Raw genomic sequence first — 104,454 nt, 5'->3', positions numbered from 1 at the left:
AACCAGGGCCAGGGACAAACTGCAACCGAAGTACGTGCCCTTAGCGGGAACCGAACCCGGGTCTCTCCGGACCGCAGGCCGACGCTCTAACCGCTGAGCCAAACCGGCCAGGGCGAATTGTATGGTTTTTGATGGCCAGTTTTAGGGAATTTACAGCATTAAAAAATTTTGTTGTTAATCCTCACCCAAGGATATTTTCCCATTGATTTTTAGATAGAGTGGAAGGGAGGGAGGGAGAGAGAGAAACATCCATGTGAGAGATGTTTGCCTCCTGCACGAACCCGACCAGGGCCGGGGATCAAACCTGAAACCCAGGTATATGCCCTTGATCAGGAATTGAACCCAAGACCTTTTGGTGTTTAGGCCAAAACTAACCACTGATCAAACCAGCCTGGGCCAGGGCAGCTTTGCTTCCATTTTAATCCAGTTAGCCAGGCTGGCTCGCAAATGGACAAGTGACATGAAGTTTCCTGCCAAGAAACCAAGAACTGAAGATATTGGTAATAATGCAAGCACCAGTAAGTCAGAGGAAAATGGCACAGCCGGCACTTCGTGGCTTAGGGACGCTTCGTGGCTTAGGGGCGCTTCGTGGCTGCAGCAGCAATCTGGCTAATCGGGCTGAACTAAACAAGAAGTTGGTAACAAATACACACACACTCCTGAAATGATCACTAAGACTCACTGAAAGATGGATTTAGATCCGCACTCATTAAGGACAAGCTTTGTCTTAAGCTTGCTGGCTGATGATGGTGGTGGTTCGCATATCTCAGTTCTAGGACAACATTCTCACAGTGGGGTAAGATCAATTTTTACTGATTGCGACGCACAGATGGGAGGGCTTGGCATTCTATGGGAAGTGGGTCGATGGAAGCCGGGCTGACACGGAGAGGGGGTCCTTCCAGCAGCAGTGCAGGGAGAGGTGATGTTAAGTGGCATAATGGAGGCTGAATTGACAAAGACAGTCACCATGGAGAAAGTGAGTGAATGCGGTAGGGGGTAGGGTCACTGCTCATTCCAGGGCCTTGGAGATGTACTATAGCAGCTGGACACCTGGTCTTGAGACTTAGATCTTCAGCATCCAAAGGCGGAAGCCTTAGACTTGGAAGTCAAGTAGATCCAACCCTTGAACAGTGGCTTTGCGTGATTGGCTGTGTGACCTTGGGTAAATGACCTCACTCCCGTGCCTTGGTTTACTTATCTGTAAAATGGGACATAATAATAGAGCCTACCTCAGAGGGTTGTAAAGGTTAAATGAGAGTCTATAAAATCGCAGTAAACACCCAACTATAGGAGGTGAAAGTTGTTGGTGGTGGGTGAGGCCGGAGAGGAAGAGATGGTTCCTGGAAGGAGGGAGGAAGTGGAGTCAGAAGAGGGCTGGCCCATACTGGAGGAGTTTACAGCACGTGAGGGAATGAATGAGGAAAGGAGGAGGAAGAGAGGAGAGAGAACTGGTCTAGGGGGTGGGGCTCCAGGGAGGGGCAGGGGCAAGTTGACCAGTTGAAAGTGTACATTTACCTGCTGTGCTGTTTTCTTTCGATCATATTTCACAATCTAAAAGAACAACAACAAAAACGAACAAAACTCACGTGGTGCTTGATGTGTGCAGTCAGCCGGGTCCCTCGCCTTCTACAGCAATCCAGGGGGCTGAGGAGAACGGGTGCCCCTTGAGCCCCAGGGACTAAGACAGCTCAGACGGGTTCTTTGGGCACCCCTCAATCCCTGCTCGGCAAACAGTGAGGCAGCAGCTGAACATGGGCCCCTCAGTGTGGCGCCGTGCCAGGCTGGCCTAGCTGGCAGCGACGCCCTGGTGGAACAGTTGCCCTGTCCCCGGCCTTTGCCCACAGCTGCAGCATCTCCTCTTTCCTGGGCGGCCTCTGCTTCATTGTTATTCGAGGGGTCAGGACCCACAGCCACTTGCATTATTGATGTTCATGCATAAAGCCGGAGACACAGGAGTGGAGGGGGGTTGTTGAGCCTGTAGACCCCGCGGAGCAGAACCAGGTGGTGCACTTCGGAGGACTGAAGGAGCAGGCGGGCGGCCAGGCCAAAGGGAAGGGAGGGGACGAAGGCACCGGGAAGCCCCTCTTCACTGGGCCGGCCATGGGTGGGAGAAAGGGCAAAGCGCCCCCGCGGCCGGAGGGACCGCAGAGGCTGAACTCAGGGAAGCAGGAGGCCGGGTCGGCCAGCGCCGATGGCGCGCCCAGCGGGGAACGCCGGCAGGGTCGTGGTAAGGCCCGAGGATCGAGATCGGTCTTGGAGCCCGCCACCACCGGAGGCCAGGGGACCCCTGGTGGCCGCAGGAAGCCCACGGCAGAGGGGAACGGCAGCTGCAGACGGCCAGGGGCTGGGCCTCCACCAGCGGCCCCGGGGAGACAAGGCAGCGGGAAGCGACGGGGACGCGGGTCTAAGGAGAGCCGCAAGCCGGGGGACAGCCGTGGGGGGCGCCTGGAGGAGGACAGTCTCTCCCGAGGGGAGGGGAGATCGGGCGCGCACGGGCGCCGCAGGAGGAAAGGAAAAAGGCGGGGACCCTCGGCAAGGCGGGGCCGCCGTGAGCCTCTGAGCCTCGATGGGGACACGTCGGGCGGAGACCGGGGCAGCTCCTGCCGGGACAGCGAAGCCCGCGAGGGGCAGGAAAGCAGCAGCCAGAGCGGCGGGGCTTCGGAGCTGCGCCCCGACTCAGAGCAAACGGACACGGGCTCGGGGGGCACCCAAGCCCGGCCAGAGCCAGCGCTGGAGCGGAGCGAGCACCCGAGCAGCGACGGCAGGAGCAGCAACGAGCCCCACTCCGGGTCCCGGGGCCAGGAAGGGTGGTGGGGCACGGGGCGCCAGAGAGCGACCGAAGGTTCCGGGACAGACACGGACTGGAGTCCGGAGGAGGCCCCCGGACGGGGCCCCCGGGCTGCCCCAGGAGCCGGGAGCCGGGCCACGGAGGCCGAAGAGGCTGAGCCTCGCAGTAAAGTCACGACCTCCAGCCCCCTCGAGGGCAGTCCCGCAGGCGTCCCCAAGAGCTCGCGGGCTTGTCCTGGCCCCAGGCCGGCCGGGGACACACGTGACAAGGGGGCGCAGCCTGAGGCCGAGCCGCAGGGCTCCGAGCCCGGAGGAGCCGAGGCCTCGACCGCCAGGGCCCCGCGCCAGGTCGGAAAAGTGTTGGGGAAGGTGCAAGCGGCGGCGAGCGAAGCAGAGGCTGGAGGGGAAGCCGGGTCCGGGGACCCAGCGCCACTGGCCGCCCTCGTGGCGCTCCAGAGGCTCCGCGCGAGGGCCCCACCGGGCCCCACTCCCGAGGCCGCGGGCGCCCGTGGCACCGGCCTCAGAAAGAGGCTCCTACGCGTGGCGCGGGCCTTAGGCCTCCTGCGGTGGCTTTGGCGTCTGCTCCGGCTGCGCGCCAGCGACGGGCAGGGGACCGAGGCGCCGGCCAGCGCGAGGGACGGGGCGGGGCCGCGGGCGGGCGAGGGGCGGGGTCGCGGTCCCGGGCTGCGGCGCCGTCTAGGGCTGCGCCTGGCGGGCGTGGTGGGGCTGGGGGTGCGGCCGAGGGCTCCCCCTGGCGACAGCCCGAGCTCCCCGCAGGCGGCGAGGAATCCAGCCTGCCACGACCCTTCTAAGGACGAGGACCCGGCTCCGGACCCCAAGTTCGCGGTCGTGTTCCCCAGGATCCACAGGGCAGGAAGGACGTCGAGTAGCTGGGGCTCAGAGGAGGCGCCTGCCGACGCCCCCGCTGGGGAGGGGCCCGTCGGGCCTTGTGCAGGGGCCTCGAGGGACAGTGAGGAGCACAGAGCGAACGGAGAAGGGGTGGCCGGGCCCTGCCGCGGCTCTCTCCTCGGCCGGACGCCCCCCGACGAGCCCCCCCTGGACGACAGCGGCTCCAGTAGCGAAGCGGAGCCCGAGGCCTTGGAAGCAGAGGTTCCGGTGCACTGGGCACAGGGCTCCGACACCCGCGAGGTCCCTGGGCTTGGCGCAGACGCGCTGCTGCCCCGACTCACTCTGGAGAGGAGCCCGGTCCCCTACCGCTGCCAGAGGGAGCGATGGGAGCCGGAGGATGAGGCCGAGGAGGAGCTGGAGCGGGACCTGGAGCTGAGCCTTGGGGCAGGCCTGGAGGCGCCGTCCATTGCGGGCGCGGAGGGCAGGAGCCAAGGGGCCGCCCTGGAAGACACGGAGGACCTGGCCCGGCTGCGGTGAGTGGGCGCGGATCCCAATCTGCCTGCCTAGGGCACGCGGTTCCTCATCCCGCGCGCCACTCCGTCTTTATAAAATGCAGAGGGCACTTTGCCTCATTGAAGGTCGCCGGGCTGGAAGGGGCAGGTGAGGGATGAAAGTCAGATGCCCCTGCCTGGAACTTCCTTCTCTAATTGGCACAAAGCTTCCCTCTGAGTCAGCAGCCTGGTCTTGCTTGTAAGCCCCCTGAGGGGGGTAACTTGCTTAGCTTCTGGCCCCTGTGTTATGGATGGGGCGCAGGGAGGGTGCGTGACTTGCCCAAAGCCTCTCTGCAGTCAGTGGCGCAATAACGGGAGACCGACCTCCTCTCTTTCCGCCAACTTCCTGCTCCTCCACCGTGCTGTCCCCACAGACCGCTGTGTGACAGCTCCATTCTGCTGTGCCTCAAGAAGAGGTTCCATCTGGGCCGAGTCTACGTATGGGGGGACCCAAGGAGGGGACAGTGGGCTGGGACTCCCTTTCCCCTGGGAGCACCCCTGAAGCTCCTCTTTCCTTCTCCTTCCTGGGCTGGGTGCTGAACCCTCTCTGGGGACCTGCAGAGCGGGGTTAGAGTCTGGGCCGGGAAGCATCAGAGCCCTATTCCATTGGCATCTCCTGCTCCTTCCATGTTCTGGTGACAGCTTCTGCTTTCTTCCCCAGACCTTTGGGGGACCCCTCCTGCTCGCTCTGAACCCCCGCTGGCCCCTGCCTCTCTTCTCACCCGAGGTCCTAGCCAGCTACCGCCCCAGGAAGGCCCCCAATACCACCCCGTAAGTGACTTTCTCCACCAACCTTTTGCTCACCCCCTCTCCCCAGCTAAGCCCTAGCATGTCCCATTGACTGAGGTCCTAGGAACGGTGGGCCCATCCTGCCTCCGTCTAGGAGAGCCCCAGATGCCCCTGGCAGCCTTCTCATCTGCCCCCACCCTCTGTCCCCAGACATATCTTTGCCATTGTGGCATCAGCCTGTAGCCGGTCTCAGGGCACCGGGCAGGGCACATGTATTCTCCTCAGGTGAGTGCTGCCCTGTTGGTCTGCACTGACCACACTGAGGGCTGGGAAGGGTGGGCAGGTGAGGCTGAAGCTGCCGGTCTGCTCCACTGGGTGGCAGCTCTGGACTTCCAAAGGACTGTGCTCCTGGCTGAAGTCACCGCACGGGACCCTTGAATGAGGCAGCTCAGCGACTTTTCTGTTTGGTCTCCATGCCCAGGGTCTATCCTTCTGCATTTTGGGGGATTTCCACTAAGATGAATACCACTTCTAGTTGGGCATATCCCCACTTCTTTGTCTCAATGGAGTTACCCTATGGGTCCCTTTCTGGAGTCCCTGTGCCTCCCTCCTGCAGTGGGCACAGTGGCTCAGGGAAGACAGAAGCAGCCAAACAGATCGTGCGGTTCCTAAGCAGCCCAGAGCAGGAGCCGACAGGGGACAGAGGATGTCGGGTGAGGGGCAGCTGGCCATTTCCCAGGGCCATCCTTCTCCTTTGGGACAGGAGGGTGGTCTTCAGGTCTCTTGCTTCTTCTCGGGGACAGCCCCAGAGACTGCCTACTCTGGGGGCAAGGTGGGGTGGGCTGGACTGACCCTCCATGGACCAGCCCAGTCCCTGAGCACAGTGCCCTCAGCTGGGATGCTTGTTCAATGGGCCCCACTGCTGCTTCTGGGGATACTTGAATGACCTTCCCCACCCAGCTGGACGACGTGCTGCCTTTGCTCGGCAGCTTTGGCCACGCCAAGACAGTCCTCAATGCCAACGCCAGCCGCTTCGGTCAGGTCTTATGCCTCTGCCTGCAGCAGTAAGTGATGGGGGTGCAGGTGGGCACAGGGGGCACCCATGATCAGTTCCCTGGGAAGTTGAGGCTGCTGCCCATAAGTCCAGCCCATGGTGGGTCCCATTCTGAGCGGGGCCCTTAGGTTGCATGCACCCTGGGCACCCCCACCCAGTGTCCTGTGCCCACAGTGGGGTCATCGTGGGAGCTTCTGTGTCGCATTATCTGCTTGAGACCTCAAGGGTGGTGTTTCAGGTAAGGCCCACCCTGCAACTTACCCCTTTCCAGCTCCTAGAGTGGGAAAGAGAGAGGGGCCACCGGGGGGACTGTGGTCTCTAAGCCCCCAGGCCTGCCTTCCCCAGGATTGTCCTCGCTGCCCTGGGGCGCAGGACCGGGCTGTGGTCTGTTTCCCTTAAGCCAGTCCTTCCCCCCAAGGCCCAGGCTGAGCGGAGCTTCCATGTGTTTTACGAGCTGCTGGTGGGGCTGGACCCCAGGGAACGGGAACAGCTGTCCCTGCAGGAGCCAGAGACCTACTACTACCTCAACCAGGTGGGGGTGAGGTCCACACAGCGCGGGCAGCCGGGCCTGCCTGGGGAGGGTCTCCGTGCAGGGGTCTGAAGCCAGCTGGAGTAGAGCAAGGCTGCGGGTGGCCAGGCCCTGCTCCCACCCCTGCTGTGCTCCGCAGGGCCGGGCCTGCAGGCTCCAGGGCAAGGAGGATGCCCAGGACTTCACAGGACTGGTGCAGGCCCTGAAGGCGCTGGGCTTGTGCCCCGAGGAGTTGACCGCAGTCTGGGCTGTGCTGGCCACCATCCTGCAGCTGGGCAACATCTGCTTCTCCTCGTCAGAGGTGGGCTCCCCTGAGGCGCTGGGCCCATGTGGCTTGTTCGCATAATCAGGGCAGCAAATGACAGGCCCAGCACCTGTATGTGGGAGACTGCAAAGCCCCGGGCCACCCTTGGGCTTCACAGCTGCCATCTAGATGAGAAAACAGACCTGGAATTTCGGCATCTGTGACAATGCCTGTCCCACTAAGCTGCTCCCCCCAGGAAGTGTACCTGGGACTAACTGAGCAACTGTTAAGTACCTGGCACTGTGTAAATCACTGTACATATGTTTTCTGATTCGGTTCTCAGGACTACCCTGGAACATAAGGGGTGTGTTTCCCCTTTTGCAATAATACAGTAGAGGTCTGAGAAGGGAGACTTGTCGGGCCAGCTAGTGAGGAGGTAAAGTCAGGACTCACACTCAGGACCCACAGACTCCAGAGCCGGCTCCTGCAGGCCCAGATCCATCTACCTTTGGGGAACAGGGCAGCTGCAAGGCCCGGCCTCCGCCTGTGAGGTGTGGCCATTGCACAAGTGAGCTCTCCCTGTTCCCTCTTTTCTGTCCAGCGGGAGTCCCAGGAGGTGGCTGCCGTGTCCAGCTGGGCCGAGATCCACACTGCAGCCCGGCTGCTGCGGGTGCCACCCGAGTGCCTGGAGGGAGCTGTCACCAGGAGGGTCGTGGTGAGCTCGAGGGTGCTGCGGAGGCAGGGGCCCAACGAGACCACGGGCTGTCTTGCTTAGCGCCCATGTGGGCCTCGGGCCTGACATACCACGTGCATCCTCTGCCCTCCAGGAGACTCCCTATGGCCCAGCCTCCAGATCCCTGCCCGTGGAGAGTGCCATTGATGCCAGGTGGCCCTGGGGGCAGGAGACAGCCTTCGCCCTGCCTGGCACTCCGCTGCACGTGGCTCACACCCCATGCCCACAGGGATGCCCTGGCCAAGACCCTGTACTCGCGGCTCTTCACGTGGCTTCTGAGAAGGACCAACACACGACTGGCACTACCCAAGGAGGGAAGCAGTGTGAACACCATCACTGTTGTGGACGTCTATGGCTTTGAGGTCACCCCTTGGGGTGGGGCCCAGGACAGGATACCCACCTCATCCTGACTATTTCTGGGGACCCCAGCAGCCCCAGCTTCCCTGTGAGGGCCACCCGTAGGCTGTTTGCCTGCCTGGCCCTCGGTGGTCCATGGGACAGCTGCACTCTCGTAGGTGTAGCCATTCTGCCCTGCTCTGTTCAGTCCTGACATCGCCTCTGGAGGGTTCTGTCCTGCCTGGCCTTGCAGACTCTCACAGGAGCCTCTGTGGCAGATAAGATGAAGGCCCTCGGATGGGTCAGCCCCAGCCTCGCCTCCCACGCACCGAGTGCCCTCAAATCACCCTGACTTTTCATAAGCTCTGAACACCTTCCAGAGGACCCTGCCTCCTCGGGGCAGGGAGGGGGGCTAGAACAAGAGGCAGCCCCGCCCTGAGTCCTTGGATGGGCCCTGTTCACTCCCCTGCTCTCTCCTGCTCTCCAGTGTGTCCTGTCCGTGGTGACCATGACAAGTGTGTGTGTGTGTGTGTGTGTGTGCACGCGCGCGCGCATGCATGTGCGCTCTTGTGTGTTTTAGAGCATGTCAAAACCCTCCATACAAAGCTACAAGAAGTGGGGGCTCTGCTGGGCTTACTAATAAAGTGCTGGGGGCACAGAAGAAAGAGTCTGTAATCCCCACAGGAGGAACACCGGAAGGCTTCTTGGAGGCGGCAGCCTGGAGCCCTGCTTATGAGGGTGTGGGATTCTGATAGCCAGCGAGCTAGGTCATAGGCAAAGGAGTCTTCCAGACCACAGGATGTCTGTGCCCAGAGGCCTGAAGGCTCACAGTCATGCTGAGGCAGAGGGCAGGGGTGTGACTCCTAGAGGGAGGCCTGACTGTGGCCTTTGCACTTGACCCTGTAGGAGGCACCATAGCCCTGGGGACCACTCCTCCCTGAGGCAGCCCCGTGGGAGGGGAAGGAAGGGTACCAGGCCTGTGTGCTAGCCCCCAACACCTGGCCGGTGCCCCCGCCTTGGTGAGTGCCCACCTCACTGCCCACATGCCCCCAGGCACTGCGGGTAAATGGCCTGGAGCAACTGTGCAACAACCTTGCCAGCGAGCGTCTGCAGCTCCTCTCCAGCCGGGTGCTGCTGGCCCAGGAGGAGGTAAGGGGACCTGGGCAGAGATGGGCAGGGTGACACCAGCTAGTTCCCAGAACAGAGCCCATCTCTGGTAAAGGGAGCCCACTCGCGATGGCTGTCCCAGTCCTTCCGAACCTCCTTTTCTCATCTGTAAAGTGGGAGGGCCATCCCTGCTCTGACTCAGGCGAGGGCCACCACGAATGTGAGTGGGCCCCTTTAACAGCCCCATGCTGTCTGTTCCCAGGAGGAGTGTCGGCGACAGTTGCTGCCCTGGGTGCCCGTCCCCGAGTCTCCAAGGGAATCCTGCCTGGACCTCCTGGTAGACCAGCCCCACAGCCTCTTGAGTATCCTGGATGCCCAGACATGGCTGTCCCAGGTGAGCCCCCAGTGGCGGGGACAAGCAGTGGGGGAGCAATAAAGTGATGGGGTCCAGAGACCCTGCCCACAAACCTTTAGTACAGCTTGGGAAGGCAGTGGCCAAACTGGGCTCAAACGCTGTGCTGGGTGATCTTGAGCAACACGTGTGACCTCTCTGAGGTTTCTCAAGTCCTCGCTGCAGAAGGGAGACAGCGGTGCCTGGGGGGCATGGTGAGGGACTGCGCAGGGCTCACGGGAGGTATGCAAGGGCCGGGGGGCAAACCTCAGGTGCGTCCATTCCTCAAATACTGTCCCACCTAATAGCTCCCCGTTTCTCTCCAGCCTCTGCCTTACTTACTCGTTATAACGCTGGTGTCCATGAGCAACTGCACTGTATATTTATTCGTGGACTCGTCTGAAGGGTTTCAGCCCTATCTGCAGAGCCTGGCACGTGGTTAAGGGTGCGCTAAATAGTGAATGAATGAATGAATGAATGAATGAATGAATGAATGAATGTGCCAGGAGTTATGCCAGGGATAAAAAGGTGAGCAAAAATAGACCCAGTCCCTCCCCTTCAGTCTGCAGTGTAGCAGGAGAGAGGTATTACTTAACATGCACACAGAGCACACACGCACATTCGGTAAGTCACCCCAATACGGCTCCGTGGATGGATGTGTAGGGCCACCAGGGCCCCTCTGTGGCTTGGGTCTCCTCTGGGATCTGCGGCCATTTGAACTGAATACACTCTACCTCCGGATAGAAGGTGACCCATCTCGTTTTCTCATTCAGAGGTTGAAAATGATGAAAAATAATGGTCAAGTAGTCAAACATGATCATAATATTTCATTGATAAATATAATATTAATATAAAAGTATCAATATGTAGTCCTGGCCAGTGTGGCTCCATTGGTTGGAGCATCATCCAGTACACAGAAAGGTCACAGGTTCTATTCCCAGTCAGGGCACATACCCAGGTTGCAGGTTTGATCCCAGTTGGGGTATGTGTAGGAGGCAAACAATCAATGTCTCTCTCTCTTCCTCTCCCTCCATCTCTCTCTCTCTAAAATCAATAAAAACATATCCTTGGGTAAGGATTAGAAGAAAAATATTAATATGTAGTAGATATGAGTTTATTATCTATTATAGCAACATATTATATTAGTACATAACATTAATTTATTAACATACATATTTGAAGTCCCTTACCAGATGAACTCAGTGTGTTTACTTGTAAACGGTTCTTCTCCTGGCTTACATTTCGTAAAGTTTTATGAAAACTAGTCACAGGCTTCTGACATCTCAGGGCCACTTTTGGAATCACCCAGCATGGTCTTCTTGAGTCCCTTCTTTGCAGCAGCTCTTTCCATGTCCATGTTGGGTGCTGGCCCAGGAACTGCTCCCCCAAACTGCACGTCCCATCCGTAGAACCCTAAGGCAGGCATTCCCATGCGTCTGTGTAATGTGTCCCTTAGCTCCATAGAATAAGCTCTTACTGGGTTGCTTTTTATTTCTTTTCATCCATCCGAGGACATTTTTGCATTTATCTTCAGATAGATCAGGAAGGAGAGAGGGAGGAAGAGAGAGAGAGAGAGAAACATTGATGTGAGACAGACACATCAAGTGGTTGCCACCCACACGACCCCAACCAGGCCAGGGACAAACCGCAACCATGGTACGTACCTTTAGCAGGAACCGAACCCGGGTCTCTCTGGTCCACAGGCTGATGCTCTAACTGCTGAGTCAAACCGGCCAGGGCTGGGTTGCTTTTTAAAAGTAATTTTTAAAACAACACATTTTTTTCCCTTTATTGATTTTAGACACAGAGGGAGAGAGAGATAGAAACATCAATAAGAGAGAACATCGATTGGCTGCCTCCTGCACGCCCCCCACTGGGGATCTGGCCCAGAACCTGGACATGTGCCCTGACCGGGAATCGAACCTGCGACCTCTTGGTGCAGGGGTCGACACTCAGCCACTGAACCACACCTGCCAGACTGAAAGTAATTTTTACAAGACTTGTGTGGAAACACCCGTCGCTGTGAGGCCGTCCTCCCAGGAGTGACGGCTGGACGGAATGGACTTCCTCCATCCCTTTTCAGTGATCCATCCGTGTTTCCTGCCGGGGGCAGTTTCTGAGTGAGGAGCCGTGTCTCTCTCAAACAGCGCTTTGTGTCCAGACAGTCACCGGGAAAGAGAGAGGTGCCCTTTATGCGGGTCTGGGCGACTCTGGGTGGCTCTTCCTCTCGGGAAGCCTGGGACACAAGCCACACCCACCTCCAGTGCACTGTCCCTACTGGGGGGTGGGGGCACCGGCCTGAGGGGGCCTCTCTCTTCTCAGGCCACGGACCACACCTTCCTCCAGAAGTGCCACTACCACCACGGCGATCACCCGTGCTATGCCAAGCCCCAGCTGCCCCTTCCTATCTTCACCGTGAGACATTACGCAGGGACCGTCACCTACCAGGTATCAGGGTGAATTGGGGAAAGACTCCAGGGTGAATTAGTGAGGCCACTGTGACCCTGACATTTTTTTCCAGAGCTGAGTCACCTACCAGGCAGGTGATAGGAGTGGGTGAGGGGAACCCCCTTCCAATGCTTGGCCACCTGCCCTACCTGTGTCCGTGGCCCCGCCCAGTTCTGGGTGAGTGGTAGGGGTGGGGAGAGTCAAGGCCATGGGACTCTCCAGACCCAGAGGAGCCAAGTGTGGGGCCTGGCTCTGACAGCCTCACGTGGTCCACTCTCCTCCAGCCTCCGTCCCCTTCCTCATCTGTACAATGGAAGAGCAGGCATCTGCCTTGCAGCCTTGTCACGAGGATTAAATGCAATAACGTGGGAATGGCCGGGCAGGTGCCTGGCACATACTAGGTGCTCACTGAAGGGATTTCCCCGTCCTGAGTTCCACAGGGACTGCACACCTACCTAGGAGGACAGGCACTAAGGGAAGGGGCCTGGTATAAAGGGTAGGACCCTGTGACCAGTTTGATGTGAGGCAAGTCACATAAGGCTTCCTGGAGGAGGTGACATGCTTTGGTTTTAGAAGAAAAAAGACAAGCTACCCTGAAGCTACCCAAACAAAAAACAAAAGGAGTATATGTCAATTATACCTTAAAAAAATCACATAAAAGAAAAGAAACATGGAGATGAATAAAGAAAACTATGAAACTGTATTGACGGTCACAAAAGAAGATCTAAAAATGGAGGAACAGACCACATTCATGCTGGGGAGCCCTAATAGTGTTCATTCCTTCCTATCTGATCTAGAAAAGTAGTACAATTCCAGACGGTACGTACGTACCCCAATGGGGTTGTTATGGGAGGAGGAGGAATGAGTTTTGATGAAATCATTCTGAAGTATTATTATCTGGAAAAAGAATGCATGAGAAGAGCCAATCAAATATTGAAAAGCAAAAGATTGGAGAAATGTGTTCTACCAGATATTAAAACATATTTTAAAGCTATAGTAATTAAAAGAGTATGGTATTGATAAGGAACAGAGTCATCAATGGAACAGAATTCAAAGCCTGAAACAGACCCAAGAGTATATATAAAGGAACTGGGTACATGATGAAGGTGGCCTTTAAAGATGTGGTAAAATAGACATTACATACATTTTACCATAAAAAGAAAGTTTTTATTGATTATTTAGAGAGAGAAAAGGAGAGAAACAGAAACATCAATGTGAGAAAGAAACATTGATCGGCCGCCTCCTGCATGGTCCCCACTGGGGATCGAGCCCATGACCCGGGCATGTGCCCTGACCGGGAATCAAACCGGGACTTCTCAGTCCAAGGGATGACTCTCAATCCACTGAGTCACACTGGCTGGGGAAATTTTACCATTTTTAAGTGTATGAGTCAGTGGCTTTAAGTACATTTACAATGTTGTGCTGCTATCACCACTGTGCATTTCCAGAAATTTTTCATCATCTCAAACAGAAAGTCTGTACCCATTAAACACACCACCTCCCCCTTCCCTCAGCCCCTGGTAATCAGATTTTCTGTCTCTATAAATTTGCCGATTGTAGGAATCTCATATAAATAGAATCATCACACACACACACACACACACACACACACACAATCCTTTTGTGTCTGACCTGTTGCACTAAGCATGTTTCCAAGGCTCATCCATGTTGCAGCACATGTCCGAATGTCCTTCCTTTTATGGCTGAATAATATTCCATTGTATGTCTACCTTCCCTCTGTGGATGGACGTTCGAGTTGTTTCCACCTTTTTGGCTATTGTGAATGATGCCACTGTGAACACGGGTGTGCAGCTACCCACGCGTTCTCTGCTTTCCGTTCCTTTGGGTCCGAACCTAGAAGGGGGACGGCTGGCTCGTAAGGTCACTCACTCTATGTTTAGATTTTGGGGGAGCTGCCAAGTCGCTTTCCTCAGTGGCTGCACCATTTTACTTTCCCGCCAGCCTGTGCGAGGTTCCAATGTCCCTGCATCCTTGCCAAATTTGTTATTTTCCTTTTTTAAAGAAACAAACAAACTATAGCCATCCTAGTGGGTGTGAAATGGTATCTCATTGAGGTTTTTTGAGGTTTTTATTTGCATTTCTCTAATACTAATGATGCTGAGACTCCTTTTTTTTTTTATCCTCACCTGAGGAGATTTTTCCGTTTTGGAGATTTTTCCATTTTTTGTTCAGATAGAGTGGGAGGGAGAGAGAGGAAGAGAGAGAGAGAGGGAGAAACATCGACGTGAAAGGGACACATCGAGTGGCTGCCACCCGCACGACCCAACCAGGGCCAGGGACAAACTGCAACCGAGGCACGTGCCCTTAGCGGGAACCGAACCCGGGTCTCTCTGGACTGCAGGCTGACGCTCTACTCGCTGAGCCAAACTGGCCAGGGCGATGCTGAGACTCTCTTCATGTGCTTCTGGACTAGCGCTTTGGAGGAATGTCTGTTCAAGTCCGTTGCCCGTTTTTGAATTGCGTTGTTCGTTTTTTTCTCCTTGAGTTGTGGGAGTTCTGGATGGCACGCCCTTATCGGATATGTAATGTTATCCCCCATTCTGTGGGTGGCTTTTGATGTGCAAACGTTTTTAATTTTTAACTACTCTTTTCTTTTGTTGCCCGTGCTTTGGTGTTATATTCAGAGAGTCATTGCCAAGTCCAATATCATGAAGTTTTATGTTTTCCCCTTAGCGTTTTAGTTTCAGGTCTTACAGTTAGGTCTTTGATCCATTCATTCTGAGTTAATTTGTGTACATACTGAGATAAGAGTTCAATGTCATTCTTTGGCATGTGGAGCTCCAGTTTTCCCAGCACAATGAAAGAGACAAAGGGGGCCTTTCACTCTGAGGGGAGAGGCTGGATTATTTGGCAAAGGGACTGGCCTCCACACCCAGCCTTCTCTCCTTGGCTTTCCCTCCCTCCCTTTGCAGGTTCACAAATTTTTAAACAGAAACCGGGATCATCTTGACCCTGCCGTGACGGAAATGCTTGCCCAGAGCCAGCTCCAGGTGCCCCTGCCAGCCCCCCAACCCCCACCTGTCCACATTCTGCCCCCCCATTCTGCCCTTCTTGCCCGGACACTCGCCCAAGGGACTTGCCCTCAGACCATGACCTGAGCTTGCTGGGGTCTGGACGCTATGAGCTGGTCCACCCTGACTTCCCGTGGGCTGGGCAGGCTGGGTTATGGACAAGCCTGGAGACAGGCTGGCTCAGCCCCTCTTTCCCTGTAGTTGGTGGGCAGCCTGTTCCAGGAAACAGAGCCCCAGGTCAGCGGAGGGCGAGGCAAACCCACACTGGCCTCTCGATTCCAGCAGTCGCTGGGGGACCTCATCGCCGGGCTGGGCAGGTGAGCGCAATGTGCCCTACACCCAAAGGCAGGGAGTTGGATGGGAGACGGATAGGTACCCAAGCGACCCCCCTCCACCCATCAGGAGCCATGTCTACTTCATCCAGTGCCTCAACCCCAACCCTGGAAAGGTGAGCTGCCCCAGCACCTGGCCCAGAGCCGTCCCCTCCTGGCCCTGCCCTACATTTCCCTGAAGCTTAGGCTCCTTGACCCCCCGCTCACTGCTTCTGTCCCATGGCCACAGCTCCCAGGCCTCTTTGATGTGGGGCATGTGGCAGAGCAGCTGCGCCAGATGGGCATCCGGGAGGCCGTCCATACCCGCAGTGCCAACTTCCCTGTACGCATGTCCTTCCAGACCTTCCTGGCCAGGTAGGGCTCCAGGACGGGGCAGCCAAGGGCCCACACGCCTCAGCGATAAGACTCGCGAGAAAGCCCTGGCCGGTTTGGCTCAGCGGTTAGAGCGTCAGCCTGCGGTCCGGAGAGACCCGGGTTCGGTTCCCACTAAGGGCACGTACCTCGGTTGCAGTTTGTCCCCGGCCCTGGTTGGTCGTGCGGGTGGCAGCCACTCGATGTGTCCCTTTCACATCGATGTTTCGCTCTCTCTCTCTCTGTTCCTCTCTCTCCCTCCCACTCTACCTGAACAAAAAATGGAAAAATGTCCTCGGGTGAGGATAAAAAAAAAAAAAAAAAAAAGACTCGCGAGGAAGGCCCCCTGGAGTGACGGGTGGACCCGGGCTTCCTTCCCTTTCCCAGGGACCCTGGGCCTGGTATCCAGCCCTTTCTCTCTCTTTTTTAAAAAATATGTGTTGTTGTTGTTTTTAATAAATTATTTTTTAAATATGTTTTTGTTGTTTTTTTTTAGAGAGAGAGGAAGGGAGAGAGAGATAGAAACATGCATCTGAGAAACATAGATCGGCTGCCTCCTGCAATCCCCCTACTGGGGCTCAAGCCCGAAACCCGGGCACGTGCCCTGACCAGAAATTGAACCGGGACCTCTCAGTCCATGAGACGACGCTCAGTCCACTGAGCCACGCTGGCCGGGCCAACTCTTTTTCTGTTCATTCTCTCTCTCTCCTTCTTTCCCTCCATCTCTCTCCTTCCAGAATGTACTGTCTGTCCACCCTCCGTGCCTCTGGGAGCTCACCTGCCCTCCTCCTTTCAGCAAAACTCTCCTGGGGGCCGGCACGTAGTAGGCGCTTTCCACATCGCCGTCCAATGACTCAGAGACGGAACGACACTTAGGGGCTCGTGTCAAACAACCGTGGAGGGATGTTTATGCTGTGCTTACCTCGACTCTGGGCAGGTTCCGGACCCTGGGCCCAGAGGGGCAGGGAGAGCCCTCTGATCGGGAGAGGTGTGGCACCATCCTGAGCCAGGTGTTGGGGGCTGAGTCACCCCTCTGTCACCTTGGAGCCACACAGGTGGGTGTGTATGCAGGGGGGCAGGCTGGAAAGGGAGAGGAGTAATCTGGGGGCAACCCAGGATCCGTGGTCCTTCTGGGTGATCGGGAGATGGACTGGGGCTGGGTGGCAGGTGTCCTGGCACCCCAGGAGAGTAGCTTGTCTGGCTGGAAGGGAGGAGGCTGAGGCCTCAGGAGAAGGGCGGGACCGGCCCACCCCCATGGCACTCACAGCCCACGCGTCTGCCCCCAGGTCCTGCTGCAGGAGCCGGGCTGGCAGCAGCTGGAGCGGCACCGGGCCCAGCGTCGTGCCCAGGCAATGCTTGCCCTGCACCGCGGCCTCCGTGCCTGCATCGCCCGCCAGCACCTCCGCCTCCTGCCACGGATGCAGGCTCGTGTTCGGGGGCTCCAGGCCAGGTGTGCAGGCGGGGGTGAGGCCCTGGGCCTCTTCGGGATGGTGGGGCAGGGTCGGGGAGACACAGGTCTCAAGGCAAGTCTGCCTGCCCAGTGCCATCCCATCAGCACTGGACTCTCCTTGACAGCACCCCCCATACCCTTGCAGTCTCTGCTTGAATACTCCCAGTCTCAGGACACTCATTACCCACTGAGGCCACCCAAACCGGCAGTCTTGACCCCTTGAGTGTCCTGTTTTCTAGTCTGTTCTTCACTGTGCAGCAAGAATAATCTCTTAAAAGCAAAAGTCAGCCCTGGCCGGTTTGGCTCAGAGGTTAGAGTGTCAGCCTGCGAACCGGAGAGTCCCGGGTTCGGTTCCCGCTAAGGGCACGTACCTCGGTTGCCGTCTGTCCCCAGCCCCAGCTGGGGTCGTGCAGGTGGCAACCAGTCGATGTGACTCTCTCACATTGATCTTTCTTTCTCTCTTTTTCCCGCTCTCCCTCCCTCTCTCCCTCCCGCTCTATCTGAAGATAAATGTAAAAATGTCCTCGGGTGAGGATAAAAACAAACAAATAAATAAAAGCAAGAGTCAGATGTGGGCCAGACTTTTACACTCCAGGCTCTTTGGATTTCCTGGTCCTCCAATGTGTCCCCCTCCCTCTCCTCGCCTGACGCTCTTCACAGCCTGTCTTTGCTCATTCATCCAACAGCTCTGGCTCAACCTTCTTCTCCGTCTACCCTGGGCCAGATGCTGCTGGCACAGTGATGAAGGGGCCTCCCAGGCTAGCTGGGCAGTCAGATGCAGACAGTAAACCAGCCGCCCGCCACCCCAACGGTCATTGCCAAAGCTCTGAGGACAGGTGCGGGCAGGGGCACCAGGAGAGCCTCCGGAGAGGGGGCACCCATCACCACTACTTATTTCCAGAACATTTTCATCACCAACAGAAATGCACCTGTTAAGCAACAATTTCCACTCTCCCTGGCCTCCAGCCCCTGGTAACCTCCCATCTACGTTCAGTCTATGAATTTGCCTGTTCTAGAATCTTCGTGTAAGTCAGGTCATACAGCATTTCCTTTTATGTCTGGCTTATTGCACTGAGCATCACGTTTTCAAGGTTTACGCAGGTTATAGCATGTATCAGAACTTCATTCTTTTTTTTTTTTTTTTTAATAGGTTTTTATTGATTTTTATTTATTTATTTTTCTTTCTTTCTTTTTTTTTTTTATCCTCACCCGAGGACATTTTTCCATTTTTTTTGTACAGATAGAGCGGGAGGGAGAGAGAGGAAGAGAGAGAGAGAGAAACATCAATGTGAAGGGACACATCGAGTGGCTGCCACCCGCACGACCAACCAGGGCCGGGGACAAACTGCAACCGAGGTACGTGCCCTTAGCGGGAACCGAACCCGGGTCTCTCAGTACCGCAGGCCGAAGCTCCAACCGCTGAGCCAAACTGGCCAGGGCAGTTTTTATTGATTTTTAGAGACAGAGGAGGGGGGGGGGGGAAGAGAGAGAGAGAGAGAGAGAGAGAAACATCGATGGGAGAGACATCGATTGGCTGCCTCCTGCAAGCCCCCACTGAGGATTGAGCCCGAAACCCATGTGTCCCGACCTGGAACCAAATCGGCAGCCTCTTGGTCCATGGGTCGATGCTGAACCACTGAGCCACACCGGCCGGGCTTCGTTCCTTTTTTATGGCTGAATAACATTCCCTGGTACAGATACACCACACCGTGTGTGTCCATCCATCCTTCAGCGCACATTTAGGTTGTCTCCACCTTTTGGCTATTGTGAATCATGCCTCAGTGAACATGGGTGTGCAAGTGTGTGTTCGAGGCTCAGCTTTCGACTCCCTTGGGTCTGTGTGAGGCGTGGGGTTGCTGGGCCACGTGACAAGTCTGTGCTTCACCGTTTGAGGCTCTGCCAGACTGCTTGGCAGAGTGGCGGCCTCCTTCGTGTTTCCACCAGCAGCGTAGGAAGTTCCAATGTCCCTACTTGCCGATACTTATTTTTCTTTTTAAAAATAAGCATAGCCCTCCTAGTGGGTGTGAAGTGGTATCTCATTGTGATTGTGATTTGCATTTCCCTGATGACTAACAGGAACATCTTTTCATGTGCTTCTTGGCCATTTGTACATCTTTGGACAAATGTGTATTCAAGTCCTCTGCCTGCATTTTAATTGGGTTATTTGTCTTTTTGTTGTTGAGTTGTGGGAGTTCACACAAGAAGCAACCAAAGAATAATGCAGAAATAAGTGGAACCACAAGTCAATGTTTCTTTCTCTCTCTTTAAAAAAATTAATAAAAATGTTTAAAAGATTTTTAAAAACACCTTATCAAATATGTGACTTGCAAATGGTCTCCCATTCTGTGGGTTATGTTTTCACAAAGGATAGTGTCCTCTGATGCACAAAAGCTGTAGACATTTCTTTTTCCAAGACTTTTTATTGGTTTTTAGAGAGGGAGGGAGAGAGAGAGAAACATCGGTCGGCTACCAGGGATCAAGCCTGAAACCCGGACATGTGCCCTGACCGGGACTCAAACTGGCAAACTTTTGGTGCACAGGACGACGTCCAACCAAATGAGCCACACTACTGAGGGCTATAGACTTGTTTTTAAGTGTTTACCTTGCTCAGCATCCCTTCATTGAGGAGTCTGGTCTTATATCTGGGAAATTCTCAGACATTTTATCTGAACATTATTTCTCCCAGGATCTCCTATTAGATGTTCAGTGATGTCATTTTTTTTTCATTTTTAGAGCTTTTGCTTCTTAATTAATAATACACCAGACTCCACTGAAATGCAAATGAGTTAACCAAATACTGTTCGTCTGTTTAATTCCAAAATGAGAAGGTTGTCAGATGTTTCTGCCATGAGAATCATTTGCCTAAGGATGGTAGGAATCTTGAGTCAAAGGATTGTCTTGGGTTGCAGAAACGCAGTCTCTCTTATAAAATAAGACTACATTGTTATAATAAACTTTTCTCCATTAAAAAAATATATAATACGCCCTGGACGGTTTGGCTCAGCGGTTAGAGCGTCAGCCTGCGGTCCGGAGAGGCCCGGGTTCGGTTCCCGCTAAGGGCATGTACCTCGGTTGCAGTTTGTCCCCGGCCCTGGTTGGTCGTGCGGGTGGCAGCCACTCGATGTGTCCCTTTCATGTCGATGTTTCCCTCTCTCTCTCTTCCTCTCTCTCCCTCCCACTCTGTCTGTACAAAAAATGGAAAAATGTCCTCGGATGAGGATAAAAAAAAATATATATATATATATATATATATATAATACTTAGCCGGTGTGGCTCAGTGCACTGAGCCCAGTCCCGTGTCCCATGCACATGCCCGGGTTGCGGGCTCGATCCCCAGAGTGGGGGCATGCAGGAGACAGCTGAACAATGTTTCTCTCTCACATCGATGTTGCTACCTCTCTCTCCCTCCCTCTCTCTCTAAAAATAAACAAATAAATAAACACTAAAACGCCAGACTGTATTCTAAACACTTACGTCCATAAATAAGTGGAGCAACAAGTCGATGTTTCTGTCTCTCCTCCCTTCCTCTCTCTCTAAAAAGAAATCAATAACTTTTTAAAAAAAAGATTAAAAAAAACACCTTATCAAATATGTGACTTGCAGATGACGAAACTTAAACCAGAGAGGTAAGGTGTCTTACCCAAGGCCACAGTGACTGAACAGAAGGGGAAGATCTCAGGTAGTCAGCTCCAGAGTCTAAGGTCATAAAACGTGACCTTTTCTATCAGCGTGTCCCACCCTTTCCCTGTTGCTTCCATTAAGCACCTGGGGGTTTCACTGGGCTGGGGTCAGTGTGTCCATCCATGTCGTGGCTCGGCGGAGTCAGGCAGCCCCTTCCCGGCCTGCAGGAAGCGGTACCTCCGGCGGCGCACGGCGCTGGGACAGCTGAACACCGTCCTGCTGGTGGCCAGGCCCCTGCTCTGGAGGAGGCGGAGACTGCAGGTGAGGGTTTGGCTGCAGCGGCAGCTCAGGGTGGAAGCCAGGCACCTTGTGGCCAGGCCAGCTGAGTCCCCACAGCGTCCACCCTCCTCGCCCAACCACACGAGGTCAAGGTCTTGGGCCATTGCTGGTTACGCTCTTCCTGGTCAGCGTAGGCTGGGCCTCTGGGAAGTCATTGTCTTCCTTCATCCTTGCCTGTCCCTCAGCCCCACTGTCCCCTCCCTACCTGAAGTGTCTTCTCATCCCCCCGGCCCTCCTTAGGGCCCACCTGCTCCCCTCTCTCACCTGATGACTCCTACTTGAGAGCCATAAAGCTGCTCAAAGGTCAGTGCCCACACACTGGCCCCTCTCTGGCCCCTCCCTGGCTGGACTTTGTCTCCTGGGACCACTCCTTCCTGTCTTCCTGCCCTCCTACCCTCTTCCTACTGCCCTGACAGACAGGCAGTGACGCCCACAGCGCAAGGCCGGCGAGGGCTCCAGAGGGCTGGGCAGGCAGCTGGCCCCTCTGGGTCTGTGCTTGTTCCTCCGCGGGCTCGGGGCTCCGGGGCAGGAGCCGCAGCTGAGCTGCTGAGCTGGGAGGAGGGGCTCGGAGGCTCCAGGTGGCTCCTGGGAACATCAGCTCTTCTTCCTCCGACAGCTTGGGCACTGGTGTGGCTGGCACGGCAGCGGGTCCTCCGAGAGCGTGCCAGGCATGGTAGGTGGCCTGGAAACTGGAGGGTGTTCCTGGGCTACGGACCCAATGCACCCGGCACAGCTCGAGGGGGAGTATGGGACCTCAGGGGTGCCAGCATGGGTCCTGTCCCCCAGGGGCATCTGGTGTGCCCCCTGAGAAGGGGCCTGGGGTGCCCTTGGCGTTCCTCTGAGGGCTCCTGGGACCCTGCTCGTGTGAGTGTACAGGGTCTTTGAAGGGCACGTTTATAGACCTGGGTAAAGAGGGGCACTGGGGACCTGTGCCCCTTCCTCAGCATCGGGTCAATCACCATCACCCCTCCCCGGCAGGAGCTGGCACGCCTGGAGATCCCGGCCGAGCTGGCCGTCATGCTGAGGAGACAGGAAGGTGGGTCCTGCCTGCCCCGTGTCACTCTTCCCGTGACCCCTCCCCCGTCCTCCTGGGTGTGGAGAGGGTCTGTCCGTCCCTCCCTCTGCTGCTCCAGGCTCCCCTCTGCACAGGGCTGGCGGCTGGCGGGGAGGGCTGGGGCAGTGCCGGAGCCAGGGGCCTAGCGGCCTTTCCGGGCTGCCTTCCCCTGCTGTCCGCAGGCGGCCAGCACCCACCGGCCCAGAGCATCACTGAGGCCAAGCCCCCGGAAGTCCCTGCCCGGCCCAGCCTGGCCCTGCCGCCCGACATCGACCAGTTCCCCTTCTCCAGCTTCATCTCCACCGGCTTGCAGGTAGGCCCCCTGGGCGTCGGCTCCTCCTGGCTGACCCCCCAGTTCCCAGACGTTAGCCCCTGGCAGGCAGAGGCTGTCTGTCCCTCTGTCTCCACCCAGCCTGCTCCTCCCCTGTCACGGGGGCTGTGGACACAGCTACCTCGCTCGGAAAGCATCATTGAACCTGAATGACTCACTCTCCAGTGTCATTGGGATCCGTGATGCCACACCTGTGCTCCACCTGTGGCGGTGCCTACTGGCGGAGTCATGTTGTAGAGCAGCGGTTCCCAACCTGTGGGTCGCGACCCCGTTGGGGGTGGAGCGACCCTTTCACAGGGGTCGCCTAAGACACAACAGTAGCGAACTTACAGTTATGAAGCAGCAAGAAAAATAGTTTTATGGTTGGCGGTCACCACAACATGAGGAACTGTATTAAAGGGCCGCGGCTTTAGGAAGGTTGAGAACCGCTGTTGAAAAGTGTGTGTGATGACCAGGAGCCGCCGCATCTGCAGACACGCAGCCAGGCGAGGGCGGGACATTTGGGGAGCCAGGCCCGCCCCGTCCCCTCCTCGATGTGTCACTCACCACCTGTCCAGCCTGCAGCTGGATTCAAGACTGCACATAGACTATAATCCCAATGTATTTTGTTTTTGTTTTTTTCTGGTACGTGCCCCTCGCGGGAACTGAACCCGGGACTCTGGTCTGAAGGCCAACGCTCCAACTGCTGAGCCAAACCGGCCAGGGCTATAATCCCAACTCAGAAACCACGGCGGGTGGTGCTGGCTGTTTGTGCAGGACTGGCAAGGAGGGCGGAGAGAGAGGCTGAGGCGCTAACCGGGTGTATCTGGTGGTGGTTTTATTCTTTATCATTTTCCATGTTTTCTGAGTTTTCCTCATGCATGGGCTCGAGTTTCTGGTCAGAACAAGCAATTAAGCTGCATTTGAAGGATGGTTTTCCACACCTGTGCTGCTTTCTCCCTCTCCCAGAGTGATGCCCCTGGGCTCCCCCGGGCTGTCTCCAGCAGGTCAGCACACACCTGCCCTGCTCGGGCACTGCGACACCCTGTTCCTTGCAGGAGCCCTCTCTGCCCTCCCCCGGGCAGCTGCTGGCCAAGCCCCTGACCCGGCTGCACGGCGAGGACCCGCAGCATGCCCTGGATATCAACAAGGTGGTGAGTGACACATCGGGGAGGGGACAGGGCGGGCCTGGCTCCTGGGAGCTGGCCGGGACCTCGGAGCCCCAAATGTCCTGCCCTCGCCTGGCTGTGTGTCTGCAGATGCTGCGGCTCCTGGGGGATGAGTCCCTGCTGCCCTGGCAGGAGCAGACCATGGGCACGTACCTGGTGAGGCAGGGGCAGCGCCGGCCAGGACTTCGGGACGAGATCTTCAGCCAGCTCGTGGCCCAGCTTTGGCACAACCCCAGCGAGCAGCAGAGCCAGCGCGGCTGGGCCCTCATGGCCATCCTGCTCAGCGCCTTCCCCCCAATGCCCAGCCTGCAGAAGCCACTGCTCAAGTAAGGGGCCTGCAAGCAGAGGCCGGCGGGTGGGGTGAGAGGGCCACCCCGCCCTCACGCCTGTGCTGTCCCCGCAGATTTGTGTCGGACCAGGCCCCCAACGGTGTGGCGGCGCTGTGCCAGCACAAGCTGCTGGGGGCCCTGGAGCAGACGCGGCTGGCCCCTGGGAACACGCGTGCCCACCCACCCACTCAGCTCGAGTGGACGGCCGGATGGCGTCGAGGCCGCATGGTGCTGGACGTCTTCACTCTCAATGGTGATGCCCGCCTCCGGCTCAGGTCTCCCCAGGCCGGCAGTGGAGCCCACCCCGCCCCTTCACCCTCCTGCCTCACTCCCAGACCCTGATCTCCCTTCGTCCTGCTTTTGGAGCCCCCTTGGGGACAGCAGCTCCTTCCCGTCAGGGTGAACCCCGCTGCCTTACTCTTGGTCCCCACCCCTCGCCCCGCAGACGAGTGCTTCTCGGCAGAGGTGGAGTCCTGGACTACAGGGGAGGAACTGGCCGGATGGATTCTGCAGAGCAGGTGCCCGGGGGCCTGGGATGGGAGAGTGCAGCCCAGGGCCACCTCCGTCCCCCCTCCCGTCCTCCCAGCCCGCTCTCCACAAGCACCTCCTGCAGCTGCCCTGCCGGCCCAGGCCACAGCCTGCTCCCCGAAGGGGGTGGGGTAGGTGGGCAGGGTCCAGACGGCAGATTCAACACGAGGAGCAAGAGTGGCGATGACACAGTCCAGGTTCCAATAAAGTAGGTGAACAAATAAACGTGAGTCAGATCCGGTGTGTAAGTAGAAGGGTTGCGTTGTGACCGATTCCTCACCCAGGTTCTTTTCTCCTCCGCGACCTTGGCCCTTTCGGGATGGTCATCTGCCTGGCTGGCCACACCCCTAATGCATGCCCCTGTCCCATCCAGAGGCCTGGAGGGGCCCCCCCGGGGCTGGTCCGTGTCACTGCATTCCGGGGACTCCTGGCAGGACTTGGCTGGCTGTGACTTCGTGCTGGACCTGATTGGCCAGACTGAGGACCTAGGGGACCCTACGGATCCCCACAGCTACCCCATTGCCCCCCGAAGCTTGTAGGTGCCGCCCTAGCAGCCCTGCCCCCACCCGCTCCTGTCCCTAACCTTATCCCCACAGCCACCATGCCACACCCTGGGGTTCACAGGTGCTGCCACAGACCCATCCCCCACCAAAACCTCCTCCCATCCATGGGGACAACCCCACAGCAGCTTGTGCACCTTGGCTCAGCCGGGGCACTGCTCTCAGCCAAAGTACCTGCTTAGCTGGGCCCACTGTCTCCTGCAGAGCTGAGGACATCCCTCCCGCCCCTGGCATCCGGGCCCCCTCACTGTCCCCAGGTCCCCCTCCAGGTCCAGCCCCAACACTACCTAGCCAGAGCCACACAGGTAAGGCTGGGAGTGGCGCGCTGCGGCTGGCAGAGTGCTGGGAATCGGGGTGCCGGAAGCCCCATGCCCCAGGCCGGTGATGCTGACCCTCCTCCGGCTCCACAGGTGAGTCCCGGAGCCCAGGGAGCCTGGATAACTACCTGGACCACATCTTCCAGCCAGTGCTCTGCCCAGGCCTCCAAGTGAGTGCCCTGTACACACACCCCGCCCCGCCCCTGCCCCGACCCCACTGGGGCCTCTGCTGCCCTCCCATCTCTCTCAGGACTCTGGCTCTGACCTGGGACCTTTGTCCCTTCAGGATCTGGAGCAAGGCAGGGCTCTGAGCAGCCGCATGAAGGGAGGCGGCGCCATTGGGCCCATGCAGCAAGGGAGCTACCCGATGGGTGAGTACGGTGCCAAGCCCCATCCAGGCCCTCAGCCCAGCCGCACAGGCAGGCATGGCCTAAGGCCGTGGATCTGGGGGTGAGCTGCAGCCAGCACCCTGGGCCTGTACTCTTTGCCTGGGGTGGAGGGAGATGGTTCATGGGCCCAGGGAGGGACCAACCTGGGAGGGCCCTGTTCCCTCAGTGTACCCAGGGATGATGCCCGGATACCAGCCAGCTATGATGCCTGCACCCATGCCCATGATGCCAGCGATGGGTGCGGTCCCTCCAATGCCAGGTAAGGCTGGGCTGGGGCACCGGGTTCCTTCCCAAGTAGGGACTGGAGGAACGAGGGTCCTGCCAGGGGCCTAGAGGGCATAGTGGGCAGCGGGCCCTGGTGCTCACCTGCCCTGCCCACCCGCCATGCTTGTAGCCATGGTGGTGCCGCCCCAGCCCCAGCCCCAGCCCCTGCTCCCCAGCGTGGATGTGAGGCAGCTGGTGACTCAGCAGCAGAACTTCATCAACCAGCAGGCGCTGATCCTGGTGAGGGTCATCAGGGTCCTAGACTGCCTACAGGGACAGGTCTGTGGGCAGGGCCAGGCCAGCTCTTACCTGCGCCACCACCCCTCCCCCTCAGGCCCAGCAGATGACTGCCCAGGCCATCACGCTGTCCCTAGAGCAGCAGACACAGCAGCGCCAGCGCCAGCGCCAGGCCCAGGCAACTCCAGCCGTTGCACCCAGGCCCAAGAAGCCGCCAGCCCCCCAGGCGGAGCCGGAGCCCGAGCCGGAGCCGGAGCCGGAGCCAGAGCCGGAGCCCGAGCCGGTGGGTGCCTGCCTGAGGGTGAGGATCGGAGGCCAGGCAGAGGGCAGTCCCGGGATGGGGCAGCAGGCTCCAGGGCTGCAGGATGAAAGACACAGGGTTGGGGGAGTGGGAAGATGCAGAAAAGATGCTGTCGGACCCCAGTCCCAGGGATTCGAGGGGTTCACTGTGAGAGCGGCAACTTGGCTGGCAGGACTGTTCCCTTCCTTCCCCTCCCTCCCAGGAGCCCTCCCAGGACGAAGAAAACAGCCTCAAGAGCTTCCAGCAGAAACGGAACTATTTCCAGAAGATGGGTGAGGGAACCCGGGGGGGTGGGGGCAGGCCCACGCAGAAGTTCGGCCACCGCCCCAGCCTGGCCAGGGGACAGTGGCGTGCATCTGTTCCCCTGGGTCTCTGTAGCCTGTCCAGGAGCGTGGACAGGCAGGCCAGGTGGAGGATGACAGGCCGGGCCATCTGCACTTCCAGGGCAGCAGCAGATCAGGGTGAAGAAGGTGAAGCCTCCAGCCAAGGTGCAGCTCCCCCGAGGGGAGGAGCAGGAAGAGGAGGAATTCACTGCAGGTGGCAGGGGCTGGGGGAGGGCCTGGCTCTGCAGTTCGGCACAGGGTCGCACAGGGTCTCACGAGCTTCCTCTCCTCCCTGTCAGTGCCCACAGTGAAGAAGCCACCGGCCCCAGGGGCTGCCAAAGCTGCACCGGAGCCTAAGGCCGAGCTGGCCCGGGAGGCGGAGCCTGGCCATGGGGCCAGGCTGGCGCAGGGCAGAGACTCGGTGCGGGGCTCGGAGGCCCAGAGAGCGCCCAGCAGGGAGATCCGTAACATCATCCGCATGTACCAGAGCCGCCCAGGCCCCGTGCCTGTGCCTGTACAGCCGTCCAGGTGGGCCCGGGGTGGCCGGCGCTGCCCACTCCCCGGGGAGAAACCCTGCGGACTCCTGACCTTTTCCTTCCTCAGGAGGCCCCCCCAAAGTTTCCTGAAGAAAAACAACCCTAAAGATGAGGCTCTGGCTAAGCTGGGGATCAGTGGTGCCCACTCGCCCCCCTCGGTGAGGCCCGTCCCGTCCCATCCCGGGCCGGGCTGCTCTGCTCAAGTCGGAGGCTCTCCGGGGTCAACTTGGCCTTCTCCTTAGACGCAGCTTGGGCTGCGTGTGTTCTCAGTCTCCACAGACACAGTCTCCCGGCTCGGGGAAGGGCCCTGCCCCCGCTGTGGCGCCCCGACCCAAGGCCTCACCACGGTTCAGGGCCTCCAGCTCCATCAGGGAGAGGCAGGGCCCCCTTCAGGAGCTGTTCGGCCAGAAGCCACCTGCTGCCCAGGCTCCTCCACCTCCACCAGCACCCCCACTGCCTCCATCCGGGGACCCGGGGACCCCTTCAGCTGAGCCCCGCGGTAAGGAACCCCACGACCCCAGTGGTGGGCGCCCTTGCAGGGGTGGGGGCAGGGTTCCCAACAGCCTCTTGGCGCTCGCGGCTGAGTCCAGCTGCTCCTGGACTTTGGAGCCCCAGCTGAGGAGCCCCAGCTTCCTCGTTCCTGCCCAGGGCTGGGCCCCGGTCCCCCGGGCCTGTCTGGCACTGAGGGACTGTCACACACAGGGTGTTGGCCTGTCAGAAATTGGTGGCCCTGCTGATGTAGTCGGGGCGGGGGCCTGTGGGTGGGGTGCTGGCAGGTGAAGGTTTTCTGTCCCGAGCCTCCCCCCGGGCTCCGGCTGCTCCTCAGCCCTGCTCCCGCGACCTCCCTCTGCCAGGCTGGCTGGAGCCCGCGGGGGACCAGGGGATCAGCACCTGGCTGCTTGTGCCCTCCGGCAGCGTGTGCTTCTCCTACACCAGTGCGCCCTGGAGGCTGTTCCTACGCAAGGAGGTGGGCCTGAGGGCGGGATGCAGCCTGGCCTCTCTGGGCAGGGGAGGGGTGGCAGGCTGTGGGGGACCCAGGTGGGGACCCCAGCCTCTGCGACCCCCCCCCACAAACACGGGGAGCTGCTGCCCCACGACCTGCCTCCTCGGGCCGGTTTTCTGTACGTCCTGGGAGGTGGAGGTGGGGCAGGAAGGGGCCGCGCGGGGGCGCCATGTCTGCTGTCCCTCTGCCATGCCCTCCCCTAGGTCTTCTACCCCCGGGAGAACTTCAGCCACCCCTACAACCTCAGGCTCCTCTGTGAGCAGGTGAGAGCACAGCCCACCTGCCCCGTGCACAGACGGACCACACCCACACCTGGGCCAGGTTACGGCCAGTGCGCAGACAGGGTGACAGCCAGCACTCAGGGGCACATGCTGGTTCAATCCCTGCTCCTTTATGTAATCCTCAACATCCCCACGAGTAAGGACCATGACTGTCCCATGACGAGGTTGGAAGTCATGTCCACAGTACCCAGCACAGGAGGCGCTCCCTGGGGCTAGTTCCCCCTTGTCTCTGTGCTCCCAGGACCGTGCCTGTCCTCCAGGTCTCCAGTAGCCTCCCCCAAATTCTGCTTCTTCAGGGAAGCTTATTTCCGCTGACCAAGGAACAGCAGGCAGCAGGGGGGCGGGCAGGAGGGAGCTCTGGGTGGCCGGGGCCCTGGGCTCAGAAGCCCCACCTCCCCCCTGCCCCATCTACCCCCGAGGGCTCTCCAGCTTTTCCTTCGTGCGGGGCTGCTTTTGTGTTGGGCTCTGGCCTCAGGACCTGGTGGTGACCGCCTGGCTCTGCCCCCAGATCCTGAGGGACACCTTTTCTGAGTCCTGCATCCGGATCTCCCAGGACGAGCGGTGCAAAATGAAAGACCTGCTGGGTATGACCCAGGGACGCTGCAGTCAGGGAATGGGGGTACTGGGGTCTGGGCCTGCCTGGAGGGAGAGGGCAGACTCTGAGGCTCCCCGGGGATACTGGGGTCTGGGCCTGCCTGGAGGGAGAGAGCAGACTCTGAGGCTCCCCGGGGGTACTGGGGCTGGGCCTGCCAGGAGGGAGAGGGCAGACTCTGAGGCTCCCCGGGGGTACTGGGGCTGGGCCTGCCAGGAGGGAGAGGGCAGACTCTGAGGCTCCCCGGGGGTACTGGGGCTGGGCCTGCCTGGAGGGAGAGGGCAGACTCTGAGGCTCCCCGGGGGTACTGGGGCTGGGCCTGCCTGGAGGGAGAGGGCAGACTCTGAGGCTCCCCGGGGGTACTGGGGGCTGGGCCTGCCTGGAGGGAGAGGGCAGACTCTGAGGCTCCCCGGGGGTACTGGGGGCTGGGCCTGCCTGGAGGGAGAGGGCAGACTCTGAGGTTCCCCGGGGGTACTGGGGGCTGGGCCTGCCTGGAGGGAGAGGGCAGACTCTGAGGCTCCCCGGGGGTACTGGGGCTGGGCCTGCCTGGAGGGAGAGAGCAGACTCTGAGGCTCCCCGGGGGTACTGGGGGCTGGGCCTGCCTGGAGGGAGAGAGCAGACTCTGAGGCTCCCCGGGGGTACTGGGGCTGGGCCTGCCAGGAGGGAGAGGGCAGACTCTGAGGCTCCCCGGGGATACTGGGGGCTGGGCCTGCCTGGAGGGAGAGAGCAGACTCTGAGGCTCCCCGGGGGTACTGGGGCTGGGCCTGCCAGGAGGGAGAGGGCAGACTCTGAGGCTCCCCCGCTGTGAGGCAGCGTAGGACAGTCTGGGGCCGTCCTGCCCGCAGGAGACATGGAGGTGGGCCTGGACTCACTCGTCACCACTGAGGACAGTGTCATGAAGCGCATTGTGGTGGCCGCTAGGGACAACTGGGCCAATTACTTCTCCCGCATCTTCCCAGTGTCGGTCAGTGAGGTGGGGGTGGGGCGGCACAGCCTGGGCCTTTGGCAACAGGGATGGGAGTTGGAGGTGGGGTGGGCGTCTTGGATGGTGGAGGGGACCCAGCAACGGGTGCACGACCCCACTTCTGGGCAGGGCGAGAGTGGCAGCAGCGTGGAGCTGCTGGGTGTGTCCCACCGGGGGCTGAGGCTGCTCAAGGTGACCCAAGGCCCCAGCATGTACCTCCACCAGCTGAAAACTCTCTGCTCCTACAGGTGAGCCTGGCTCGTGGGGGATGGGGAGGGTGGAGAGAGGGCCCCAGCTCACGCCCCACCTGTGCACAGCTTTGCGGAGGTACTAGGCGTGCAGTGCCCGGGAGCCTCCACCCTGGAGCTGACGCTGAAGACTGAGCAGCTGGTGCTGCACACGGCCCGGGCAGGTGCCCTCAAGGCCACCATCGAGCTCTTTCTCCACGAGCTCAAGAAGGCGAGTGTGCGCTGCGAGGGGGCAGGCCCCCCCTATGCTTCGTGGGTTCGCTGGTCTCGGCTGTCAGTCAAGCTCCTCCAGGCCGCCGGGGTGGGACTGGGAGTTCCGACGGGGTCCCTGGAACTCTGGGGTGCTGCGGCAGGATGAGACCAGTGACGGGGGAGAGGTAGGGCAGGCAGGACAGGGCCACAGGCTGGCTGGCTGCTCCCCGTGCCGCTCACCCTCCTGCCCGCAGGACTCCGGCTACGTCATCGCCATTCGGAGCTACATCACTGATGACCGCAGCCTCCTCAGCTTCCACCGTGGGGACCTCATTAAGCTGCTGCCGGGGAGCAATCTGGAGCCAGGTCTCGCCAGGGGCGAGCAGGGCGCGGGCAGGGAGGTGGCACTGAGGGGCAGGGGCCAGGTGGGTGAGGCGCTGCCCTGCATGCCTTCCAGGCTGGCAGTTTGGCTCCACCGGGGGCCGCTCCGGACTCTTCCCCGCCGCCCTCGTGCAGCCGGCGGCAGCGCCAGGCTTCTCCTCCTCGCTGGGGCAGAGAGCCCACCAGCCCCAGGGGCAGCCGGCGCAGCGGGACAGGGCGTTGGAGGTGAGGAAGACAGGAGAGGCGGTGGTAGGAGTCGAGGAAGGACAGGGCTTCGTGGCCCCAGAGCAGTGAGGATCAGCCTGCCGCTCTCTCCCCGTGTCTTGCCTCGTCTCCCCACCAGGACTGAGCTCCCTTTGGGCAGGGGCTGCGCTGTTTGTCCTTCCCGTGTCCCTGGTGGTGCTTAGTTCAGTGCTGCCCTAGAAGATGCTCAATAAAAAGCTCTTGACTCTCCTGACTTCTGGTGGTGTGCTCACTGCAGTTGCTCTGCCTGCTCCTCTTGGCTTGTGCTGGGCTGGGCTGGGTGGGGCGGGGCTGGGTCTCTGGGCAGGCCAGTGGGCACTCGGGTGGCACCAGGTCTCCTGTGCTCCCAGGGCCCCGCCCGACCCTGGAGCCAGGCACACAGCGACCACTCAGAGGCCAGCAGCCTGCCCTTCTCTATGGTCTCTGCCTCTCTGTCCACGGACTCCCACAACTACAGCATGCAGGAGTTTGCCCTGAAATACTTCAGGCAGCCCCAGACCTTGTGAGTGCCCGGAGCCACCTCCACGCCTGTCTGTCCTCAGTTTCCCCGAAGTGGGCCTCCTGCTCAGGGTCCCCAGGCCACAGCCTGGGGTGGGCTGAAGGGCTGAGCAGGCAGGGCTGTGCTCCTCTCTGCCCCTCAGGCCGGACCAGGCAGGTGGAGGTGCTCCGGGGAAGGCCGTGGCCAGCCTGGTGCAGTACACCAAGGTAGGGGACAGGCAGTGGGGAGTCGGCCGTGCACCTGCCCCCGGGGCCCCAGACCCACAGCCCGCCTCTTTGGCCGCAGGCTCCCATCCAGGAATCGCTCATGAGCTTTAGGGATGAGGACACGAACAGGCAGGCTGTGGAAAGCTTCCAGGGTGAGTGGCCGCCTGGGTCCCCCCGTCTGCAGTCCCTCGGACCTAGGCATCTGGTTGCCTTCTCTCCTTAAGTTTGCCAGCTCAGGGTAGTTCACAGGAGGTTCCTATACCCCCATGGCCTTCACCCAGTTCTCCTGCCCAAAGAGTTGTGGGTTGTGTGGAGTCTGGGCTGGAGGGCAGCAGTGGGCGCACTGTGTGGGGCTACATGCACCCCCAAAATCTCCCTGAGCCTCGTTTCCTCGTCGGTGAAGCTGAGTCTGCAGCTCCACTGGCTCGCACACACTTTCAGAGCAAGGCACCCAGTGGTGTGGGGACAGCGTGAGCCAGGGCCAGGTCCCCCTGTCCCCATGCTTCTCATCCTGCCTGCAGTTCTGATGCAATTTATGGGGGACCAGCCCAAGCCCCGGGGCAAGAACGAGATGGATCTCCTCTATGAGCTGCTGAAGGTGAGCGAGAGCTGTGTGTGCCGGAAGCTGGGGGGAGACACCGGGAACCTGAGGATGAGTTCCTGTCCTCCTGCCTGGGCCTGAACGGGACCCCCTTTCCCTTGGTCACTATTCATTCAAATCATCCACAAGTATCGACTGAGCAACCACCATAAGCGGGGGGCGTGGCAGTGAGCCAAGCTGGCCAAGTCCCGCAGCTTAGGGCCTGGTTGGAGGAGTCAGTGAACGAGGTGGTGTCAGGGAGGGGCGGGGCCCTGAGGAGGGCAGGGCAAGGGGCTGCCGGGGTGCAGAAGGCTGACCCTGGAGCAGAGATCTGGAGAAGCCTGGGAGTGAGGCCCGTGTGGACAGAGCGAGGGATGGGGGGACAGTCCTGGTGAGGCGGTGGGCTTTCCACCTGCAAGCCAGTGTGGCTGGAGCCCAGAGCGCTAGGGGGGAGTGGAGGGTGCGGCCCCAGAGGGCACGTGAGGGAGAGGCCCCAGAGGGACAGTGGGTCCAGGAAGGATTTTGGAGACGTGGCTTGTTTGCCGGGGTTGCTCTGGCTGTCGCGTGCTATTCTGGGGCCTAGAGCAGAGGTTACTGCAATGGTCCCAGGTGAGAGGCGGTGCTGGCAGGGACGGAGAGGGCAGCAGAGAAGCAGGTTTGGGGGAATTGCTTGGGGGGGGGATTGCTTGTGAGGGGGGAGGGGCGGTTAAAGGGCCAGGGATGCCACCGGTCTTGCCCAGAGCAACGCTGGGGTTCGATGAGGAAGCCTGAGGGAGGCACAGGTCTGGGCTGCAGGAGGAATTTTGGACGTGTGAGGTCTGAAGTCACAGACTTCCGAGGGGAGGGCCTGGGGTTCGAGGGAGGAGTCTGGCTGGAGGCAGGCACTAGGTCACCCGCAGACGGAAGCAGCTAAGAGCATCAGGGAGGGCGCAGACAGCAGCCCGGCCGCAGCCCTTAGCGCCCAGGCAGTAGGAAGAGCCGAGGCGGCTAAGAGGGAGCGGAGCAGGCGGGACAGGCCCAGCGCGGCCGGAAGAGGTGAGCACAGCGACTTAGAGTGACCGGCTGTGCGGACGCTGCTAAGCTGAGTGTGACATGGCGACAGGGATGACCACCGGGCTGGCACCTTGACTTGGCCGCCAGCAGAATTAGTGTCTCCCTGACTTGAGACCCTGCACCATTCTCACATCGCCGCACTCTGCCTGCCCTTTCTGTCCCGTAGCTGTGCTGGGAGAGGGAGAACCTCAGGGATGAGATCTACTGCCAGGTCATCAAGCAGGTCACGGGACATCCCCAGCCGTGAGTATGGGGGTGCTGGGGAGGCTGGCGGGCAGCTCGCTGCATGGTCCGGTCGCGAGCCCCGGCCGCCCGCCCTGCAGGGAACTCTGCGCTCGAGGCTGGAGCTTGCTCAGCTTCCTCACGGGCTTCTTCCCCCCGTCGACCACACTGATGCCCTACGTGACCACGTTTCTGCAGGAGTCAGGCAGAACTCAAGGTGCCTGTGGGAGGGGCTTCCAGGTGGGCCTCGGCTGCTTGGGGAGGGGTTTGGAGAGCCTGTGACCCCCACCTGGCTCCCCTGCAGAGCTGGCCTGGAGCAGCCAGGAGCACCTCCAGCGCACAGTCCAGTATGGGGGGCGCCAGCGCCTGCCATCCCCGGGTGAAATGAAGGCTCTCCTGGTACTGGGGGTGCAGGCGGCTGGGCGTTCTGGGGGTCCCTCGGGGTGGGGAGAGCTGGGGCCTCTCCTGTGGTGACTGACCCTCCACGTGCCTTGGCAGAAGGGGAAAAGGGCCCGCCTGTTCCTAATCCACATGCCCGGAGGCATGGGCTACAAGACCAACATCGGGACTTTCACTGTGAGCTCGGGACCAGGCAGGGGCTGGGGCGAGCAGGGAAGCTGCGGGCGTCAGCTCTGGCCCGGCCCCCATCACGGCCCTGTCCCCGTGCCAGGTGGCAGCAGAGGTGCTGGAGGAGCTGTGCAGGAAGATGGGCATCACGGACCCTGAGGAAGTACAGGAATTCGCCCTGTTCCTCATCAAAGGGGAAGGTGAGCCACTCGCCATGGTGGAAGGCCTCCAGGCTGGGTTTGGGGTGGCTCACCTGCCACGCCCCCTGTGCGGGGGTGGGGGGGGTTGGCCGCTCCCAGAGCTGGGCGGGGCTGGCCCTGGGTGGCAGGGCGGCTGCGAGCCTGGGCTCCCCCTGCAGGCGAGCTGGTGCGGCCCCTGAAGCCCCGCGAATACCTCAACAACGTGGCGGTGGACCCAGACGTGAGCCTGCACAGCCGGCGGCTCAGCTGGGAGACCCGCCTGCACTTCGATAACCCCACCTACATCAGCACCCACTACAGCCAGGTCAGCCCCCGGCCCCGGGCCGCTGCGCCCCTGGCATCTGGGTGCCAGCAGTCACTGCCTGGGCGGGCACCTCCAAGCCGCCCTCCCCGGAAGGAGAAGGGATGGCGGCAGGAACTGGCCGGGCCTTTAGGGCACAGCTGCCCCTCACTGCTCGGCCCTCAGGTGCGGCGGGACTACCTGCAGGGGAAGCTGCTGGTCGGCACCCAGGCAGATGCCCAAGTTGCCAGGCTGGCTGCCCTACAGCACGTCAGCAGGGCCCAGGAGGAGCCCCCCTCAGAGTGAGTGCAAGCAGGGTCCCCCGCACCTGCTGTCACCTCCCTTCTCCCCCTGGTGCCGAGGCCACCCTCCGCGGCCTCTCCTGCAGCCCAGCTCAGCCTGCACTCCGCGGCCTGGCCGACCAGAGGGGCCGAGCAGCGCAGGCTCAAGGGCAGGGGCCCCGTTTGTGTCTGGATCCTCAGTCTCACCCACAGTGGCCACCGGTTCATACTTAGCACCGGCTGCATGCCCAGCCTTGACCGACCTGGCCGTGTCCTAGGCAAGACCTGCTGGCGTACTTGCCCAAGCCGCTGCACTGCCAGGCGAACGTGGCGGCCATGAGGAGCCTGGTGGACCAGGAGCTGAGGCAGCTGCAAGGACACAGCTCCCAGGAAGCTCAGATCAGCTTCATCGGTGGGTCTGGGCCAGGGGCCGCTGGGGAGGAGGCAGGAGGCAGGAGGCCCAGGAGGGGAGGGTAAGTGTGGAGGGGCTGAGAAAGCTTCTCCACCTTCCCTGGCCCTCCCCTGACCTGGGGGCCAACCGGGCCAGGTCCTGGGGCCCCAGTGGCCTGAACCCCAATCTTCATCTTTCCCCTCCACCCCAGAGGCTGTGAGCCAGCTGCCCCTCTTTGGTTACACCGTCTACGTGGTGCTGCGAGTGAGCAGCCTGACCCTGCCCAGACCCAGCCTCCTGGGCCTGAACCGCCAGCACCTCATCCTCATGGACCCCAGCTCCCAGGTGGGCAGACGCCTGCCCCAGTGCGGGCCTGGGCACCCACAGGACCCCTCCTGAGAGGCGCCAAGCTCTGTCTCTCTGTTGCCCCCAGACACTGTGCTGCTCCATCGCCCTGAGGGACCTGCATCGGTTCCACCTGCTGAGGCCCCTGGAGGCAGAGGGGCCCCCTGGCCTGGAACTCAACTACGGCTCCGCCGACAACCCCCAGACCATCTGGTTTGAGCTGCCGCGGGTGAGTGGCCCGGGCCTCTGACCACCCTGAAGTGGCGAGTGCCTCACCCAGGGTTGGCATGCCTGGGACCCGGGTGTCGGGGGCTGGCGGGGGAGCCCTGCCCTCACGTGCCTGTGCCCCGCAGGCCCTGGAGCTGAAGCACACCATCTCCTTCCTGCTGGACAGCAGCGGCCCTTCCTTGTAGCTGCCGGCCTCACCCAGCAGAACGGGAAGGGCAGGAAGGGCCTCTCCCTGGGCCAAGCCTCATCTGACAGTCTCCCTGGGTGCGGGTCGGCCACTTTGGTTTGGACTTCATGGCTGCTCTGGGACGTGCCCAGCACAGCCTGGCTGGCCACGCGGGGGCCACAAGGCTGTCAGAGTGACATCAACTGGAAGAGAGAGCCAGGAGACTCCTCAGGGGCGAGTGGGGGCGGGGCTGTAGGAATCCGGCTTGGGCATCTGATGTTGCCCAGTCTGGGGGAGATGCCCACCTGGCCCCGGCTCAATGTCAGCACGAGCCCAGACCTGGGAGAAGCAGCTGCAGGGGAAATAAAAGTCCTGAGAGAAGAGACTGTGAGTGTCGGAGCAAACGGCTTTATTCCCGGCCGGCCTCCCTGCACAGGAGCGGCGGGAGCAGACTGGCTGCTGCCCCTCCCGAGCTCTGAGCCTGACCCGAGGCAGCAGGGCTCTCCGCTGGGCCCTGCCATGCACAGTGCGCCCCGGCTTGCAACGTAAGCACAAGGGGTGGAGGGACCTCTTCTTCCTGGTCCCCTGGCCACAGCCACACCACCCACACCCGTCTGCTCTGGGGACCCAACTCAGAAAACCCAGCCATGAAGGCCAGGAGAGGCTCGGAGAGAGGACCTCAGGCCTCACAAGTAAACAGAAAGGTGGGCTGACCTCTGGCCTCTGACCTTGACCGGGAGGTGTCTGGGGCCATCTCCACAGCAAGGAGTGGTGGGAGGGGAAGGACCCCGAGAAGGGACGGCCGGGCAGCAGCAGGCCTACCCACCTTCCCCATTCCCAAGTCAGGCCCAGGCTAGCCCGTGGTCAAGTCCGGGGAAGGACGCTGGCCCCACTGGGCAGCAGCTGGTCATCTCTGTGGGGCACACAGGCCGTGCCAGTCAGCTTCACTCTCACACCGGGCCCGGCCATGGAAAAACTGCTTGATGAGGTTCTGGGCCTCTTCCTTCACTACGGATTCGGGGTGAGGAACGCGAGGGCCAGCCTCCGTCCTGCAGACCCCCCAAGGGCCTCGTGGCCTGGGGTGCAGGCTCTCACCACTCCTTCCAGGAGAGGGCTTCTGAGCCAGCCAGTGCGAGAGGTGGCGGGCGAAGGCTTTAAACAGGTCCTGGAGACGGTGCAGAGGATCAGAGGGCACAGACCCCTGCCCTGCCCCAACAGCCCACAGCCGAGACCAAAGGGCAAGGCAGACGGGAGGCAGCTGGCCTTGGGCAAGCCCGCCTCCCCGTGGCAGGCCCTCCCCACACTGCACCTGTGCCCCCAGAGGGGACCCCACCCACCTCGCCTACCTTGGATGCAAACCTGCCCTCTTTGTAGAAAGGGGTCAGGCATTTGACAACAATATTTGCAGCCTCCTTCAGGGAGACGCCAGGAGCTGGGAGCTGGTGGGAGCCTTGGGCTGGGAGGTTGACGGTGACCTGAGTACTGGCCAAGATGTTGTCCTTGGCCTCGGCTAGAATGGAAGCACCGGCCGCAGGGCGAGGCCTCTTCTGCGCCTGGCTCTCCAGGTTCTCCTGGGCAGGGCCACAGCGGAAGGTCACGGCCCTGGCCCTTCCGGAAGACTGAGCCGCAGCACTGCTGGCTCCCCCAGCCCCGCCCACCTGCCCCTGGGATGTGGAGAGAAGACATGACCTTCCCCAAGCCCCTACCCCAGAGCACAGCAGACTCGGGCCTGGTCCACAGGCCGCCTCCCACCCACCGTGGCCCTGCGCGTACCTGCTGGGGTCTGGGCCGCTTGCCCCTCTGTGTCTCCGCTGCGGGGGTGAGCTGGCCTTCGGGGGGCCCTGGGTCTCTGGGTAGACAGGCACTGGCCGAGCAGAGAGCGGGCGTCAGAGCCCCAGGTACCAGCTGTGCCCTGGGCCCAGGCAGCCCCCCCGGAGGAAGGGCCCTGAGCTGAGGCCATTAGTGACGGGATTTCAGGGGTTCCAGGACTGTCGACGCCCGTACCTTGGCCCCTCGCTGGTGGACTCCTTAGTCTGGGGCTGGGCAGCCAAACATCCCAGGGCTCCGTCCTCCTCCCCCGTGCGTTTCTCTGGGGCCACAGCCCGGAGTCCCTGCACCCCCTCACAGGAAGGGCTGGCACCCTCTGGCCCGGGGGCGGAGGCAAGCAGAGGTGGGCTCTCGGCCCTTGGGAGGAGGAAGCGGGCGATGCTCTGAGAGCCCTTAGCCGCAGCGGCGAGCAGCTGCTGCTTCTTGCTGGCCCGGGCCTTGGCACTGGGACTGCCTCCAGAGGGGCCTTCCGTCTTCTTCTCAGGGGAGGGCGCCCCACAGTGAGCACTGCTTCTGGGGGCCCCTCCTCTGAGCCCAGGGACAGGCCCCCTGCTCTCCTCCTGGAGGCCACAGGGCTGGCTGGGGGGCTCCTGCTGGCCTCTCGGCACAGGCCGGGGGGCTTGCCCCTCGGTCCGCATCTTCTCCATCAGCTCGGTGGCCGTCTGGAATGGGCAGGAGCCTTTGGGGAAACCAGCTCCCACCCGCTTGGGTTTGAGCTGTGAGAAGGAAAAGAGAGGTTCTGACCACCAGGCCCCTAGGGGCACTCACTGGCTGGCCCAGGTTTGGCTGCTTTGGGGGGGCCTTAGGAGTGGGGGTCAGGCTGAGGAGAGAGGAGCTGCGGGGCTGGAGAGGCCCAGCTGGCAGAGCAGGGAAGCTCAGGGCCTGCCCTGGGGCACCCTGGGGCCAGGGCCCGATGCCAGGAGAGGCCCAGGGAAGTGGCGGGCGCTAGGGCCCTGCTCACCGAGTACACCTGGGAGGCCGGCAGGATGTCTTGCTCGGAGGGCTCTGGGGGCTCACTGCAGCTTTTGGCACCGCCTGCCGTGGGGTAGAGCTGCCCGTCCTTGGAGGCTCTGTGGATCTCAGCCACCTGGGGCAGGGAGGGTGGTCATGCCCTGCACCCCTAGCTCCCGGCAGCCCCACCCCCAGGCTCTCCACACACGGACTTCCGTGGCCCGTGGCTGTAGGCAACTGGACATTGGACAAGTTCTGGTCCTCATGGGCTTGGCTAGAAATACCTCCAGCTGGCAAAGGAGGGAAGGGGGGCTCCCCTCAAGTGAGTGGTTTCTTGGGTGAGGGATGAATTCCGGGCTGCCTGGGGCCAGAGGGCAGGCAGACAGCCCGGACTGTGGAGGGGCTGCCTTCCCACCCTGACATGAGCATGCTCCCACACCCCTGCCTGGCGCCCACCTTCTTCAGCACGCTGGCCTTGTACAGGTTGGCCGCCTTCGTGTTCCGGAATATGTCATGTTCCAGCCCCACGGCCTTGGCCTGCAGGTCGGGCCTGGAGGAGAAAGTGTGAGGGGTCAAGCAGGCCTGAGCCCTCTCCCTGTTGAGCTCGATGGACTCCCCTGGGGGACGCTGAAGATGGCTCAGGCCTGGGGGTGGCCTTGGGTACAGGGATTCCAAATTAGACCAGCCGGGCAACCTGCAGCCCCTCAGTTGTGGCTGAGCCTGCCCTCTAGTGGGGCTGTGGGGACATGTACCACATTGGGGAGGGAGCTCCCAAACACGCCAGCCAGCGGGACCCAGGGTTCCTGCGGCTCCCAAGGGCACAGGACTTGGAGGGCCCTCTGCGGCCCCCATGACCCGGACACTCACCCATCGGCGGTGTCTGCAGCCGGGCAGTTAGCGCTCAGCGCCTCCTCCAGGAGCCGCAGGCAGTGCTCCCGGGCCTGCAAGGGGAGGGAAGCCGTCACGCGCGCCTCAAGGCTGGGGCAGGTGTGCAGAGCCGCCACCTCTTACCTTCACAGTGAGCCTGGGGATCTTCCTGCTACAAGCCTCTTTCAGGGGACAGTCCTCATCTGGGGGGAAAAGGTAGGCTCTCCACTCTACCCTCTGCTCTCTGGAGCCCTCAGCTCCCCTCCCTCAAGAAGGCATCCTCCATCCACGCCCTAGAAACAGCCTACAAGCCCCTGGGGACACTTCTGTACTGACCTGGGGGCACAAATTCTTCTGTCTTGGGGTCTTTGCCCTGGAAGATGACACGAAGGGTTTGTGAGGCATCCTGCCAGCTGAAGGACAGCACCAAGGTCAACCCCCGGGGAAGGGCTCAAAAGGGTGTGAGCAGGAGGCACCTGGGACCCCACAGCCCCACAGCCTTCACCTTGCGCAGACTCATCTGCTTCTGGTAGAAGAGGTTCCATTCCCGCTTACGGTCCTCATCTCTGCCCTCGTCCCCACTGCCTCCAGAACCTTCACTGTACCTAGGGGACAGGCTGGGCATGAGCAGCCCTGGCCTGGGCTCTGCCCTCCCTCTGCACCTCTGGAGGGGCAGGGATGTCCCTGTTGCCCTGGCAACTTGGGCAGCACTGATGTCCCAGCCCCAGCCTGGCCCATGGTGCAGGGGAACTGTGGCATGGTGTCGTCTCTGGTCTGAATGTCAGACTATTTCCAGTGGGTTGGGCACCTGGCTTCAGGGCCCCTCACCTGCTGAAGCCCCCATAGCCCCTGCGGCCTCCCTCATACAGCTCGGGGTCGAAGCCATTCCCCTGGGAGGGCCCAATGCAGGTCTTGCTCCAGCCGCTCCTGTGCTCCAAGGTGTCCAGCTGCTTCCGCACGGCCGCAGGGTTCTGGCAGTGGTCGCAGCCTCTGGTGCAGGTGGGGGGCACATCCCCGAAGTACTTGGCAATGGCAGCATGGCGGCACCTGGACCAGGCAGCACGGTGAGGCAACGGGTCAGGGACCCGGGCATCACTGAGGCTTGGGCTGAGCACCGCTGCGTATCCGGCACTGTGCTAACTGCATACTCGTCTCACAGAAGCCTCACAGGTGTCTCAGCTGCCACTGTACAGACGAGGACAGTGACGTGAAGGCGCTTTCCCGAGGCCACGTGGCACGTGGGGAATCCAGAGTAGCCAGGGTGTGACCCTGACTCTGTCTTGCTTCTCTAGGGATCACTCCTGTCCCCAGCAATGGGGTGCCCTGGGAGGAGCATGGGCTTGGGGTGCAGATGCTGACTGCTGCTGAGGCTGCACCCCTGGGGAAAGCACCGGACCTCTGCTGGAGGAAGCGCACTGGCCGCGAGCAGTGAGCACTAGGGCTGTGTCTGGGCTGGTGAAGCCCTGCCCACGGCATCTGGAGTCAGCAAGGGCTCTCACTATTACTACTTGTCACTCTTTTCTGGGGCTGGGAGAGGGAGGGAACAGCAGGAGGCGGCCCCACCCCGGCCTTGGTACTCCGCTCTGCTTCTGTCTTAGTGGCCTCTTCCTCACTGTCCCCAGCAAGCCTCTGCCTGGCCCAGTGCACACAGGCCAGCCGGGGACTGCATGAGAGCAGGACCCAGACAGCTCTGAGAGCTGGTACTGTATGCCAGTCACGGAGGCAGCGAGGACATGCAGCCTCGGCAGAGTCCTCCTCATGGCATCTTCCACTCGCAGCCCCCCTGATGCCAGCTTCCAGCTGTCTCTACTATGACTACCCAGGCTGGGGGCACAGTCAATCCATGGGCAGGTGCAGCTCTATCAAGCCCCTTACTAATGGCCAGTTCAGCTGCAAGAATGTGGTAGTGGGAGGAGAGCTGTCCAGGTGCCACATCCCAGGGATAAGAATAGCTGGTGCAAAAAACTCGGTAAGCAGCTGAGACCCCAAGGATCAGGCTCCAGAAACAAGAGCTGATTGTTACCCAGCTCCTAGGAAGCCCCGTGAGGCTGCCTGTTAAGCAGAGTGGAGAGCACACTCTGGAAGGGGGAAGACAGCAAGGAGGCCATGAAAGCCGCCAGAGGGCGCTGTTGCTGCCACTCCTAAAACCAATGTGTAATGTATGCTGTCGCCTAAGTCTGTACCTCTGCACAGTGGCTGCCTGTCCAGCCTCTGGGAGGCTCTGGCGTCCAAGTGGTGTGGCCACAAGGTTGGCTTCCTTACCCTCCCCATCCCCCACGCCTGACTCACTGGGGTTTTGTGCTCACACTCAAAGGGCTCCATTGACGGCGCAAAGATGCAGGCTGGGGTGGGCTCCTGTCCTGTTCCAGGCACAGTCTGGTCGGCTGGGGTGGCACAACCAGCCAAATGTCAAAGGGCTCAGCCAGCCACTGGGCTCTGGAGCCTGTCCCTGACAGCTGGGCCAAGGGGCAGCGACAGCCCAGCACACACGCCTTGGCAAGCAGGCCAGCAGGGTCCGCTTTCCTCTGGGCCCAGCAGTGAGGCGCAGCCCCAGCAAGCAGGCCAGGCAATGCCACTCCTGAGTCCCCAGAAGACCTCCCCAGGCTGCTGGCTTCTTGGGTGGTCTGGCACCTCCCCCTACTATTTACTTTCTTTCCCTAGAGAGGCCAGAGGGAGGGACCAGCTAGGGAGTTGCCTGAGGTGCAGGTTGGGGTGGTGGGGGACGAAGGGTAGGGCAGGAGCCAAGGAGCTGGGCGTGCTGTGCTGCGGGGCTGCTCTCCCTCCGCCCTCCCCACCCCACACCTCAGCTGGAACCTCCCTGGGGTCATCTTTGCCAGGGAACAGAGAGCCAACCTCCTCTTTCATCAACTCCCAGCCCAGGCCCAGCCCACGTGGCTTAGCACACACCCACCAGGAGGAGAGGAAGAGGAGGAACCAGCAGAGAGGGAGCTGGGCCCATGTGTGCCGACCACCTGGGCAGGGCAAGTTCCCGGCAGGACTCTGCCTGTGCCCAGGCAGCAGTGGCGCTGGCTCTCCCCCTTCGGTGGCCGCCCCTGTAATTTGACACTTGGATCTCCTGGACAACCAACAACAAAAAAGCTGGAGCCCAGATAGCAGCTGGCTGTCAGCATGGAGCAGCGCTCGCTGGCAGGAGAGGCGTCCAGGGAGTAGCACTGGGTCACGAAAGAGGAGTCTGAGAAGGAAGGGAGAGGTGGCGGCAGGCCGAGGACAGGCCGGAAGAGGAGAGGCCGGCTGAGGCTGCCCGGCTCCCCAGCACCTGTGCTCGCACCCCAGGCTCCAACACCTGAGCTCCCAGGTGAGTGGCCACAGATGAGGGGGGATGAAGGGAACAGAGCAGCAAGGGTCCCTTGCCCCAAGGGTGGAGGGCCACATTTTACCATGGGGGACACACTTGGTCACAGTCTCTGTACGCCTCCCATTCAAACTAGGCTCTCGCTGCTTCTGCTGGGACCCAGCACGGGGGGACACAGGCCGAGACTGCAGCCTCTTCGCGGGTGGGTTCCTCCCAGCTTGCTGAGCAGGCCCAGGGTGCTTGCTTACTCTGCAAGTTAGTTTAAGCTTTTTCCATTCAGGGGGCTTAAACAAGGGATTTGGCTGCCCTGGCATGGGAGAGAAACATGGCTTGCCCACTGAGCCTCCTCCCTTCTCCCAGGATCAAGGCACGGCCCTCCCTGGCCTGCTCTCCCCAGTCCAGGAGGCTCCGTGCAAGCTCTGCCCAGGCATTTCTCCCCCGGGGTGGGGCAGTCCCATGGCAGCTCTGCCGGTCTGTGTCCCAGACAAGAGGCAGCACCCACTCCCTGCCAGGTGCGCCAGCTCAGGGCTCTGCTCAGGTGCTCCTCCCTGGGCCCCTTTAGATCCCCATGAGCCCTAAATCTCCCAGAAATGAGAGAGACTCTAAACCCAGGGTCAAGTGGGGAGCCGGTGAGGAGGTGGAACTGAGGCTGGGGGAGGGTCCGCCCTGGTATCTGGCCCTCTGTTGTCCCACTGTAAGGCTGACCCCAAGACAGCTCTCTAACCAGCAGGGAGAGTGGCCCTCGGCAGGGCCCCTGAGCCAGGCTGGCTGACTCCTCCGCCTCCCTGTCCTCACACCAGGGTTAAAGTCTCTCTCCCCACCCCCCAGACGCCTTCCCCAAAGCAAACAAGCTGGTATCTACTTAGAAAAACAACGATCTAGGGAAAAGTGGAAACCAAGGATCAGCCCGTTCTGGATCTGCAGAGGCTGAGGGATTTGGCCTGGGCTGCTGGCTGGGGAGACAGGTCCTACAGTGATGGCGGCACATGGTGGAGAGTAGGGACAGACGCTGGGCTGTTAGAGGCAACGCGCAAGGTGGGGGAGGGAGGGGTGCAGCAATGAGCCCTGGCTACCCCTGCTGGCTCTTATCCCCAAGATGCCCCAGGCAGGCAGGCAGTGATGGGAGCCCAGCACCCACAGGACACAAGTGGACAGGGGGCCCAAACACAGTCATTGAGCTGGCACAGAGGGTGATGCCCAACTTCTGGGGCTTTGGGCACCATTAGCAGCAGCAGGAAGTACCTCCTCCTGTCCTGAATGGCTACAGAGTTGGAAAAGCGGGGACTGTGGAGGGTTCAAGGGTCAACTTCCCACTGCAAGTTGAAGCCCAGGCAAAAAAAGTTTTCGGGGGGAGGCACAACACACAGTGGGCATCTGTCTTGCTAGCCTGGCCTGTGGACCCCACAAATCTCCCACATACATATTGGGTAATTATTCATTCTAGATGTTTCTCAAATAAGACAAGGCCCTGGGGGGAAGGTGGCTGAAAACCACCCTGACAAATAACAGGGGCAGAGAGAGAAGCCCTGAGGCCCTGAGCCATCCCACTGTAGTTATCAGTCACAAACACAGCCCTGCCTCCCCGGGAGCTGCAGTATCAGCTCTGCAAGGAGGAAACAGGGAGCTTCAGTCTGAGTGGCAGGTGTCTGGCCTGCAGGGTGCCTGGCTGCTCTGGTCCAGATGACACACACAGGAATGTGTCCCCGTCTGTCTGGCTCTGCCAGCCTTCCTCTTTGCCCTGCTCATCTCCCCTCCGCTGGCTGCCACTCCAGCCGGGGGCACCCTGGGAAGGCTCCAAGGAGGGCCGTGCAGGCAGCGGGGTGCTCTCCCTTCCTGCTTCCTGCGGCCAGGCGGTGGGGAAGCCACCACTTGCTCTGGCTCTTTCCAACTGGCGCGCTACCCAGCACGGGGTGGGAGGGACTCTGGTTTCCCTGGTCTGTAGGCAGAAGGTACAGTTTTGGGAAGAGTTTGGTGGACAAGAGACAGAAAGACCAGAAAAATGGAGAATTCTCAATAGCCCCACTAGACTTCTCTGCTTCCCTCCCTGCAACCTGGGAAGGGACTGGGGAGGACAGGCAGCCAGCCCCAGAGCACCCACTTTCCCCAGGCAACAGCTGGAAACACTTAGGGCTCCCTACAGAGCAACAGCTGGGGCACAAGCCATGAGGTCACCTGATGGCTGCTGGCTATATTGGGCACCAGGCGCCAGGCACCCCCTGGGCCTTGCTTTAAATAGCCCACTGAGAAGACCGCCTGGGACCTGCTGGAATGTGCCTTCTCCCTCTTAGGAAAAAGGGGCCCTCCAACTCCCCTGTGGTCCCCACTGAGGCGCCTTCTGCTCAAGCCCAAGCTGGAAATGAGAAACTGGAAGCCAAGGGGCTCCTCTTCAGTCTTTGGGGCAGAGGAGCTGTGACCAGCAGCCCCACTTGTGGTCCCAGTGCAGATGGGATACAGGGAGCAGCCCTGGACTGGGCGAGGCTGGCCAGCTCGGGTCTCCAGAGGCCCTGAGTGCAAAGCCATGATGCCATCCACGCCCATGGCCTGCTGCTGCTGTGGACTAACAGTCTTCGGCGGGGGTGGGGGGAGGTGGGCGAGGGCCCCCTGGGCAGGAGTCTGACGTCATCAGTCCCTGGAGGGTGACTGACTTTAGAGCTGAAGCTTCTGATCAACAAACCCCGCCTTTCCTGCACAGCCCAACCTGGGCGGCCCTCCTCCTCCCTGCCACGCCCTCTGCCAGCCCTCAGGGTCTCTGGGCAGGGAGCACAGTGCAAAGCCCCCCCTGCCCTCCCTCTGGCCCTTTAAGAAGCATCTCTGATGGTTCCATTAGGTGATGCAGGCGCCAGGCACTCAGGCTGAAAAGGCAGACCAAGTGTAGAGGCGTGCAGGGAGGGAGAGAGGCAGCCCTGCTCCTCAGCTGCACTCTCTCCCCAGGAATGGGGCCAGCCCTGGAGCCAGGGGAGCAGGGAAGCCCACAGGCCTCAGAACTAGGGAGTGGGAGGAAGTCTGTCTGGTGTGGCCATAAGAGAGAGGTCCTGTGCTTTGGACTGAATCTGTGGACCTGAAACAGAAAGACACACAAGATCCGTCCCTTTGGTGGCTCTCACAGGCAGGTGTGGCCTCGGCCTGGTGAGGGATGTGCCCGATAAAAACCATCCCAGGCTCACGAGAGTGGGCTAGGGCTGCTCACGCGGAGCCCGCCAGCTTCCCAAGGTCTCTGGGGCCCAGGCCACTGAGCTGAGCCCCCCGCATGGGCAGCTGTTCCTGGGCTAACTTATCTTCCTGGTCAAAGAGTAGGCTGCTCAAGACACGGCTACCGAGAGGCAGCCTACCGAGAGGCAGCGTGGGATAGTGTGGGGATGGCTGGCCGACCCGTCCTGCTGTGTGACCTTGGAGAAGTCGATTCCTCTCCCAGGTCTCAGTTTCCCCATTTGTAAAAGAAAGGAAGCAGAGTGATGTGCTGTGGCATTCTGAGTCTACGCCTAGTCCCAGTCTTCTCTGCGACACATGCTGGCCCTGGAGCGGGTGTGAGAAAACAGGGGCCCTGAGTCCAGCAGCCCCCCATTTTGTTGTTGTTAATCCTCACCTGATGATATGTTTTCCACTGATTTTTTAGAGCGAGTGAAAGGGAGAGGGAGGGGAAGGGGGAGAGAGAGAGAGAGAGAGAGACATCGATGTGAGAGAGACATAATCGGTTGCCTCCCACATGTGCCCCGACTGGGGCCAGGGATTAAACCTGCAACCCAGGTACATGCCCTTAACCGGGAATTGAACCCACAACCCTTCAGTGAGCCAGCTGACGCTCTAACCATTGAGCAACACCAGCCAGGACCAGAAGCCTTCCACTTTGACAGGAAACCAGCTAATCTGCCACGAACCCGTCACTGCCTGCTACTCCCAGCATCACTTAGAACAGCTCCCCACCTCCGGCTCGCCCCCTTCCTTCACCTCACATTCCGCAAACATTCTGGAATGAAGGTCACAATGAAACTCCCCCATGGTGTCTGAGGAGGGCCCCTGACAGTGCACAGGGAGGCGTAGCTCCCCTGAAGACCACCTCCACTCTCCTGCACCGGCCAGCCCCCACCAGGGGGAAGCCCACGTGCTGGCACCTCATCTTCACGTGCCACAAGCCAGGGGGCCAGGAGACTGCTGGCTGAAGCGGGAGGGAGGCAGCCTCAGATCCCGGGGTGCACCGGATGCTCCGGGGCAGGCGGCTGGCACAGCGACGAGAGACTGACTTTGAGGAGATGCAGGAGGCCCGCCCGCTGCCCTCCAGATCCTGGAGGACTGAGGCAAAGTGGCAGCAGAGTGTCCTAAGGGACCACAGGTGGGGCTGACGGGGTCATCTGAGGTCCCATCTTCCGCCGATCCGAGCTGCCCCAAGAAGGAAGGGGTGGCTGTGGTAGCGGGTGGGGCTCCCACCTCACCCAGAGGGGCTCAGAGGCTGCGCAGCACAGGGAGGGCGGGAGCCAGGCGCAGGGCAGAGGGTGGTTCTGAGCAGCTGGGCCGTGGCACTGCTGGGAGTGACCACGGCCACCTCGGGAGAGCCCGCCTGGCTGACACCAGGGGCGAGGCGGCAGTAACTGGAGCCTCAGGTCTGGCACAAGCCCTGGCCACCTGTTACCCCCCTTGGAGAGCAAGTTCGGGCTGGGTTGGCACAAGGCTGTCCCTGGTCCCTGCCTGAGGAGGCGCTGGCTCCCTGTGCCATAAGGAGAAGCAGGGGAAGAATCTCCGCGACACGACACGCCCAACGCTGACTGCCCTGCCCTCGCTTCGGCCCGGGCTTCCCAGGCCCGGAAAGGCTCTGGGTCATGGGGCCGGGCGGGCTGAGTTGCCACATACCTGGGGCACATGTGTGAGCAGAGGGGACCCTCCTGGTCAGCCCAGAGGAGCAGGTCCCAGCCACCAGGAGGGAAGGGCTGGCTAGACTCGCCCTGGGATGCAGGATCCCATTCTGAGGATGACCCTTTGGGAAAAACCGAGGGGACAGTGCCCTCTTCCTCCTCATCCTCCTCACAGAACTCCATATGAGTAAAGAAACTGAGTGGATGGGACAGGTGACGGGCTCAGACCACCTCCCCCAGTCAGTTCTCACCTGCACCTGACCCCGAGCACAGCCACCCCAGAGCCTGCTCTTGGGAGACCCCGATCTTCTGTCCCCACACATGATAAAAGGCAAGAGCGCCAGGCTGGGGTCCTGAAGCCTGCTCTCCCTGCTGGGGAACCCAGAGGAGGTGCCCCAAGTCCTGAATGACTCAGGGGAGCTGTGTCAATCCAAGGCCCCCTGCAAAACCCAGGACTGGTGTCTGACACACAGGAATGTAAGCGTGAAGTCACCCCACTCACAGAAACAGTGGCCAACTCTGGCAGGCTGGCAGACCCCCCCTGTGTCCGGCTCTACCGAGCAGCTCCCCAGCAGGCTTCCCTCACCCTGGGCAGTGCCAGCTGGGGGCCTGGGGCCACCACTGAACAGAGGAGCCCCATGGGCTCCCTTCCTCCTCCTGAGACACCAGGTTGTGATGCGGGAGACCTGACAAACTTGTTCTGCGGGAGCAGGTGAGAGAGGGTGTTCTTTGGAGCCAGCCCCGTGGGGACACAGGTGCTCTGTGTTCCAGCCCTGCAGGAAGCCCGGCAGGAGCCTGGCTCAGCATGGCGGCCTCCGACTTCGCGCAGGAGATGCGCCTGGTGGGCGAGAGGCTGCTGCTCAAGCTGCAGAGGCTGCCGCAGGCCGAGCCGGTGGAGATTGTGGCCTTCTCAGTCATCATCCTGTTCACAGGTCAGCTGGGGCGCGCGTCTCCCTCGGCTCTTCCTGGCACCCAGGAGATGAGACCGGGGGCTGATGGGGTATCCCGGGCAGAGAAGGAAAAGCAGGTGACCCTTGGGGGAAACAAGGATTTCCCGTCCTGTGACATGCTGCTCCAGTGATGGGCTGGGTGGTGCTGGAACTGGAGGCACCCCAGCATCCCAACCCAGCGACGCAGGGCCCAGAGCTCTGGGAGGCGGAGGAGGTACCACGGGCAGGAGATCAGGGCTCTGGTGGCCAGCATGGGGCTGGTCAACACCTCCCGTCAGATCCTCGGGTACTTCTTTCTGACCAGTGAGCCAGGCCTTCGGGCAAAGGCCCTCCACACCTCCAATAGGGCTTCTTCGGAAGGAGATGGGCGTTCTTTCTCTTCCCACCTCGTAGCTTCTGTGCCCTCTGCCTCCCCCCCACTCCTCCAGCCACGGTGCTGCTGCTGCTGCTGGTAGCCTGTAGCTGCTGCTGCACTCGCTGCTGCTGCCCGGAGCCGAGAGGCAGGAAGGTCCAGGTGCGGCCCATGACCCCGCCGTGAGGGATGGAGAGCTGACCACGACGCTGGAAAGGACACTGCAGAGCCATGGCCCAAGTGTGGGCCTGGTCCTGCAGCCCTGACACTTCCAGACCAAGATCCCCTGTCAGCTCTGGTCCTGCCAGGACTTGGACATGACATGTGGAGGCTTATCAAGGGCACAAGAGCTGCACGGTCACAGGAGCGCTACCTGCCCGTGAGCACAGTGCTGAGGAGGAGCCCACCATTTCAAGGATGGAGTCAATCACCGGTCTTGGCCTACCTGCACTTTTTAACAAAACACGGAAGCGGGGTCCCCAAACCTCGATGGAGAACAACCTGCACCTGTGGGGAGCTGGCCTTGGGGTTCTGCTGACCCACGCCAAAGAGGAGCAGCCCACTCACAGGGATTTTGTGCAATAGCTACTGGACCCCACGCTCCCCACCAGAGAGGGGGCATGTCAATATTCTAGTACAGTTTTTGCCTGTTTCTTTCCCAGTAAAAGCTTTTTTGTTATGTGTCTCTGTGGTGCCAGACTTGTTGGGCTGGGTTCTGTGCACCAGCAGGGCCACGTGCCAGGGGCGTGACCAGCGCTGCCCCTTGCCCGTGAAAGCTGAAAAACACACCAGCAGGAATGCCACGGAACCAGTGGAGGGTGCAGTGACGTTCCTGCCAAGCACTAGCTGCCGACAACTCTGGCTGCGACGCCCACTCTGCAGTGATGGATGCGTGTGTGCCCCAGGCAGGTGCTGGCCCAGAATCGCCACTTAACCATTTCCACCGCCTTGACCTCAGCCTGCACCCCTCGCTCTGGCAGGCTCAGGCCGCTGGGTCTTCCCAGATGTCTGGAGTGAGAGAGGAGAGGTCAGGCCCCCAGCACTGTCCATAACCTGCACCCAGACGCCTTCACCTTTTCCCCATTCGTGTGCCAGACTTTCTGGGTTCAAATCCTTGCCCCCACCACTTGCTAGATGTGGGGACAGGTTAGTGATGCGACCTTCCCGAGCCACGCTTTCTCCCTGTGAAACGGGGCTCATCCTGACAACTGCCTCCTGGGGTAAGCTTGTGAGGATAAACCAAGGTGACCTATGTCGAGTACTTGGCACAGTGTGGGGCACGTACCGAGAACTCTGCATATATGCTTCGCTCTGAACATGGGACTGACCCAGAGCAATGTGGACCCATTTCCAGGGCTGGTCCTGCTGAAACGCAACACTGCTCTGCTTCCCACTTCAGTCTGCTTTCTCTTCCAGGGAACTTCCTAGGTAGGGGCACAAACCCAGTAGCGGAGGCAGAGGCTCCCAGGGGACCTCTCTCTCCTTCCCCATTGGGCCTCAGAGCCATAAAGAGGTCCATATTTTTTACATGCCTCTGTCATCTTGGCCTGGGCAGCCCATGCTCTGGCGGCCTGGGGGCAGAATCCTGTCTACCCAGAAATGGGAGGGGGAGGGGATGCCAGCTCCTGCCACCACCCGCTCCAGCTGGCATCAAGCAGGAGCAGCTCTCTGGCTGGTTTCACTTCCTGGTGAAGGGACCTGTCGGGTTGGTTTCAGTTGAAGGCCCAGAGAGGAAGTGCTTCCATACAAAACAAAAGAAACTCAAGAATCTGCCTGTACCCACCACCAAAGAATGGTATTCAGAATAATGATGATAATGATGATGGTGATGATATAAAGTAGCTAAAATCCACTGAGGGCTTATATATACTCAGGCATTATCTTAAGATTTTTTTTTTTTTTTAATCCTCAGCCGAGGACATTTTTGCATTTATCTTCAGATAGAGTGGGAGGGAGAGAGGGAGGAAGAGAGAGACAGAAACATTGATGTGAGAGAGACACATCAACTAGTTGCCACACACATGACCCCAACCAGGGCTGGGGACAAACTGCAACTGAGGTATGTGCCCTTAGCAGGACCTGAACCCGGGACTCTCTGGTCTACAGGCCGAAGCTCCAACTGCTAAGCCAAACCGGCCAGGGCTATCTTAGGAATTTTGATGCAGACAAATTCATTTAACCATCACAATGTCAATGCTGTCGAGAACATTAGTATCCCCATGTTAAAGATGAGGAAATTGAGTCTTCGCGCCACTGGACAACCTGTCTAAGTTCAGCCGGCTGAGAAGTGGGTCCAGCCTCCGGACCCAGCCCCGCGGGCTGCAGAGCCCCCGCCCGCCACAGCCAGGCCCCGGCCTCCCAGGTGCAGTTCGGGTAAGACTCTGATTCCATTACCCTCCACCAGCCAACACTTACACCCTGAACTGCTTCAAAATAACCTCTCTGAGCTGGGGGCTCAGCCAGGTCTCCCTCCCTCCAGGAAGGAACACACAGGAAGGTGGGAGGGATGGGATGGGAAGCCCTGCCCTTTTCAGTCCCTGTGCCACCAGCAGGAGGGTTTCCAGGAAGCTCTGAGCTCAAGAGCTGCTCCAAAATCGCAGCAGCCCAATCCCCATGTGACTTTTCCTTAAGCAAGTTTTTTTTTATCCTCACCCGAGGACATTTTTTCGTTTTTTGTTCAGATAGAGTGGGAGGGGGAGAGAGAGAGAGAGAGAGGAAGAAACATCGACGTGAAAGGGACACATCGAGTGGTTGCCACCCACACGACCCAACCAGGGCTGGGGACAAACTGCAACTGCCCTTAGCGGGAACTGAACCCAGGTCTCTGGACTGCAGGCCGACGCTCCAACTGCTGAGCCAAACCGACCAGGGCCTTAAGCAAGTTTTCATCAGCATCAACAATGTCCCTTCCTCAGGGTGGCTCAGCCTGAATCTCTTTGCTAGAAAAGACTCTAGCTTCCTGGTTTACCTGCCAAGAGGTGGAGGCCACACACACAGCCCTGGGTACTGACAGGCTGGCTCGCTGGGTCATCTGCATTTTTCTCTTCCAGGCCAGACAGTAACTGCGCGTCCAAATAAGACTGTCCTTGCCCTCAGAGGGCTAGCTCTTCCCCGATCCCTGGCAAACTGGCCCACTCTAGGCCCCACCAGCAATTGGGCCAGTCCCGGGCAGGCTTCAATGCCACTCAGCTCAACAGAGCAGGTCTGCTCCGGCGTGACAGCAGCCTGGACACACCAGGCACGGGCAGCTCCCAGCATGGGTCTTCTCTGGGGCAGATGGGAATGCAGAGGAGGCAGAAATACCCCCGTTGTGGGAAAGAATAAACAGAAAGGCACAGCACCATGGGTGGTGGCCATGAAAGGGGTGGCCTTCAGGTTGTCTTGAGCTCAGAGACGTCTGGCTGACTCCAGACCCAACAGCTCTCCATTCCCGCCGCCACATCACCCTGGACCAGGCCACCACCGTCCGCCTCGGTCACCACAGCGGTCACCACAGACTCCACGCTCATCTCACTGGTCTTTCGTGGCTCCCCAACTGTGGCCTCTGCGGTCTCTCGGTTCCTCAAAAGGGCTTCACTCTGCACTTAAGATCTGTGCATGTTACTGTCTGTACAACATGCCTCCTCGGACACCACAGCAAGGCCACCAATGCAAGAACTTCATGAGCAAAACATGGTGGAGAATATATGAGCCGGTTTTCTCCTCAATCTGTTTTCTCAAATATTAACATTTGAAAGCAATCTATGGTAAAATCTTCACAGTGACTGACCTCTTTGCTTGTGGGTAATACCAATTCCAGACCCTACAAAACTGAGAACAAATTAATTCTGTCCTTGAAAACGGTTCTCTCACTTCCCTTGGGACCTGCTGCCTGCCACAGAACCCTGACTCCCGATTCTAACTCTCACAGTCTCCGCACGTCAGCGACAACATCACTCCTTCCAGGGGAGTGCCCTCAGCCCTGGCCAGGCTCCGCCACAGGCCCCAACAACATTCTCTCCCCCGCACCGCCCTTTCTCTTCACGGTGATCACTCCAGCGGAATTTTCTGATCGGGGCCAGCAATGAACTGAACAGGGTGATGAAGGCATGTGGGTGTGTGACACTCTCCACATATCTCGTTTTCTGAAACACCCGCGTGCACGTTCCTGGCCGAGCTTTCCGACTAGGGCCAGGGTCTTTTCTCCAGTGCGGGTCTGCTGACCCGAGTTCCTGTACTGTCTCATTCTGGTTTCTGTAAAGCGGAGCAAGAACTTCAAGACATCTGCCAAGAAATGAGTGTGAGACCCTTCTGAATTTTTACAAAATGTTTACAGTTGCCCTGCCCAGTTTGGCTCAGCGGTTAGGGCACAGGCCCAAGGACCAAAGATTCACGGGTTCAATTCCGGTCAAGGGCACGCACCTCAGTTGCAGTTCATCCCCAGCTCTGGTCGGGGTCGTGTGGGAGGCAGCCAGTCGATGTGTCTCTCTCACATCGATGTTTCTCTCTTTTTTTCTCCCTCTCTCTCTCTCCCCCTCCCACTCTATCTGAAAATAAACAGAAAAATATCCTTGGATGAGGATTAAAAAAAAAATTTTTACAGTTGTCCACATCAAGATAATATTTTGACAGAAATATTACCCAAGTGATTCCAGAGTCATTCCAAAGTGGTCAAAGAGGTCAAAGAGGTCTAAGAGAAATGACAACTCCCCACTCCCTCTGAGGTCCGGCTCACACTCTGGAGCCAAGTTCAACAGCTGGGTTCAAACCCACTGCAGTCACTTCTTAGCGAGACAACCACGCTTGCTCCTCAGTTGTAAAACTGGGGTTTCAGCTATTCCTGTCGCGTCATTTATTTATGCAATGTTAAGTGCAACTGTGTAATTACAATGACGATGGCCACAAACAGGTTTGGGGACAAACAGCTGACTCCTGATAAGCATCCAACGTAACTGATGGGGTGGAAGTACAAGGTGTACTAGAAACCAGCCCACTGGCTGGACGTGCTCGGAGGCCAGGAGCATTAGTCAGGTCAGCTAGGGTCAATTAGCCCATGACTGCTCGTCACCTGTCTCCTCGCACCTGGCTGCACGCTGGACCCACCTGGTGAGCGCTACAAAGCATGGGCCCTGACACGCCCAGAGTGATACAGGTGATACGAGGTGGGGCTGGGGCATGGGCATCTATTTATTTATTTATTTATTTATTTAAAATCCTCACCCGTCCTGGCTGGTTTGGCTCAGCAGTTAGAGCGTCGGCGTGCGGACCAATGAGTCATGGGTTCGATTCTGGTGAAGAGCACGTACCTCGGCTGCAGTTCAGTCCCCTACGGGAGCAGCCAGTCCATGTGTCTCTCTCACATCAGTGTTTCTCTTTCTCTCCCTCCCTCCCACTGTATCTGAAGATAAACAGAAAGATATCCTCAGGTGAGGACATTCCTCCATTTATCCTCAGATACAGTGGGAGGGAGGGAAGGGAGAGAGAGACATCTACATGAGGGAAACACATCTACAGGTTGCCTCCCGTATGACCCGGACCAGGGCCAGGAACTGAAATGCGACCGAGGTATGTGCCCTTGACCAGAATCGATCCCGCGACTCCTTGGTCCTCAGGCCAATGCTCTAACTGCTGAGCCAAACTGGCCAGGGCTGGGGCACAGGCATTTAGAAAAGCTCCTAGATGATTCTACAAGCAGGCTGAGGACCAGCGCACTAGATGCGAGTTCTGGGAGGGCAAGGCTGCCCTGGAGGCCCACACTGGACAGCAGTGCCTGGCCAGGACGAGCACTTGAGTCCTGTCTCCTAAACGAGTGAGGGGTGGCCACCAGGTTTCAGGGGCCAGGGCACTGGCTCCATTCCCACTTCCTAGCTGCCCTGTCACACCAGCGCGTAGGCACCAGCCACAGGAAGCAGCGGAGGCCCTGCCTGAGAGGCAGACAAAGGCCCAGGGAGAAGTCAGGCCCCACAGGCCCCACAGCCTCGGTGCCGACAGGCACTTCCGCCTAGAAAGGAGTTCCAGGAGGTGCCAGCAGGAGGTGCAGTTAATCATTCTCCCCAGCCACGGGAGGGAGCAGCCTGAGTGGCAGCTCAGCCCCAGGGCTTCGAAGGTCCTTTCAGTCAACAAGGTCATCCAGAGGCCGGACGGGCCTCATCTGAGGTAGACAGGCCTGGGGCAAGGCCCTGGCTGCAGTTCTTCCCTACCCACTCCAAGTCTGACTTCTCTTAGTGAGGACACCGCACACCTGCCCTGAGCAGCCCCCTCAATGACATCATCCAAGGACAGAATGCAGCTGAGGGGTAAGTGTGAGAGGCACAAAGGGACCAGGGGTTGCTAGGCAACGGGCCCTGGCCCACCTTTGTTAGCTCTGCTGACAGCAATGAGGTTTGGTAGGGCCACTTGGCACTGAGAACACCTTTCCTCCCAACAGCTGCCTCTTTGAGTCAGTGCAACTCTGGTCACCTCTTCAGCTCAGCCCCAGGGTGTGGGCCCTGAAGGATTACCCTGATCCGCCCTCTCTTAGGACACGGGAGTGTTAACCGCAGAATCAGGTAATGCCTCCTTCCTTCTCTGCCTGGACCCCCTTCAACTGGCCGCAGGCTCGCAGCCCGCTGATAGCTGCGCTTCGAGATCAGTCAGTCCTGTTTTCTGCTGCCTCTGAGGAAGTTTACGGAGGTCTCAGCTCGAGTTAGTCCACTCCTCCACAACTCTGCTGACCTCTCAAAATGCTTCCCAGTGTTTGGCAACTGAGGCAGGAAAAGGAGGATCTGGAGCGAAGCTTTAGCTGAGAGAGGAAGCTCTTCCTCATACCAGGGTTGCTGTGGAAAGGTCTGAGAACCAGGGTGGCCTCCAGGAAGCCCTGAAGGCCCCCTGGTGCCAGGGAAGTTCATCAGTGCTGGCTGGAGGCATCGAACCCAAAGACTCCCCTCAATGCAGTGTCTCCCAGCTGCAGAGGTGGGCCAGCGGTTCTGAGACTGCCAGAGGGCCAAGGTGGGGGCAGGGTGGGTGTGGAGAGCAGCACCCGGGCAGGGCCTTGGCGAGGCGCCTGCACCAGCCTCTGTCCCTCTCCCAGGTTCACATGGACACGCTAACGAAGCAGAGGCGTGTCTGGAAAGAGGAGTTCTGGCAGAACCCCTGGGACCAGGGGGGCCTGGCAGTGGTCAGCATATTCATCGTCATGGTCCTGATGCTCATGATGTTCGCGACTGTGTTTGGGGCACTCCTTCCACTCGAGAAGGTCGACCAGCTTGACGAGTCATGACCTGACTCTCTGGGGGCCTGGGGGGCTACCTGTTATATACTCTCCAAACACCATGGACCTTTTCCTCAAAGCCCTTATACAGCCTAAAATTATACATTTTTATGTGATTCTCTGATAAGTGCCTGTCTTCCTCACTGGGCTAGCCCCATTAAAGCAGGGATGGGTCCCTCAGCATTCGCCGCTGTGTCCCCCACGGCCAGTGGGGCCTGGCAGGGTCAGTATCAGCCAATATTTGTGTGTTGAATGAACACATGAATGACTGGACAGATAAGCAAACAATGGATAGACAGAAGGATCTGGGCTGCGGGCTCCTCCAGTGGATGACAGAGCCCAGTTCAATCTAGGCCCAAACACAGAGCTGCTTCCATCTCAGGCAGGTGGCCGAGGCCTGGAGGCTGGAGGTTGCTTCAAACCGAATTACTGTTCCCTCTGACACCAAAAAGGTCAAGAGCCCTGTCGTGAATCACCAAATGCTCCTGTGGCCGGAGCTCAGAGGGGCCGCTGCACTCAGACAGGACAGGAAACCTGCTGGTGTCCCACCCTGGCCTCGTTCATCTGACCCCAGCGCCTTTCTGTGGGTCCAGAGATGCCCAGGCAGCCCTCACAGGGTTCCACAACCCTGTGCACCCAGACTCTACAATGCTGCCTTTGCAGAAATGCACCCACCTCTGCCAAAGCCGCACACTGGCCTGTCCCTTGCTGCCAGGTGCCCTCGCTTAGTGAATGGCTGCTTCAGCTTCAACCTCACACCCGACTATTCCTAGAAAAGGGGCAACTATCTGGAGGGGAGGGCCTTTTTTAGTGTGCTATAAAACATTTATGCATTAAAGAAATATTCTCTTTTACTCAAGTGCAGTCTCAAATCCAATCATACCCACAGTGTTGATTCCATCCGGGGCCTGGAAGTCCTGGAATCTGAGCCCCTCGCATGTAACATGAGAGCTGAGACTGCGCACAGGGCAGCAGGAGCCCCGCGGATGCCCAGACTGCTCGACACTGAGGCTCTGGCTCCCTGGTATTTCTCCCAGGGGAAATTGGGTAGAGGCTCCTAGGAAGACCTAACCTCTTGAGATATGGCAGAGCTAACCCTCTGGACAGCCCTACAGAGCCTCAGACTCATTCCAGACAAGATCCCAGCCAGGGTTACTTCCAGCAGAGGGGACACTGACAACCAGCAAGGACACTCGGCCCTTTCATTATGGGTGCTTTGCTCATGGAACCTAAGGAGGCCTGAGCACCTCCCTGTACTACTGCCTGAAAAGGGCTCTGGTCACAAGGGCTGTGGGAAGGGTCGTCTGGCACTGCAGCCAACCACCTCTACTCGGCACAAAGGAGTGTCCCCAAAACCTGGTCTTGCCACAGAGGCTGAATGAGAGGTGACTGCTTGGAGAAGGGAAGCGTTTCAGTCCGGGAGTCACCCACACATTGGTGACTAGGAGGGCGGGAATCAAAACACAGGCCCAACAGGAGCCTCTGTGGCTTCCAGAGGAAAGCCCCAAACACCTCCAGACACTGGTCATCAGCTCTGCTTCAAGAATCCAGTCGTGCAAAACCCAAGACGGCACGTGTGTATGAAAATGTGCGCCGACGGTCGGCAGACCTGGATTGGAGGCATCTGTCTACTCTAAGCTTTGTGACCGTGACCTCCCTGGACCTCGGTCTACTCATCTTCAAGTCTGAAGCAGTCACTTCTGTCTCATCCAATGAGATCTGACCGATGAGAACAGAGGAATCACAGAGCTTTTTGGAGCAAAGGGCTACACAAGTACAAAGTGTTCCCAGCTCGCTCAGGTCCTCCTGGGCGTCCCTCACACGGGCATCACAGCTGCTGTGCTCAGAACCCACTCTGCCACAACCTGTCCGGCACTGCAGCTACTAGGCTGCTCACGGCCCCACCACCAGCAGATGCAAATAAAACAGATAAGCGAGTTCCAAGTGGGCACCTGGTGTTACGTGGGAAATGGTGACTTTTCTCCAGGCACATGACACACCCCCGCCAAGAGAAGCTGGGTCACCTGCCTACTCCAGTGAAGCCAGTGGTCCAGCTCAGTGGCATGTGATGACTGCAATGCCCACAGCTCAGAACTGGTCACATGGTCCAGGACCGAGTCACTCATGGGGCCATCCATCCTGGAAGGAAGTCAAGTAGGGTGGATGGATGACTGCCCAGAATATTCAACAAGTCCTCAAATCACCAGAGTTTCTAAGGCCTTCCACAAAAGAGTGAAAGGGTACCGATTTCCACACTGCCAGGCAGAAGACACCCCATGCAATGGCCTTCAGCAGGCTGAGGTCCCCTGGTGGCCCGAGAGTTGCTGCACATCAGCTGGGTAACACATAAATGCTAGAGGAGAAAAAGATCTCATAACACTTTGCTCCAGAAACACACAAATAAGTCACTCACCCCAGTTCTTCACAGAAGGTCACCAAGGCATCAAAGGCCAGGATAGCAGCTTTATCAGATGCTTTGGTCCCTCTCTTTTCCTGGAGATAAGAAATGACCATTTGTGGGGTGATCACCCGAGGGAAAAGGGGGTGGGGGAGGTAGAAGAGGGTATAGTGGGGATAAATGGTGATGGAAGGAGACTTGACTTGGGGTGGTGAACACACAATATAACATACAGATGATTTATTATAGAACTGTGCACCTGAAACCTATGTAATTTTATCAACTGATGTCACCCCAATAAATCCAATTTAAAAGTAAAAAAGGAAACAACCACTTAGCAAATGTCTTCCATAGTGGGACTACCTTGTAGCCCAAAAAATGATAAAGGAAAAAAATATCAAACAGCAGGAAGAAAGCCGCTTACAAAACAGTGTCCCCAACCTGACCATGCATAAGAATCACCTGGGTAATTAAAGAGTTACCACCCTGGCTGGTTTGACTCAGCGGTTAAAGCATCAGCCTGCGGTCCAGAGAGACCTGGGTTCGGTTCCCGCTAAGGGCACATCCCTCGGTTGCAGTTTGTCCCCAGCCGTGGTTGGGTTGTGCGGGTGGCAGCCACTTGATATGTCCCTTTCACGTCGATATTTCTCTCTCTCTCTCTTCCTCTTTCTCTCTCTTTATCTGAACAACAACAACAACAAAAAATTAAAGAGTTACCATCCCCAGACCATTGAAAAGAACTTTCTGGAACTGGAGCTTTTGAGAGTTGATATTTTCAAAAGCTGCTGACATGATTCTCATGCAGAGGGCCCATGAACTGGCATCTGGGAACCATTGTACATAATGTGACCTAATTTAATAAATACAGGCATGAGGGTGTGTACTCAGGCATAATGGAACATGTTATGTCTGGAAAAACACACTATATACAAAAACGCTGATTATTTCTGAGTATTGGGATTGTGTGCTGCCTTTTTATTTATGTATTTAATTATTTTTTTTTATCCTCACCCGAGGACATTTTTCCATTTTTTGTTCAGATAGAGTGGGAGGGAGAGAGATGAAGAGAGAAAGAGAGAAAGAGAGAGAGAGAGAGAGAGAGAGAGAGAGGAAGAGAGACATCGACGTGAAAGGGACACATCGAGTGGCTGCCTCCCACACAGCCCTGACCCAATGGGGCTGGGAACAAACTGCAACCAAAGAAGTGCCCTTAGCGGGAACTAAACCCGGGTCTCTCTGGACCGCAGGACAATGCTCTAACCGCTGAGCCAAACCAGCCAGGGCGTGTGTTCCTTTTTATACTACACGTCTATTTGTCAAACATTCTTCTAAAAAACTGAGAAATTCTAAAAATACAGAAAAGTAAAGAAGACATAGCAGACACTGATATCTGAAACATTGCTGACTTTCTGCTTCTGGCAGGTGAATCATCGTCACTCCCAAATGCACGCAGATACACATCCTTCCTCTACCCCCAGGCTCCTATGTTTATACCACAATTTCTTGTTAAATCATCGTTTCCCTCACTGTCACTATGTCAACATTGTTCAGAGCTAAGCCACGGGATTACATTTCCCGCGATCACATATCCTTTCCTCTACAACCTTGCTTCCCCTGCAATTAACAGCTCCCTTGTTTTTTCCACTTACTTAAACGTCAGTGTATCACTAATTCACCCCCAAATGTTCTGGCATCATTAAAAAAATCACTTCAATAGGAGCCAGAGATGGCAGGTTCCACTTTTATCTTTGGAAACTTCCTTCCTGGAGCCTGTCCCCCTGGTTCGAGCTGGACCACTATCTCGAGACCTGGTGCACAGCTGTCTTTCCCTGACCACCCTTCCATGAGCTCCTGGGTCAGGTCTCCATCTTCCTCCTGCTCAGTTCACTGCCTCTACGGTGGAGTAATTCTTTAGGAGCTTCTCCACCTGAGGCAGTTTTTTGAAATCTTGTATCTGAAAATGTCTTTATCCTACATTCACACTTTGCTGTTTGGCTGGGTAGAAAGTTCTAAATTGGAAGTGGTTTACTTAGAATTTGAAGGCACTTGTTTCATTGTTGTCTCTGGTATTTCAATGAAGAAAACTGATGCTCTTCCGGCTCCCAGTCCTTCATATGTCCTCTCTCTGGAAGCTTTCAGGTTTTCTCTTTGTCAAATGATCTCAAATGTCTCAATGATGAACCCCGTAGGAGTTCTTATAATTCATTGTGTTAGTGAGTTTTAAATACCTTATACTCAGTCACCAAAATCTTTTCCTTGTCTAAATTTCACATAAAAGAGACAAGCTAACCACACCCCCCTTAGTTCATGGAAAACAACTGTTTTTGATCCACACAAGGCTCCTTCATTCCCAATCCCTACCTTCTCTCCACGTTCATTCATTCATTCAGTCAACATTAAGCACTTAAGTGTGTTTCGAGCACTGATCTAGGGATTACAGATACACAGGGAATAAAACGTTCCTGCTCTCATGGAACTTACATTTCTTTTTTTAATTGAATTTTGAGATAGAGAGGAAGGGAGAGAGAGAGAGAAACATTGATGTGAGAAAGACACATCGATTGGCTGCCTCCTGCAAGACCCCCACTGAGGATCAAGCCCGCAACCCGGGCATGTGCCCTGACCGGGAATCGAACCAGGACCTCTCAGTCCATGGGACAACGCTCAATCCATTGAGCCACACCAGCTGGGTGGAATGTACATTTCAATAGAGCAAAAAGAGAATAGCAAACCTATAAAGTCAAGCAGTAATAAATACAATAAAAAAGAAAGAAGACAAGAGTCTTTCTGGGCCCTCAGCTATGCCTATTACCCTGCAGTGAGTACATACTTATAATTTTTTCACCTCTCATTGCTGGATATTTAGTTTCCCATTTTCTGTCCTCATGAACAATTCTACCAAGCAGGCCCTTGAGCACATGAGCTTATACACTGGCTCTTTTATTTCATGGGACTGGGTCCCAGAAATAGGATATCTGGGATCCAGACATCTGCTCTTACATCAGTTTTTCTCTTTCTCTTCCCCTCTCCTTTTCTCTATAAAAATCAATTTAAGCCCTGGCTGGTTTGGCTCAGCGGTTAGAGTGTCGGCCTGCAGACTAGAGGGTCCCGGGTTCCGCTAAGGGCATGTACCTTGGTTGCAGTTTGTCCCCAGCACCAGTTGGAGTAGTGTGGGTGGCAACCAGTTGATGTGTCTCTCTCACATTGATGTTTCTCTCTCTCTCTTCCCCCCTCTCTCCCTCCTGCTCTGTCTGAAGATAAATGCAAAAATGTCCTTGGGTAAGGATAAAAAATAATTAAAAAAAAAAAACAATTTAAAAATCTTAAAAGCCCAACTGGTATGGCTTATGCACCAAGAGGTCGCCGGTTCAATTCCCAGTCGGCACGTGTCTAGGTTGTGGGCCTGATCCCCAGTGGGGAGCATGCAGGAGGCAGCCAATCAATGTTCTCTCTCATTGATGTTTCTCTCTCTCCCCCTCTCCCTTTCTCTCTCTCTAAAATCAATAAAGAATAACTATTTAAAAATCTTGAAAAAAGGAGAGAGTCTAACCTAGCTTGATGCAGTGCCCACCCATCAGCATACAATTCCCCATCCAGCCCCAGGAGCATCCCTCTAGCTTGCAGAATCTCCATCTGCATGAAACCGGAGAGCAGTAAGTTCAGACAGAAAGGGCCACTACTGCCCAGGACTTACCTGGAGTTTTGCTACTTCCTTCCTGATCAGGAAGCTGACTTGGTCTCGGTCGTTCCTGGAGTAATAGAGACGGCACCAGGAAGGCTTCCCATCCCTGCCCGCCCGGCCAGACTCTTGGTAGTACCCAGCCATAGATTTGGCAATATTCCAGTGGGCGACAAACCTGTAGGGTTCAAAGGGGCAAGCAGCATAAGATGTGGCAGAGACCTGAGGGGAGGAGTGATTCTGGGTGGGTGGAGCAGGGCTCTCGGCAGTGACCAGGGGTGGGTGGGCCAGCAGGCAGAGGCAGAGAGAGGATCCCAGGGTGAAGTATGGCCAAGATACCTGCAGTCTGTCAGCAGGCCTCCCTGCCATGGAGCAGCCCAGTTCAGAGGCCATAGCAGTAAAGAGCAATTCCAACACATGAGAAACAACAACAAAAAACTCAATCAGAGGTCCAGTGGGAAAAAATGCTTGACTTAAATAAGATTAGGCCACTTATGAACTACACAACCTTGAAAAAGTACTTCATAATCTCTTTGGAGAGAAAAGGACTATTTATTAAGTACCTACTATAAGGCAGTGTGTATATCGGTTTCATTGAATTGCTGGTCACCATCATGTGAGGTAGCCCCATTTTGGAGACAATGAACTTGAGATTCAGAGGGTAAACTACACAAGGTGACACAATGGGATCAGCAGAGCTAGGATTTGAGCCTAGGGGTATCTAACTTCAAAGTTGGCCCCTAATAAGGCACAGCCAACCCAGCATCCAACTCTGATTCCAAAGTCCATGTTCGGAAGGAGACTTGACTTTGGGTGGTGAACACAATACAATAGATGATGTATTATAAAACTGTACACCTGAAATCTATATAATCTTATTAACCGACATCATCCCAATAAATTCAATAAAAATTTAAAAAATAAAAATAAACAAAGTTTGTATTCTCTCAAATGTGGTACACAGACTAATTCCTACCCTGCCCAAATCAGGGCCACTGTGCATTTTAACAAGACCATGTATGTAAAAATGCTCCATAAATCATACAAGGCATTATTGTTGGTATTAATTAAAACAAAGGGCTTCAGGATGTAGCCCAAAATGTCTCCGGAAGGTCAGGTGTGGCTAGAGGTAAAAAATTTCCAACAGCTAGCTGCCAGCAGGGGCCTAGGAAGCTGGGATGCCCCGTCTCCTCTAGCCTCTCAGTCAGCAGTAACAAGGAATGATGGGAACAAGCTCTTTGCCTCTGACTATTCCCAGAGGGAGCAGGTTAAGATAGCTCATCCATTCCAACCCTCACAGGGTCCATCTGCTAAGACGTGAGTCAACAGGGCTGTGTTAATGAATGAGCCTAACGATCTGTGTGCTGCCCTATCTCCTGCGGGACAGAACCATGTTGTGCAGTCACCGGGAGCAGGCTGCATGATGGCCACGTACTAGGGACCTCACCCTGGGGCCTCCTTCCCTGCTGGCCCCAGAAGGAGCACAGGGACCTGGTCCTCCTGGCAGCCCACCCCAAGCCAGGCCCTGATCAGGAAGGTAAGACAAGAATCAGAGCTCACCTGACATTGGCTTTGTCCACTCCCATCCCAAAACTAATGGTTGCAACAATTACAGGGATCTTCTCCTCCATCCACTCGTTCTGCACCAGTGTTCTTTCAGAAGCCTTCAGCCCTATAAAGCAGGGAAAGGTGGAGAAGGGAACTTGCATTTCCCCTGGGTTTCCCTTGGGCTCTATTTTGGGTTTGACACTATGTTGGGTGCTGTACACATACCCTGAATCCATTACTTAACAACTATGTGACTGTGGGCCAGGCACTTAACCTCTCTGAGCCTGAGATAATAAATATAAAGACCCTAGCCAGTGTGTGACATAAAGCACTCAGTGAATGTTAGAGCCAAGGATCAAACCCAAGTCTGTTGGCCTCCAAAACCTGTGCTCTTTCTACAACAACACCTGGGCTTATGAAAACTCATCACCTGCTGCTGGTGGGCACAGGGCGAGAAAAAGAAATCAGGAGTCACAGTCTCATTTTAGACCTCATCCTTGTCTAGACTCCTTTTTGTGGATTTAAGTGAATCACTTTAGCTCTGCGTGGGTATCTAGAAAAGATGTCAGACCACCTGATTTTCCAGGATCCACAGGAACAAGAGACTCACTAAGAAGCCTCTGAGAGTGAAGAGGACCAGGTGGCCTGGGCAGCCCTTACCTGCGTGGTAGGCCTTGGCATTCAACCCCCTGTAGCTGAGCTCTATCGCCAGCTGTTCACAAGCCTCTCTGGTCCTGCAGTAGACAATGCCGCAGCCGGACAACTGAATGGGAAGACAGGAACAACAGGAAGAAAATAAGTACTGGGAAAACAGTCAGCCCGTCATACTAGGCCTGCTTTAAAAGAAGTTCTGCACTCTGTCTGTCTCTCATCAGCCTCCCAGTCTCTTCTAAGGCAGGCCACCCGCAGGACTCTGCCATTTTCCAACAAAGAAGCACCAAACCAGCTCAAAACCCAACCAATCTACCTCCTCTGCCTCCTCCCCTCAAACCTCAACTAGGTCTGCAAAGGCCACAGTCGGGCCGGCTGCTTGCCTCCCACAGGATTCCAGGACAAAGAAACACCAGTAAGGGGAACAACGCCAGGAAGCCGTGCTTTAAGCCGCTACAGCTAGTCCTAGCTAAGGAAGCTAGAAAAAGCAAAGGTTTTAGAAAACCAATACCTATCTCTGTGTTATAGACAGCACCCCACTGCTCCACAGGCATTTTGGCCTCCCCAAGTGCCCTTACCCCTTTATCACTCTTCTGTCCAAGAGCCTTAAGGCAGAAGTCTCTCAGGTTCTTGTAGGGATCAGAAAGCAATTCCTTGAACTGAACGTCATAATAGAGGTTGGCCCGGAAGCAAGGAGTCTTGAAGGCAGCAACCGGCTGCTTCAGGTGCAGAGCAGCAAACACATCCTCTTGGACCTGCGGGGTGGCTGTGGCGGTTAGAGCCACACACGGGGCATGTGCCAGGCGGGAGCGCAGGGCACCCAGACGCAAGTAGTCAGGACGGAAGTCGTGTCCCCACTGGGACACACAATGAGCTTCATCCACTACCAGGTAGGAGAGCAGGTGGCGGGACACCAGGGAGTTCAGGGTGGGCTGGAAGGAGGATGAGGCTGCCATCTCTGGTGTGATGTACAGGAGTTTGGTCCGGGGCTTCTCTTGCTCCAGGTCAGAGAGCACCTCCTTCTTCTCCTGGGCCGAGAGCTTCGAGTTCAGGGAACGCACATGTACCTTCAGGGCCAGCAAATGGTCTACTTGGTCCTGAGGGCAGAAGGGGGGGAAAAGCACAGAGAGGAGTATAATTGGCTCTCGGGATCTCAGAAAGTCATTGTGATGCCCTGGGGTATTTCCCAGTCATAAAACATCCTTCCCCCACCCTCCATTGTCTTCTCTTTGCATACAAGAAGGACTAAAGGGGAAGTGATTGAGAGGACAAGCTATGGAGCCAGACAGACCTAGATTTAATCCTGGCTCACTTAATACCACATGCTTTTGGGCTGGTTCTTAACCTTAACTTGTCAATCTTCTCACTCTCTTTCTCTCTCTCTACTATAAAAATAGTGACTACCTAGCAGGATTGTTTTAAGAATTAAATTCTGCAAGGTGAAATGAGCCCTGGCCAGTTTGGCTCAGCGGTTAGAGCGTCGACCTGCGGTCGGAGAGACCCGGGTTCGGTTCCCGCTAAGGGCACGTACTTCGGTTGCAGTTTGTCCCTGGCCCTGGTTGGTCATGCGGGTGTCAGCCACTCGATGTGTCCCTTCACGTCGATGTTTCTCTCTCTCTCTCCCTTCCTCTTTCTCCCTCCCACTCTATCTGTACAAAAAAGAGAAAAATATCCTCGGGTGAGGATAAAAAAAAAAAAAAGGTGAAATGAATGCACATAAAGCACTCGCTCCAAGTCCAGACCTAGCGATCACTCACTAGACACTATTATTGTTTTCCTGTCTCTCTCTTCATGGTCGATAGCTCTTAACTACATGGCTACACTTCCTCACTTCTGCTTCTGGCAGCCCATCTGCTGGCCTTAAATGTAGTCAGAAGTGCAGAAGCAGATGTTACCAACATCCCAATCAGTCTCTCATTTTTTCTGTCATAGCTGCGCTCTTGCCAGAATAAAGGAGAACACCAGGCCTCCATATCAATTTAGCGCTCTATCCATCTGCATCTTCTTCCGTCTAGAGTGTGCATATGTATACAGACACAGTTCCATAATCGTCTGGACAAAAAGTAACAAAGGAGGGGAAGAGACCACCAGAGTGCTATGCACTAGTGGAGAAGCCCATATATGGGCAATTCAGAAACCCAATACAGAGAGGAAGATAAGCAAATCAAAGAAAATAAGAGGCAAGAGACCAAAGAAAGCAGAAGTGAAATATCCAGCTATAAATAACCTCTCCCTAAACTTTTTGGGCTGCCATCTTCATTCCCCTAAGCCTCACCTGAATCAAAGCAATGAGAGGAGAGATGACGATGGTGATGCCTTTGGCCAATAGAGCAGGGAGCTGATAGCAGAGGGATTTTCCTGCCCCTGTGGGCATGCACACAAAAACATCCTTGTCACCTGCAAAAATACAAGAGAGAATCTCAGTGCTTTCTGTCTTTTATCTCTTCCCTTCATCAAGGCTGTTGAAAATTAAATGAAAATGTAGGAAAAGCCCCTAGCAGAGTGTGTGGCACATGATGGGGATGGGTCTCAATATAATCTTAATTCCCTTCCCATCTTTTCTATGAAAAGGGATACAGGGACATTTGGAAAAGCACACAAACCATTTCTGATAATGCTAATAACAACTACAAGGTTAACTACAAGTCTGAGTCTGCTGGCATGTAGATGATTCAGCCATGAAAGATAACTACTTCTAGATGAGTGGGCATATCTGCGTAGACATGGAAGCACTATCATTTAGATGTCTTTTTTTTAATAAACATAACAGTATAATTAACATTGCAATGCTGCTCCCCTCTTGATAACCTCCATTTGTCAACAAATCTCAGGTTTATAATACTATTAATCCTTCCTTCCCTATATTTGAGATCCAGGCCACCCAGTCTTTAACAAAAGGGATCACCTAGGTCAGTGGCTGTATTAGGCCATTCCTGCCAGTCCCACACAAACTAATGGGAATTGATGAACTGTTTTCAAAGACAATCTAGCTCCGGCTATAAAATGTAAGAAACAGAACAGCTGAGTGGTTCTGCCAATATAACTGCAAGTGTTGAGTGACAAGCCTACAAGATTTCCAAAATCAATTATGGACTAAGGGTAGGGAGGTAGGAAGGGTCAGAAGGGGGGTGTTCTACGGCAGTGCTATGGTATGGCCAGCATAAATGTAAACAGGTAGTTTGGCAATGTTACCTTTCACCAAAGCCATGATCGCACTCTGTTGTAAAGGTGTCTTAAAAGAGTCAAACCCAAAGACCTTCTTCAACGTGCTCCGGACTCGACGTTCAGGGTCATCAAAAGGAGAGGAATGGTGGGTGCTCATCTTAGCGACAGACAGTGGCCAAAGGTTAAGGCAAAGGTGCTGATCATATGGTTGTGGCAAGAACGCTCTGTTCCGCTTTTAAAATACTGCTTATTTTTCTCTCTGAGTAGAAATGTGCTTGATTACACTCAAGCGATATATTATTTTCAAGTAACACAGCAATATACTCCCGGATAATTAACATCTCCACTTTCACGTCGGTGGAAATGAAAACACTGAACTATCCCAGGCCACAGTATATATATAGTACAGAGCTAGAAATCAGATCACGAGAAGAAGCACAAATGTCTTCCGAATAGTTTGGAGAAGGTGGAATTGTTTGTCTAAGAGTCACCTTCTGCTCCTTCTATAAGCATAGCCATGATGACCATTCTTCCCCCCAGGACCCTGATCCCTTCTTCCCAACTCCCTGAGGAGACCTCTTCCCCCTTCCTTCCGAGCCCCCAATCCGCTCTTTTCTTCCTTCCTCAGTCGAATTCTACCTCTCTTCACCCCAAGATATCAGAGCTGGCCGTGGGCCGCCCGGGAGCGAAGGGCTCTTGCTGGGGGCGCGGCGGTGCTGGCTCGGGAACTACTCGAAGATCCCCATCACCACCGCCAACTCTGAGAAGCCCAACAGCTGGACTTTACACTGTCAAGTAAAACCAAGCAACCTCGTATCCGTCGCGCAGTAATGACGTTACGCTAGCGCTGTGCGAGGGGCGGGCCCAGGCGCAGAAACAGCCGCGTGGATTGGTTCCCGGTCTGGAACGGGCGCGGGGCCTCCTGGGATCCGGAAGGAGTCGCCTCTCCGCACGGAAGTCGGCCTTCTGGAGTCATCGGAGTGAGCCACCCGGCGGCTGTGGGAATAAGATGGCGGGGAAGAAGAATGTCCTGTCTTCCCTGGCAGTTTACGCGGAAGATTCAGAGCCCGAATCTGACGGAGAGGCTGGAGTGGAGACGGCAGGCAGCGCGGCTGGTGAGGCCCGAGTAGGGAGGTGGGAGGGGAGAAGCAGGTGTTTGCTCGGAGTGCTCTAAATGCAGGGCGGGAGGGAAAGAGGTGATTATTGCCCCCCAAGTTTCGGGCCCCGGAACCCCGAAGCGCGTTCCGTGTCCTGGACGGACGCTCTGTATTAAAAATGGATTGTCTTCTTCCATTGGTTAATTATTCTGCTGAAATTTACTGAAAATCTCCGTGCCGGGCATCTTGCTGGGCTGAGAGATAAAGGATGGGGAGGCCCCAAGGCTGCTGACACACTACCTGTTCTCTTCGAGCATGTTTGATGGAAGAGAGTGATGGTGGAGAGTGACAAAGGTTTATCTTCTTACATTTATAACTTAACTAGTCCTGTGTTTTAGACACATCTTGAAGCTTTTCTAAAAAATGCATCTGGTCTCTCCTCTGAGTCTAATTCTGTAGATCTGGGGTAGGATCTAGTGGGCTTTCCAAGGCTCCCCAGTGATTCCATTATTTTGTGAGTTGTTACATCTCCTCAGTGATTTTGTTGCCTTACTCAGGTTGAGAATCACAATGTTAGGAAGTAGGAACAGGTTTATTTGGGCGCATAGACAGGCAGTAAGTTACCCAACATATCTGGGCCTTGATTTCCTCATCTGGAAAGTGAGGGGGCTTGGACTAGGTTAGCTACTATGTTTGTGGTCTTTGCCAGTCAGGAGGTTCTCTGTTGTTACCCAGTAATTTGTATTGTCTTGGGGGTTTTGTTGTTTTTCAAGTAGGTGTGATTGGGAACCTCTTGGAGTACCCCCTGTTCAAGGTCCTGTTCATAGGGGAGGACACACAAAAATGAAGATGACAGAGTACTTGTATGAGAAGATGAGTTCACTGGTGCCTCTGATACAAAGTAGATACCAAGAGAGGTGCTCAAACAACAGAATCTGGGGTCTAAGGTTATTTAACATGAGATTTAGGTTCCCTTTTTACCTTAAAATACACTTCTAGCCACTCAAATCACCAAAAGGTTTTCTTCCATTTTTCCCCCCATTTATTCATTTTTATTATTTTTTCCCCTTTGTTTAAGAGGAGAAAGGCGGATTGGTATCTGACGCCTATGGAGAGGATGATTTTTCTCGCCTTGGGGGTGATGAAGATGGTTATGAAGAAGAGGAGGAGGAGAACAGCAAACACTCGGTAAGTAACTGTTCCCATATCCAGAGCTGCTCATAGCAACAATTTATTTGTTAGAAACTTTCTGAACTGTTCCAGCAGCATTTCATTTCATACCTAATTTCACCCCCCTTCCCCACCCTTTGTTTGGTGGCAAGAAAACTGGGTTGGATATTGGCAGTTCTATTTGAAAATCAGATTTGTTTTCACCTGGACCATTTTGTGTTAACCTTTGAATTAAAATTTGGGGGCAAAGATAATGAATTATTTTATTTACCCCAGATATTAGTGGGTGTTTTATGTTGTTGTTATAGTTGTTTTTTTCCTGTTTAGATCATTTACTCCATTTGCAACAATGTATTCATTCTAATTGGTGTATCATTTATACCAGCAATCAGCTCTGTATTATTTTTAATCTTGGTTGGGTCTCATTCAAATCTTTCAGTTTATTTAAAAGATTAGGAAGGGAAATTATTATTGTGCGTGTATGATTTAACTCTTCTTCTTTCTTGACATTTTATTTGGCACTTTTTATCACAGTGCCCTAGGTTCTTGATCACAAATCTTGCCTGAAGTTTAGTATGTGTTGCCTAACAAAAGAGAACTTGTGTCTCATCCAGAAAGACTTTAGCTACATTATCACCTAAACATCATGAGCCAGAATTTAAAAGTTTGGGAAAAAATGAGGATTCGGCTGGTGCTTAGCACAAAGACATACAAAGTTGAATGTGGATATTTAGCAACAGCTTAAATTGAAACATTTGATGTACTTTTATTATTTGTTTGGAAACTTTGTTACATGTTGATATTTAAATGTTACTGTTAAAGTGCTTTCCAGATTAAAGAAAACTGTACTTTGTATTTTATGCTCTTTTGGAAGATATTTTCATGCCCTTTGCCCCACTATTAACGCTAATAATTCAGAATTGACTGAAATTGGTTAGAAAATCTTTGCAAGTTGTGTTCTTATCCTGACTTTTCTTAAGTGCATACATTCTGTCTTAACGTCCATAATTATTTTCTTCAATAAACCTGCAGAGTGTTTAAAGTGTTATTCCATATTTGCCTTTCTTAGGATTTCCATCATATTTAAGCTTTACTTCATATTTTAGTAAAATCCTCTTGTCAAATCCCAATGTAGACCTTCTAAAATGTGATTGTATTTGGCTGAGGTACATCTCTGATATTTGGCCTGATTGGGTTCATTTTAAAGAGATTATGGAGATTGCATTTAAAACCTTTGGGTCATTTAAAGCACCTTACAGGACAGTTAAATCTCAAACCCATCAGCACAGTCTATTCAAGCCTCTCAGGTGGTGTTTATATTAACATCTGGACTGCTATTTAATGCGGGGGTTAAAGTGTAGCTGGATTGAGAAAGACAGTTTCAAGTGAAACTTAATTTTTTCCTGGGTGTTAAGTTAAAGGTTCCCATGCACTGGGGTGTTCTGGGTAGTGGATCACTTGTGAACGTAGCTACTTCGTAGGGGAACTGATCTTTGGCCTTTGTTAGCATTCAGTGGAATGGCGGGCTGGCTCGAGTGAGTCCAGTGCGTGCTTTGGAGAACGCCTCGCCCACGTGGTGCTGTCGAGCAGGCCATTGGATAGGGAAAAGGCTGGACAAAATGGCAAATGGCAGTTCTGGGGAACTTGGATGGAGGAAAGGCTGGGTGTTGCCCTTTAATCGTGCCTTTCCCAGGTCACTTGTTCTGGTCATTTGATACCTACCTTCCTGCTGTTTATGTTGGTGCAAACAAGTGCTACTGGGTGGAAGTACTGGGGTACAGTTGTGTGTGGGTCACGGCACTCTGGCAGTGAACGATGTCATCATAGTAGGCTGAGTTGGATTGTTTGCGTATATGCAAAACAAAGAAAGAAATAAAGTTTGTGTTTCTGTTTTTAAGTACTTGATATTTCATTGGAAACAGTATATCTGTTTTATCCTGGGGCCTGGCCTTACTCTTCTGAAGCATTTTGTGCCCTGTTCTCAACTTTCCAGTGTGCGATTTTTAATCTCAGGCATTTTCATTTGTAGATGATGGTACTGCTGGAGTGAACTTGGAGCCACTGATGTTCTTTCCCCCTTTTCTTTCTCCAGTTCTGGGTCATGGTAGGGGAGGGGCTCTTGGTGGGATGACCCAGGCTGGGTAAATTTGCTCCAACCCTTAGTTATGCATGTAAGAACCCTCAGGCCCACTCCTTTAAGCTTAATCCTCTAAATTCTTTGTCTTGTAGGAAGATGACGATTCAGAGACTGAAAAACCTGAGGCTGATGACCCAAAGGTATTTGGTGTTGGCTGTGGTGGGTGGCTGGATGCGAACAAGGCATTGTAACAGTATGGCTCAGTTCACGTATCTGGTCATGGTCTGTCCCAATGACACACTGTGCAGCCGTGTGCAAATATTCTGGGATGAAATCAGTTTATTGAAGAAACCTGGAGACCCTCTGGAATGAGTAAGTCCTGAAGTAGCCTGGACCCCAGCCTTGCAGTTAGTGCCAGATCTCCAGACTAGAGAGGCTAAAGACCTGGCTACGGGCAGCAGCCTACATGTGCGCTGCATCCAGGTGGGCTTTGTGGTATCACTGCTCCTGTAGGTGGGTTAGATGTGGGAATGTCTCCAGAGTCAGGAAGCGTTAAGGGCTGCCTTGTGTACTCTGGGTTCTCTTTGGTTGTCTAGAAGTGAAGAAGGGCCGGAGAGGGTGAGACATAATGAGGCCTGTCCTTTCTGTTGGGGATGCTGAACCTAATCATTGTTTCCCAGGTTTGTGTCCTTCCACTCTTGGGTAGACCATACAGAACGGGAAACAACATAGCCATTTCTTCTTAGCGGTCCATCCCAGTAGCAGCTGAGAGTAATTAGCAGTGTTTCCTGTCATACTCCTTGACCCTATTGTGATAAAGGTTAAGAACTGCCCCTTGTGGTGGGGAGGCTTGCCATCCTGTGCGCTGGGCATTAGTACAAGTGTGCCTGTCGGAGAAGCATTCTTTAGGGACAAACAGCAGGGCAGAAATGGAAAGTTTGAAGCTCAAGTCTATGGAATGAAAAGTTTTCAGGGAACAATTTCTGTTCCTGTTGGGGAGCCGGAGCTGGCATCGCACTGTCTTCCAGATGGTGGCCTCCATCAAATCCTTCTGTTCTGGAACTCTCCTGGCACATTGAAGTTTTATTTCAGTTGATATTTACAGTATTTGTGTATTCTAAACCTTTAATTTTGAGTATTTCTGCCTTAAGTATGTGAGGTTTGTAACGTCATTTGTTAGCAAATGGATTGATGTCGTACGTGTCTTTTTCACTAGATGGCACTCCTTCCTGCTTTGGCTTTTTCAGATCTGCTTTTCGTTTTTTACTATAGCAGCTCTCAGAGCATTTTGGTTCCTTTACACAATTAAAAATTAGGATCCCAAAGAGCTTTTCTTCATTTTGGCTTTATCCGTTTACATTTATTTTCTCAGAAGTTGAAACTGAGAAAAATGTTAAATATTTATTTTTAAATAACAAACCTATTGCATATTAACATAAATAACATTTTTATGAAAAATAACTGTTTTCATAATAAAAGAAAAGTTAGTACAAAGAGAGGCATTGTTTTACCATTTTACAAGTTTCCTTAATGTCTAATGTCTGGCTTAGTAGAAAGCTAGGTTCTCATAACTGTTGCATTCAGTCTATTGCAATATGTTTTTTGGTTGAAGTATTTGTAGAAACTTTGTCTGCACACAGACAGGTCATTTGAAAGAAAAGTATTTTAATAGCTATTTGGGTACTTATGGATATTCTTCATTGATACTTTATCAAAACTCAACAGGTGGTAGTTTTCTAAAGGTTAGTTGCAGTGTGGAATGTGAAGCCTTAGCAATGAACCTTTGTGCTCTGCTGCATTCAAGTCCACAGTCTCTCTTGCACCTTGAATGGCCCTTTTACCCAGACATGATCTACATCATTGAGCATTAGTGATTTGGAAAACGTTGGTTCACTGACTTATGCAGATCTCCTGAATATTTACACGTTTTGTTCTATAATGACGGAGGGAAATCATATTTGTTGGTGACGTTACTGATTTCATCAGGCAAGCCATTAAGTATTGGGAAGCTGTCTTACTCACAGTGGGGGGTACACATTTTCCCCAATTCTGATTTTTGCTGGAGAGCTGGAATGTTATCATTGCCAATAAATACTCTCAGTTTTCCTCGAAGTGACATGGCAGGCTTTGTTTTTGAGAAAGTGTCTGCCAAACTCCCAAATCAAAACAAGCGTAGTCTGTCAGTTATTCTTTCAAGTACAAATGGTGTTCCATGAAGAAAGCAGCTAGTTCAGTTTGGAACTCAAGTAGTCACATAGTGCTTTTCCTTGAGGTGACCAAGTTTATGCAGACCTCTCATGTCATCATACAGATGCTAAAAAAATGTTGTACTCAAGGATCAAGGACATTCGAAAGTGAAATTGACTTTTAATTGAGCTTATGACTCCTGCTAGACTTTGGTGTTGCTGCCTTGATTTATTCTAAAGGGCCAACAACTGCCCTATCTGGTTTGGCTCAGCAGTCAGAGCATTGGCCTACGGACCAAAGAGTCCCAGGTTTGATTCCGGCCAAGGGCACATACCTTGGTTGCAGTTTGTCCACAGTCCCTGTTGGGGTGGTGTGGGTGGCAACCAATCATTGTGCCTCTCTCACGTCGATGTTTCTCTTTCTCTCTCTCTCTCCCTCTCCCCCTTCCACTCTGTCTGAAGATAAATGTAAAAATATCCTCGGGTGAGGATTAAAAATAAAAATTAAAAAATAAAGGGCCAAGAAGTTGACCCACCATTGCCCCCTGTAAATGTCAACACAGTGAAACAGGTACACAATGTCTCAGGACTATGAAAATAGTTTTGATCATGCAGACCCCCAGGGGTCCACAGATCAACTTTGAGAATCACTTGTTGTCTTCAAAAACAAAAATCTTGGGTGGGTGATATCAGATAACTGTGGTGACTGCATTCATTGCTCTGTTTGTGTCCGGGAAGCTGTTGCTGTTGGCCTCGGGGCCTTGAGCTGTGTGGGGCAGTAGAGCATCCAGAGGAAGAGGCGACAGCCCAGGTGGTGGGGAGAAGTTAAAGCCCTGGAGTTCGAGGCCTCGGTTTGAATTACAGCTGTCCTTGGGGAAGTCCCCACCTCATGTTTCTCATCTGGAAAACAGGCATCATGAGAAAATCTGCCTCATTTGTCTTATGAGACTTAACTAAGTCAAATGTGAATAAATGCCTGGCTTAATGGTGTTTGGCATTGTGTGTTCGCTAGTGTTAGGCACAATGACCAGTCTTCTGCTCCCTTCCTGGGCTGGTCACACATGAGCCGGTTTGGGAGTATTGAATTCCTCCTTTAAACTGGAGGGCACTCAGAGGGGAGACATCTTAAAGGCGAGGGGACCTAAAGCCATGTCATGAGAGGAGAAGTTTCGGAGCTGGAGAGCTGGGGGCTGTCTGCCGTTTGAAGGTCTGGTGAGGGGAGCGAGGCAGCCGCGAAGCAGCGCACAGAGCACACGGCAGACGTTCGCGTTCATCGAACGGTGATGTTCTGTTATCTCTGGCCAAAAGTGGGTCGAGCTGCTTCGGGAGGTAGTGGCTCCCTCTCTGTTCCTGGACCTCTTTCAGACAAGGTTTAAGAAACCATTTGTCACCCTGACTGGTTTAGCTCAGTCGTTAGCGCATTAGCCCAAGTACCGAAGAGTCACGGGTTCAGTTCCGGTCTAGGACACATACCTCAGTTGCAGTTCAGTCTCCGGCCCTGGTCAGGGTCGTGTGGGAGGCAACCAGTCAGTGTGTCTCACATCGATTTCTCTCTCTCTCTCTTTCCCCCTCCCACTCTTCTCTGAACATAAATGGAAAAATACTGTCAAGTGGGGGTTAAAAAAAAAAATTGTCGAACACATTCTAAAAGAAATCTGTGGGTTGGGGTTGGACGAAACCCAAAGGGGTTTGCTGGAGAAAGACTTGGGCATTGTGGATGCGCAGAGTTGAGTTTTCTCTAGCTTCATTAGCTGTTGGCTTTAGAGAGTCATCAAGGGTCGAGTACAAAGACTGGGAATTGCCCTCATGCTTACACTCTGATGTTTGGGCTCACCAGTGAGTGCCAAGTCCCATATTTGGGGACTTGAGTAAGAAATGATAACTCCAGACCACCTCTAGGGAGCCTTTGGCCCTGATCCATCAGCCTGCGGTGTCAGGGATGCCAGGGTGGCTCTGGGTTTGCTGAGTTCACCCTGAACTAGGGAAAAGGAGGCTGGAGGAGGTGGCCAAGCGGTCCCCGGGATACAGTGCATCACATCTCTCTCTCACTTCAGTGATCTGGTCTGACCTCTTCAGTGAGCAGCCCGACTCAGATATTCTGATTACCCAACAGAAGGTGGCACTGCTGTCCCAGTAAAAGTCAGACAAGACAAGGCTGCCTTGGGTCCAGCTCCTCACTTCAGGGACAGGGTGCCTGATGGCTTAATTGTCTCCTCCGTCTGTTTGCCCTCAGCATGGGAGCTTCCACTTTTCACCCCTCTCCTCTTCCGTCTTTGACCTCGGTTGCCCTGGGACATTTTCCCTTGTTTCTTTTTCCCCCACGCACACAGGTCATGTGGATGAAGGTATTTCCACTCACTTACTGTCCCTGACACACCCTTCCTTTGAAAACAAACACGGGCACTGATGACCTGGCTGGAGAAAGCTGGAGCGGCCTGTCGCCAGCTACCTGGGAGGCCAGCTTCGCTGCGTGAGACAGGGTTGCCGGCCTCCCTGAGGCGCTGTGTCCAGCCTGTGACCCAGGGAAAGAATCCTGGCCCAAGGAGCAAACATCTGTCGAAACAAAGCAGTGTCTCTGGGTCAAGGAGGTGGCATGTGGAGAGGAAAAAAAAATGTTCCAGCATTTTTTAAAAGGCGTGTATAACCCCAGTTAAAAGAAAACATTTAAAAAATTCTTCAGGCCCAAAAGCCCTGCAGAAATGTGGAGTTCAGCGCTTGGAGCCAGTCCCTGGAGTCAGAGGCCTGGGCTGAGCGCTGGCGTGGCCTCCCTGCAGCTGTGGACAAGTCCACAGTGATCGTGACAGCAGGGCGGGAAGGTGTTTGTGAACATGCTCTGGCAGTCTTATCTCCAGCATCAGCTCTGGGTCTGAGACTCTCTGGGGCCACATGTCATTTTTATCAGATTTAGGGAACTATCTAAAATGCAGTTAACATTGCTTAACCTTTTCAGCCAAGTGAACTTGACCAGATGCCCTTGTCTGTGGGTCCGAAGTTGCCCCATGTCACTGCACCTTTGTGAGTTTGTCACGGCCTCCTGGGCCTTGATGGCAGTTTGGGAACTGTGTTGGTAGTTTGCTTTAGAGTTCCGGCGTGGTGGAGCATGGTGGAGTCCTCACTGACCCTGCCTGGAGGCCTGGCCAGCCGAGTGCACGGGTCTCTGCCTTCAGTGGCATACGTGCACACCTGAATTCCCCTTCAGGTCAAGGCGTTCAGGTCCAGTGCTTCGCTCGCCATGTTATTAACTGACTTGGAGTCTAGATGAAGGATTTGTATTGGGCAGAACTGACTCAATAATTCCCTCACTTCCTGTCCTCTCAGCCCCTTCCCCCCAACCCAGTATTATTATTGATCTTTTAAAGTATCAGAATTAAAGATCAGGAGGGAACCTGGAAATGGCCCAAGGAGCTTGTATCCCAGGAATTTGCTGTTGACCACCGATTTGCGGAAGAACTCTCAGGAGCCAGCCAGCAATTGCAACGCTTCAGGGTGCATCTTAAGTCTGTATTGACCGTGTGAGGGAAGAGGCTCCAGACAGGTGCCAGCTTCTGCAGGGTCACTGACAGCCTGCGCTTCGGGCTGCCTGCTAACCCCCAGGGCTCTGAAAGCAGGAGGGAGATGCCGAGGCTTTTCATAACCAGCTGGCTTAGGGTCCTGTTCATCCGGAAGGACGCTTCGAAGGGCACATGGCGTGGTGCGGCACAGGAGCCGTGAGTCCCTTTCCAGCCTTTGAAGATGGCTCCTGTGCCTCTGCTCGGGGAGCTGCTGGGGCACCCTCACTCGTGGAATGTTTTTCTGAGTTACTGTGCAGAATGCGACAGCAAAGGTGGTCTGTCAGAGCTGAAACTTTGACTTTTCCTTAGAGGTCTGCGACATGGAAAGGATTGTATGGCACTGTTTTTCTGGTGGTTATCCTATCAGGGTTTGTTTTGTTTTGTTTTTTAAATATCCTTGCCTGAAGAACGGTCCTCTCTTTTATCCGGGAAGGTCGTCCTCTTCAGCCAAGGGTGAAGCTTCGGGGAGGGACACACATGGAATGGTGAGGGAGAAAGGGGAGACCCACCTAGCCAGCCAGATCAGCCAAATCAACCCCAGTGATCAATGGGGTAACAGATGTCACAGCAAGAGCACCTTCATATCCTAGTTAGTTTTTTGTTTTTACCCTCACCCGAGGACATTTTTATATTTATTTTCAGATAGAGGAGGAAGGAGAGAGGGAGGAAGAGAGAGAGAGGATGTGAGAGAAACACATTGACTGGTTGCCAACTGCATGACACCCACCAGGGCCGGGGCGAACCACAACCGAGGTACGTGCCCCTAGCAGGAACCGAACCCAGGACTCTGGTCTTCTGGCCAATGCTCTAACCGCTGAGCCAAACCGGCCAGAGCCCTCATTTGTTTTTAATCCTCACCCGAGGATCTGTTTTTATTGTTTTGAGAAGGAGGGAGAAGGAGAGAGAGAAACATCGATCAGTTGCCTCTTGTACATGCCCGGATCAGGGGTCGAACCCGCAACCTGGGTATGTGCCCTGACCGTGAACTGAGCCTACCACCTTTTGGTGTATAGAACAACCCTCCAACCAGCTGAGCCACACCAGCCAGGGCCCTGACTTGTTTTTATATCATGCATATTTTATTGTCAACTGATTATTATAGCAAGATTGAATATTTTGCAAGAGAAAAAAATCACTTGATTCCACAACCCTAATAGTGTAGCCACATGGTTCTCACATTCTCTGGTATTATCTGTATTTGTGTCCAGTTTTGTTTCCATTTTTATTATAAACCTCTTCAGTGTTGCTAGCCTGGATAACTGTAACAGTGTAACACAAATGAAACACTAAACAGGAATTGTTTGATGTGTGAGTTACACCACAATAAAACTGCCAAGAAAAAAGTTATTTTACTTTTCTAAATACTTCTAAAGGGGGAACGAAAAAGAAAAGGTTGCGATCTGCCAACTTTTGTTCTAATACTGATACCAGTTGTTAGCAACACACTTCTCCACATCACTTCCTTTCCTCCTCCTGTTTTCAGCTAGCTAGGATAAAATCCAGAATTCGTACTCGATAGTAGCAAACCATGGGTGTGTTTTTATGGTTGTTACTGACTAAAATGCTCTAAGGAACAGGAAAATGCTGTGCTGAGATGGGTCAGAAGAAGTAACTCATTCTTTAAAACTTGAGTTCTCATTGGAACCCAGTAAGGGAGGAGGGCTTAGTAGGAGTCGGGATTGGGTAGCATTTTTTCTGTAAGCCCCCAGGAAGTCTCTAAGCTCAGGACAAGGGTGATGGTACCCACGGTTTATGCCGTTAAGTCTTCAGGACCAACCCTTCCGTTTAGGTAACTCAGACATTACTCACTGGGGCACCGTGGACTCTTGAGCTGTTTTACCTAATCGTCATAGTTAAAAGGTAATAAATTTGGCCCTGGCCAGGGTGGCTTAGTTGGTTGGGCGTTGTCCCGAGCACAGAAGGATTGCTGGTTTAATTCCCAGTCAGGGCACATGCCCCGGGTTATTGGCTCAATCCTCGATGGGGGTACGCAGGAGGCAGCCGATGGATGTTCAGCTCTCACGTTGATGTTTCTCCCTCGCCCTCCCTCTGTCTCTCACAGTCTATTTAAAAATCTTTTTCGCCCTGGCTGGTTTGGCTCAGCCATTAGAGCTTTGGCCCTCAGACCAATGAGTAGCAGTTCAATTCCAGTCAAGGGCACATACCTCAGTTATGATTCGTCCCTGGCCCTGGTTGGGGTTGTGCGAGAGGCAACCAGTCAATGTATCCCTCTCACATCGATGTTTCTCTCTTTCTCCCTCTCCCTCCCTCCCACTCTGTCTGAACAAAAATGGAAAAATACCCGTGGGTGAGGATTTAAAAAAATTTTTTTTTTTCTTTTTTTTAAAGGTAATAAATGTTGCTGTCTTCCCCTTAAGTCTAATGTTGAACACCTGCTTTGCTCTGTGACCTGCTATGAGTCATTCCTGAAGACACCTTTTTCCTGCTTGGTCTTTAATGTTTAATGTTGGCCCCAATGATTGAACCAAGGACTTCCTAGAAACCGTTACTGTGCGCAGCCTCCTGGTCCAGAGGGAGGAGGTGAGAAGTTGGAGAGTGGTATCCTGGGGCACAGGAGTCAGACTTGGGTTTGAATTTTGACATGGTCACTTACTGCGCAAGAAGCTGCTTCGTTGCACTTTGCCTCAGTTTGTTGCTCATCTGGAAAATGGAAATAAGAATGTGTGCCTTGTGGAGTTTAAGTGCTGGTTATTAAAAAATTGTAGTGTAGCCCTGGCCAGTTTGGCTCAGTGGTTAGAGTGTCGGCCTGCGGTCCAGAGAGGCCCAGGTTCAGTTCCCACTAAGGACACATACCTCCGTTGCAGTTTGTCCCCTGCTCTGGTTGGGTCATGAGGGTGGCAGCCACTTGATGTATCCCTTTCACATCAATGTTTCTCTCTTTCTTCCTCGCTCTAGCTGAATAAAAAAATGGAAAAAATGTCCTTGGGTGAGGATTAAAAAAAAAATTTGTAGTGTGACTCACCTAGGACCGGAAAGGGAAATGGCCCTTGACCTTGGCTGGTTTGGGAGTCATTCACTCTTAATTTCTTGCTGGAAGTTGTCATACGGCCTTTGAACTGTTGAGAATGCCCAAGCCGGCATAACATAGGACATTTCCTTTCTCTCACCAAAATGAATGCCCAAATAGCCTTCTTTAGACTCACCTCTTACAAGGCTAGGGTTGCCTTTGCAGAAGTGGGAGACATGACATTTCCTTGCTGGAGAGAACCCATCCACCCCAGGCTGGGGGTCTACCAGTCTGGCTGGCTGGTGACCTGATCTGAGCAGCAGACGGACAGAGATGGGACCGGCTGTGGAATTAGTTCTGTTGTTGTTCAGGCTGAAAGAAATCCAAGCTAGGTCATTTGTCATGCCATCTTCCAAAGGCCTGGCTACATCTTAAGCTGAGCACTGCTGGTAGAAACCTTGTAATTGCCAGAAGTTGTGATCACATGCAAAGGGGACAAACAACCATTATGCTCCCTCTGACTCCCCACTTGGATCCCCTGCAGCCAGCAGGGCCTTCTTGACTGCACTTGCTCTAAGTCAGCTGGAGCTCAGATTCCCAGAAGCCCCACCCGCTCCTGCACTGTCCTGTAGCCAAGAATGATCTGCCTGCCCCCTCACCCTTCGGCCCTACAAGCCCCAACACAAGTCCTTCCCTTCAGCCCAGATGCCACAGATTACTAACCGAGGTGTGGCTGGGCCCCTCCTTCCCCAGTTGGGATTTATCTCTTTGAAATTATATGATGCAGAAAGCAAGCTGTCTGTCCCTAGGGATCCTGCCCTTCCCTCTTCTTTCTGTGTTTTTCATTTTTTTGTTTTGTTTTGGAATATTTTTATTTTTGCTTTTTTATAGATGTCATTAATTTATTGATAATTTTTATGATTGCCACTCAGATGAGATCATGATGATTTAAAAAGGAACAATACAGAATATCATTTGATTCCTAAGTTATTAGGTGGGCAGCCCCCTCTCATAAATGGAGTTATTACTTGAAAAGTATCAGTGGGTTGGCTGTCTAAAGCTTGAAATCTGTTTTCTAATATAATAATACCATTTTAAAAAAAGATTAGATGAACTGGCTGGTGTGGCTCAGTTACCAACGGCTACCTGTTCGATTCCTGGTTAGGGCACATGCCTGGGGTGCATATGGGAGGCAATCTGTGTTTCTCTCTTACATTGATGTTTCTCTCTCTCTCAAAAATCAATTAAAAAAAAAAAGATTAGATAGCAAAGGACATTCGACCAAGACTTATTTTCACCCTTTTTTTTTTTTTTAACTTTTTTTTCTTTATTGATTTTAGAGAGAGAGGGAGAGAGGAACAGAAACATTGATGAGGGAGAACATCAACTAGCCGCTTCCTGCGTGCCCCCCAACTGGGGATCAGGCTCATAACCTGGGCATGTGCCCTGACTGGGAATCGAACCAGTGACCTCTTGGTGCATGGGTCGACGTTCAACCACTGAGCCACACCGGCCAGGCAACAAAATACTTCTTAAGATCTACGTTTATCGCCCTGGCCGGTTTGGCTCAGTGGTTAGAGCGTCGGCCTGCGGTCCGGAGAGACCCGGGTTTGGTTCCGGCTAAGGGCATGTACCTTGGTTGCAGTTTGTCCCCGGCCCTGGTTGGGTCGTGTGGGTGGCAGCCACTCGATGTGTCCCTTTCACGTCGATGTTTCTCTCTCTCTCTCTCCCTCTCACTCTATCTGAACAAAATATCGAAAAGTGTCCTCGAGTGAGGATAAAAAAAAAAAAAAAAATCTACGTTTATCAACATATTTGAAATGGATCTGAAAAACATAGGTTCTTTTATTCCTGAAGAACATTGTTCTGTCTTAGGGAACATTGACACAAATGGTATCTTACCTCAAGCAAAACAAAACTAAATGTTATTTACTGAGTCACACATAATACAGTAAAATCAAAATATGTGCAGGAAGGATATACACAAAGCTATTTTTGAAAAGGAGCATAGGATCCTTGAGACACAGTAGGGCTGTATCTATAGCTGTAATAACTTATTACAGGAGAGGAAGGAGGCTAGAGGAGGAGAGAGAGATGGCATATTTTTAAATGCTTATATGTAACAACATTAATACTTTTAATACAAAATGTGGAATGCAATATAGTTCATTATAAATCACAAAATAATCAGATGATTTATTTAAGAAGTATTTGTAGTATTCTGTAGGCTGTTGGTCTGGTAATCAGATACGAATTTAAAGTTACATGATGAAGTTATTCTCTCCATGGTAACAGTATCTCTGTAGCAATCATTCCCATCTCTGAAGATGGAGGCCCATTAGGTGGAGGCCCATTGTGAACCTGCGGCCGGGCCTACCTACTCTACCATCGTGACCAGAAGTCCTGTTCCGTGTTTCAGTCCATGTCTCTAAATGCTGCTGTGCCATTTCTGGGTTCGATGGGATTTTGCTCATTAGTGTTCCTTTTTTTGTTAATGTATTTATTCTTGTTACAGATGTTTCTTCTTTTTCCCCCATTGACACCCTACTCCCAATCCCCCCAGCCCCAGCATTGTTGTCTATGTCCATGGTTACGTATACATGCTTATAAGTTCTGTGGTTTATCTCTTCCATCCCCCTCTTTTGAGTTTTGTCAGTCTGTACCCTACTTCTAGGTCTCTGGGTCTGTTTTGTTCATTATAGTCCTCAAATAAGTGAGATCATGTGGTATTTATCTTTCTCTGATTGGCTTGTTTCTCTTAGGATAATACTCTCCAGGTCCCTCCATGTAGTATTCCTATCTTTGGAGTTAGGTCAGTTTTTCCTAAGCAGTACCCTAAAGATCCTGGCATTCCTTCTAGCCCTGTAGATGATTCGTTCTTCCTATCAGTATGTAGGTGATGACCAGTTTGCTTTTCTACGCTTGTGGCTTTCTGTTCTCTCGGTTATATTTACCCTGATGTGAACCTAACACTTCAGGTTGGCGCTGACGTCTCAGGCAGGATATGTAATTTGTAATTTGGTGGCCATGTCAAGTGTGTCTCCAAGACTTCACTTTGCTGTCCTCAGCCTTACAAAGCTGTCTTCGTTGTCCTTGTCTGGCTCCAAGCCCTCCACACCATCCCCTGCCACCCCAGATAACAACTAAAGCATAGAGACACAGATTTTATGGGAAACCTTTAAGAAAAAAGACATAACTTGGTCCTACCACTGAGGGCTTGACTCAGATCCTTGATGTGAGGTGACCTTTGTACCCAGCACAGCCACCCCAGTACCCTGTCCCTGGGCAACTTTCAAAAACTCAGGATCTTCCAGTGTTTTGAACGAAACCTGAGATCACATTTGGAATCGTCAGATCTCAGAGCCTCCCCTTTGGAAACGCTGGGCCAGAGCTTTGCTTCTACGTTGAGGTCTGGTGGTTCCCTGCAGTCAGCGGCGTGCTGAGTGATGTCGGCTTTGAGCAGCCAGATTTTTTCAGATAGACTGTTTCCTCCCGGCTCCCTGCCTTTTCTTAGGTCTACAAGGCCAGCTCCAGAACTGGCTTAGTTAGTCTTGGCAGAGGCCTGTTTAACCCTTTCCTGTAGAGACCTCTGTTTGGGGAGCTGAGCCTTCCTGTCAGGACGCTGGGAATGAAGGCGAGTCCATTGCATACAAAGTGGCCCCACCGGCTTCCGCCCATTTTCTGATAAATTGAGTGTTTCCATCCCCAGGCAGGCAGCGTGCCATGGCAGTGGCCTGTCCTCACCAACAGGATACAACTGAAGGAAATGCGCTGGGGACGGCTTTCCCCGGAGCTCTCCTGTGGGGCTGAAAAGGCCCACGCCGGGCATCTGTGCCATGGGGGGCTGTCCCCACGCAGCACTGGTCCTGGTGACTTCCTGGCAGCTCTCAGTCCAAGCCCCCAAACGTGTCTTTCAGACTCCAATGATTCTATTCTGGAGCTTGGAGGTATTTTGACAAAAGTTCCAGAATTTCTGCTTTCTTGGAACATGAAATGACTCATACATGCACCTCAGGAAGCCTTGTTCTGACTGCAGGCCATCATCACTCCTGAAGCACAGTATTGTGCCCACAACCTCACAGGCTATCATGGGAATTAGATGCGACCTGTCACTGGGTCCTAGCGTCAGGGCTGCAGTTACCCCCCCAGGCTAAGTGTTTGTGCTACATCCCCAGTGTGTGCCCATTGCCTGGTCCATAGTGATGCTCAATAAGTGGTCTGTGGAGTAACTAAGTGAATTAGCTATGTCATAGTTCTGTCGTTTTGTTTTAGGATTCGGAGTAGCAAGTTAGATTTCAGGTTTTTTCAGTTCGGTATTAATGCCCCCTTCTTCCTTCTGCCTGTCCCATATCAGCCTTTATTTGCCAGTCCAGCCCCTTCATTAGTCCCCTTCTGCCACCTTCCTTTTTGATACCAAGTCCCCACCATGAAACTATCTGTGGACTTGAACAGGTTTGGAGTCTGGGGGTCAAAGCACCATAGCTGAAGGTGGATCTCAAACCCTAAACTGGACTGGAGAAAAACTGACCACTGACCAGTTAGAAAGGGGTGTGTGTGTGTGTGATCCATGTCCGAGCACCTGTTGTGAGCAGAGCATGGACTGTGCAGGTGCTGGGGACATGATGGCGGAGAAGACAGTGAGCCCGGCTGGTGTGGCTCAGTGGTTGAGTGTCAACCCATGTACCAAGAGGTCACCGGTTTGATTCAGGTCAGGGCACATGCCCAGGTTGTGGGCCTGATCCCCAGTGAGGGTCATGCAGGAGGCAGCCAATCAATGTTTCTATCTCTTTCTCTCCCTTCCTCTCTCTCTAAAAATAAAGAAAAACTTTTTTTATTTCATTTTTTTTTTTTTTTTTAAGAAGAGAGAGAGCGAAACATCGATGTGAAAGGGACACATCGAGTGGCTGCCACCCACAGGACCCAACCAGGGCCAGGGACAAACTGCAGCCGAGGTACGTGCCCTTAGCAGGAACCGAACCCGGGCCTCTCTGAACCGCAGGCCGACGCTCTAACCGCTGAGCCAAACCGGTCAGGGCAAGAAAAAAAAAGTTTTAAATAAGACAGTGAGGCTGCGTGGGGTAGATGTCCTCATTGACTGGGTAGGGTGGGGTGAAGGAAGGCTTCCTTGAGCCAGGTTCTGAAGTCTGAGTGGGGCTTACTGAGTGGGGACTTGGCAGAATCCAACCGAGCTGCCGGAGGTTGCGGTTTGCCTCGAGTTGGGCCATGGACCTTAGAGCTTGCTTTGTGGGCAGGTTCCAGGAAGGGTTGGTGAAGCGGCTTGGGCTGTGAATTACCCTTTCTTCCCTCTGCTGAGTTCCTCCTCGCAGGTCAGGTGAAGCCTAGGGAGGTTGGAGGGGTGCGGTCAGTCAGAGAGGGGGTCTGCCTCCGAGTTTGGTTTCTCTGACAGCTCAGTGCTCTCTCTCCTCTCCTGTCTTCTCTGTTGGCTTCTTGGGAAGCTGTGAGTTTTGTTTTGTTTTTTTCTTTTGTCTGAGTTGGACTTGAACTAGAGCTAAAATGGTTTTGCCTGGTCTTTTCTCCAGGAACTGCTAGGTAAGGTGCTCTCCGAGGTCAGATGCTTTGTTTTCACCTTCCTAATGAACTGGGGGAAAGCCCTCGGCCTGCCGTGTCTGAGGGCGTGTGCTGGAGTCCACTTCTGTCCAGGTCTCCAGCTGCGGGCCCCGCCTCCACGCTGATGCAGACATCTAGGTGCTGACTAGGTCTCCAGGCTGTTCCTACTTTGCCCGACTCTGAAAGCTACCTGGAGGCCAGAGAGATGGATTCATCCAGTCCAGACAGGTGTCCCTCTGCATGCAGGTCAAGACAGGTGTCGCTGTGTATTTTGAAACCCTGCCTTGGGGAAAAGGAAGAAAAGGAACAGTGGTTTCTTGTTGCCCTTTACTTGTATCCTCCTGACTGCCCCCTTCCTGCCTCCTTAAGGGCACAGTGAGAATCTCCCAGCTGCAGCTTTTGTCAGACCGGTTTCTTGAACTACTGATAGTTTAATAACGTGAACCTTTCATCTGTCTCCTTAGCTCTGTCATTTTAAACACTTTGTCAAATGTTTGTTCTGACAAACATGTTTGTGGCTGGCTTCCAAGATAGCTATCGTGGGCACTTGACTCTTTTTTTGTACTGAATTCCTGGTACGTGACTAGGCCGTGACTAGGAGGAGGGTGTCTCTCTGTGCCTTCATCTTGAGTATGATCCCCTCACCCCACCCACAAGTCCTGTCCTCCCCCTTAGGCCGCTTTCATTGGATGAAACTGACCTCAAAGGACAGTTGTGAGTAAATGGTTCTAAAAAGCGTGTTTGGGATATTTGACGCCTGTCCTCACTGGTCTCGCCAGACACCCTGACTCCTGCCTTGCTGGGCTTTCTTCAGCATTGCTCAATTCCTGGGCCCAGCTCCCCTTGAAAAACGTGATGATGGCGCTTCAGGCCCTTCCTTGTGGGACATAATCAAGCCTTTTCCTTCTTGCGCTCAGGGCAGGGTGTGGGGTTAAGCTGCAGTAGGTTCCAAAAGAACTTAAGTTGTTGGTGTTCTTTTTTTAGGGGCACGTTGGTACAGTGACACGTGCCCAAGAGCTCACCACTCAGGTTGTTCAGGTCAGAGGGCAGAATTACACTCTGAAACACAACAAAGTGTGGCCACTAGGAGACACCGGTTCCCACTGCTTGATTCCCTGGGGCCTTAGGAGCCAGTGACACAAATGGGGAATCCGAACACCCACGGATTCCAAAGTCTTTTCAGGAGAACTTTGTGCAGAATTGTGTGGCTTCTTACCTATGGAGGCTCATTTACACGTTTGGCCTACAAGGTTCTCTTAAGGCAGGACCATCTTCTCATGCTTGGAGTTGGGCCCATGTCCTGGTCGGCCCTTTACTTGGAGTGACTGTGGAGCTGGCTTCCACTGCGGAGAAGCTGGAGTGGGACTTGTTCCTGGGCACACTGGGTTTGGGATTAAGAGGCCATAGCTCCATGAGACTCAGGGTCCACTCTGGGCACGTAACACCCGTGCGTGTGTGTGCGTGAGTGTGTTTACACACACACATGTTGTGAGGGTAAAAAGCAAAGATGAAGACTAGTCAAGTTGGCAAATTGAAACCAACTGTTTTTTATGTTGTTTGTGTAGAATGATTAATTGGGGGAGGATGAGGAGCCAAGCCAAAAAAGGAAAGCCTAAACCGCGTCAGCTAAGCCAGGCCAGCACCTTGTGAAATGCGGGGATTCCCACGCCTCCCATTGCCAGGACAGCAAACCTGCAAGGAGCCACAGGGAGACTCAGGGCCTGCAGCTACCCTGGAGCTTCTGGATCAGCGGGGCCCCTTCGAAGAGACATGTCTGTTTGGTGACTAACTTCCGGTGCCTCTGGGGTAGCCGTGCAGACTTCCAACAGCGATGCCGACGTGGATGTCTTGCCTCCTTCCTCGGCTCTGCTGTGGGGACCAGGAGAGGGGCGGCACCGGGCAGGCTTTGGGAAAGAGGCGCTAGGCAGCCTCTATAGTTACTGGGTCAGTACTCCCTGTGACCAGCCAACTGGCCCAGGGTGGGAGGTAGGATGTGCCCAACTGATGTTTTCCCACAATTAGCACCCAGAAAGCTGTCTCCTAGAGGGAAATTTAAGGGCTTTTACGGGCCCACATTTTTTTACTGTCTTGCTTGTTCACATTTGTTCCTCCAGAGCCCTGGCTACAAAGGGATTGTTGGGCCCTAGAGACGGGCACTGCCCGTGAACCGGCTGGTGGATGACCGCCCGGATTTGGTGTGCAGTCCCCCAGGCACACCTCTCAGCCCGCTGTGCTGCAGTGCAGGCTGCCGCCTCTGCCCACCTGACTGGCAGGGGGCAGGGGGTAGAGGAGCAAGGTTGCTAAGCAGCCTGGCCTGGACATTGTGCCGGTGCAGTGAAGGTCCAGTGAATAGCCGCAGTGTTCGGAAGAATGAGCGGGTTGGTGACTGAGGTCTTCTGCTCTGGTCTCGCGTGGAAGCACCACGTGGGAGGGGTTAGGTGTCCTGCCCAAGCTTCCCTTCCTGACACCTTGCCAGGGTATCGTTTCCTCATGAGCGGAACGGAGCTCTGCAGCCGCCTCGTGTGCCCGTTTGTCCTGAGTTGTTACCACCTTGTCTCCTCCTTCACCCACCAGAGCGAATGGAGATGAGATCTGCAGCTTCCTGGGCGCCCAGCTTTTGACACTTTGATCACCAGCCTGTGGTGGCCCTCGAGGCTTCTGATCTGTGTTCAGGGGTCTAAGTGTCCCCAGAAATGGGGAGACGCGATGTCCTTGGCAATGTACAAATTTGGGACAACAGAAGCGAGGGAAGGCCTCCCTCCCCTGTGCTGGGCTTGTGGCAAGGCTGGGACCCATCCTTCTCCAGGTAGATCTGGTGTAGGCGAAGCGTTGACTCAGCAGTGGAATGCAGAGGAAGTCCAGGAACGCGCCCGCTAGGAAGCTTTGCTCCTGGGTCTCTGTGCACTGCTAGAACAGAGGACGGAGGCAGGTGGACGGAGGGGTTGAGGGGCAGGGGTTTGCATTACGGATCAGTGAGCGCTTTTCTTTGGAGAGAATATAAAGCCAACAGTGAGCCCAGGAGAGCCAGAGAGAAGTGGCCTCCGTGCCCAGGCCTTTCTGGGGCCTGGTTCAGTCCTTCTTATATCAAAGGCCGGCTCCAGACCTGCTCCAGGGTTCCATGGGCTATCCCCTGTGGTAAAAGCTCCCTTTTTTGCTTAAACGAAACGTTAGAAAAAAATCTCTTCTGAGTAGGTAGTCTTTGGTGTTTGGCATTGGTGTTTCATGTTATAAAGTAGCCCCTCTTGCTTGCTCAGTACCAGGTTGGGGCAGGGGTGTTCTGGAGTGACTGGCCGGGGCAGCATCTGGAGTGACTGGCAGGGTCCGGGTGTGGAGATGACAGAAGGCTGGCATTTGTTCTCCTCGGCCTTGGTGGGTATTGGTCCCTGCCGGAGGCCATGGAAGAGAGTGAAGCGAGCAACGAGCATCCCAGCTGCTCTGATGAAGGAAGAAGGGGGGGTCCAGGGGTCCCCCAAGGCCCCAAAGCATCGGCTCACTCCCAGGATGCCTTGCAGTGCCTTCACCTTTTTCCTTCCTTGAGTATCCTGAGTGGTGTCTGCGGAAAGGAACTGAGTTTGGAGCACCAGGCTTACGTCATATTTCTGTTTGTCTTTTGCAGGATAACCCAGAAGTAGAAAAGCGGGATCCACAGGAATTAGTTGGTAAGCACCCAGGGGGAGCCTCAGGGCACATTTCTGAGCCTCCTGGAGCTCACTGGTTTCCAGCCCTGTGGGGCCTGCATGCATGGGGCTCCTCTCTGCTTCTGCCGGGCAGCTGCTCTGCTATGACCCTTGTCTCCTGCTCTCTCTCAGGGCCTTTGGCATTTTCTACGATGTCTGGGTGAGACACCCGGGAACAATTCTTCTTTGAAAATCATAGTCATGGTGTGTTTCATTGGGCTCTGGTCAATTGCCAGTGTTGTCAGGAAGGACTCAGGGCCCCATTTAGCCGGAGCTTGTTCCTCTGTGCCCTGGGCTCGTCCTCTGTCCCTGCACCCCTTCTCCCCCTCTGCTGGCATAGTCATGTGCTCAAGGAGCAGGCATGTGGCCTGTGCTGGCACTCTGCTCTGTCTCGGGAGAACACGCCTCGCGGTCCTGGAATCTGGGACCCTTGGTGACTTGAGGGCAGGGCAGTTACATTTCTGGAAAATGGTATCCCGGTCTGTGTTAAACCCCAGCCTCTTAATCCTTTTACAAGTCCCTCAACTTCTTCAGTGGCCCTGGACTTTGTAGCTGCTCTCCCAAACCCCGGCCAAACCTCACAGAGGGGTTGATCCTGCCTCGCTCTGGCAACTGTGACAGTCTTTCTGCCTGCTTAATCTGCCAAAGCAGGGTTCCTGCTCCCCAGCTGCTAGGTCCCACTCCCTGGGCAGCGTGCAGAGCCCACCCCTGGGGAGCCCACAACTTGGCCTGGAAATGCTGCTTCCTGCGGCCCCTCCACCTGTCCTTTTCCGGGACAGGATCCCTCCACTGGGGTGTAAGGTGGAGACAGACATTCTGCCTTCCCTAACTGGAAGAACTAAAAATTACTCCTGTTTGTCTCCTGAGGAAGGATTGGGTAGGAAGGTGACCACTCTGAGCAGCCCAGACCCTCAGCAGGATTCTGCCTTTATTCCTGAATTTTCTGACGAGTGGAGTGGGAGTCTTTCAAGTTCTATAAAAGTCGGGGTTTTCCTAAAACCTTAGGGTTTGCTCTTTTTTTTTTTATCCTCACCCAAGGACATTTTTGCACTTATCTTTAGATAGGGCGGGAAGGAGAGAGGGGGGAAGAGAGAGAGAAACATCGACGTTAGGGTTTGCTCCCTAGAAAACGGTGCTGTAGGGGTGCTGCAGTCGGCTTTGTGGGCAGAGGAAACGGCGCACGCCCTGCCAGGACACGGGTGGCCTCCCCAAGTGGGACCCCTCTCCCCTCCCACGCCCCCTCATCTTTGCTGCTTACTTCCAGAAAACGGGGGGTCGGAGTGGGGGGGTCGGGTCAGAGAGCAGCCCACCAGGAGCCACACTGTCCTCCAGTTCTGCGTACAGTGCTCATGCCCGGCAGGAGCAGAAAGTGTGGGCACCAGCCAGACCCACCCCGACTTCTGCCGTGACCAGCTTTCACTTTTTCTCTCCTTGCCACTCTTTTTAATCCTCACCTAAGGGTTTTTTTTTCATTGATTTCTCAGAGAAAGAGAGAGAGAAACATCAGTTGATTGCCTCCCACACGACCCCGACGAGGGCCAGGGATCGAACCGCAACCGCAGTACATGCCCTTGACCGGAGTCGAACCTGAGACTGGTCCGCGGGCTGACTCTCTAACCGCTGAGCCAAACCAGCCAGGTCATCTCCTTGACACTTTTTGAAAACAGCTTTATTGAGGTGTCACTTAACACAGAGTAAGATTCGCCGATTTAGAGTGTGCCGTTGGATGAGTTTTACCAGGTAATGTGGTCATGTTAGCCCCCCACAGCTGCAGTGTAGAACATCTCTGTGACTCCACAATGTCCCTCTGCGTCCTCCCCTTGCAGCCAGTCTCCTCCCTCAGCCTCAGACAGGTAGTGATCTTTCTTCACTGTGGTCTTGCTGTTTTTAGAATGTCATATAAATCAGGATTTCTCAACTTTGGCCCTATTGACATTTGGCGCTGGATCATTCTCTGTCGTGGGGGCCTGGCCTGTGCATTGGACAATGTTTTAGCAGCATCATTGGTCTCTACAGACTAGCTGTCTCTAGTTTTGATTAACCGTTACCCTTTTTGGCTGAGGAGGTAGTAGCTGAACACGGTGGCCTGTGCTCCTGGTGCCACGGTTGTTGGCCCCTCTGCCTGAACTTCGCTCCTTTTGTCCAGTCTCTGGATGAAGGACTCTTGGGCTGCTCCCGTCATGTGAGAAACATTTCATCCATGCTGACAGCCCCAGGCTCAGCGGAGCTAATGGCAGCAGAGGAGCTGGCCTCCAGGTCTCCCCAGCACATAGCTGCTTGAGCCCACTCTGCGTCCTCTCCAGGTCCCTGCCCATGCCCCACGGGTGTGCCTGGCAGTGGCACCTGTGTGGTCATCTGTTTGGATTCTTTGTGTCTCTTGTGAACTACAGACACTCCACTGCCCCCTGCCCACAGCCTCACAGTGCCCGCCAGGCATCCCTTCACGCCCATCATTACCTAAGCCCAGCTAGCTAGCTGCTCCTGCTGGTTGATACCTGGCAGCTATGGGTACCGCCCGTTTCCTGACTTGGGCATGCACAGGAGTGAATCACAGCGACCGCAGGCTTCCCAGGTGCTGAGAATGGCTGCCCACCTAGACTGATCCCACAGACCCAGAGCACCACAGACATGGCTGCCCAGACAGTCCTATCCATGGGTCTAAAGTCTTCTACTTCGGGTCACCCTGGGACTTAGGAATGAATCACTAAGTTGCTCCTGAATCCATGGGATACATTTTTATCTCATTTCCTGAATATATCCATTCATTTGCCAGCTACTTCCTAGAAATTCTCTTGTTCTAAGCCAGGAGCTCAGGAGGAACTCTCCCTACCCCTGTCTACTGTGTACCATTTGAGCCCCTGTGTGGTTGGGTTGCTATGGCAACACTGTCACACCCTGTTTTTCCAAAAGGCTTTCCTGGCAAATGCCAAAGGGCATTCTTTGTCTGTGTGTCACGTGCACACATAAACTCTCCACCCCAGGGAAGAGCTTAACCCCCCTGCTATGTGCCCAAAGCCTGCCCAGGCCCTGCTCGCTTTTGTTGCTGATGCTCATGAAATCAGAGGACCAGCTCCCCCCAGCTAATTCCCCCTCCGCTCGCCTCTGCAGCCTGCTTGTATCTTGGGCTTTGAACTACTGTTTCTCCCAGGGCTAGAAGGAAGGAGGAAGTTGGAATGAGATTTGAACTTCAGCCAGATCTGGGTGTCACCCTTGCCTCGAGTCAGGAGACAGGAGGGTGCAGGGCAAAGAGAAGCACGTGGTTCCCTGGTGGAAACTGCTCCAAGGCTGCTGTCTCAGGTCCACAGCAGGGTGTGTCATCCAGGCTCCGTCCTCTTGTCCTTACCCAAGACGGCAGCTCTAGTGCTGAGTTCTTGCGCGCACCCGGTGCGGGTCTGACACACTGAGAGTTGACACAGGGAGCCGTACCCTCAACCATGCTCAGCACTGAGGTCTTTACAGTAACCGTGGAAATCAAAGCCCCTTATCTGCTAAGAAACATGAAGCCAGCTTTGGGAAAGGAGAAGGGGAAGGCTGTGCCAGGCCATCCGCATGCAGTCTGGCAGCACCCGGGCCGGGGCCTGGCACACAGGGGGTACTCGGTAAGTGCTTGCTGGGTGGTGGTGGTGCAGTGTGTTCATTCTTTCTCTTCATCCTGCCCCACCCTGTTCCGCCTGCTCTTTGCTCATTGTATGGTCCTTTTCATGAAAGAATGTTTTAAAGAGCACACACAGAATCTTACAACAACAGTGCATTGTCTGAGTGACCCAGAGCCCGACTCTGCGGTCGCCGGGGCAGCCAGAGGCACAGGCGAAGGAGTAGGTGGAGAGAAAGACACTGGGGTGGGCAGTGGCAGGTCTCCAAGGGAATTGTCCCTTGGGAGTTGTGGTTCTCCACATCAGCATCAGGCCTTTGGTTCCCAAGAATAAGGTGGACCAAAAGAGGGTAGATTGGTTTATTTATTTTTAAAAGACCCTAAGCTAATCTCCAACAGGTAGTTTTTAAAATGGCATTTATGCACAAGGCAGCTTTGAGTGCTTGGAGCCCCCAAGCCCAGCGAGCCCTGCGCCCTGTGTCCTCTATCTCAGGATGAGAAGGGTCGAGCCGAGCAGTGCGGAGTTGCCAGCATCCTGGGAAGCTGGTTCAGGGACGGGCCAGTGGAGGGCTGGAGTTGGCTGGAGCCGGCTCCCACTGTCAGCCAGTGTGCAGTCTCTCCCTGGCCATGGCAGAGTTGACACCACCACAGCTGGCAGATGCTGCAGACTGTGACTGCCACCACCACCACCCCCATTGACCAGCACCCGCGACATACTCGTTTTTCGAAAGTTACTTCTGTGATGTGGTGCATGCATTCATTTTTTACACTTGTGCCTCTATCTGCTGGCTCCTTCTGGACATGTGATCTCAACTCAGATGACACCACCCTCTGAGCGGCTACTCTGAACACTTGCTTCATAGCATTGATCCTTCCTTGAAAGCATTTTAAGTGCTTTTTTTTTTCATTGTCCATATGTAACCCCCACCTCCCTACAGAATTTTTATCTCTGTTCTCTCAACAGCCTCCTTTTCCGAAAGAGTCCGGAACATGTCACCTGATGAAATCAAGATCCCTCCCGAACCCCCTGGCAGATGTTCCAATCACCTACAAGTAAGCAAGAGCTTGACTGCGGAGGCCGGGCAGATGCGGGGCCGGGGCAGGTGTCTGGTTTGGTCTGGCCTGAAGCGGCTTCTGGGAAAGCAGCAGCCCAGGGGAAGGAGCCTGCAGTCCTAGTCACCTCCCTTAGCCCACTCTCAGGAGTCGGCTGGGGTGCCCTCGCTTGCCCTCCGTCAGGTCCTCAGCCTAGGCAGAGAAGATAGCATAGCTTTCCTATGCAACCCCGCTGAGCCAATGGGAATATCTCAGAAGGAGCTTTGCTAAGAAACTGAGGGACCATCACAATGTAAAATAAATCATAGAAATATAAAACACGAGCATTTATTATGCATAAAATTCCTATTCTCATATTCTAAAAATGGCAGCTCACTAGCTTCTTGTCTGTGCAACTTCATACAGACCTGAGCTGAGTTTCTGAACCCCGAGGACTTGGAGCAATGAATGCAGTTACTCCTTGGGAGCAGGCCCTTGGGAGGGGACTGATGGAGATTGAGCCTGTTTAGCCTCTGAAGTAGTTTGTCCTCGCTCTGCAGGTCCCCTGTGAGTGGGACCTTGTGACGAACAATAAGCAGACATCCACAGCTGCCCAGTAGTGGCGGCTGGTCTACCTGCTCTACCTTTGATCCCATAGATTCTACTGGAGCCTCTGGCTGCACCACAGGCCCATGGCACCACCCTACCGATGGGTGACTAATGGGACCTGGGGCTGTGGAATGCAGCGGGCTGGGGCTGGGGCTTCAGGAGCAGTGAAGATTCTCTTTCTGTTCCGGAAGTCTCCTCCCTCTGCTGAGTCGTCAACCCCTGCCTGTTACCCGCCAGCATAGTGTGACCCCCACACCAGGCAACAAGTCACAGCCTGTAAGGACAATCTAGTAGTCTGCCAGGCAGAGACAGCCAGCAGCTCAGCCTCTAAGTTTAGAATGTTTATCGTCCTTAGATCCCCAATGGTAGAAAACATGACACAGCACACCTTTCGGTTCACCTGAGCTGGGGGCACCATCTGATGGCCCAGGAGACAGAAGTCATCTGTAAGAGATAGGTCCGCCTCCACACGCCCAGCCTTCTGTCAGGCCTCCTCCGCTGCCTTTGCCTCGTGTTGAGGTTTGTCCCTCTTGGCTTCTGTCTTGCCTGGTAAATGTATTACAGACCTCTGTCTGACTCGGTGCTTCCTCTGGCCAGCCTCAGCAGAAAGATTGGCCTTTTTTATTTTTTTTTATTTTTTTTTATTTTTTTTTTATCCTCACCTGAGGACATTTTTCCATTTTTTATTCAGACAGAGCAGGAGGGAGAGAGAGGAAGAGAGAGAGAGAAACACCAACGTGAAAGGGACACATCGAGTGGCTGCCACCCGCACGACTCAACCAGGGCTGGGGACAAACTGCAACCAAGGTACGCGCCCTTAGCGGGAACCGAACCCAGGTCTCTCTGGACCGCAGGCTGACGCTCTAACCGCTGAGCCAAACCGGCCAGGGCGAAAGATTGGCCTTCTAACAAAGGGCGTCGATCACCTCTCCTGATGTTCCCAAAGGGCATCCATTGGACTTCCACCCAGCCCTCCTCCTCTCACAAGTGAGAGCTGAGCTCTTGACCCCTGACGGTGTCTCTCGATGAAGTGGTGGGGACCGGCCATCTGTGAGCCTCCCCACCAGGGACATTTAGAAAGTTTGAGACCAAGTCCAAAAAAACTCTACTCCTGCCTTCCTCCAAAAGGACACAGCCTTCCGGGTCTCCCGCTGAGGATTTAACCCTGTGTTAAAATGTAAAACCACCTTCAGCCCCTGCCTGTCACCGCTGGTGCCTGAAACTCCTCTCCAGATGACTCAGGAGCTGACGCACCAGGTGGGGATCTGTCCATGGTCTTCTCCATGGCTTCTCTGCCTTGGCCTTTCTACTACTCACTGTACTAGCCATCCAGACGGAGTCAGGAGGAAGCAAAATGTAAACAGCTGGTCTCGGTTTATCTTGCTCGTGCTCAGCACTGGTCAAGGCTGGGTGGAGAAAGACAATCTGGCTGGAGCAGGGCTTCACTTGGCCCTGTGGATCGCCCGTGTCCATGTGTCCATACAAACACACGTGACCGCAGACTGGGGTTGTGGCAGGTGCAGTGGGGTCATAAGGGCCCTTCTGTTTCTCTCCGCAGGACAAAATCCAGAAGCTTTATGAACGGAAGATGAAAGAGGGGATGGATATGAACTACATTATCCAAAGGAAGAAAGAGTTTCGGAACCCCAGGTGTGTTTCCCATGAGCCGACAAGGTCAGCTGAGTCATTGACGTTGGACTGGGGACTGGGATGCTCCCATGGAAGTGGCAGAGAGAGACCCGGCTAAGATCCCAACTGAGCCCAAAGGCCATCACCTAGACTGCCGTCCCAGCCGGGGTTCATCAGTCAAATCCAGGCTGAGCATAAACCAGTGTCTGGAGTGGGAGCCAGAGGCCTTGCCTGGAATGGGGAGCCTGGCTGGGTTCTCATCCCTGCTCTGTTCCTAAAGCATATGACCTCACAACTGAGGGGTTTCCTCGTCGTACAGTGAGGGGGTGGACTAGACCATTGTGGTTCTTCTCTCAGCTCTAAGAAGTCCCTGATTCTGTGTGTAGGGGACAGGCATTAGGAAGAGAGCTGTGTCTGGGTCTCACTCTGTCCAGTGTCTGAGCAAGGGACACGCCTGGGAGAGTCTGGTGTGATGACAGCAGGGACCTGTCCTGGCCTTTATGTGGGCCTGAATGTGGTAGCCCCAACCCAGCCACAGCTGAAAGTCTGATGTCCAGGTAAGATCCAGAAAAAGCAGCCGTCATCTCGACACCATGCTCGTCCTGGCCCCTGGGCAGCAGGCCATCCCCAGAGAGTGCAGGGCAAGACCGATTGTTCATGTCAGGCCATTGGATGTTCCCTCCCATCAGGGGACTTGCTTAGGACAGGCCAGCTGAGTTTAAAATTTTCTTCTGGCCCTGGCTGGTTTGGCTCAGCAGTTAGAGCGTCGGCCTGCGGTCCAGAGAGACCCGGGTTCGGTTCCCGCTAAGGGCGCATACCTCAGTTGCAGTTTGTCCCCGGCCCTGGTTGGTCGTGCAGGTGGCAGCCACTCGATGTGACCCTTTCACGTCAGTGTTTCTCTCTCCCTCCCACTCTATCTGAACAAAAAATGGAAAATGTCCTTGGGTGAGGATTTAAAAAAAAAAAGATTTCTTCTGAGCCCGGGATCTCTGGATGGTTTTGATCTCTTAAAATCTAGTCCCACGCAGGGCCTAGCTTGCTCAGGGTCTCCTCGTGGTTTTCTTCTTTCAGCATCTATGAAAAGCTGATCCAGTTCTGTGCAATTGATGAGCTCGGCACCAACTACCCAAAGGTACGCCCCGCACAGGGAGGCCGAGGGCCGAGGGCCGAGTGCCCAGGGCCCGTGCTCGCAGCACCGGGTTCAGCCTGGAGCCGCCGAAAGGTCATGTGGCAGCGCCGCTGGCTGACGAGTGCTGTCCGTCTCCGTTGTCTGAGCCCGGTGCTGTGAAGTAGTCCGGTAATGAGACTGCAGCCGCACACCTGCCCCCGGGTCCCCGGTGCTGTGAAGTAGTCCGGTAATGAGACTGCGGCCGCACACCTGCCCCCGGGTCCCCGGTGCTGGGGCCTGAGCGAGGGTGTGCCGTGCCCTATAGAGCACCCTGTGGACAAGCACGTCACTGCTCCATCTTCCTAAGAACGAGGGCCACCCCCTTGGCGAGGCGGGGGTAGCAGCTGAGCACCTGTGCCTGTGAAGGCAGGGGCTCCAGGCCAAGAAGATTCATGGAGAGACTTGGGAAGGGGGACTTGGGACTTGGGTTTTTAAGTTGTTTGTCATCCGATAGCCCTTACTGACTGAAGCTGTGACCTTTTCTTTTTTCAGGATATGTTTGACCCCCATGGCTGGTCTGAGGACTCCTATTATGAGGCATTAGGTAGGTAGTCACCTGTCTGTCCATTTGTCCACCTACCCACCCATCTATCCGTCTGTCCATGCAGTCATTCGGTTACCAGGCAACATATATTTCAGGGTCTCCTCTCTGTTAGACCTTGTCCAAGGAGCTGGTATACAGCCTTGAACAAGGCAGACCCCATCCCTGACTTATGAGGCTTATGATACAGCAAAGAAGACAGAGGATCGAAGGAAGAGTCCCAGCGATGAGTGTGATGGTGGGGGGGGGGGGTGCGAGCAGGGCCGCCTGACCAGGCCAGGGCACTGGGAACTGAGGAGCATGTTCGGGCAGAGTCTTGAAGATGCAGAGAGGCCAGCCCAGCAGATGTAGGTGCTGTCCCAGCAGGGGGACAGTGTTTTCTGAAGGGGCCCATTAGGGGAAGTGGGGAGGAATTTCAAAGGGCCCAAGTCCTCAGGTGGCCCATCTCAAACCAGAAGCCCTTGGACCAGATCCAGCCTGTAGCTGTGTTTTGTTTGGCCCACACAAGTCTTGTCTTTTTTTTTTTATCCTCACCCGAGGATATTTTTCCATTTATCATCATCAGATAGAGTGGGAGAGAGGAAGAGAGAGAAACATTGATGTGCGAGAGACACATCGACTGGTTGCCTCCCGCAGGACCCAACTAGAGCCGGGGACAAACCACAATCAAGATACGTGCCCTTGACCAGAATCAAACATGAGACTCATTGGTCCACGGGCCGACATTCTAACCACCAAGCCAAACCTGCCTGGGCACAAGTCTTATCTTTAATTTGAATTAGTTGTCAATATTCTACCTAAAAATTATAATCCCAGCTTGTCGTGGGCACTGGGAAGATAGTCCATACTGGGCCTCCTGTCTTCCCACATGCAGCAGTCAGCTGGAGCTCAGGGCAGCTGATCTCTCTTCCCAGCACACACACACGCAGATGCGGGCACACACACACGGCACACACGCATGTACACATGCACAGGAGATACACAGCCGCCAGTCCCTGGGCCTTTGAGTTGGAGGCCCTGTGGGCCTGGAGGCTACCTTAGTGTATCGAACAAGACACGGGATGCAGCAAGCACTGGACTAGGGTTCATCGGCCTAAAGTGTGGAAGATATTCCAGGGCTATTTTTGTAACAGTGTCTCTTGTCTTTGTAGCCAAAGCCCAGAAGATTGAAATGGACAAATTGGAAAAGGCCAAAAAGGAGCGAACCAAGGTAAGTGATGGACAGGTGTCTGGTTGGAAAGGGCAGGTGTTTGGAGTTCATGGGTCCTGCTGGCCAAGCCCAGAGGGCTTCCAGACTGCTCCCCCAGCCTTGGTGTGCGTTGTGGACAGAACAGGCCTTGCTGCATTTCCGGGCAATTCCAGCTGGAGGTCGCTTTCCACTTGATTCTGTTTGGTTCCTGGGGGTCTTCTAGTTTGCTGCATTATACTCTCCCATCCCCCTCACAGCTGCAGAGCCCTGGTGCTTTCTCTCTGGGGCCATCAGTGTCCTCCCTGGCCTGAATGGAGGCAAGTGTTTCCTTCTGAGAGCACCCTGGTCTTGGTGGCCTGCCTCAGTGCTTCCCTGTGGGTCCCTGGTCTGATGGCCGGGTGACCCCTCGCATCAGGACCCTTAGCACCACTTCTTCCCAAGCAGCAGGGGTCCTTCGCGAACAGCAGTTTGGCTCTGAGACCAAATGTCCTGTAGGCGCTTTATGACCAGAGTCTCTCAGAGAGAAACTCGGGACAGATGCCCTCCCACCTTGGGTTTGGTGCGACTCCCCTGCCACAGTTGTGGCCTCCAGGACACCCCTCACCCCTCAGGCAGAGGAGCTGTGCTGGGGGGATGTCAGTTTTCTCCTTCTTAGCCCTTGATTGGATTTTCCTTCTCTTTCCATCCCCATTCCAAGCCCCAGGCCTATTGCAGGGATGTGTCCACAGCACCTGGGCACTGGAGCTGTCCTGCCCCTGTGCTGGCGGGCACCCTTTCTCGGGGGCGTGAGGTGGGGCGGCGGGCAGGGGTTCCCCTGGTGGACAGAAACCTGGTGATGCCGGGAGGGTCCAGTGTCTGGGGATGTTTTCTTCAGAGAAGTAAAAATCCCCTCGGCGCCTCTCCAACGCCTCTCCCTCCCCCAGACAGTCACAGCGGAGCTGGTTCTCAATGCCTCCTTTGTGTGGTGCCAAACTCCTGTCCCCCAGGAGCAGGTTGGCAAGGGATGGGACCAACAGCTTTGCCCAGGCCTTACGTCCTCCCTTCTTCCCCTCCAGATTGAGTTTGTGACAGGCACCAAGAAAGGCACCACGACCAGCGCCACAGCCACCACCACCACCACGGCCAGCACAGCTGTTGCAGGTAGAAGGGGCTGGTCTCTTTCCAGCTGCACCACAAGTGGAGCGAGGGTTTCCCTGCCTTGTTCGTGGGAGTAGACCCTATGGGGATTTGGGGATCCCCACGGGGACCTGGATCTCGGCTCCCCGTTGCCATGGTTTTTCTGAGCTGAGTTTCTGAGCCTGCTCTGGAGGCCAGGGTGAGCTCCTGGTTCCCTGGCTGCCCTTGGCTTTCCGTGGCCGGGCCCTTCAGTTTCTGTCCCCTAAGCTCTGGCCTCTGGCCTCTGGAAAGAGGGTGTTGCTGTTGCCGTGTCTTGGCCCTGACTTCTCTCTTGCTTTATTCTCAGATGCCCAAAAGAGAAAGAGCAAGTGGGACTCAGCCATCCCAGTGACAACCATAGCCCAGCCCACCATCCTCACCACCACAGCAACCCTGCCAGCTGTCGTCACAGTGACCACCAGCGCCAGTGGCTCCAAGACCACCGTGATCTCTGCCGTGGGCACCATTGTGAAGAAGGCCAAGCAGTGACCTGAGGGACCAGCGTGGGGCGGCTCGGACATTCTCCTTCCCACTGAGGGGAGGAGCCGCTCCAGACTTGATAAGCCTGCAGCTCAGTGATTGATGGCCTCGGGGAGAGTCCACTTTGTGTATTTCAGGACTGGGACCTGCTTCCCAAAGGCTGTCCTGAGAGGATCCTCTGTGTGGCATTGCTGCCAAAGGAAGGACATTCACAGAGGAGGGGCGCTGTGAAGTGTCCTTGCACCTCGGGGTCAGTGCCCTATTAAAGTGCTGATTCTTACGCCGTGGCATCTCGGTTGCACTGGGCTCTTTTGCAGTCTGCTTTCAGCAAATGCAGAAGCTCAGGTGCCCTCTCCATCTTCAATCGGGATTATCACTCAGGGTGGAGGAGAGGGTGGCCCAGGAAGGGCCGTGGCCATTCCCAGCCTGTGCCGCTTGACATGGGTAGGTGGGGGTCCAAACAGTGGGTGAGGCCTCGTGTCCCTGCTCTCTGCTGTCCTGATCCCCAAACCCAGCCAGTTCTCATACAGGAGCTCAGGCCGCTGCTCCCTTGGGGGCACTTGAGCTTCCCCGACCACTTGGGCACACCCAAACTTTGAAGTCAAGCCAGAAGTTACCAGAAGGGCTGGGGTTGATCCCCACCCACACAGGGAGGGGAGAAGCGTCGGCTCCTGGCCAAGGCTGCCTGCTCCCTTGGTGCCCAGCCAGCAGGCTCAGTGCAGTGGGGGAGATGAATCACCTCCTGCCCTGCTGGGGGCAGCTCATTGTTTACATGAGAGCCGGGCTCCTGGGAGGATCCTGCCTCCGCACCCTTCCTGTGCCTGTTATCTCTGCCCCACAGCAGCGCTGGGCAGCGCCAGTGACCGCCGGGCTAGTCCTGGGGCCAACGCAGTTCCCAGCCGCCGCCAGCCCTACGGGACACGTCTGCCTTCAGCTCTTCAGCACCTCCGCACTCCAGCGGAAGGGCTTCGTGCGAGGAGGAAGCCGGACTGTGAAGAGCCACGCTGAGGTTTAGAAGGCTCTTCCTAAAATTGCATCTGACACTGTTGTGATGAATCTGCCCCTGCCATCCCCAAAATAAAAAGTCATACTCATCCCCTATACTCTCTCTCTCTCTCTCTCTCTCTCTCTCTCTCTCACTCACACACACACACACACACACACACACACGGCTGGAGGACCCTCTCTCTCCTTTGACGAGACTTTGCCACCCCTGACGAGACTTTGCCACCCCTGAGAGAGGAGCTGCTGTCCCCATAGTCCCAAGAGGATCTCTTACGGAGCTTTCTTGTCCTGCAGCTCCCAACGGGCCCCTCAGCCCAAGGGCAGTGTGGAGGCCGTGTTGGACCGGGAGGAGTCGGGTGGACTGCAACTGCCACGAGCACTGGTGGGCCTCAAGAAATCCCAACGGGACCACCACGGGACCACCACGTGACCCTCCAAGCCCACTTTGGGAATATATCCAAAAGAAAAGCAGGGTCTCAAAGTTATATTTGTTCGTGTTCACAATATGCAAGAGGCAGAAACAAACCAGGCTCCACTGAAGGTTCATGGGTGAACAAAGTGGCGCGTACGCACCCCGGAACCGTGCCGAAAGGGAAGGACGTGGAGGCGGCTGCAGTATCCCTGAGCCCTGAGGACGGTGCTCAGTGCAATGACCAGTCACAAAAAGACAAATACTGGACGGTTCCACCCACAGGAAGTATCTTGACTCAAGGAGTAAAAGTCATGAAAATCAGAAATTGAACAGTAGTTATTCGGGCTGGAGGCGGGACATAGATTGCTGTTTAATGAGTATAAAATTGCTGTTTGCAAGGTGAGAAAGTTCTAGAGACCTGTTGCCCAAAAATGTGAATATACTTAATCCTTTTTAACTTTACATTTAAGAATTACCAAGATAGCCTGGCCGGTGTGGCTCAGTGGTTGAGCGTTGACCCATGCACCAAGAAGTCGCCAGTTCGATTCCCGGTCAGGACACGTGCCCAGATTGTGGGCCTGATCCCCAGGGTGGGACATGCAAGAGGCAGCCAGTCAATGTTCTCTCTCATCAATGTTTCTATTTATCCCTTCCTCTCTCTAAAAATCAATAAAAACGTGTTTTTTTTTTAATTACTAAGATAGCAATTTTTACTACAATTTTTAAAATTTGGGTTGTCGCCCTGGCCGGTTTGGCTCAGCGGTTGGCCCGCAGACCAGAGAGGCCCGGGTTCGGTTCCCGCTAAGGGCATGTCCTGGCCCTGGTTGGGGTCCTGTGGATGGCAACCACTCGATGTGTCTCACATTGATGTCTCTCTCTTTCTCCCTCTCTCCCTCCCACTCTGTCTAAGGATAAATGCAAAAATGTCCTCAGGTTAGGATAAATAAATAAATAAAATTTGGGTTGCTTTGTAATAATAGTAATTCAAATTTTTGTAACAAAAAGAAACATTTCCCCTATAGTGATCAGAAGGATACCTTCTATTAAATGTAGAAACAGGAAATCACAATTCTTCATCATCAAAAGAATAATTGATCCAGGCAAGGATCTATAGTGGATGCTAAAACCCTTCAGTGAATGGTAACAACAGAACTGTGCAGGGTGACAAAGCCTCATGCCCCTCTAGATTACTTTTTTTTTTTATCCTCACTCGAGGACATTTTTCCATATTTTGTTCAGATAGAGTGGGAGGGAGAGAGAAACATCGACGTGAAAGGGACACATCAAGTGGTTGCCACCCACACGACCCGACCAAGGCCGGGGACAAACTGCAACCGAGGTACGTGCCCTTAGCGGGAACTGAACCCAGGTCTCTCTGGACTGCAGGCCGACGTTCTAACCACTGAGCCAAACTGGCCAGGCAGGGCTAGATTACTTCTTAATCACCGAGTTA

The 104,454-nt window shown here is 55.1% G+C and overlaps 5 protein-coding genes across 8 annotated transcripts; 4 read left to right on the top strand and 1 right to left on the bottom strand.

The window, feature by feature from the left end:
* Positions 1-2,100: 2,100 nt before the first annotated feature.
* On the top strand, positions 2,101-36,141 carry MYO15B (myosin XVB). Its single transcript, XM_036268330.1, has 63 exons — positions 2,101-4,169; positions 4,562-4,625; positions 4,849-4,958; positions 5,127-5,203; positions 5,520-5,629; positions 5,877-5,980; positions 6,145-6,208; positions 6,639-6,800; positions 7,345-7,458; positions 7,571-7,629; positions 7,706-7,838; positions 8,866-8,961; positions 9,182-9,313; positions 11,633-11,758; positions 14,692-14,769; positions 14,992-15,107; positions 15,193-15,238; positions 15,352-15,476; positions 16,411-16,528; positions 16,760-16,923; positions 20,772-20,865; positions 21,500-21,556; positions 21,862-21,919; positions 22,120-22,250; positions 23,306-23,401; positions 23,507-23,742; positions 23,820-23,998; positions 24,191-24,263; positions 24,647-24,808; positions 25,038-25,138; positions 25,244-25,320; positions 25,437-25,521; positions 25,706-25,798; positions 25,934-26,043; positions 26,138-26,341; positions 26,544-26,613; positions 26,786-26,881; positions 26,913-27,192; positions 27,271-27,358; positions 27,480-27,699; positions 28,055-28,167; positions 28,407-28,466; positions 28,993-29,068; positions 29,922-30,040; positions 30,170-30,288; positions 30,358-30,499; positions 30,735-30,846; positions 30,938-31,086; positions 31,455-31,606; positions 31,746-31,809; positions 31,889-31,961; positions 32,331-32,407; positions 33,609-33,685; positions 33,766-33,881; positions 33,969-34,063; positions 34,163-34,240; positions 34,335-34,431; positions 34,590-34,735; positions 34,898-35,013; positions 35,271-35,404; positions 35,595-35,728; positions 35,817-35,957; positions 36,082-36,141. Exons 1-63 carry the CDS (start codon positions 2,101-2,103, stop codon positions 36,139-36,141), a joined length of 9,027 nt encoding a protein of 3,008 aa, XP_036124223.1.
* Positions 36,142-36,513: 372 nt separating this feature from the next.
* Positions 36,514-68,674, bottom strand: RECQL5 (RecQ like helicase 5). Of its 4 annotated transcripts, XM_036267842.1 has the most exons (19): positions 68,555-68,674; positions 67,923-68,066; positions 67,006-67,127; positions 65,309-65,827; positions 64,740-64,842; positions 64,092-64,203; positions 62,547-62,709; positions 58,868-58,947; positions 40,596-40,814; positions 40,273-40,372; positions 40,104-40,140; positions 39,912-39,970; positions 39,768-39,841; positions 39,357-39,450; positions 38,911-39,036; positions 38,127-38,665; positions 37,896-37,986; positions 37,469-37,693; positions 36,514-37,287 (listed from the first exon to the last, which is right to left on the bottom strand). In XM_036267842.1, exons 2-19 carry the CDS (start codon positions 68,050-68,052, stop codon positions 37,030-37,032), a joined length of 3,051 nt encoding a protein of 1,016 aa, XP_036123735.1. In that variant the 5' UTR covers positions 68,053-68,066; positions 68,555-68,674; the 3' UTR covers positions 36,514-37,029. The 4 variants fall into 4 exon arrangements, 3 of the variants coding, with proteins under 3 accessions (XP_036123735.1, XP_036123734.1, XP_036123736.1); XM_036267841.1 differs by having other exon boundaries at positions 67,923-68,667; XM_036267843.1 differs by lacking the exon at positions 40,596-40,814 and having other exon boundaries at positions 67,923-68,667.
* SMIM5 (small integral membrane protein 5) lies at positions 42,972-49,882 on the top strand. The gene is made up of 3 exons (XM_036267845.1): positions 42,972-43,083; positions 48,696-48,856; positions 49,303-49,882. Exons 2-3 carry the CDS (start codon positions 48,730-48,732, stop codon positions 49,410-49,412), a joined length of 237 nt encoding a protein of 78 aa, XP_036123738.1. The 5' UTR covers positions 42,972-43,083; positions 48,696-48,729; the 3' UTR covers positions 49,413-49,882.
* On the top strand, positions 42,973-56,586 carry SMIM6 (small integral membrane protein 6). Its single transcript, XM_036267847.1, has 3 exons — positions 42,973-43,083; positions 55,633-55,753; positions 56,275-56,586. Exon 3 carries the CDS (start codon positions 56,281-56,283, stop codon positions 56,461-56,463), a length of 183 nt encoding a protein of 60 aa, XP_036123740.1. The 5' UTR covers positions 42,973-43,083; positions 55,633-55,753; positions 56,275-56,280; the 3' UTR covers positions 56,464-56,586.
* LOC118633810 (SAP30 binding protein) lies at positions 68,647-102,663 on the top strand. Its single transcript, XM_036267844.1, has 11 exons — positions 68,647-69,010; positions 70,071-70,180; positions 72,392-72,439; positions 90,129-90,171; positions 94,746-94,834; positions 96,981-97,072; positions 98,123-98,183; positions 98,712-98,763; positions 99,912-99,970; positions 101,005-101,089; positions 101,412-102,663. Exons 1-11 carry the CDS (start codon positions 68,905-68,907, stop codon positions 101,591-101,593), a joined length of 927 nt encoding a protein of 308 aa, XP_036123737.1. The 5' UTR covers positions 68,647-68,904; the 3' UTR covers positions 101,594-102,663.
* The last annotated feature ends 1,791 nt before the right edge of the window (positions 102,664-104,454 follow it).

Source organism: Molossus molossus, unplaced genomic scaffold (genome assembly GCF_014108415.1).
Source record: "Molossus molossus isolate mMolMol1 unplaced genomic scaffold, mMolMol1.p scaffold_m16_p_19, whole genome shotgun sequence".
NCBI lineage: Eukaryota > Metazoa > Chordata > Mammalia > Chiroptera > Molossidae > Molossus > Molossus molossus.
Note: the sequence above shows the minus strand (reverse complement) of the source record. Positions and strands in the feature narration are given on the sequence as shown.

What these genes read in the sequence shown, in the direction of transcription:
- SMIM5 (XM_036267845.1), top strand. Translation starts at nt 48,730, where the DNA reads ATGGCGGCCTCCGACTTCGCGCAGGAGATGCGCCTGGTGGGCGAGAGG. An exon ending in AGTCATCATCCTGTTCACAG is followed by an intron (nt 48,857 to 49,302) that starts GTCAGCTGGGGC and finishes CCACTCCTCCAG; the next exon opens with CCACGGTGCTGCTGCTGCTG.
- MYO15B (XM_036268330.1), top strand. Translation starts at nt 2,101, where the DNA reads ATGGGTGGGAGAAAGGGCAAAGCGCCCCCGCGGCCGGAGGGACCGCAG. An exon ending in GCAAGGGAGCTACCCGATGG is followed by an intron (nt 25,522 to 25,705) that starts GTGAGTACGGTG and finishes CTGTTCCCTCAG; the next exon opens with TGTACCCAGGGATGATGCCC. An exon ending in GTCACGGGACATCCCCAGCC is followed by an intron (nt 33,686 to 33,765) that starts GTGAGTATGGGG and finishes CCCGCCCTGCAG; the next exon opens with GGAACTCTGCGCTCGAGGCT.
- RECQL5 (XM_036267842.1), bottom strand. Translation starts at nt 68,052, where the DNA reads ATGAGCACCCACCATTCCTCTCCTTTTGATGACCCTGAACGTCGAGTC. An exon ending in AGGAAGTAGCAAAACTCCAG is followed by an intron (nt 58,948 to 62,546) that starts GTAAGTCCTGGG and finishes TCTTATCTCCAG; the next exon opens with GAAAAGAGAGGGACCAAAGC. An exon ending in AGCAGATGAGTCTGCGCAAG is followed by an intron (nt 40,141 to 40,272) that starts GTGAAGGCTGTG and finishes GTCATCTTCCAG; the next exon opens with GGCAAAGACCCCAAGACAGA.
- LOC118633810 (XM_036267844.1), top strand. Translation starts at nt 68,905, where the DNA reads ATGGCGGGGAAGAAGAATGTCCTGTCTTCCCTGGCAGTTTACGCGGAA. An exon ending in AGGAGAACAGCAAACACTCG is followed by an intron (nt 70,181 to 72,391) that starts GTAAGTAACTGT and finishes TTTGTCTTGTAG; the next exon opens with GAAGATGACGATTCAGAGAC. An exon ending in CCAAAAAGGAGCGAACCAAG is followed by an intron (nt 99,971 to 101,004) that starts GTAAGTGATGGA and finishes CTTCCCCTCCAG; the next exon opens with ATTGAGTTTGTGACAGGCAC.
- SMIM6 (XM_036267847.1), top strand. Translation starts at nt 56,281, where the DNA reads ATGGACACGCTAACGAAGCAGAGGCGTGTCTGGAAAGAGGAGTTCTGG.